This window comes from Carex rostrata, chromosome 16 (genome assembly GCF_964058835.1).
Source record: "Carex rostrata chromosome 16, lpCarRost1.2, whole genome shotgun sequence".
Classification (NCBI taxonomy): domain Eukaryota; kingdom Viridiplantae; phylum Streptophyta; class Magnoliopsida; order Poales; family Cyperaceae; genus Carex; species Carex rostrata.
In genome coordinates, this window is record NC_135933.1 from 4,001,625 (window position 1) to 4,145,803 (window position 144,179).

General features: G+C 33.9%; 11 protein-coding genes across 16 annotated transcripts; 7 read left to right on the forward strand and 4 right to left on the reverse strand.

The window, feature by feature from the left end:
* Positions 1-27,701: 27,701 nt before the first annotated feature.
* LOC144567548 (homer protein) lies at positions 27,702-29,577 on the forward strand. Its single transcript, XM_078317713.1, has 3 exons — positions 27,702-28,083; positions 28,576-28,921; positions 29,309-29,577. The coding sequence occupies exons 1-3, from the start codon at positions 27,739-27,741 to the stop codon at positions 29,485-29,487; spliced, it is 870 nt and encodes a 289-aa protein (XP_078173839.1). The 5' UTR covers positions 27,702-27,738; the 3' UTR covers positions 29,488-29,577.
* Positions 29,578-35,792: 6,215 nt separating this feature from the next.
* Positions 35,793-38,842, reverse strand: VPS22 (EAP30/Vps36 family protein). Its single transcript, XM_078317029.1, has 7 exons — positions 38,633-38,842; positions 38,424-38,534; positions 37,952-38,087; positions 37,696-37,850; positions 36,953-37,060; positions 36,772-36,861; positions 35,793-36,070 (listed from the first exon to the last, which is right to left on the reverse strand). Exons 1-7 carry the CDS (start codon positions 38,681-38,683, stop codon positions 35,966-35,968), a joined length of 756 nt encoding a protein of 251 aa, XP_078173155.1. The 5' UTR covers positions 38,684-38,842; the 3' UTR covers positions 35,793-35,965.
* Positions 38,843-40,427: 1,585 nt separating this feature from the next.
* On the reverse strand, positions 40,428-42,541 carry LOC144567251 (Rhodanese/Cell cycle control phosphatase superfamily protein). The gene is made up of 6 exons (XM_078317342.1): positions 42,177-42,541; positions 42,012-42,058; positions 41,748-41,840; positions 41,196-41,334; positions 41,003-41,105; positions 40,428-40,690 (listed from the first exon to the last, which is right to left on the reverse strand). Exons 1-6 carry the CDS (start codon positions 42,352-42,354, stop codon positions 40,570-40,572), a joined length of 681 nt encoding a protein of 226 aa, XP_078173468.1. The 5' UTR covers positions 42,355-42,541; the 3' UTR covers positions 40,428-40,569.
* Positions 42,542-44,861: 2,320 nt separating this feature from the next.
* On the forward strand, positions 44,862-47,124 carry LOC144567010 (uncharacterized). The gene is made up of 2 exons (XM_078317030.1): positions 44,862-45,641; positions 46,432-47,124. Exons 1-2 carry the CDS (start codon positions 44,973-44,975, stop codon positions 46,825-46,827), a joined length of 1,065 nt encoding a protein of 354 aa, XP_078173156.1. The 5' UTR covers positions 44,862-44,972; the 3' UTR covers positions 46,828-47,124.
* A 9,300-nt stretch (positions 47,125-56,424) lies between these two features.
* On the reverse strand, positions 56,425-60,724 carry LOC144567775 (RNA-binding protein 1-like). 6 transcript variants are annotated; one of them, XM_078317950.1, is made up of 8 exons: positions 60,419-60,724; positions 60,071-60,181; positions 59,701-59,825; positions 59,101-59,281; positions 58,784-58,845; positions 58,590-58,671; positions 57,540-57,665; positions 56,425-56,668 (listed from the first exon to the last, which is right to left on the reverse strand). In XM_078317950.1, exons 1-7 carry the CDS (start codon positions 60,552-60,554, stop codon positions 57,565-57,567), a joined length of 798 nt encoding a protein of 265 aa, XP_078174076.1. In that variant the 5' UTR covers positions 60,555-60,724; the 3' UTR covers positions 56,425-56,668; positions 57,540-57,564. The 6 variants fall into 6 exon arrangements, with proteins under 6 accessions (XP_078174076.1, XP_078174075.1, XP_078174074.1 ...); XM_078317949.1 differs by having other exon boundaries at positions 60,068-60,181; positions 60,419-60,689; XM_078317948.1 differs by having other exon boundaries at positions 59,701-59,837; positions 60,419-60,654.
* Positions 60,725-75,108: 14,384 nt separating this feature from the next.
* LOC144567777 (NC domain-containing protein-like protein) lies at positions 75,109-78,015 on the forward strand. The gene is made up of 3 exons (XM_078317955.1): positions 75,109-75,346; positions 76,993-77,270; positions 77,421-78,015. The coding sequence occupies exons 1-3, from the start codon at positions 75,253-75,255 to the stop codon at positions 77,871-77,873; spliced, it is 825 nt and encodes a 274-aa protein (XP_078174081.1). The 5' UTR covers positions 75,109-75,252; the 3' UTR covers positions 77,874-78,015.
* A 10,114-nt stretch (positions 78,016-88,129) lies between these two features.
* Positions 88,130-92,980, forward strand: LOC144567778 (uncharacterized). The gene is made up of 3 exons (XM_078317956.1): positions 88,130-88,719; positions 90,247-90,395; positions 92,600-92,980. The coding sequence occupies exons 1-3, from the start codon at positions 88,534-88,536 to the stop codon at positions 92,736-92,738; spliced, it is 474 nt and encodes a 157-aa protein (XP_078174082.1). The 5' UTR covers positions 88,130-88,533; the 3' UTR covers positions 92,739-92,980.
* A 901-nt stretch (positions 92,981-93,881) lies between these two features.
* LOC144567780 (bifunctional UDP-glucose 4-epimerase and UDP-xylose 4-epimerase 1-like) lies at positions 93,882-98,425 on the forward strand. Its single transcript, XM_078317958.1, has 9 exons — positions 93,882-94,251; positions 95,830-95,879; positions 95,976-96,111; positions 96,230-96,331; positions 96,641-96,868; positions 97,393-97,474; positions 97,683-97,765; positions 97,859-97,950; positions 98,166-98,425. The coding sequence occupies exons 1-9, from the start codon at positions 94,066-94,068 to the stop codon at positions 98,248-98,250; spliced, it is 1,044 nt and encodes a 347-aa protein (XP_078174084.1). The 5' UTR covers positions 93,882-94,065; the 3' UTR covers positions 98,251-98,425.
* A 547-nt stretch (positions 98,426-98,972) lies between these two features.
* Positions 98,973-102,216, reverse strand: CPFTSY (signal recognition particle receptor protein, chloroplast (FTSY)). Its single transcript, XM_078317957.1, has 11 exons — positions 101,861-102,216; positions 101,664-101,768; positions 101,482-101,555; positions 101,225-101,283; positions 100,683-100,720; positions 100,243-100,363; positions 100,102-100,170; positions 99,832-99,914; positions 99,665-99,733; positions 99,483-99,545; positions 98,973-99,393 (listed from the first exon to the last, which is right to left on the reverse strand). Exons 1-11 carry the CDS (start codon positions 102,149-102,151, stop codon positions 99,280-99,282), a joined length of 1,086 nt encoding a protein of 361 aa, XP_078174083.1. The 5' UTR covers positions 102,152-102,216; the 3' UTR covers positions 98,973-99,279.
* Positions 102,217-123,477: 21,261 nt separating this feature from the next.
* Positions 123,478-125,385, forward strand: LOC144567875 (heat stress transcription factor B-2b-like). Its single transcript, XM_078318080.1, has 2 exons — positions 123,478-124,033; positions 124,131-125,385. The coding sequence occupies exons 1-2, from the start codon at positions 123,743-123,745 to the stop codon at positions 124,908-124,910; spliced, it is 1,071 nt and encodes a 356-aa protein (XP_078174206.1). The 5' UTR covers positions 123,478-123,742; the 3' UTR covers positions 124,911-125,385.
* A 14,225-nt stretch (positions 125,386-139,610) lies between these two features.
* On the forward strand, positions 139,611-140,321 carry LOC144567781 (BON1-associated protein 2-like). Its single transcript, XM_078317959.1, has one exon. It carries the CDS (start codon positions 139,732-139,734, stop codon positions 140,257-140,259), a length of 528 nt encoding a protein of 175 aa, XP_078174085.1. The 5' UTR covers positions 139,611-139,731; the 3' UTR covers positions 140,260-140,321.
* The last annotated feature ends 3,858 nt before the right edge of the window (positions 140,322-144,179 follow it).

Here is a 144,179-nt window from a genome sequence, read left to right on the forward strand (position 1 = left end):
TGGAGTGTTTTATTAGGGTTGTAAATGCCCTATTATCTTGCAATCTAGAGACACTCTTAGAGTTCCCCAAACACCTTCAATTGGAATGTTGTATTAGGGTTATAAATGCCCTATTATCTTGCCATCTGGAGAAACTACTAGAGTGCTCCAAACACCTTCAATTGGAGTGTTGTATTAGGGCAGTAAATGCTCTATTACTTTGCCATACAGAGACACTATTACAGCTCTACAAACTCCATTAATTGGAGTGTTGTATTAGTGTTGTAAATGCCCTATTATCTTGCCAACTACATAAACTACTAGAGTGCTCCAATAACCTTTAATTGGAGTGTTTTATTAGGGTTGTAAATGCCCTATGATCTTGCAATCTAGGGACACTCTTAGAGTTCTCCAAACACTTTCAATTGGAGTGTTGTATTAGGGTTGTAAATTTCCTCTTATCTTGACATATGTAGCCACTACTAGAGTTCTCCAAACACTTTCAATTGGAGAGTTGTATTCGGGTAGTAAATGCTCTGTTATATTGCCATATAGCGGCAATATTAGAGTTCTCTAAACACCTTCAATTGAAGTGGTTTATTAGGGTTGTAAATGCCCTATTATCTTAACAGCTGGAGAAACTACTATAGTGCTCCAAACACTTTTAATTGGAGTGTTGTATTAGGGTAGTAAATGCTCTATTATGTAGCCATATAGAGGCAATATTAGAGTTCTCTAAACACCTTCAATTGAAGTGTTGTATTAGGGTTGTAAATGCTTTATTATCTTGCCACTAGGAGAAACTATTACAGTTCTACAAACATTTTCAATTGGAGCGTTGTATTAGGGTTGTAAATGCCCTATTACTTTGCCATATGGAGACACTATTACAGTTCTACAAACTCCATTAATTGGAGTGTTATATTAGGGTTGTAAATGCCATGTTATCTTGCCATCTAGATAAACTACTAGAGTGCTCCAAACACCTTCAATTGGAGTGTTGTTTATGGTTGTAAATGCCCATTATCTTGCAATCTTGAGACACCTCTTAGAGTTCTCCAAATACTTTCAATTGGCGTGTTGTATTAGGGTTGTAAATGTCCTATTATCTTGACATATGTAGACACTACTAGAGTTCTCTAAACATCTTCAATTGGAATGTTGTATTCGGGTAGTAAATGCTCTATTATGTTGCCATATAGAGGGAATCTTAGAGTTCTCTACACACCTTCAATTGAAGTGTTGTATTAGGGTTGTAAATGCTCTATTATCTTGCCACCTGGAGAAACTACTACAGTGCTCCAAACACCTTCAATTGGAGTGTTATATTAGGGTAGTAAATGCTCTATTACTTTGCCATATAGAGACACTATTACAGTTCTACAAACATTTTCAATTGGAGTGTTGTATTAGGGTTGTAAATGCCATATTATCTTGCCAACTAGATAAACTACTAGAGTGCTCGAAACACCATTAATTGGAGTGTTTTATTAGGGTTGTAAATGCCCTATTATCTTGCAATCTAGGGACACTCTTAGAGGTCCCCAAACACCTTCAATTGGAGTGTTGTATTCGGGTAGTAAATGCTCTATTATGTTGCCATATAGAGGCAATATTAGAGTTCTCTAAACACCTTCAATTGAAGTGGTTTATTAGGGTTGTAAATGCCCTATTATCTTATCATCTGGAGAAACTACTAGAGTGCTCCAAACACCTTTAATTGGAGTGTTGTATTAGGTTAGTAAATGCTCTATTATCTAGCCATATAGAGGCAATATTAGAGTTCTCTAAACACTTTCAATTGAAATGCACCTTCAATTGTAAATGCCCTATTATCTTGCCATCTGGAGAAACTACGAGTGTGCTCCAAACACCTTGAATTGGAGTGTTGTATTAGGGCAGTAAATGCTCTATTACTTTGCCATACAGAGACACTATTACAGTTCTACAAACACCTTCAATAGGAGTCTTGTATTAAGGTTGTAAATACCCTATTATCTTGTCATTTAGATAAACTACTAGAGTGCTCCAAACACCTTTAATTGGAGTGTTTTATTGGGGTTGTAAATGCCCCATTATCTTGCAATCTAGGGACACTCATAGAGTTCTCCAAACACGTTCAATTGGAGTGTTGTATTGGGGTTGTAAATGCCCAATAATCTTGACATATGTAGACACTACTAGCGTTCTTCAAACACTTTCAATTGGAGTGTTGTATTCGGGTAGTAAATGCTCTATTACTTTGCCATATAGAGACACTATTACAGTTCTACAAACACCTTCAATTGGAGTGTGGTATTAAGGTTGTAAATGCCCTATTATCTTGTCATCTAGATAAACTACTAGAGTGCTCCAACCACCTTCAATTGGAGTGTTGTATATGGTTGTAAATGCCCCATTATCTTGAAATCTAGGGACGTCTCTTAGAGTTCTACAAACACTTTCAATTGGCGTGTTGTATTAGGGTTGTAAATGCCCTATTATCTTGACATATGTAGACACTACTAGAGTTCTCCAAACATCTTCAATTGGAGTGTTGTATACGGGTAGTAAATGCTCTATTATGTTGCCATATAGAGGCAATATTAGAGTTCTCTAAACACCTTCAATTGAAGTGTTGTTTTAGGGTTGTAATAGGGTTGTAAATGCCCTATTATCTTGACATATGTAGACACTACTAGAGTTCTCCAACCTGCAATTGGAGTGTTGTATTAGGGTTGTAAATGCCCTGTTATCTTGCCAACTAGATAAACTACTCGAGTGCTCGAAACACCTTTAATTGGAGTGTTTTATTAGGGTTGTGAATGCCCCATTATCTTGCAATCTAGGGACACTCTTAGAGTTCTCCAAACACTTTCAATTGGAGTGTTGTATTAGTGTTGTAAATGCCCTCTTATCTTGACATAGGTAGACACTACTAGAGTTCTCCAAACACCTTCAATTGGTGTGTTGTATTAGGGTTTGTAAATGCCCTATTATCTTGCCAACTAGATAAACTACTAGAGTGCTCCAAACACCTTTAATTGGAGTGTTTTATTAGGGTTGTAAATGCCCCCATTATCTTGCAATCTAGGGACACCCTTAGAGTTCTCCAAACACCTTCAATTGGAGTGTTGTATTCGGGTAGTAAATGCTTTATTATGTTGCCATATAGAGCCAATATTAGTTATCTAAACACCTTCAATTGAAGTGGTTTATTAGGGTTGTAAATGCCCTATTATCTTGCAATCTAGAGAAACTACTAGAGTGGTCCAATCACCATTAATTGGAGTGTTGGATTAGGGTAGTAAATGCTCTTTTATATAGCCATATAGAGGCAATATTAGAGTTCTCTAAACACCTTCAATTGAAGTGTTGTATTAGGGTTGTAAATGCCCTATTATCTTGCCACCTGGAGAAACTACTAGAGTGCTCCAAACACCATCAATTAGAGTGTTATATCAGGGTAGTAAATGCTCTATTACTTTGCCATATAGAGACACTATTACAGTTCTACAAACACCTTCAATTTGAGTGTTGTATTAATGTTGTAAATGCCCTATTATCTTGCCATCTAGATAAACTACTAGAGTGCTCCAAACATATTTAATTGGAGTGTTGTATTACGGTGGTAAATGCCCCAGTATCTTGCAATCTATGGACACTCTTAGAGTTCTCCAAACACTTTCAATTGGAGTGTTGTATTAGGGTTGTAAATGCCCTATTATCTTGACATATGTAGACACTCCTAGAGTTCTCCAAACACGTTCAATTGGAGTGTTGTATTCGGGTAGTAATGCTCTATTATGTTGCCATATAGAGGCAATATTAGAGTGCACAAAACACCTTCAATTGGAGTGTTGTATTAGGGTTGTTAATGCCCCATTATCTTGCAATCTAAGGACACTCCTAGAGTTCCCCAAACACCTTCAATTGGAGTGTTGTATTAGGGTTGTAAATGCCCTATTATCTAGACATATGTAGTCACTACTAGAGCTCTCCAAACACCTTAAATTGGAGTGTTGTATTCGGGTAGTCAAAGCTCTATTATGTTGCCATATAGAGGCAATATTGGAGTTCTCTAAACACCTTCAATTGAAGTGTTGTATTAGGGTTGTAAATGCCCCATTATCATGCAATCTAGGGACACTTATAGAATTCGCCAAACACCTTCAATTGGAGTGTTGTATTAGGTTTGTAAATGCCCCTATTATCTTGCCATGTGGAGTAACTACTAGAGTGCTCCAAACACCTTTAATTGGAGTGTTCAATTAGGGTAGTAAATGCTCTATTATGTTGCCATATAGAGACACTATTAGAGTTCTCTGAACACCTTCAATGGAAGTGTTGTATTAGGGTTGTAAATGCCATATTATCTTGACATATGTAGACACTACTTGAGTTCTCCAAACATCTTCAATTGGAGTGTTGTATTCGGGTAGTAAATGCTCTATTATGTTGCCATATAGAGGCAATATTAGAGTTCTCTAAACACCTTCAATTGAAGTGTTGTTTTAGGGTTGTAATAGGGTTGTAAATGCCCTATTATCTTGACATATGTAGACACTACTAGAGTTCTCCAACCTTCAATTGGAGTGTTGTATTAGGGTTGTAAATGCCCTATTATCTTGCCAACTAGATAAACTACTCGAGTGCTCGAAACACCTTTAATTGGAGTGTTTTATTAGGGTTGTGAATGCCCCATTATCTTGCAATCTAGGGACACTCTTAGAGTTCTCCAAACACTTTCAATTGGAGTGTTGTATTAGTGTTGTAAATGCCCTCTTATCTTGACATAGGTAGACACTACTAGAGTTCTCCAAACACCTTCAATTGGTGTGTTGTATTAGGGTTTGTAAATGCCCTATTATCTTGCCAACTAGATAAACTACTAGAGTGCTCCAAACACCTTTAATTGGAGTGTTTTATTAGGGTTGTAAATGCCCCCATTATCTTGCAATCTAGGGACACCCTTAGAGTTCTCCAAACACCTTCAATTGGAGTGTTGTATTCGGGTAGTAAATGCTTTATTATGTTGCCATATAGAGCCAATATTAGTTATCTAAACACCTTCAATTGAAGTGGTTTATTAGGGTTGTAAATGCCCTATTATCTTGCAATCTAGAGAAACTACTAGAGTGGTCCAATCACCATTAATTGGAGTGTTGGATTAGGGTAGTAAATGCTCTTTTATATAGCCATATAGAGGCAATATTAGAGTTCTCTAAACACCTTCAATTGAAGTGTTGTATTAGGGTTGTAAATGCCCTATTATCTTGCCACCTGGAGAAACTACTAGAGTGCTCCAAACACCATCAATTAGAGTGTTATATCAGGGTAGTAAATGCTCTATTACTTTGCCATATAGAGACACTATTACAGTTCTACAAACACCTTCAATTTGAGTGTTGTATTAATGTTGTAAATGCCCTATTATCTTGCCATCTAGATAAACTACTAGAGTGCTCCAAACATATTTAATTGGAGTGTTGTATTACGGTGGTAAATGCCCCAGTATCTTGCAATCTATGGACACTCTTAGAGTTCTCCAAACACTTTCAATTGGAGTGTTGTATTAGGGTTGTAAATGCCCTATTATCTTGACATATGTAGACACTCCTAGAGTTCTCCAAACACGTTCAATTGGAGTGTTGTATTCGGGTAGTAATGCTCTATTATGTTGCCATATAGAGGCAATATTAGAGTGCACAAAACACCTTCAATTGGAGTGTTGTATTAGGGTTGTTAATGCCCCATTATCTTGCAATCTAAGGACACTCCTAGAGTTCCCCAAACACCTTCAATTGGAGTGTTGTATTAGGGTTGTAAATGCCCTATTATCTAGACATATGTAGTCACTACTAGAGCTCTCCAAACACCTTAAATTGGAGTGTTGTATTCGGGTAGTCAAAGCTCTATTATGTTGCCATATAGAGGCAATATTGGAGTTCTCTAAACACCTTCAATTGAAGTGTTGTATTAGGGTTGTAAATGCCCCATTATCATGCAATCTAGGGACACTTATAGAATTCGCCAAACACCTTCAATTGGAGTGTTGTATTAGGTTTGTAAATGCCCCTATTATCTTGCCATGTGGAGTAACTACTAGAGTGCTCCAAACACCTTTAATTGGAGTGTTCAATTAGGGTAGTAAATGCTCTATTATGTTGCCATATAGATGCAATATTAGAGTTCTCTAAACACCTTCAATTGAAGTGTTGTTTTAGGGTTGTAATAGGGTTGTAAATGCCCTATTATCTTGACATATGTAGACACTACTAGAGTTCTCCAACCTTCAATTGGAGTGTTGTATTAGGGTTGTAAATGCCCTATTATCTTGCCAACTAGATAAACTACTCGAGTGCTCGAAACACCTTTAATTGGAGTGTTTTATTAGGGTTGTGAATGCCCCATTATCTTGCAATCTAGGGACACTCTTAGAGTTCTCCAAACACTTTCAATTGGAGTGTTGTATTAGTGTTGTAAATGCCCTCTTATCTTGACATAGGTAGACACTACTAGAGTTCTCCAAACACCTTCAATTGGTGTGTTGTATTAGGGTTTGTAAATGCCCTATTATCTTGCCAACTAGATAAACTACTAGAGTGCTCCAAACACCTTTAATTGGAGTGTTTTATTAGGGTTGTAAATGCCCCCATTATCTTGCAATCTAGGGACACCCTTAGAGTTCTCCAAACACCTTCAATTGGAGTGTTGTATTCGGGTAGTAAATGCTTTATTATGTTGCCATATAGAGCCAATATTAGTTATCTAAACACCTTCAATTGAAGTGGTTTATTAGGGTTGTAAATGCCCTATTATCTTGCAATCTAGAGAAACTACTAGAGTGGTCCAATCACCATTAATTGGAGTGTTGGATTAGGGTAGTAAATGCTCTTTTATATAGCCATATAGAGGCAATATTAGAGTTCTCTAAACACCTTCAATTGAAGTGTTGTATTAGGGTTGTAAATGCCCTATTATCTTGCCACCTGGAGAAACTACTAGAGTGCTCCAAACACCATCAATTAGAGTGTTATATCAGGGTAGTAAATGCTCTATTACTTTGCCATATAGAGACACTATTACAGTTCTACAAACACCTTCAATTTGAGTGTTGTATTAATGTTGTAAATGCCCTATTATCTTGCCATCTAGATAAACTACTAGAGTGCTCCAAACATATTTAATTGGAGTGTTGTATTACGGTGGTAAATGCCCCAGTATCTTGCAATCTATGGACACTCTTAGAGTTCTCCAAACACTTTCAATTGGAGTGTTGTATTAGGGTTGTAAATGCCCTATTATCTTGACATATGTAGACACTCCTAGAGTTCTCCAAACACGTTCAATTGGAGTGTTGTATTCGGGTAGTAATGCTCTATTATGTTGCCATATAGAGGCAATATTAGAGTGCACAAAACACCTTCAATTGGAGTGTTGTATTAGGGTTGTTAATGCCCCATTATCTTGCAATCTAAGGACACTCCTAGAGTTCCCCAAACACCTTCAATTGGAGTGTTGTATTAGGGTTGTAAATGCCCTATTATCTAGACATATGTAGTCACTACTAGAGCTCTCCAAACACCTTAAATTGGAGTGTTGTATTCGGGTAGTCAAAGCTCTATTATGTTGCCATATAGAGGCAATATTGGAGTTCTCTAAACACCTTCAATTGAAGTGTTGTATTAGGGTTGTAAATGCCCCATTATCATGCAATCTAGGGACACTTATAGAATTCGCCAAACACCTTCAATTGGAGTGTTGTATTAGGTTTGTAAATGCCCCTATTATCTTGCCATGTGGAGTAACTACTAGAGTGCTCCAAACACCTTTAATTGGAGTGTTCAATTAGGGTAGTAAATGCTCTATTATGTTGCCATATAGAGACACTATTAGAGTTCTCTGAACACCTTCAATGGAAGTGTTGTATTAGGGTTGTAAATGCCATATTATCTTGACATATGTAGACACTACTTGAGTTCTCCAAACATCTTCAATTGGAGTGTTGTATTCGGGTAGTAAATGCTCTATTATGTTGCCATATAGAGGCAATATTAGAGTTCTCTAAACACCTTCAATTGAAGTGTTGTTTTAGGGTTGTAATAGGGTTGTAAATGCCCTATTATCTTGACATATGTAGACACTACTAGAGTTCTCCAACCTTCAATTGGAGTGTTGTATTAGGGTTGTAAATGCCCTATTATCTTGCCAACTAGATAAACTACTCGAGTGCTCGAAACACCTTTAATTGGAGTGTTTTATTAGGGTTGTGAATGCCCCATTATCTTGCAATCTAGGGACACTCTTAGAGTTCTCCAAACACTTTCAATTGGAGTGTTGTATTAGTGTTGTAAATGCCCTCTTATCTTGACATAGGTAGACACTACTAGAGTTCTCCAAACACCTTCAATTGGTGTGTTGTATTAGGGTTTGTAAATGCCCTATTATCTTGCCAACTAGATAAACTACTAGAGTGCTCCAAACACCTTTAATTGGAGTGTTTTATTAGGGTTGTAAATGCCCCCATTATCTTGCAATCTAGGGACACCCTTAGAGTTCTCCAAACACCTTCAATTGGAGTGTTGTATTCGGGTAGTAAATGCTTTATTATGTTGCCATATAGAGCCAATATTAGTTATCTAAACACCTTCAATTGAAGTGGTTTATTAGGGTTGTAAATGCCCTATTATCTTGCAATCTAGAGAAACTACTAGAGTGGTCCAATCACCATTAATTGGAGTGTTGGATTAGGGTAGTAAATGCTCTTTTATATAGCCATATAGAGGCAATATTAGAGTTCTCTAAACACCTTCAATTGAAGTGTTGTATTAGGGTTGTAAATGCCCTATTATCTTGCCACCTGGAGAAACTACTAGAGTGCTCCAAACACCATCAATTAGAGTGTTATATCAGGGTAGTAAATGCTCTATTACTTTGCCATATAGAGACACTATTACAGTTCTACAAACACCTTCAATTTGAGTGTTGTATTAATGTTGTAAATGCCCTATTATCTTGCCATCTAGATAAACTACTAGAGTGCTCCAAACATATTTAATTGGAGTGTTGTATTACGGTGGTAAATGCCCCAGTATCTTGCAATCTATGGACACTCTTAGAGTTCTCCAAACACTTTCAATTGGAGTGTTGTATTAGGGTTGTAAATGCCCTATTATCTTGACATATGTAGACACTCCTAGAGTTCTCCAAACACGTTCAATTGGAGTGTTGTATTCGGGTAGTAATGCTCTATTATGTTGCCATATAGAGGCAATATTAGAGTGCACAAAACACCTTCAATTGGAGTGTTGTATTAGGGTTGTTAATGCCCCATTATCTTGCAATCTAAGGACACTCCTAGAGTTCCCCAAACACCTTCAATTGGAGTGTTGTATTAGGGTTGTAAATGCCCTATTATCTAGACATATGTAGTCACTACTAGAGCTCTCCAAACACCTTAAATTGGAGTGTTGTATTCGGGTAGTCAAAGCTCTATTATGTTGCCATATAGAGGCAATATTGGAGTTCTCTAAACACCTTCAATTGAAGTGTTGTATTAGGGTTGTAAATGCCCCATTATCATGCAATCTAGGGACACTTATAGAATTCGCCAAACACCTTCAATTGGAGTGTTGTATTAGGTTTGTAAATGCCCCTATTATCTTGCCATGTGGAGTAACTACTAGAGTGCTCCAAACACCTTTAATTGGAGTGTTCAATTAGGGTAGTAAATGCTCTATTATGTTGCCATATAGATGCAATATTAGAGTTCTCTAAACACCTTCAATTGAAGTGTTGTTTTAGGGTTGTAATAGGGTTGTAAATGCCCTATTATCTTGACATATGTAGACACTACTAGAGTTCTCCAACCTTCAATTGGAGTGTTGTATTAGGGTTGTAAATGCCCTATTATCTTGCCAACTAGATAAACTACTCGAGTGCTCGAAACACCTTTAATTGGAGTGTTTTATTAGGGTTGTGAATGCCCCATTATCTTGCAATCTAGGGACACTCTTAGAGTTCTCCAAACACTTTCAATTGGAGTGTTGTATTAGTGTTGTAAATGCCCTCTTATCTTGACATAGGTAGACACTACTAGAGTTCTCCAAACACCTTCAATTGGTGTGTTGTATTAGGGTTTGTAAATGCCCTATTATCTTGCCAACTAGATAAACTACTAGAGTGCTCCAAACACCTTTAATTGGAGTGTTTTATTAGGGTTGTAAATGCCCCCATTATCTTGCAATCTAGGGACACCCTTAGAGTTCTCCAAACACCTTCAATTGGAGTGTTGTATTCGGGTAGTAAATGCTTTATTATGTTGCCATATAGAGCCAATATTAGTTATCTAAACACCTTCAATTGAAGTGGTTTATTAGGGTTGTAAATGCCCTATTATCTTGCAATCTAGAGAAACTACTAGAGTGGTCCAATCACCATTAATTGGAGTGTTGGATTAGGGTAGTAAATGCTCTTTTATATAGCCATATAGAGGCAATATTAGAGTTCTCTAAACACCTTCAATTGAAGTGTTGTATTAGGGTTGTAAATGCCCTATTATCTTGCCACCTGGAGAAACTACTAGAGTGCTCCAAACACCATCAATTAGAGTGTTATATCAGGGTAGTAAATGCTCTATTACTTTGCCATATAGAGACACTATTACAGTTCTACAAACACCTTCAATTTGAGTGTTGTATTAATGTTGTAAATGCCCTATTATCTTGCCATCTAGATAAACTACTAGAGTGCTCCAAACATATTTAATTGGAGTGTTGTATTACGGTGGTAAATGCCCCAGTATCTTGCAATCTATGGACACTCTTAGAGTTCTCCAAACACTTTCAATTGGAGTGTTGTATTAGGGTTGTAAATGCCCTATTATCTTGACATATGTAGACACTCCTAGAGTTCTCCAAACACGTTCAATTGGAGTGTTGTATTCGGGTAGTAATGCTCTATTATGTTGCCATATAGAGGCAATATTAGAGTGCACAAAACACCTTCAATTGGAGTGTTGTATTAGGGTTGTTAATGCCCCATTATCTTGCAATCTAAGGACACTCCTAGAGTTCCCCAAACACCTTCAATTGGAGTGTTGTATTAGGGTTGTAAATGCCCTATTATCTAGACATATGTAGTCACTACTAGAGCTCTCCAAACACCTTAAATTGGAGTGTTGTATTCGGGTAGTCAAAGCTCTATTATGTTGCCATATAGAGGCAATATTGGAGTTCTCTAAACACCTTCAATTGAAGTGTTGTATTAGGGTTGTAAATGCCCCATTATCATGCAATCTAGGGACACTTATAGAATTCGCCAAACACCTTCAATTGGAGTGTTGTATTAGGTTTGTAAATGCCCCTATTATCTTGCCATGTGGAGTAACTACTAGAGTGCTCCAAACACCTTTAATTGGAGTGTTCAATTAGGGTAGTAAATGCTCTATTATGTTGCCATATAGATGCAATATTAGAGTTCTCTAAACACCTTCAATTGAAGTGTTGTTTTAGGGTTGTAATAGGGTTGTAAATGCCCTATTATCTTGACATATGTAGACACTACTAGAGTTCTCCAACCTTCAATTGGAGTGTTGTATTAGGGTTGTAAATGCCCTATTATCTTGCCAACTAGATAAACTACTCGAGTGCTCGAAACACCTTTAATTGGAGTGTTTTATTAGGGTTGTGAATGCCCCATTATCTTGCAATCTAGGGACACTCTTAGAGTTCTCCAAACACTTTCAATTGGAGTGTTGTATTAGTGTTGTAAATGCCCTCTTATCTTGACATAGGTAGACACTACTAGAGTTCTCCAAACACCTTCAATTGGTGTGTTGTATTAGGGTTTGTAAATGCCCTATTATCTTGCCAACTAGATAAACTACTAGAGTGCTCCAAACACCTTTAATTGGAGTGTTTTATTAGGGTTGTAAATGCCCCCATTATCTTGCAATCTAGGGACACCCTTAGAGTTCTCCAAACACCTTCAATTGGAGTGTTGTATTCGGGTAGTAAATGCTTTATTATGTTGCCATATAGAGCCAATATTAGTTATCTAAACACCTTCAATTGAAGTGGTTTATTAGGGTTGTAAATGCCCTATTATCTTGCAATCTAGAGAAACTACTAGAGTGGTCCAATCACCATTAATTGGAGTGTTGGATTAGGGTAGTAAATGCTCTTTTATATAGCCATATAGAGGCAATATTAGAGTTCTCTAAACACCTTCAATTGAAGTGTTGTATTAGGGTTGTAAATGCCCTATTATCTTGCCACCTGGAGAAACTACTAGAGTGCTCCAAACACCATCAATTAGAGTGTTATATCAGGGTAGTAAATGCTCTATTACTTTGCCATATAGAGACACTATTACAGTTCTACAAACACCTTCAATTTGAGTGTTGTATTAATGTTGTAAATGCCCTATTATCTTGCCATCTAGATAAACTACTAGAGTGCTCCAAACATATTTAATTGGAGTGTTGTATTACGGTGGTAAATGCCCCAGTATCTTGCAATCTATGGACACTCTTAGAGTTCTCCAAACACTTTCAATTGGAGTGTTGTATTAGGGTTGTAAATGCCCTATTATCTTGACATATGTAGACACTCCTAGAGTTCTCCAAACACGTTCAATTGGAGTGTTGTATTCGGGTAGTAATGCTCTATTATGTTGCCATATAGAGGCAATATTAGAGTGCACAAAACACCTTCAATTGGAGTGTTGTATTAGGGTTGTTAATGCCCCATTATCTTGCAATCTAAGGACACTCCTAGAGTTCCCCAAACACCTTCAATTGGAGTGTTGTATTAGGGTTGTAAATGCCCTATTATCTAGACATATGTAGTCACTACTAGAGCTCTCCAAACACCTTAAATTGGAGTGTTGTATTCGGGTAGTCAAAGCTCTATTATGTTGCCATATAGAGGCAATATTGGAGTTCTCTAAACACCTTCAATTGAAGTGTTGTATTAGGGTTGTAAATGCCCCATTATCATGCAATCTAGGGACACTTATAGAATTCGCCAAACACCTTCAATTGGAGTGTTGTATTAGGTTTGTAAATGCCCCTATTATCTTGCCATGTGGAGTAACTACTAGAGTGCTCCAAACACCTTTAATTGGAGTGTTCAATTAGGGTAGTAAATGCTCTATTATGTTGCCATATAGAGACACTATTAGAGTTCTCTGAACACCTTCAATGGAAGTGTTGTATTAGGGTTGTAAATGCCATATTATCTTGACATATGTAGACACTACTTGAGTTCTCCAAACATCTTCAATTGGAGTGTTGTATTCGGGTAGTAAATGCTCTATTATGTTGCCATATAGAGGCAATATTAGAGTTCTCTAAACACCTTCAATTGAAGTGTTGTTTTAGGGTTGTAATAGGGTTGTAAATGCCCTATTATCTTGACATATGTAGACACTACTAGAGTTCTCCAACCTTCAATTGGAGTGTTGTATTAGGGTTGTAAATGCCCTATTATCTTGCCAACTAGATAAACTACTCGAGTGCTCGAAACACCTTTAATTGGAGTGTTTTATTAGGGTTGTGAATGCCCCATTATCTTGCAATCTAGGGACACTCTTAGAGTTCTCCAAACACTTTCAATTGGAGTGTTGTATTAGTGTTGTAAATGCCCTCTTATCTTGACATAGGTAGACACTACTAGAGTTCTCCAAACACCTTCAATTGGTGTGTTGTATTAGGGTTTGTAAATGCCCTATTATCTTGCCAACTAGATAAACTACTAGAGTGCTCCAAACACCTTTAATTGGAGTGTTTTATTAGGGTTGTAAATGCCCCCATTATCTTGCAATCTAGGGACACCCTTAGAGTTCTCCAAACACCTTCAATTGGAGTGTTGTATTCGGGTAGTAAATGCTTTATTATGTTGCCATATAGAGCCAATATTAGTTATCTAAACACCTTCAATTGAAGTGGTTTATTAGGGTTGTAAATGCCCTATTATCTTGCAATCTAGAGAAACTACTAGAGTGGTCCAATCACCATTAATTGGAGTGTTGGATTAGGGTAGTAAATGCTCTTTTATATAGCCATATAGAGGCAATATTAGAGTTCTCTAAACACCTTCAATTGAAGTGTTGTATTAGGGTTGTAAATGCCCTATTATCTTGCCACCTGGAGAAACTACTAGAGTGCTCCAAACACCATCAATTAGAGTGTTATATCAGGGTAGTAAATGCTCTATTACTTTGCCATATAGAGACACTATTACAGTTCTACAAACACCTTCAATTTGAGTGTTGTATTAATGTTGTAAATGCCCTATTATCTTGCCATCTAGATAAACTACTAGAGTGCTCCAAACATATTTAATTGGAGTGTTGTATTACGGTGGTAAATGCCCCAGTATCTTGCAATCTATGGACACTCTTAGAGTTCTCCAAACACTTTCAATTGGAGTGTTGTATTAGGGTTGTAAATGCCCTATTATCTTGACATATGTAGACACTCCTAGAGTTCTCCAAACACGTTCAATTGGAGTGTTGTATTCGGGTAGTAATGCTCTATTATGTTGCCATATAGAGGCAATATTAGAGTGCACAAAACACCTTCAATTGGAGTGTTGTATTAGGGTTGTTAATGCCCCATTATCTTGCAATCTAAGGACACTCCTAGAGTTCCCCAAACACCTTCAATTGGAGTGTTGTATTAGGGTTGTAAATGCCCTATTATCTAGACATATGTAGTCACTACTAGAGCTCTCCAAACACCTTAAATTGGAGTGTTGTATTCGGGTAGTCAAAGCTCTATTATGTTGCCATATAGAGGCAATATTGGAGTTCTCTAAACACCTTCAATTGAAGTGTTGTATTAGGGTTGTAAATGCCCCATTATCATGCAATCTAGGGACACTTATAGAATTCGCCAAACACCTTCAATTGGAGTGTTGTATTAGGTTTGTAAATGCCCCTATTATCTTGCCATGTGGAGTAACTACTAGAGTGCTCCAAACACCTTTAATTGGAGTGTTCAATTAGGGTAGTAAATGCTCTATTATGTTGCCATATAGAGACACTATTAGAGTTCTCTGAACACCTTCAATGGAAGTGTTGTATTAGGGTTGTAAATGCCATATTATCTTGACATATGTAGACACTACTTGAGTTCTCCAAACATCTTCAATTGGAGTGTTGTATTCGGGTAGTAAATGCTCTATTATGTTGCCATATAGAGGCAATATTAGAGTTCTCTAAACACCTTCAATTGAAGTGTTGTTTTAGGGTTGTAATAGGGTTGTAAATGCCCTATTATCTTGACATATGTAGACACTACTAGAGTTCTCCAACCTTCAATTGGAGTGTTGTATTAGGGTTGTAAATGCCCTATTATCTTGCCAACTAGATAAACTACTCGAGTGCTCGAAACACCTTTAATTGGAGTGTTTTATTAGGGTTGTGAATGCCCCATTATCTTGCAATCTAGGGACACTCTTAGAGTTCTCCAAACACTTTCAATTGGAGTGTTGTATTAGTGTTGTAAATGCCCTCTTATCTTGACATAGGTAGACACTACTAGAGTTCTCCAAACACCTTCAATTGGTGTGTTGTATTAGGGTTTGTAAATGCCCTATTATCTTGCCAACTAGATAAACTACTAGAGTGCTCCAAACACCTTTAATTGGAGTGTTTTATTAGGGTTGTAAATGCCCCCATTATCTTGCAATCTAGGGACACCCTTAGAGTTCTCCAAACACCTTCAATTGGAGTGTTGTATTCGGGTAGTAAATGCTTTATTATGTTGCCATATAGAGCCAATATTAGTTATCTAAACACCTTCAATTGAAGTGGTTTATTAGGGTTGTAAATGCCCTATTATCTTGCAATCTAGAGAAACTACTAGAGTGGTCCAATCACCATTAATTGGAGTGTTGGATTAGGGTAGTAAATGCTCTTTTATATAGCCATATAGAGGCAATATTAGAGTTCTCTAAACACCTTCAATTGAAGTGTTGTATTAGGGTTGTAAATGCCCTATTATCTTGCCACCTGGAGAAACTACTAGAGTGCTCCAAACACCATCAATTAGAGTGTTATATCAGGGTAGTAAATGCTCTATTACTTTGCCATATAGAGACACTATTACAGTTCTACAAACACCTTCAATTTGAGTGTTGTATTAATGTTGTAAATGCCCTATTATCTTGCCATCTAGATAAACTACTAGAGTGCTCCAAACATATTTAATTGGAGTGTTGTATTACGGTGGTAAATGCCCCAGTATCTTGCAATCTATGGACACTCTTAGAGTTCTCCAAACACTTTCAATTGGAGTGTTGTATTAGGGTTGTAAATGCCCTATTATCTTGACATATGTAGACACTCCTAGAGTTCTCCAAACACGTTCAATTGGAGTGTTGTATTCGGGTAGTAATGCTCTATTATGTTGCCATATAGAGGCAATATTAGAGTGCACAAAACACCTTCAATTGGAGTGTTGTATTAGGGTTGTTAATGCCCCATTATCTTGCAATCTAAGGACACTCCTAGAGTTCCCCAAACACCTTCAATTGGAGTGTTGTATTAGGGTTGTAAATGCCCTATTATCTAGACATATGTAGTCACTACTAGAGCTCTCCAAACACCTTAAATTGGAGTGTTGTATTCGGGTAGTCAAAGCTCTATTATGTTGCCATATAGAGGCAATATTGGAGTTCTCTAAACACCTTCAATTGAAGTGTTGTATTAGGGTTGTAAATGCCCCATTATCATGCAATCTAGGGACACTTATAGAATTCGCCAAACACCTTCAATTGGAGTGTTGTATTAGGTTTGTAAATGCCCCTATTATCTTGCCATGTGGAGTAACTACTAGAGTGCTCCAAACACCTTTAATTGGAGTGTTCAATTAGGGTAGTAAATGCTCTATTATGTTGCCATATAGATGCAATATTAGAGTTCTCTAAACACCTTCAATTGAAGTGTTGTTTTAGGGTTGTAATAGGGTTGTAAATGCCCTATTATCTTGACATATGTAGACACTACTAGAGTTCTCCAACCTTCAATTGGAGTGTTGTATTAGGGTTGTAAATGCCCTATTATCTTGCCAACTAGATAAACTACTCGAGTGCTCGAAACACCTTTAATTGGAGTGTTTTATTAGGGTTGTGAATGCCCCATTATCTTGCAATCTAGGGACACTCTTAGAGTTCTCCAAACACTTTCAATTGGAGTGTTGTATTAGTGTTGTAAATGCCCTCTTATCTTGACATAGGTAGACACTACTAGAGTTCTCCAAACACCTTCAATTGGTGTGTTGTATTAGGGTTTGTAAATGCCCTATTATCTTGCCAACTAGATAAACTACTAGAGTGCTCCAAACACCTTTAATTGGAGTGTTTTATTAGGGTTGTAAATGCCCCCATTATCTTGCAATCTAGGGACACCCTTAGAGTTCTCCAAACACCTTCAATTGGAGTGTTGTATTCGGGTAGTAAATGCTTTATTATGTTGCCATATAGAGCCAATATTAGTTATCTAAACACCTTCAATTGAAGTGGTTTATTAGGGTTGTAAATGCCCTATTATCTTGCAATCTAGAGAAACTACTAGAGTGGTCCAATCACCATTAATTGGAGTGTTGGATTAGGGTAGTAAATGCTCTTTTATATAGCCATATAGAGGCAATATTAGAGTTCTCTAAACACCTTCAATTGAAGTGTTGTATTAGGGTTGTAAATGCCCTATTATCTTGCCACCTGGAGAAACTACTAGAGTGCTCCAAACACCATCAATTAGAGTGTTATATCAGGGTAGTAAATGCTCTATTACTTTGCCATATAGAGACACTATTACAGTTCTACAAACACCTTCAATTTGAGTGTTGTATTAATGTTGTAAATGCCCTATTATCTTGCCATCTAGATAAACTACTAGAGTGCTCCAAACATATTTAATTGGAGTGTTGTATTACGGTGGTAAATGCCCCAGTATCTTGCAATCTATGGACACTCTTAGAGTTCTCCAAACACTTTCAATTGGAGTGTTGTATTAGGGTTGTAAATGCCCTATTATCTTGACATATGTAGACACTCCTAGAGTTCTCCAAACACGTTCAATTGGAGTGTTGTATTCGGGTAGTAATGCTCTATTATGTTGCCATATAGAGGCAATATTAGAGTGCACAAAACACCTTCAATTGGAGTGTTGTATTAGGGTTGTTAATGCCCCATTATCTTGCAATCTAAGGACACTCCTAGAGTTCCCCAAACACCTTCAATTGGAGTGTTGTATTAGGGTTGTAAATGCCCTATTATCTAGACATATGTAGTCACTACTAGAGCTCTCCAAACACCTTAAATTGGAGTGTTGTATTCGGGTAGTCAAAGCTCTATTATGTTGCCATATAGAGGCAATATTGGAGTTCTCTAAACACCTTCAATTGAAGTGTTGTATTAGGGTTGTAAATGCCCCATTATCATGCAATCTAGGGACACTTATAGAATTCGCCAAACACCTTCAATTGGAGTGTTGTATTAGGTTTGTAAATGCCCCTATTATCTTGCCATGTGGAGTAACTACTAGAGTGCTCCAAACACCTTTAATTGGAGTGTTCAATTAGGGTAGTAAATGCTCTATTATGTTGCCATATAGATGCAATATTAGAGTTCTCTAAACACCTTCAATTGAAGTGTTGTTTTAGGGTTGTAATAGGGTTGTAAATGCCCTATTATCTTGACATATGTAGACACTACTAGAGTTCTCCAACCTTCAATTGGAGTGTTGTATTAGGGTTGTAAATGCCCTATTATCTTGCCAACTAGATAAACTACTCGAGTGCTCGAAACACCTTTAATTGGAGTGTTTTATTAGGGTTGTGAATGCCCCATTATCTTGCAATCTAGGGACACTCTTAGAGTTCTCCAAACACTTTCAATTGGAGTGTTGTATTAGTGTTGTAAATGCCCTCTTATCTTGACATAGGTAGACACTACTAGAGTTCTCCAAACACCTTCAATTGGTGTGTTGTATTAGGGTTTGTAAATGCCCTATTATCTTGCCAACTAGATAAACTACTAGAGTGCTCCAAACACCTTTAATTGGAGTGTTTTATTAGGGTTGTAAATGCCCCCATTATCTTGCAATCTAGGGACACCCTTAGAGTTCTCCAAACACCTTCAATTGGAGTGTTGTATTCGGGTAGTAAATGCTTTATTATGTTGCCATATAGAGCCAATATTAGTTATCTAAACACCTTCAATTGAAGTGGTTTATTAGGGTTGTAAATGCCCTATTATCTTGCAATCTAGAGAAACTACTAGAGTGGTCCAATCACCATTAATTGGAGTGTTGGATTAGGGTAGTAAATGCTCTTTTATATAGCCATATAGAGGCAATATTAGAGTTCTCTAAACACCTTCAATTGAAGTGTTGTATTAGGGTTGTAAATGCCCTATTATCTTGCCACCTGGAGAAACTACTAGAGTGCTCCAAACACCATCAATTAGAGTGTTATATCAGGGTAGTAAATGCTCTATTACTTTGCCATATAGAGACACTATTACAGTTCTACAAACACCTTCAATTTGAGTGTTGTATTAATGTTGTAAATGCCCTATTATCTTGCCATCTAGATAAACTACTAGAGTGCTCCAAACATATTTAATTGGAGTGTTGTATTACGGTGGTAAATGCCCCAGTATCTTGCAATCTATGGACACTCTTAGAGTTCTCCAAACAATTTCAATTGGAGTGTTGTATTAGGGTTGTAAATGCCCTATTATCTTGACATATGTAGACACTCCTAGAGTTCTCCAAACACGTTCAATTGGAGTGTTGTATTCGGGTAGTAATGCTCTATTATGTTGCCATATAGAGGCAATATTAGAGTGCACAAAACACCTTCAATTGGAGTGTTGTATTAGGGTTGTTAATGCCCCATTATCTTGCAATCTAAGGACACTCCTAGAGTTCCCCAAACACCTTCAATTGGAGTGTTGTATTAGGGTTGTAAATGCCCTATTATCTAGACATATGTAGTCACTACTAGAGCTCTCCAAACACCTTAAATTGGAGTGTTGTATTCGGGTAGTCAAAGCTCTATTATGTTGCCATATAGAGGCAATATTGGAGTTCTCTAAACACCTTCAATTGAAGTGTTGTATTAGGGTTGTAAATGCCCCATTATCATGCAATCTAGGGACACTTATAGAATTCGCCAAACACCTTCAATTGGAGTGTTGTATTAGGTTTGTAAATGCCCCTATTATCTTGCCATGTGGAGTAACTACTAGAGTGCTCCAAACACCTTTAATTGGAGTGTTCAATTAGGGTAGTAAATGCTCTATTATGTTGCCATATAGAGACACTATTAGAGTTCTCTGAACACCTTCAATGGAAGTGTTGTATTAGGGTTGTAAATGCCATATTATCTTGACATATGTAGACACTACTTGAGTTCTCCAAACATCTTCAATTGGAGTGTTGTATTCGGGTAGTAAATGCTCTATTATGTTGCCATATAGAGGCAATATTAGAGTTCTCTAAACACCTCCAATTGAAGTGTTGTTTTAGGGTTGTAATAGGGTTGTAAATGCCCTATTATCTTGACATATGTAGACACTACTAGAGTTCTCCAAACATCTTCAATTGGAGTGTTGTATTCGGGTAGTAAATGCTCTATTATGTTGTCATATAGAGGAAATATTAGAGTTCTCTAAACACCTTCAATTGAAGTGGTGTTTTAGGGTTGTAATAGGGTTGTAAATGCCCTATTATCTTGACAATATGTAGACACTACTAGAGTTCTTCAACCTTCAATTGGAGTGTTGTATTAGAGTTGTAAATGCCATATTATCTTGCCAACTAGATAAACTACTAGAGTGCTCCAAACACCTTTAATTGGAGTGTTTTATTAGGGTTGTGAATGCCCCATTATCTTGCAATCTAGGGACACTCTTAGAGTTCTCCAAACACTTTCAATTAGAGTGTTGTATTAGGTTTGTAAATGCCCTCCTATCTTGACATATGTAGACACTACTAGAGTTCTCCAAACACCTTCAATTGGAGTGTTCTATTCGGGTAGTAAATGCTATATTATGTTGCCATATAGAGCCAATATTAGTTCTCTAAACACCTTCAATTGAAGTTGTTTATTAGGTTTGTAAATGCCCTATTATCTTGCAATCTAGAGAAACTACTAGAGTGGTCCAATCACCATTAATTGGAGTGTTGGATTAGGGTAGTAAATGCTCTATTACTTTGCCATATAGAGACAATATTATAGTTCTACAAACACCTTCAATTTGAGTGTTGTAATTGGAGTGTTGAATTTACTCTCCATTTTTATTTTATTCCAATTAATCAAATTCTGATCTATGCTGGATATTGCAGAGTTATCGTCAGTTGCTTCCATGGCGTGCCTAAGGATTGTTCAATTAGAGTAGTAAATGCTCTATGATGTTGCCATATAGAGACACTATTAGAGTTCTCTGAACACCTTCAATGGAAGTGTTGTATTAGGGTTGTAAATGCCTTATTATCTTGACATATGTAGACACTACTAGAGTTCTCCAAACACCTTCATTTGGAGTGTTATATTAGGGTAGTAAATGCTCTATTACTTTGCCATATAGAGACACTATTACAGTTCTATAAAGACCTTCAATTTGAGTGTTGTATTAAGGTTGTAAATGCCATATTATCTTGTCATCTAGATAAACTACTAGAGTGCTCCAAACACCTTCAATTGGTGTGTTGTATTAGGGTTGTAAATGCCCTATTATCTTGCCAACTAGATAAACTACTAGAGTGCTCCAAACACATTTAATTGGAGTGTTGTATTGGGGTTGTAAATGCCCCATTATCTTGCAATCTAGGGACACTCTTAGAGTTCTCCAAACACGTTCAATTGGAGTATTGTGTTAGAGTTGTAAATGCCATATCATCTTAACATGAAATCTTAAATTAATATGGATTTCAGAAATTTCTTATCCTTTAAAAGTTGCATCGGTAATAATTTGCCATAATTATTTATTACACCGATTTGTCTTCTTATTGACAATTTTATTTAAACTTAGTGGCTATAGTTTAATATTAGTGGCTCTAGTTTTCTCTGGTATAAATATAGTAGATAGTCGATTATTTAATAAAATCTGAGAAGTTCAGAAATATAAATTATGCAGATCTAATCGGAATTACTGAATTATTGTCAATATTATAAATCATACTACCAGAGATCATATGTGAAAGGGTGCAAATATATTATACTTATAACTTTGAAAATAAGATCCGGTATTAAATAAAAAAAAAAACTCAAATTTGATCTTATAATATTTGTTACTTTTATCATATATTTCTATTGAATGACCATTTATATACATCAAGTTTATTAAAAAGAAAATAACGTACATACCTGATTATTTAGGCTATGTGAATATGGTTGATAGAAATGTTTTTATTTTATTGGTTCTAGTATAATTTGGATCCCTGCTGTTAAATAAAACAAATTAGATCTCAACAATAATAATAAAGAAATATTGTTGAAATTTAGTAAGAAATATAATAATGAAATAAAGAAACTTACAGTAACAAAATTCTGAAGTCTGATTTTGTTATTCATAAATAAAGTAATTGGATTTAAAAATTATTTTCTGAAAAAAGAAGAATACAATTTCTGGTGAATATTTAACAGTTGATTTATTTGTAAAAAAAAATTAATTAAATTTACGACACGAAAAATTTCTAGGATTGTCGATGAAAAATTAAAATGTCATATAAAATAATAACAATGAATTAAAAAAAAACCATTAATTTTGACCCTCGTTACTCTTCTATTTATAACCGAAGAATATAATTAATTATTAGAACCATGAAAATTGAAAATTAAATGCTCTTATAATTACCTTAGTAATTATAAATCATTTATAACTATCTTGACTATTCTCTTAATTATTCCAATAAAAAATGAATAGATAAAAAGGAATTTAAACAAAGATAGAATTAAAAAGAAAAAAATTGACTTAATAGCCAAAGAAGAAATAAAACTAATTTACTACAACCGATACAATATCTTATCAAAATATAGAAGTGAATATTCTATTATTCATGCATGTGCATGATGATGATCTTTTACATAATAAATTACACGGTTCGGTAAAGTATATAAAGATAAATTAATTGAGCTAAGAAAATAAATATGGAATTGAGTCAAGTTCAAAACCGATTAAACTTCTACATTTCAGAGAGAGAAATGAAATGTAAATTAAATTAAAAAAAATCATGCAAATAATTAATGATCAGTTTTAATTCTTGAATTTCATTGTACTGAATTTATCAAGATAACTAATTTTAAGTTTAGTGTATTGAAAATGTGGGGATCAAAATATTTGTAAAAAATATTAAATAACATGACAATACATGACATAAATATAAATGAATATTAAATATATGTTCTCAATCTTATGAGACAATGATAAATTTGATAAAAGGAAAACGAAATATGAGAGTATGAAATAAAAAATAATCATTTAGTTGATCATGATGACTAAATATGTAATTTGGTTAGATATTATATTTTGAAAATTCAATAAGATTGTACTATAATTATCTCATATAGCAGTTGATATTGCATAATTGAGATTTAATCATTTTCTTGTATATATAACAGAAAATGTGTGGGGGTTTAAAAATTGAAATTTTAAACCGAATCTACATTTAATGTATATTATGATATTAAGCATGCATAATGATATTTGTGATTAAAACTTTGTTTCACCATGATGTGATTAATTATCTCATGTTATTATTGAAATAATTATGTGAAGTTTATTGCTAATTACAATTATTCGAAGGATATTGTTTTGCAAGTTTCTTTGACATGTAAAAGAAACTACTTACAAGCTCAAGCAATGAATGATGATTGATCGACATAAAAATTATATATATAATGGACTAAAATTAAAGTCCTAATAATTTCATCGAGGGGGATGGGTTTAGCCCTAATATGTCTTCTTGTGGTGGCAACTCAATCACTAATAGGCGATCCCTTGATAGAGATTCAATGGGTAATAACAAGCCGATAAGTTGACCAAAAGAGCGCACACTTTTAAGGAGCATTGACTCCAAACCCCATCCCTATGGTGAGTGTGCTCTATGTAGATGGTAGGTTGAGCAATTTAGCTCTTAATGAGGACCAAGGCAGTAATTTCCGTAGGATATTAATCTACACATCCTTGGTAGGTAACTCACCTACATGAGAGTGTCTGTAACGGTTGCGGTGCGAGGCATGGTTAAGCCTTTAAGACTCTCATGAAAATTCAAGACTTGCGTAAGGCCATTAATGCGTATACTGCGACGAGAAGCTCCATATTGTGTGTATGGTGGTTGAATTTTGGATAAAAGGAACGAGTTCAAGACATAGTTCACTATGTTTTCTCCAAATTAAAGTTATCGATACTAAATGAAGTTCAAAGTTTCTAAACTACTTCATCGATGCACAATATTAATATCCAGCAATTTGCTTCTATATAATCTTCGGTTTGATATTCTTAAATTTTGAGTTTTGTGGAGGATTGTTGGAACTTTATTTGAAAACTCATAATTTAATCATCATTTCTAAATATTTAAATACTTGAGTACTAAATCATAAATTTCATATCTCATTTAAATCAATAAAAACTGAAGAAACGTTTTCAGTTTTTCCTTATATTGTACATCCTTCTGATGTGTTTTTCAGTTCTCTTTTTTTTTCAATTATAATGAGACACCTTAATTTTTCATTACTTCTAATTAAATCTCTTAATTAGCGCACCCTAAACTCTCTCTGACCTTTTAATATATATATATGTGCGCAGCCTCGTCTCTTTTGGACTCAATGTTGGCAGGATTAGAAAAAAATAAAATAAAAAGAATATAAAACTTTTTTTTTATTTACTCCCACAGAAGTATTTTGAATTTACTCTCCATTTTTATTTTATTCCAATTAATCAAATTCTGATCTATGCTGGATATTGCAGAGTTATCGTCAGTTGCTTCCATGGCGTGCCTAAGGAGCAATAACCCCGGATTATCTTAGTTGCGATTCCATCTTATACGATGAGACGGAATACGCTTAAAGAAAGTGTTTTGTACACAATCTGAGTAACTCTATTTCAATTTAATTTATTTTAATTAATTTCTAACTATCTGAATATTTTAAAAATTTATACCAACACATGCTATATACATTACACGTATTTTCCTAAAGAATTAGCTCACCCTCATATGAGCAATTCATACATATACTACCAGCCATCTTAGCTGAAAATTAATCTTTAAAATTAATTTTCAGTTGGGCCTTTATATAAAAGCTTATGTAACATAGCGTGCGCTATAGCGCATAGCTTGTAGCGCAAATAGCGAACCGCTATTACCGCTATAGCTGTCGTAGCTGAAATAGGGCAATTTTATCTCATAGCTTAGCATTTAAGGTCCGAAAACCCTATAATGCTGCTATTGCATTACTATAGCGCGCTATTTAGAATACTGCATTTTATACATTTGAATCCCTAATTCTAAATTTTTATACATTATACATTTTATAAGATGACCATTCTATCCCGGCGAGAATAATAGTTTACATATAACGCTTCCAGAGCGAGAGGCACTAAATCCAATTCGAATCGTAGGTGACAGTAGAAGTTCTATATTGACAGTTTTTAGTCATTGCTATTCGAATTGGCAACCAAAAAGATTTGGTCAAACCTAATAGTTATGGCTTAATCTTCCATAATAAGAAAATAAACTTAGTAAAGACTGAATTATACTTGTTTCAAGGAATGTGTTAGTGAGGTGTTTATGGCTAAGGGTTATTTCTCAAAAAGAAAAAGAAAAAAAAGTGCCCCCATTAGTAACTAGTGTATATCCTCTAAGACAACTGAATTTTTCAATTTATCTCAAAACCGGTGTCAATTTTATTTTTTTATCAAACCATGAAATATCTCAAAATTTGAGTTGTTTTTTTTTACCGTTCAGATTATCAAAACATGAATTTCAAAATAACCCATTCTCTATTACACTGTCATGTGCATAATAGGCATCGTAAAAAAAATTGACACCGGTTTTGAGATAAAACTGAAAAGGTTCAGTTATATTAGAGGATATACACAAGTTCAGTTTTTTTTTTTTACTTGTTCTTCTATACTTGTATTGATAAAATTTAGTAGGCATAAGTCTAATATTATAAACAAATAATTATTTTTCAAGAATAATTTGTGTGTCATTTTGCAAACAATATGTCAAAATATCAATATTTTAAAAAGTTAACAGAAATTTGTAAAAAATCATATATAATTTGTTATAAATCGTACCTCTTTGGGTTTATTGACAATAAATTAAGGGTGAATTCAGAGTGTCACAGTTCTAAACTCGCAAATAATAAGAGCTAGTCTTAAAGAATCACGCATATTTTATTCAAATTTCAAACTTCAAAAAAAGTGGCATTTGTTTATTTATTCGATATTTGTTTAATTTCTTGAGACATTGTGTCAACTAGAGCACACCATAATCATTCTACTAAAATATCTACAAATTTTGAACTCAGCCGAAAATCTCCTTGGTGAGAGAGCCTGAGTCGAAGGGAAGCGGATCTCATTCTGGAGACCCTTTAACAAGGCGATCTCACGAAGACAGTGCTGAACGCCATGAGAAGGAAAGTGATAGCTACTGGAGATGGTTGGTTCACCGTCCAGCCAAGGTATCCTCGCCGCTTTCCAACCAGTAAGTCAGATCAGAGATAAGACCAGTGTAGTAATATTAGGTTTCTATGCGGTATGCGGAAGGACACCGCATACCGCATATACGGTATGCGGCCGCATATGCGGATTTCTATGCGGATTTATATGTGTGGATTTTAAAATAAGAATTCATATATATTTGAAAATTGAAATACATAGTAATACAAATTAGGAATAAGAATTTATGAGTACAAATAGAAATACATAGTAATGACAACATGCCAATATCATCAGTAATAGTAAATTAGTAATACAGAGTAATACAAATAGTAATATATTTCCTTGAGAATTACAGTAACCTGTTACTGTTATTCCTGTTACTGTTATTCTGATTCCAACATCAATGAAGTCCAATGGTTGGGATCTAAATAACAGGTTCAAGGAATAACAGCTGATTTATTATCAGTTTGGTCAGGTAAAAACCAACAAGTTCTGTAACAGTACAAATACATAATAATACATAGTAATACAAATACAAATACAAATAGTTAGAACAAATAACAGGTTCAAGGATTATATGCGGCCTGTTAAAACATATGCGGTCAAAAATATGCGGCCTAATATGTGGCCGCATATGCAGAACCGCATATTAAACCGCATATTGATTTTTTATGCGGTTCGGAACCGCATACGCATATGTGCCGCATATTACCTAATATTACTACACTGGATAAGACTGACTTTGACACGCAACAGGAATTAAAATGATTCGGACATTTAAACATTTTTCTTATAAACACATAAAAAGAAAAATTCTCCCGATCTAGATAAGAAGTTAGTATTCTCTATTTTTCAAAAAGAAAGTAAAAGTACTACTATTATAAATCAAATCGTAACATTAAAACAAACAAATTAAATTTATATAAAAAGAATTTTTAAATTCTAAATCATATTTGTCTAATTTATTTGTTTTAATTTTTTCTAGGCTGCCTGTGACCAATTATGAAGTGGGTAGTTTATCCGACCCGAAACAACAAAATATAGAATATAGAAGTTCACTGTTCACCCCTCCAAAGAAAATATCCATAGAAAAATGCATATTGCTCTCCTCCGTTCGCTTCCCTCGCTACCTCTCAAAACCCCAAAAGCTCTCCTTCGGGGCAAACGCCAGTTACTCTTTCAAGCGAAATGCTCGAGCTCAAATTCAGAGGAGTTGGATCCCGGGACACGTGGCATGGATGTGTTCGCTGGCCTAATGGGGGAGAGAGTAGAAGAGCTTCTCAGAAGGGAGGAGAATAGAAATATAGTACAAGGGTTGGATGAAGCTTCTAGAAGAGTTGAGAAGGCCAGAGAGGAATTGGAGAGTGTACGGAAGCAGAGAGAGGAAGCGGTGAAAGCCAGAGAGTATGTGCGCCAGCTCGAGAGCCAACAGGCTGAGGTAGTTTTACATTTTAGTACTTAGTTAATTACTAATTTACTATATAGGAGTATGTATCTATTTTACATATTATAAAGTTTCAATTGTCTATGTTGTTGGAATTATTTTCCATTGCTTAAAATGACAAACCTGATGTTAAAATCATCTGAGCAGACCTGACTAATGGGAATTTGCAACTGAATTTTGAAGATTGCCTTTATTTTCTTTATTATACTGAAAGTATATAATTATTTGGGTTAATCTGTGTACTTCAATTAGTCATTTGAAGGATTGCTGGTAAAATTTTAGTGACCGACCTTGTTAAAGTTGATTTCTTGTTCATAGTTATACGTCCATTTCTTTTACTAATCTTAATAGAGAAATGCAATTAAAAGCATGTGCCCACCATTCCATGCATACCATGAAAAATAACAGATGTAGAAAATTCTAAACTTGTCAAGCATACATTCCCAATTCAACAATAATAAATATCATGAGCATTGCATTTGCTAGATTGCAGAGGCCCAAAAGGAATTGTTAAAGGCTAATTCCATGATGGAAGAAGCCCAAAAATCACTATCATCCACTTTTTATGCTAAAACCTCAGGAGAGACGAGCAAGAACTTAGAGAGGTTAGAATCCATAAAAGCAGCTGTAATTTCATCAATGGTCGGCACCCTAGCCAGTTTGCCGATTTCTCTATCTCAAGCCACTAACTCGACAGAATTGATTCTTCACTCATCAGTAATTCTTATAAGTTGTGCTCTCTTTGGAGTTACCTTCCGATATGCTGTCAGAAGAGACATTGATAATATTCAGCTTAAAACTGGCACTGCTGGTGCCTTTGGGTTTGTCAAAGGTACTAATTAGTTCTTTTTTTTTATCGCTTTATTTGCTTCGCACATTATCTTAATTGATAATTACAATATATTAGTTCGTCAAATGGTTCTAGCCTGGATATTTGAAACGGAAAAGTGGGTTCTGGTTAAATTTGGATTCTTTTTGTTTAGCTTGACCTACTCCGTGCTTACAAGAGGGTATGGCAACTGAAAATTAAACACAGTTGAAAAGTTACTTTCGTATGCTGGTTACTCCACCTACATTTTTTTGTTACCATATTAAAATTGTACTGGTATAGTCATGACCTGTACTCATAAATCCAGTTACCAAACAGATAAAAGTAATATTACTTACTGGAAAACTACTTCCAAGTAATTCTAATTTATTGCCACTTCACAATATGTAGGTCTAGCTGGATTTGAGGCTGGTAATTATCTGGAATTAAGCACCAATGGTTTGATTTCTTCTTCCGTTGCAGGGGCAATTTCTGTTGCTGAGAACATTTTTATTTTTATTTTTGCTGCTGTTGCGCTAGATTTTTGCTTTAAGATGAGGCTTTTGAGTCCATTCCCTATGGAAGATTAAGTTCGTATCGAACCAGGATTTTACCTGTCATATATAAGAAATTATATCTGTAAATTTGGTATTGTATGTCAAAATATATTCTTTTGTTCCCATCTCTCTTTCCCTAGCAAATTTTAATTTTGAGATGTTTTGCGGGTAGGGGTGCAAACGGGTCGGATATTACCCGTCCGAATCCGATCCGTATCCGAATTTTTGCGGATTCGGATACGGATACGGGTTGAGTTTCGGAATTGGATACTGATACGGATACGGATAATTATCCAGATCCAGATATTTTAATTTTTCGGATATCCGGATATGTTAAGATTTGAGAGAATTTTTTTGTGTCTATTTATTTTTGGTATTATAATATCTTTAAAGAGTATCTTTTGTGTTGGTATTTTTAATTAAAGTTATAGTTATGTTGGTAAATTTTAGTTAATTAAATATATATTTTGTAATGGTGTAACAAGTTAATTAGATATATATTTTGAATTAGAAATCCGAATTATATCCATATCTGTATTCGTATCCGAAAATATCCGATCCGTATCTGTATTCGTTTAATATCCGATCCGTATCCGTATCCGATTACTATTCGATCCGTATCCGTATCTGAAAAAAAAAATACGAATACGGATACGGGTTGAGCACTATCCGATCTATATCCGATCCGTTTGCACCCCTATTTGCGGGTCAACTCACCAAATGACCTCATACACCAAAATGTGAGAATTTTGGACATTATACGTAAAAGTACTTATCTTTTACTATTATTTTTTCTTGTTACAAGTTTGTAAGATTGTGAATAGAATCATTAACTAGGGACACTTTAAGGTTTCACATGTTACGGCCAACAGTTAATACTTCGGCATTGAACTAACATGATGATATATTTTTTTAATTGGGTTTTAAAAGCTTGAAAATATATATAATATGGCGACCTGCAATTAATAATTGGCTTCCCATACAAATCGAAGGTTATTGTTTGGTTTTTCATACATGCATGGTTCCCAAATAATTTCTCTTTACAGAATGTCCGCTGGAAATATATCCCTCTTTCATAGCACGAGCAAAAATAAATTTACAAATTGAGTAGAGTCGCTTGATAAAAAATTATTTATCGATTTAGCAATTTCTTTGCTAGACAAAGTTATGCCAGCAAATGTGTAGATTGCTCAGATAATTTAAGAAAAAAAGGAATAGAAACTGATTCAGCTGGTAAAAACAGATATATTTGTACTCAACAGCCAGGGGCAGACCTAGTTTACTCTGGCGAGGGGCAACTGCCCCCCTAAATTTTGAAGTATTACACAAATTTATAGGTTCGGTTAGACTTTGTCTCCTTCTGAAATTTTATTTGTCCTCCTTTAGACTTTTGGTTTGTATCTAATGTTAAATTTATGGTTAAAATTATTATAAATTTGTTGAATTCTAATTGGTAATTAGAATTAGAAGTCAAGAGTATTGAAAAATAAAAGTCAGAGAATTGAAAATTAGAAACTAGAGCATTGTTTTTTTTATCTAATATCTGATTAGGTAATGTGTTTGAATCCGATTAAATATTTAAATTCAATTCATTATTTTTTTTCCTTTCCTGACAAAAATTCTGGATCTTCCCTGTAAACAGCTTCTCCTGTTTCACCGGAAAGATATGGAATTAGTCAAACGCACATGCGTGACATGCGGTTATACAGAAACCAGGTAGCAGCATGCGATGAAACATAACTTCTTTCAGTTTATACGTAGTGACTTGTGCCTCCTAATAACTTTAAACTACACGAATTGTGAAGAAAAGACATACGAGTCGCAAAAAGACTATAGGAAAATCCAGACATGCATTTCCTTGCTAGGAAGGATGTTAAAATTCTAAAATTGAAACTATGACATGCTTGGTAGTATCCATGTCACAAAAGAACTTGACTCTTGCAAGGTGGTTCGTGGCACACTCTCCGAATGGTTCCATCTTCCATGGAAAACTCGCACCAGATTATACTTGATCTCTTCTTTCTCAATTCAGGGTTTCTCGATTTACGGCATGCTAAAAGAAAGTAGATGCAATTTGCTCGTACTCCAAAGCTAGTGGGAGGTACTGATACCATGAAAAAAACGTTATTAAAGAAAAGAGCCCTTCCACCAAGGCTTGAGACTTCTGTCAAACCACTGGCACCAAAGTCCCAGCGATAAATACAGAAGTAATAGATGTTGGGAATCATAAAGGCTAAACAATTACGCCTTATCTAGAGATCAAACAATTACATCTCATCTAGGAGTCAAACACTTACACCTCGGGGAAGAAGAAACAATCCCCACCTTAACCTAAGACCGTCTTATGTCAAAGAGACCCAAAACATAATCTTTAGTGCGGAATACAATACCTGATTCCATGTCGTTTGCCATGGAATATCAAACCCTAGGTCGAAGAAGCAACCGTCTCCGTGAGCGCGAGACAAGACTCTAGCAAGCTATTACTTTCTCGCCCTTTTGGTTGAATCTTAGATTAGGTCTTCCAAAGCAAGATTGCCTCTTGAGAATTCCTCTCCAATATTCTAAATGAAATTCTCCTCTCTATTCTTTGATGGAAGAAGAATTGATAAAGGCACTCAATTCTATAGAAAATAACTTCTGAAAAGAGTTGGTTCATCTTGTGCCTTGGGGACCCATCTATATATATTATACACTTCTGGCGACATGAGTGCGTATGCACTCAGGTCCAGTGCGGGTGAGCCACCCGCACTGGGTCGAAAGGAGCGTCCTGATAACCGCCTTACTTAGCCTCGAAAATAGTCTGTATCCTGAGTGTGTCCACACTCTGGTTCAGTGCGGGTGAGTCATCCGCACTGGGCTTAAAACAAAACTTCTGAAATTGACTAAGTACCTAGTACGGGTGGTTCACTCGCACTGGAGTCCAGTGCGTCTGCATTAGGCTCGAACATTTTTCTGCATTGAACTTCCAGAAAATCGACTAAGTCCTCAGTGCGGGTGGTTCACCCGCACTACGCTCAGAATTTTTCCTGAAGTTCCAAAAAATTGGCTAAGTCCTAAGTGCGTCCGCACTCAGATCCAGTGCGGGTGATCCACCCGCACTGGGCTCCCAAAAGGCAGTTTTCTCAATTGCAAATTTCAGAATTAGTCCATCAATGATTTGATCTTTGCCCAAATTGTTCTACACACTTATGGACCACATCCTATTGAATACATAGATTGTCTAATATCTTAATTCCATATTATATCACTTTAATTGTGACAATCATATATGACAGTAAACAATTCATAATTATATTACATATATGCTCAACGTTGGTATGATCTAACAATCTCTCACTTGAGCAATATGTTATACTCTTTTAATTATGTATTGTCAACCTTATGTGCGCACATATTTTTTTGTCATCCTTATGTATTCCCAAACCAATTATGTTCATCAATTACATTAGCAAAGGACTAAAGCAGCTTTGGTCACATTTATTTTAGTTATGACTAAACCATCAATAATCACAGTACTAACATAACCAAATGACATGAATCATGATGTGGATGTTTATTGTTTTTTATTGTTTTAAAAAGTATCAATTTTCAATATTGTAAAATTGTCAACTTAAACTGTGAAAACAAAACGTAAAAACTATAAAATGTCAATAATGTAAAATAAGCAGATGAAAACAATAAAACAAAATGTAAAATACAAAATTTCAATACTATAAAACTATCAACTTAAACTACAAAAACAAAACGTACAACCTACAAAAAACCAATACTATAAAATTGTTATATCTAAACTATAAATCAATTGCATGTATTCAACATCCAGAACATTCAAAATAAAAAGACAAAAAAATAAAAACAACAATAGCTGAATACTGTAAAATGATGCATATATCATGTAAAACTGTGAACTATATCCGGTAAAATATTCTACATAACCTTTAAACCTAACTGACTATAGAAATTTAAAACCAATACTGTAAAATAATGTATAGAACTTATAAATTGATTACATGCATCTTGAAAATTTAAATCCGTAAATAACTCTCTTAATTTAAATTCGGCCACTGCTCTTCAATTCAAATCGTAAATGATGAAGATCAGAGATGATTCGTCATGTTCTTCTTTCGAAAGTGAAATCAAATATTGTAATACAAAATATCGAATCATGTAAGTTCTTAAATCAGAAAACTTAAATCGACAATATTACGAAAACGATCTATGTATTACAAAAATATCGAATTCAAATTATAAAATCAATTATTGAATTCAAAAATATCGAATTCAAATCAAACATTGAGATAATACGAGATCCGTTATTGAACAATAAATCAATTATAAAATCTCGACAAAAATCGGGCAGAATTTGATATAAACAAGATAGACCGGGTCTACAAACTAGAGGGTCAAAGGGAGAAATAGATGTGACCAATCTACACATATACAATTTCCCCGTCATTAAATTGCGAAGATTTGGCGAACTCGAATTTAATTGCACGAACTCAATGATATCTTTAGGCACGTTCTTATCACGGGAGGGGAAGAGATGAAAGATTCAGTCTCGATGCTCCGACAAAATTAATTTAGCGAATTCATCGTTCGTCAAACGAATTTTGCAATCAGCGGACATTTTTTTTTTAACGCGCGAACTCGATGATGCTCCAACGAATTTAATTTGGCGAATTCGTTCATATGTTCGTCGAACAAATTTTGCAATTAGCGGAGGTAGCGAGGGTTTAGATTTCAGATTGAGATGGAGACTAGATTTTGCGTAAGGAATTGTAGAAAAAGGATATAGAGACAGAGATAGTTAAAGATAATTGAATCGAGAGTGGATAACATTGTAGATAGAGTGTGGACAACAATCTTTTCTCACAGCGCAATATCAATATTTTGGTGAAAAACTGCCCTCTAATTTCAAATTAACTAATACGGGTACGGCTAGTGCAAGGGGCACAGGCATGATTGGATAGACTTGTAATTGGATGTAATTGGACCCTTTATGCTTTGAATATATCCCTGGCAGCCTCTGCCAGTTTAGTTTTAAAAAAAAAAAAAAAATTCACACCGTATTATTGGTGCGGTGGAGATTATTTCTCGAAAATTCATCTGAATGGTTATGATTCTAGTAAGATTCATTTTATTTTTTCAAATAAAAAAATAAATCCAGCCTGCAAGTACCTGTATGTCAAAAGTTTTCTTTCATTTAATAGAGGAGTAACATTATGGATGGTTTTCCATTCTTTTTATTTGTGACAACTTCCGAATGTTTAATTTTGACAATCACCTCTTTAACCAAATAATTCATGACAATGACCCATCCATAAGCTAATTTTACTGTTTTATGTTCAGTTTTAAATATGAAATGACCATATATAATGCTTTTGATAATTTTATCGATGTTTAAATATATTTATGAATCTTATTACTTTATAACTGTTAATATCAATTTTAAATTTAATATAATTTCTTACATTATAATGTTTGCTATTTTTCATGTATAAATATAATTTATCATTTTAAATCATTTAGTAAACTATTTCTTAATTACAAAACAAAAAAATATAATAGTAAACAATTCATGTATTATGAATATTCAAGTGCCTAAATTTTGTTAAAAAACAACTAATTTTCTTCAAATTTAATAGTCATAAATCATAAATGCTTTAAAGTATTACACTATCAAAACTGAGTATTCCGATCATTTTATACTTAAAATTAAGCATAAAATAATAAATTAACTGGTAATTAAAGAGTTCATTGTCACTGATTGTGATTGGTGCAGTCCTGGAAGATGATTGTCAAAATTAAAAATTCAAGAGCTTATTCTTAATAATTCAAAAAATTATAAAATTCAAAACTTAACTTGACTCTTCACCCGCATATCATTGAAAATTCGAAGTTCTAACCATTAATAATCAAATTAATTGAGCAAGAAAAAGCAAAGTAACTGTTGTGTTTTAGCTAGCATCCGATCAGTAGTAATTCATAATCTTTGGTGTCCCTTTGTAATTAAGACGTTGTCAAGCGTAAGGTCTTGGCACCACTAGAATGTATTGTAAAAAGCTGCCTGCTATCTTCTATCAAACGACAACTATAGAATTATGTTCTTCAAACAAATCATCATTCCAATCAGAACAATTCACAATCATTTTCTACCTGCGTCAGTCCAGGGAACACAATAGGAGCCACATTAGAGCAATGATGAAGCACCATTGGAGAAGAACCAGGAGACAAAGGTGAGTTGTAGAATAACCTAAACCCCGCAAGTGTTGCAGTGTTTTAGAATGCAGAATCCAGTGATGTAAATACAGCCCCATTTAATATGTCTACAAAACTAGAATAAAATCTTCACATGATTGTGCTGATGGAACGACATGCTCTTTTTTACACAGAGAGATGAGAAAAGGGCCAAGCTCCAAAAGTTTAAATAACTCAGAAAACAAAAAAGAAAAGAGACCAATTTTATAATCAATTTGCAAGTTCACAATAATTTTATTTCCTTTTTATTTACTCACACATCCTCCAGTCCAGAAGTTGTAGAAATTGAAGCAACACAAGGAAACCAATATCTGAGCCTACGGTCTCTATGGCCATCATCAATCATGGCAAGTCCTTCCTATTAAATAAGCAGCATGGGGATCAAATTCATATTTTTCTACAACCTAGCTTCTGACAACCAAACAAGGCATTCTAAAGGTATAAAATACTTTCAGATGCTAGAATTTGCAATTGGTGATGGCTATCCCCTGAAAGGGTGTCACCACTCAGCAGAAATTCCACCTAATTACACAGAATCTGAGACATAACCAACACCTATTAAAGCATCATTTGTTTACATGATTTCATTTATGGTTTGAATAAAATGGTTGCTGACTGCCAAGCATGACTTCAAAAATTTATGACAAGGGATTTAAGTTTTGAAGTTAAATGCCATACCAGAATCTTCTCAACTACTGATACAAACCCACTAATAATACTAAGAGATTTTCTGTTTTTTGTTTTCATTTTGTTTTTCCATTTTCTCTAATTTAGGTTTATATGACTGTTGCAGTAAAAATTTCCTCCACCAAAGGCTATCCTTAATGATAAAATCCGACAAGATATTTTGGCAAAACTTCATCATATAAACCTAAAATTGGCCGTTCCCACACAGTTCAAGTATACTTGTAAGGAAACCTGCCATGGCAATGATATACTGGTCTACAACCATATGATATATTATCTAACGAATTGCAATGTATCAGGAACTCTTAAATAGAAAATCAAGATGCCTAAAATAAATGGTTATACAGAACTACAAATATCATTCTAACTTACTTTTAGAAGGGCTTGAAGGGCATCAGTTGCACGGCCAGAAGTCCATGAAAGTGTCTGCTCAAGTTGATCCACTGTTACATAACCTTGTGCCTGCATAACATTATGAAATAAATTTAGAATTGATGTATTGAAATATCATTATTAATTTATTACAAGTTACTTCAATAGTGTAGAAGACAACCTGAGCTAATTCTAAAATCTCGTTGTGATCCCTGTTCAGCTCAGTTGGCACAGATCGAACAAGCTTTTTTCGTCCAATTGCAATAACTTCAAAACCACTACCTAGAACCTGAAAGTTTATATCAAACAAATTTAAAAATCAAGAATGGAACAAAAATTGAAACATTAATAGCTGACTTCTCCTCAGATCAAGCTGACGCAATTTATTTTAAGAAGTGCATCCTAAATGGGATTAAAAAAAAAAAAAAACCTTCTGAACTACAATTGTTCATCAACACTGTACTCAATTATGTTCTCTGGTAAATCTGCTTAGCTCAGGTTGACATAATTCATCTATAGAAAAAGTATCCCAACTGTTTGGGAAAAAGAAAACTTAAGCAATCTTATCCAGAATGCTTCACCGAACTGTATCCAGTGTGGCAGGGCTTCTGTATGGTAAATCTTCTTAGGTTAAGTTGACACAAATAATCCAAAGGAAAGTGATGAATCCTCATTGGTCGGGATAAAATAAATCTTAACCCATCTGTGCCAGAATAGTTTACCACTATTGTACCTGGTGCCTTTCTCTGGTAAATCCACTCAAGGAGTTTGACACTTGAAATAGTGAAACCAATCTTAAAACGGAAATAAGCATAGTCACCTCAATTACCCTAAGCCAGACACTAAGCCAAGCAACCATTGTAGCCTGATTACTTATATCAGTATTGACCATGACTGCCAAGGTACCAGAACCTGGTACTGTACCTTAAGCTTGCTAATTGCACGAAAACAATCATCTTCAGACAAAGATTCACGCAAACATCTGCGCCTTTTACATAGTCTAGTACAGAGCTCCTCCAAGTTAATTAAGCCGCCGTTCTCAGACCTTGTTGCAATGCATATTTCTACAATCTGAACTCCTGTAACACCAATGGGATACGGAAATCAAATAAAGCTCCTTCTAATGTAGCTTAGTTTTACATGAAAAATAACAAAAACAAAGACAAAAAAATGTTCTAACCAAGCTCATAGTAGAAGTCTCCAATCCCTAGGAGTTCAGCCCAAACACCCTTGTTAGAAGCCAAAGGATCAACACCGACTTTCGCACACATCTCATGAAATTGGGCTCTGAATATAGGGTTTTTCTTGATGTCGCTCTGCACTGGTGAGAGTTTGTGAAATCATTTGCTTTTACAATATTATTATCTTCCAAAATGTATTTATTCTACAATTAAGTAGTTTGAGAGCTAAAATTCCCCATTAGTCAATTCTGATAAATTATTTGAACTTAAATCTTCTGAACCTGCTTCAGTTTTGAAAAGAAAAAGGCAGATTATTCACTGGTCAATTTTGATACCATCATAGCTAGTACAGTAAATGAGCTACTAATAAACAATGGGCGCCGGAAAACTTGGTCAACAGAACTAATTATGACATAACTAATAACCCCAAAGGATGAGTATATTTAAAGGTACTTAACAAGAGATACCCACTTTATGTTTTCGAGCAAAATCCTCTAACTGGGATCGAAATGTGGCGAGCTGCTCCTTCATGAGATCAGTTCTGACCTTGGCGACATGTTCACCAACCAATCGATACTGATCCTGAAATCACGAACCAAATTGAAGTACAATCAATCGAGAGTGATCAGAAAAGGGACATCAAATTGGAAAGGGAAAGTCGCACCAAGAACTCCTCTTACCCGAGCAGCTGCTGCGCTTTGAAGACCAGCAATCCCTGGCCGCCGTCTCATGTTGATTAAATTGAGATATGAATCAGTTGTTTCAGATTTGCTGGAAGTCTGTTTGAAGTCTGAGAGTTATCTAAGATTAGCACTCGAAAATTCAATTGCAGTATGGCTCAGGCGACCAAAGAGGAAAGAGAACAATGGACGGAGAAAGAAACAGCCGTGCCTGGGTCTACCGTCTACAGGTAAGTACGGGTTCTCGTTTATGTTACTTTTCTTCCTTGCCTCGTCTGTATTCTTTTGTTTTCTGAGTATGAGACGCTATTTTGATCCCAATCCCAATCTATCAATGTATTTTTTTGTAAGCCTGCAAATCTACGACAAAAACAAGCCCAGTATTATGGCCCAATTTCCGTGATAGTAGATACCTCTTTGCAGTCACAGTGACAACTTAACAAGAATAATTTTATTATTGATATTATAAAATTTGTAAGACAAAAGAATTTGTAATATCAAATAATGCTTTAAGCTACTAAATTTTTAACAAATTAGAAATAATTTTAAACATCAATCAAATAGAAAAAATTTAGATCAGTTTAAGTTAAAATAATCAAGTTATATCTCATTAGGTTTAGTCTACAATCAAACACTACATAGAGAATAAATTTTCTTTTTCAGACAAAAGGGGTAATATACCCTTTAAAGAAAACATTGATCCAATAAAAATAACCTAATTATATTTTATTGTTAGAGAAAGATTGACCTAATAAAAGGAATGATTATAAAATTTTCTATTATATGGATCCCCTTAAAATAAAACCTGATTTATTACTCCTAGAAATAAAGTCAATAATGTAGTCAACCTCTCTACCTCTCTACAAGTAAAGTCGGTTAGCATATAATAATGTTATCTATTTTTTTAATATAGAGAGAAAAAAGTGAGACTATAGCACTATGTATAGTGCACATCAATCAATCAATCGGTACTATAAATCTATATTTCTATTTTTAAGATTTAAATAGTCAATTCAAACTATTCAATATGATTTTTATATGAAAGAAGTATTTTAAATGAGCTGGCTCGGGCCGAGCTGGGCCTTAGCTCAGCTCGTTTATTTTGGCCCGAGCCTGGACCGAGCGAGCTGGACTTAGGTCATCCAAGCCAAAAACCTCTAGCTCGCTCGTGACAAGCCAGTCAGAGCTAGCTCGCGAGCTGGCTGGCTAGGCTTTATTGGGCTACTATTATACAAATTCAAAAATATAAAAATAAGAAAGTTCATTTAAAAAATTTAAGAAATTGTTCAGCAAGCACATCTTCAAGCAACTGAAGTTCATATCATTTCTTCTCAGACCAAAAATACATCAATTTTGCATAATTGCGCCTTTGAAAATAGAACTGAACTTAAAATTATACGGGACTAAACCCTAAATCCACTGTAGCTTAACCCTACTTATATATCAAATTTTATATTTTTTTTAGAATTATTGTACTATGTTTTTAAAATAAGTCAAAAATCACGACTTCCAGTACCAATTGATTCGCTAACAGTTCAAATCCGAATTATTTGCGAATCTTGTTACTATGCTTTGTACAAGCGGATCAGACGGTGCTGGAGTCCATCAGACCTACTCGGTTATTGATGCCAATGGAAGATGAAGCTCATAACAAAATGTGAAATTATTAGATATGCAAGGGATATACTATCGCTGAGGAAAAACAAGTACCTTGATACTTTGCATAAACAAGGCACACTACAGTCAAGTTTCCGAATTGAACAACAACTGAAGTTGGATATCAGGGTACAAAACATAAATCAATAACTTAAATCCATTAAACCGAGATTATTTATCAGGTTCGCACTCGTACAAATTTTTACAACTCAAATGCCAGGAAAAAAATAATAAAATAAAATGCTTGTATCCTACAAGAAAATACAAACTACATTGGAAAATCAGTCTTCTTCTAGGCTAACAGCAGGTAGCCCTTCTTTAAACCATGTGTATAACCCTCCTTCCAAGTGGAATACATTCTTATATCCGTTGAGGACTAGCACATAAGCTGCAATGAGAGACCTGCCAATAAGCAAACATATCAACACAAGAATTAGACTATTTAACTTGGAACATAATAACACATTCAATTTACTAAATATGCACATCAATTGTTCTCTTGAACAGACATAATTAACCTTCAATCAATCAACTAAAAACAAAGCAGACAAAAGGAAGAGACTAAAAAAAAAGGCATTAAAAAAATAGAAAAGTTCATTTCGGGCATAGCCAACCAATTTGTATGGTTCTGCCAAGAAAGTGCTGGCTGTTGAGCGGAAGGTTATAAACCACCAAAAGAATTCGAATCCAAATAACATAAACATTCTCCAGTACCTTGACTGTATACCCTCCGGCAAATTCATGGAAGGCTTCATTGTCCCTCCGGTAGAGCATGCTACAATAATCTTCGCATCTTTACTAAGCTTTGATTCAACATCTATTTTGAAAATAGGCATTTATTAGTGTCTTATTAGAAATTAAGCGATTTATATAAGAAAGGCATAAAGAAATAGTTCTTGGAGCATACCTTGCATGAACTCAGGGTTCTCTTCAGTTCCAGAGAAAATTCCAAAGAAAGCAAAAGCTGCACGCCTCGCAATATCCCAAGCTGTCCATTCTTTGATAAGACGGTAAATTTGTACATTGATAGCACCTGGTGGATGCGCCTGTGAATTGGAAAAATTGAAAAGTTTTCTTTTGTTTGAAACATAATGATAGGCACTGCCACGAGCCCTCAAGAGATGCGGGTTCAATTCTCGAGAATAGCATCTCAAGTTGTTGGGGTGTATCAGGACTCTTTAATAAAAAAAAAAAATACATAATGATAGGCTTTCCAAGCCACATATTTGTTTTTTTTTTCTTTAAGTTCGTCCAAATTAATTGATATGCAAACAACTGCTAACCTTAATTTCAGAAGGTTAAGAGATGAGGCTTATTTCAATGATCACAACTTGAAATTCGATTATACTACACAAGTTACTAATCATTGCAGTTGCATTATAATGTATCTAAACTCAAAAGAAAATCTCCAAAAGAGGAATAAAATGAAGCTGGTGAAAAGATCAGGCGTACAGCATACCTCTTTGAACTCTGCTACAGGCCGAACATCTAGAATGACAAAGTTATTTTCGTTCTGAAGACGGAAAGCTTCCTTCACATCAACACTGCGCACCTGACCAAGTAAAGTAAAGGTAACTTGTTCTATTGATATTAATTTTTTGAAGGTCTCTATTGATATTATTTTGATTTAATTTACTATAGCAACATATAAATAGAAAAAATAACTTGGGAATTTTCAAAATTAGCAAAGCAACCAGACAAAAAAAATGGTAAGAGATATTACTCTCTTCTCAGACAAAAGTTGCCGCTTGATCTTCCATTCTTCTTCCGCTGGTACAAGACGAAAACCCATTCAGTACACAGAACAATTAAAATAACTAAGATTACTAATTCATGGCGGATAGATCACACATTAATATATATAATACAATTAATTCTGACCACACACCAGGACTCTTTGCTGGTTTGGTGGCAGCACTTCTTACTGTAAGCAAACGCTTACGCACGGCTGAACTACGAAATTTGGCCACTGACAAAGGCCTGAAAGAGACAGAAACGAAGTCTGAAGAACTAGCTCTTGATGAGCATGGAAGGTTTGGATTTACTATTGAAGAAGCAGCGAGCATTGTTAGCTGACAAAGGAGAAACGGAGAATGAAGAATTAAGCGAAGCGATGGGAAATTCTCACTTCAGTTGGTACCTTGGTGGGAACGGAAATGGATTACTGGAAGAATTGTTTTGGATCGGGAGATTTGTGAACTGGTGGTGGAGACTTAGAGTTGCCCCGCTTTCATTGGATTTCTTCTTCCAATATTGACCCCACCATTCTAACCCCCACTTAAATATCTCCTGCAGTCCTGCTCAATGAATTTCACTGTGAATTGCACACTTGCACTTCGAGACTTTTTGAGTAATGCCTACGCAACTTCATTCTCTGGGTGAATTCTGGGTAGCCCATGTTTTGTCTGTGTCAGCCCAAACAATGAGGGCCTTCTAACAAATTAATGCTCTATTAATTTCAATTAGGCTTTTGTTTATGTACGGGGTTGACGAAAACTCGCAAATTTCTTTTCTTTTTTTTCTTTTTTTTGAAAGCTACATGGTACGTTTGGATGACACATGAATAGCGCTAATTCAGAAATAGCTGCTATTCTTAATGAGCTATTCTCAACACAGCACGTTTGGATGAAAAAAAAAACGCTATTCTCAACAAAGAAATAGCTCGGATTCGCTGCTATTCCGCTATTCCTATAAAATGTTGGATTAGCAGCTATTCTGAATCCAAAAATAGTTGCTATTCTGAGCTATTCCTTGATTCATCCAAACACACCAGATGTTAGTTAAAGTAGTAGGTAATGAGTGTTCAACTTTATTTAGTTAGATATGTGGGCATAAGATTGTGCGCTTGAATGTAGTTGTCCCAAGTTATTTTTTTATTGCTTATAACTCAAACATAACCGTAGCAGAGGGGTTTTCATTTACAAACTTAAACATTATTTTAGTAGGCAATTGATAGGAATATATTTAGTGGAATGGAAACAATTAATTATGTGATATGGAGATGGGCTATTAAAGGTATTTTTTCTGTACATTTCTTTTATGAGTGGCTTGAGTATGGAGATATATCCAATAGTGAGTTTACCAACTTGTGGGAATCAAAATTATCTTTCAAAATTAAAAAAAAAATTCTATGGTTAGACAACATAATTTTGACTAAGGATAATCTAATTAAAAGAGGTTGGTAGGGAGAAAATACATGCAGTTTTTGTGACAATGATGAATCTGTGAATCATATATTTGTGACTTGTCTTTTTGTTTTACAGGATTGGAATTGCATTGCTCAATTTAATGGATTTTTTTATTGTGAAATTATAAATGATATATAGATGCTAGACGCATATATAATATACCTCTCAAAGATAGACCTTTAATAAAATTAATATTGAGGGGCTATATATATTGTGATTGATTTGGAATTAAAGAAATAGAGTATGTTTTAATAATGTACCATATAAACTGATAAGTATAGTATAGCCGCTAACATAATTGTATTAGCTTCGTTTTGATGTAAGAGTAGGGGGACAATTTATATTTTAAACTTGCTCTCATTCTTACGTGTGAAGGATCGATATAATTCTAGTGATAGGTACAATGGCTATCGCAAAGGATATGGACATAGCAGCGATGTGTGGAACCGACTTAGATGCGGACTTGTTGGATATGTAGAGAATGTGGAGCTTATTTTTTGCTTGGTATGTAGTTGGAGGAGATATCATGTTTTCTTTTGCTTTTAAGATCATGGTACGTTTTGCTTTGATTATGGGTAATGTTGAAAATGTAATAATGATGTTGGATATGTAGTTGTTTTGTTATTGATTAGGGTACGAATTGCAATATTTTGCTTTGATTAGAATCAGCCAATTATTTTAACATAATTGTAGAAGTTTGTTTGCGAATTTTTCTGATTAATCAGCCAATTATTCTCGATTATTTTGATTTAGTTCAATGAATATTTTTTTTTTCTATGACTGTGTGTGATAATAAGTTTTATAAAATCTTATATTGTAGCTTTATTTGTACTTGGATATACATCTATTATCTTTTTGTATATGTTTTTTTTTCTTACTTACATTGAAATCGATTAATTCTTCTATTATTGATATACCATATATTTTTCTTTCTTACTGATATAATTTATTCAATTAGTACAACATGTCCATCTATGAAATTAAATTATTATCATAAACTAAATTTAATAATTTTATGTTAAAATATTTTATTTTTTTTCAAATAATGTGTTATTAATATTTGAAAAGGCTTAAATTTCGAGATTATTTTTAATTAAATAAATATATTACTTACACATATAAAGTGGATATGTATTGTCAAGAAAAAATAAATGTAGTAGTATTATGTTAAAATAATAAAATTATATTTATTTAATAAGTTTGATGAATTAAATAATATATTTAATAAATTATAAATATATACTCATAATTTTAAAAAAAATAATTAGTTATCGGTATAATTTCAATTAATCACACATACTATGTGATTAACCGTCCGTTCGACGCGCGTACCCATTATTTACAAGTTACAACAGTAGTGTGTGAAACGAGTCAACGACTGAAAAGCCTCTCGCCGACGTTGCTTTCACGATCAAATAGATCATCAAATTTAATTTAGGTTCGCTTTCGCTCTCTACTCTCTACTCTCAGCCCCACCATATTCCCGATCGCCAGTCATGGCGGCCGCTTCTTCCGCCTCCCTCCGTACCACCACCCACCTCTCCCTTCTCTCCTCCTCCAGTTCCATCCCCAGGCCACAAAACCAACCTCCTCGCTCTTTTCTTCGCCTCAAATCTCAACCCTTCGAATCCCCGCTCCATCTCTCCTCCCAACCCCTCCATCCCCGCTCCAAACCCCAGCTCAAGGCCATCTCTTCAGATCTAGATATATCTCTCTTAAACCCGCATTGTCCCTCCCTCAAATCCCGTCTAGCCTCAGGTGAAACCCTCTATGGCATCTTCCTCCTCTCCTTCTCCCCCACACTAGCCGAGATTGCCGGCCTAGCCGGCTATGACTATGTTGTAGTAGACTTGGAGCACGGGCCAGGTGGCATCTCTGAAGCGTTGCAATGCCTCAGAGTACTTGCATCTACTCACACGCCTGTCATTCTTCGTGTGCCAGAGGTATCCGCAGCTTGGGCCAAGAAGGCATTGGATCTCGGGCCTCAGGGAATCATGTTTCCCTCAATTGAGAGCGTGAGTGCTGCCGAGATGGCAGTGTCATACTGTCGGTTCCCGCCACGTGGCGTGCGTGGGACTGCTCATACTATTGTAAGAGCATCTGCATACGGATTGGATGATGCCTATGTCTCTCGGTGCGAGGAGGAACTTCTTATCATGTGCCAGGTCTTTATGAAACTTCTTGGATTACTAATTTCTACATCAAAGAGTATTAAAAGTAAGAACAGTCTTGGTCAAGTGTCACAAAGGTGGCATGAACAAAATACCTATAACTTTGTACGGGTCAGAAGCTTTAAATACATGTGGTTATCAAATTGACCATCATACTGATTTTATGTGCCCTTTGTGTAGTTTTGTTGATTCCGATTGTATTCTTTTGAAAATAAATTTCAAATCGACATAAGCATGATTCTAAACCTTGTTGCTGAACAATTAGACCTACATGCTTGTGTTATGGCAGACTACTTATTCTGACATTGCTAAAGAAAATTGTTTTCTTTGGCTTTTTCTCTCAGAGATGCCAGAGAGGCTCTCTTTCAAAATCAGAAAATATTGTTAATAATGAGGCCTCGAGTCTATATGGGGTTTATATTGGGTCTGTTAAGTAGTTTACGGGATGATGATTGTAAGACTTTTTTTCTGAATTTATATGTAAACAGGGGCCTTTATTCTCCTTTTTTCAAAAATAATAAAATAGAATGAGAAGAAGAAAAAAAAAATAAGCTACTTGACAGCATATACCATGTTTACCAAAGTTTTGACTTTCATGTCAAGAATACATAGAACATTGCTAATCTTCTTCTGAATTGCTTCAATTGGCCTGTTGCCCTAATTACCACCCCTCCCCCCCTCCAAAAAGATAAAATAAATAATAATAATGTTTAAAATTGTTTCAGGAACTATATGTAATTGGTACCACAAACGAACTATGTTACTTAACTCAGTTTCATAACAGGTGGAAACAATTACGGGCATAAAGGAAATTGAGGCCATTGCATCTGTGGATGGAGTGGATGCAATTCAAACAGGACCACTAGACTTGAGTGCCAGCATGGGGTACTTGTGGGACCCCGGCCACAAGAAGGTTAAGGAAATGCTAAAAGAAGCTGAAAGGAGGATATTAGATGTAAAACCAGAAGGCCGATCGGTGTACTTGGGTGGATTTGCAATGCCAAAAGACCCTCCTGAGATGCTGAAGCAGAGGGGGTACCACATGGTGTCAGGGGCCGTAGATGTAGCAATGTTCATGAAGGCAGCAGTAGAGGATGTGAAGCGGTTTCGAAGCATAGGCATGGAAAATGCAGCAGAAGAAGGTGAGGGGAAAGAAGCTGATGGCTATTGGAGTGAGTGAGAATTTTTAGTTCAGAGTGTAGTCGTATGACATAAGAGTTTATGTCAGACAAGAAATTGCTTAGTTTGGATGGCTCAAAGATGTGGGAAAGAGTAGTTAACTTTGTTCCTCAGAGATGGAAATAATTACCCAGTGCGAAAGACTTTACTGAGGACCATGGAGAACTTATTTATGAAATGTTGCAATAATGATATGATGGATGTTCAAATTTATGTAATAAGGGATTAGGGAGAATTGGGGAAGAGCAAATCTGATTTTCACTCTCTATATAATCAACTAAAGAATATTTGATCACCATACTATAGAAACCCAGAAAATCCGTAAATAAACAAAAGGTCAACCACAAACACAAATCAGAAATTGTAGCTGCTTATATGCGTGCGCACAGTAAAGCAAATGAAAAGAAAATAAAGAAAGCAGATTAAAGAAAATTAATAAAAAAATAATTAAAAAAAACTAAAAATTTAAGTACGCACAGTAACTAAAATAAGCTAATTTATTCTTGCCGAGCTCCTGTTAATGAACTATATCTCTATTGTGCTTTTACTTGTTGGGCGAGTTCCAGTAAATTGCAATTTTCTTCTCTAAAAGTTATGCTGCAGCATTCCCTCCATATTACAAATTTTGTAATTAATAAGATGGATCTTTCTTTCTTGCTAAATTTTGATTCATTTAGGCTTACTATAGTGTTTTCATTCCCATATGATATTCCTCCTAGTATTTTAGCCTTCATCCTTGATTCTATTAGCATGTATAATAACTTTGTTGGCACACATTCACTGAATAAATGTGAAACCAATTCAGATTGTACCTTGCACATGATACATCTGTTAGTGAGACTCCATCCCCGTCTATTTAAATTATCGACCGTCAGTATTTTATTAAAAGACAGTAACCATGCAAAAACCTTGAACCTTGGAGGTGCCTTCAATTTTCATATTTTGTTGACTGTTTCCATTTTACTCGATCTATTCATTATCGCTTGATATGCTGATTTCACCGTAAAAATTTTGCTTCCGTCCATCTCCATTTAATTCCATCTTCTGTTTGGGATAATTGCACCACTGATGTAGTGATTTCATTCTCTAAGTTTATCATTTCACTTGTTGCTTCCTCTGAAAGGTTATGTATGCAGCAATTTTGAAAAGAACCCGAATTTAAAACTTCTTGCAGTTTTGCTTCATTATCCAACGCATATGTATATAGGTTTGGATAATCTTGGCATAATAATCCTAATCCCTAGTTCTCCATCCAAAAGCTTATGATATAACCATCTCGTGACACTCTTATCATTGATATGTTAAACTTGGAATATACAACCTTCAGAGTTTTATTGAAGAAGTATGAGTTAAGAAGATCGAGCACATTGTTAAGAAGCACCAATCTTCCGGCAATTGGCAACTGCTTTGCTGACCATCCCGCTAATCTTCTCTGAAGTATGTTTATTAGAGGAATAAATGCTTGTTTATTTAATGATTTGTAGGATAGAGGAAGACCTAGATATGTGAATGATAAGCTACCCAGTCAACATCCAATCGTTTGTGCCAAAACCTGTCCTTCTGTTTTTAAGTTTTGTGTGAGCAACAGTTCTGATTTCTGTAAGCTTACTTGAAGACACGAGATATTTTTGAAGGCCGCAAAAGCAATTGCAAGTATCTGCAGTTGTTGAATCTACGGTTTTACAAAGAACAATGCATCGTCAGCATACAATAGACACGACTTCATTCCATGATATGGCAGCCTTATCACCCCATTATTTACCAATTTTTTAAACCACCTCGAGATAAAATCCATGAAAATAATAAACAAAAATGGGACGACGGATCACCTTGTCTCATCTCTCTCTTGAGATTAATCTTCTTTCCTGATAAGTCATTAATAATTACTTGTGACGTGCCTTCACTACTAGAGAAAAACACTTTGCTATTGTTATACTAAGTGCACTTCTAATTGAACAAAAACTGAAATTAAATTGCAATTGAAAGTAAATAGATGAGTTTAGATAAATTTGACACGCGGGATGTTAACGGAGTTCGGCAAAACAAAGGCCTACGTTTCCGGGGCTTCGCAACCTTGAGTGGTGCGCCTTTCTATTACCCAATACGAAAGGATTACAACTTGTGAACCGTTGAGCCCTTACACACCAAACGGAAAGTCAAACGGCCAACTCAAAGAGATGAGAACAGGGTCTCTTAATTCAAACTACTCAAGAGAAACACTCAATAGATCACTCTAACCTAATCTAATTTGAGATTAGTGAAGTGTGTTTGAGGTTGTTTGAGGGATTTTGAAGTTTTAAGCTCTCACAACAATGGAGTAGGCTAAGCTCTCAGAAAATCATTTTTTAGAAAATTAGGGTCGGCTGAGATGATCTAGGAAGAAATCTCAATCACCTATTTATAGAGTTAGCTCAAAAATGAGCTAATTAAGCTAAAACGTTACAATGTTTTCCTTTTGCGATTTTTAGGTTTTCAAATTGACTGACAGCTCAGCTTAAATGCTCCAAAACGTTACAACGTTTATAAAACGTTACATAACGTTTTGCTCTGTAAAATCTTGATCAAAAACAGGATTTTTGAAGATCAAATTTAATTAAAACGTTACAACGTTTTGTGAAAATGTTATAACGTTTTAGGACTCTTGTACAACTGGATTTAATAGTCCCCTAACATCCTTAAAACGTTACAATGGTTTTGCAAAGCGTTATAATGTTTTAGAGGATTTGTACAACTGGATTTCGTAGTCCTTTAACATCCTTAAAACGTTATAACGTTTTGTTTTCTCTGAGTTTGATCAAGCTCTTACTTAATATTTTTGACAGGAGTAAAACGTTATAATGTTTTACAAACGTTACATAACGTTTGGCTCTGTAAAAACAGCCTCAAACATGCTTTACTAATTATTAAATATTACAATTTACATTCTTGACGAATATCTTCATGATTTCTTCAGTCCAACCATTCTACATTGCAATTCCAATTCTTCTTGAACAATTTACATTCTTGACGAATATCTTCATGATTTCTTCAGTCCAAGTATTCTACATTGCAATTCCAATTCTTCTTGAACCTACATAATCTCAAAGTAGAATAAATCGTAAAATTCAATAATTGTATGTTTTTGCAAATTAGTCAAATAGACGTAAAAGATTATTGTACGAACAACAGCTATCAGTTGAAATTGCTTTCTGCCATTGGGTTCTGAACCGTTGTATATCGCCCCGATAGGAAATGTGTACCCATACGCCATCGGTTTGAACGGATGGCGTTAAGCTCCAACACGATCGGTTGGAAATTAGGGACAGATAGGAATAATAGTTTTCGATCTTTAAATAAGTCGTTAATATAGAAACACCATCATCTCTAGGTGTTATCAGCCGTTAGCAAAAGTGTATTACACCATCTATTGTGTTTGAGTTGGCGTTTGCATGTCCTAGTTTGTCATCTGTTATTACTTTGGATCATTGGTGATTTGTTTATATATATTTAATTATATATGCCTGTATTTGGGGCTAGCCTCCATATATATATATATAGAGAGAGAGTGATTAATGTGCATTCAAATGTATATGGGTCGAAATATATACTGTCCAAATTCGACTTTTCAAAATTCAAACGGTCAATCCGAACCGTTCATCTTGTTCTCCATATTAATATGTGCTTGGAGACCAAATTTTACATTTTTTTTAGAATTTTTTTACTATTTATTAAGTATTTTACAAAATTATTGATCCAACGGTGGCTTAACAAAACAGTAAAATTAGCAGCCACCGTTGGATCAACAATTAATATGGAGAACAAGATGAATGGTTCGAATTGACCGTTTGAATTTTGAAAAGTCGAATTTGGACCGTATATATTTCGACCCATATACATTTGAATGCACATTAGTCTCTCTCTCTCTCTCTCTCTCTCTATATATATATATATATATAGGGATAAGCTACCATACATTGGGACACAATGCCAATTGTACTCTCTACTGCACTTAGGAATAAAAAGAGTCATTAGAAGTCAACTCATATATGTAATTCAATGGATATATATGAGAGAAACAACTGGTGCAACAAAGCATAAATGCTCGCATTGCAGTGAGCTTGGCCATTATAAAAAAAATGTCCCCAACTTTGCAAAACTAAAGGTAATGTATGTGTTTGCCATTATATTTGTCTCAAATATTAATTATTATTTTTCTAACAAATATATATAATATGCAGGTGCGACAACTTGAGATGTTGTTTATGATTGAAAATTGAAATATGTTTAACAATAACTTCATTCTAATGTGAGATTTCTTGGTCATTAAAAGTTTACTAATTACCACTTGATTTTTTTCTAATATGAAGCTCACTTTATTTTATAAGAAAAGGTTCTTGTCCATCAAGTTTTGTCCACCATTTGTCCACAGTCTTATCCGACTTCCGTTCAACTACCTTCAACTATCTTCGGTCCCCACCTTCAAATGGTCTCGTCTTCCTATTTAAACAGGTCAACCTTCACAGAACCTTCCTTTTTTAGAAATTCATTTCCCAAATTTTCAAATCCGATCAGATTTGCTCCGTATCATACTCGCTCTCCTTCCTTCTCCTATCTTTCGCTCTCCCATTACACCTCTTTTCTTTTCGTGTAATGATACATATGTGATATGTGGAAATCTCGTTTTTCGTTCCAAGTTCCAAACTAGGAAATCTCGCTTTTCGCGAAAGTTGATCGGATTTAGCTAGCTAGGGTTTAGAGCTCATTTGGTAAGTTGGCGTGAGTTCACCTCTTTTCTAAGTTTATAACACCTCTTTTGTTCCAGTACTTAACACCGACCTCTTTTCTTCCTCCAATCATAAAGGTTGCTTTGGATTCCGTCGCTACCAGGACGAGTAGTGCTTCGGCAGCGTCTTCGATTCTTTTCTAAGGGGAAGCTTTGATCATCAGTAGAAAGATGTATAAAAGTAAGGAGATTCTCTAGTCGAGAAGTAGTGATGTGAAATCAGTAGGTTATTTCTGATTCATTTTTCCTTTGCAATGTCGATTTTAATTGAGATTACTTACTCGATCTCATTTTTTATACATGATCGCAATGGAACCTTCAATCGTGGAGCGCGATCGAATAGAAGTTGTTTTTGTTGAAGAGCACGACAAAATTCAAATCTAGTAAGTTATTTCTATTGAATTTGTTGTTTTTGTTGTATGCAGTAAAAGATCTAGCATTTCAAATGAAATATGGAGGAAAGAGATGATAGAGAGGCGATATGGAGTATTGATCTATTAATTTTACAGTATTGCCCCGTTAATTTTACAATATTCATCTTGTCATTTTTACAGTTTTTCTGTTGAATTTTTTTTTATTGTATGCAGTAACGGATTTATCATTTTGACTGAATTTTTATCTGAATATTAGTCGTATGTTGTAATTTCGTATGATTTTGTATTCTCTGTTTTTTACAGTACATGTATATATGAATTAAAATATATATGTCTCATTTTACAGGATATCGAACTGTTATGAAAGTTTCTGGATGTTTGAAAATGTGAAGTACATTTTTTGTAGGATTTGTTATTTAAGTTACAGCATTGAATGATGAATTTTACAGTATTGGTGCATATTGAAATGTTTTCATATTACAGGCACTCCTATAATTTTCAGTCAGGTAAATAACTTGTAATATTATTTTGTAATTCTTATTTGTTATAAATCGAATTTGTTTCATTGTTTATTTTATTATTATGCAGGATAACGTCTCAAAAGAATGTGTTGTTCTTGTGATGAGGCTTCTTACTCATCCGAACAATGAACACAGGAGGTTTTTAATGTAAAATTTATTTGTCCATAGTTTTTTTGTTGCCATTATGCTATTCTGAATGTTGCGGTGAATATTTTTATCTTGTGTTGAACAAATGTTGTTTGTGGTGAACATATGTTGTTTTGTGGTGAACAGATTTTTTGTGTGATGATGGATGTATGTATAGATTTACCAATTTTAGAATATACATGGTATTATTTTATGGTTTATATTTTGAAATTTTACAGTATACATGATTCTTTGTAGGTTGTAGTTTAAACTGAAATGTAGCATTTGTTACATTTGATCTTACAATATAGATGCTATTATTTTATGGTTTAGTTTTAGAAATTTTACAGTATGCAAGAATCAATTGAAAATTTACAGTATTATTTGAAAATTTTACAGTATACAAGATTCAATTTTACAGTATTTTACAATATACAAGATTCAATTGAAAATTCTACTGTATATAAGATTCAATTGAAAATTCTACTGTATACAATATTCAATTTTACAGTTCCGCTGATTCAATTTTACAGTATACAAGATTCAATTGTAAATTTTACTGTGTAGAAGATTCAATTTTATAGTATACAAAATTCAATTGAAAATTTTACTGTATACAAGATTCAATTTTACAGTATACAAGATTCAACCCAGTGCGGAAGCTAATAATTAACTCTAACTGCCAATAATCGCTAATAACTGCTAATAACTAACTCTAACTGCCAATAACTATAATTTCCGAAAGTACAATTTGAAAGTACATTTATTTTGTCATGTTGCGCAAGTTGCAATCTTTTTCTAACTATCATGGGACCACTTCAAATAGTTGCTGGATGTTTTGTGATTAACTGATATATTTTATGTGATATATTGTATAATTATACAACATGTAAAAGTAATTTTACAGTATTCGCGCAAGTCAAAGTTGTTGACAAATGGTGGACAAAAGGCTGTGGGCAATTAGACGCTTCCTTATTTTATTACTTTATATATGCTCTTTTTTATTACAGGAATTTTGAAAGCTTGATGCGAAGATAGCGGGTTACAAAAGTAGTTTAAATTTATGATTTACAATTTATAGCGACATTTTATGTATTTGTACTCTTTTATTTTGTTGGTACCGTTTTTAGTAAATTTTTATTTATATATGTGAAAGATAGAGTTGAATGAACTATAAAAGTTAAGCATATTTTGTTAGCTTTTTTATGTTGTGTTAGTCTTTTGATGTTGTGTTACTAATATATTAATTAAATACTTGAAAAATATGTAGTAAAGAGACTATATTATTGACTGCAATCAATTAGATGTCATTTCATATGTTATTTATCATTGGTAAGGATCATGTATATTGTTTGTGATTTTTTTTCATGTATGTTTAAAATCCACTATGTAAAAATTATTCTATACTTTATAAACATAATATGCAAGAAAGAGTAATGAAATTTAACAAGGTTCATCTTTAATCAAATAACATGAAATTTATCAAATTTTTTTCCCCAAAAGAACATGAAATTTATATTTTTTTTTAACAAAATACAACGGTTCATATGTAATGGCATTTAATCGAATATCAAATAATATGAAGTTGCATGGAAAATTAATACACAACTAATTTAGATATAAAGAAAAAAAAAGCGTCTATAATTTATTCATATATATTTTTCAAAATGATAATGTAAGGAATATTTTATTCAATATTTATGCTCCATTTAGAAAATTATATATGGCAATATTAAACTGTATAGGTAAGGAATATTTATTTCTCAAAAACATCTGTTTGGAAATGAGATTTATGATATTGAATATATGATAGAGATGGTAATAAATATGCTTAGGAGTTGAATAAAAACTAGAGTAAATAGGAGAGAAGTAGAGGGAAGGGACATATGGGCCCACAATATTATTTTGTCAAACAATTTATAGATAATGTATTTTGTTTGAACTTTTTCAAAAGTAGATTAATATATCAATTCCCCCGATATTTTGCTTCATCTCTAAAAATAGAAACCTAAGCATTATTTGACTGTCATTGTTTATGTAAATAGGTCCCATAATATTTCAGAATTTTTAAGTCTTTTTGATGTACATGTATATTATTTTTTTCAACACTCCAAGACCACCTTAATCATGAAGTCACTTGGATTCACCCTCCTATCCTTCCATCCGAGCCGTTCAAAATCGATTGTACGGCTTCTATTACATCTAATTTGTTTTAATATATTATATTAACATAAAAAAAAAAAAGTAATTAAAGCCGTATAATCAATTTTAAACTGCTCGGATGGAGGAATAGAAGGATGCTTCTTTTCTTAAGAAAAAGAGTAGATTTGAATCTGAAGTCACCTGATATATAAAACCTAGAATCATGATGGAATACAACACTATTCGTCTTTTAATTTTAGAGTCGGCTATCAGCCTATCACCAAAAAAGGAGACTTGTGTTTCCAGTTGTATTTTTAAGCTTCGAATACTGTTTACATCTAGGAGAGATGTCTATCGTATGGCTTTATTTCAGGTGAATCTAATCTGTCATTTGCCTGTTAGGTTATAGTAACTGTTTTAATTTCATTTCAAAACGGGAGGGGGTGCTTGATGTGTTTGCTCCACCTTACCATCATTCCAGCTAGCTGAACAAAAAAATATTGTGCAATACTTAGTATTGTACTATGTAATCTTTATAGTAATTTTGTTACGTATGGAAAGTGGTGCACTACTTTTCCACAAAAAGCAAAAAACAAAAACGCCTGTTCAAATCTACAATATGAATGGCTTGCATGGATGTGCTTCTATTGCAACAAAAGGGCGTGAATTTACAAACAAATTCCATGCAAATTAAGGTAACAAGAAACTTAACGTAAAAGCATTCAATTAGCAACATACTTGCATATAGCATTGAATAGCATACAGTTAGTATAAAAAGTGTAAGTACAAAGTTTGTCGCTATCTGCAAGTTAAATATCATATAATTTTGCATTTTCCTAACTAAATATCATATAATCTTGCACTTTCCTAACACTGAATATCCTTACCTCATAAACCATCCTCTAAAAATAAACCATCAAATGTTAGAAACAAAATTTTGCAGATTAATAACAATCATTCGGCCTGCAACTATGAAAAGCAAACAATGTCATCTTGGACTTGATTAAACTAAAATGACATTATTCTTCAATTAGTACGTGAGCAGCTTTATCCTGTCTAACTCACCTTTTATTCAACAGACAGATACCAGCTAAAAGCTGAAACAGATTGTGATTACTTCAACACAAAGGAGGTGATTCCCATAATCAAATTGCAGCATTTACAGTATGTACTTGGGGATGGGTCTTAAAGATTCAAGTTCTACCGGAGGTTTGACATTGAAGAAATTGTAGTTCCTGAACCCATTATAGGATGGAAAGCTTTTTAAACTTTACATCCTTGATGAATTTTCAGTTCATTAGGATCACTTTTTCATATAAATATGAAGGAATTCAGGACAATCAACCAAAAGTATACAAACTGATGGGCTGCTTAGTTTGGTGAAGGTTTTATCCTCCCTTTACCTTTCCTTATCCACTTGTAGGTACTTTTCTTCTTTTCTAGTTGTTCATGATGAATTATCATCAACAATAGATTCTTTGATGAACGCTTCACATAATATTTGTAGCGACAATGTATCAGATAACAATATAGTTAAGGTCTTGTTGAAATTGCATTTTTATATATATGTCTATAATAGACTATGAAAGTGCATGTAGCAGCTACTGTTAAAACTACAAGACCATAAATAAGCATAAAGACAAACGGATTTATAACCATGAGGCTAAATCATCTCCCAGAACAGTCATTTGCAAACTTCTAATGTAAGAACATTTGAACAACTAGCTTACATATAATGACCCTAGATAATACAAACTATGCAATAAAATTACTTCATACGACCCAAGGTAGAAAATACACTGTTAAAAAACAGTTCGAACGATAGCTTAGACAGATCTACTAAATACCAAATACATATCGGTAGTACGAATTAAGACTTTTTGCAGGACATGCTTCATCTTCACCACCCTGTCGTCCCTACAAGAAAGTCGCGAGTAGAACGTTTTAGGTTATTAGAAAACGCATATCGGTATGTTTACGTTCAAGGATTGCCAAAACACAATAACAAGGAATGTCAATTCCGAACAGACCTGATTTGCCAAGTGTTGGTTCCAATCAGTTCTAGCAATGTCGAACCAATCTGACTTTTACCCAATCCCAACCAACCCGGGTATTACTTAATTTATCCAGCAATAATGTACTTGTGAATAAGCAGATAGAATAGTTGGGTTTAACTGCCTTCTCTCTTTACAAGTTTGAGAATTAAAAGCTTTAAATTCAACAAATTAAAACTACGGATGCTGTGTATGTCACTTCCTCTATGGGCAACATAGAAGATTGTGGGTACCAAGAGAAACCATCACATCAATGGAGATTCACAAACCTCTTGATGCCTATTAAAACATAGCCAAATATTACATGGGTCATATCTAATGGTTGTGTTATTTGAATTTTAGCTTTTTATTATCAGAATTGTAAAAGATTTAGGCATAACAAGAGGTGCAGAAATAAAGGCAGTTTACCACTCAGATAAGACCAAAACCGCTTGAAAATTCTGGATAAATAAAGTGATAAGACCGAAACAAAGCCGGTGAAATATAGTGCTCATACAATCAGGTCAGGTCAGACCCAATATTGCATCTCTGTCCATAGCAGGACAAAAAAGCACAAACGGTACGAGGGCTGAGGTAACCAACCTGCCCGGTTTACATTGAAGGGAGTCGACCTAAACCAGAGGAAGGCTTGAACCAGTGATAATACAAACATAGAACCTGGTATTTGGTCACAGTATAATAAAGTTTTGGCAATCCTTGGGACGTTTTATTCGTTGTTCAAGTTTCGCAATCACCTGATAGACGAGACTGCCGCATTAATTAGCGCCTACTGCGGGTCACACCAGACCTCAAACCAGGATTGCGGGCAAATTGGAGACGCAAAACAGACGAGTCACGGTCATGGTCATCAAGTCTATAACCTGCAAAAGTAATCGCAGTGACGATTTATGCACAAACTGGAAACGCATTGTGGACAAACGAACCACTTAAGCTATTTCATTGCATATGGACAGATAAAATATTCGCATGAAACTTGGCATGTATCAGATCGTACTTCTGCGTATTTAATTGGTTTTAGTACTGTGAATACACCTCTAAATCCATTATTATTACCAGTTAAAACATATTAAGATCTTAAAAAATTTAACACTGCAACATGACAATTAATAATAATCTTTTTTAATCATATCCGGAGGGTTCAGGGAAATGCAACGCTACACAGAAGTCGTGTCGAGTAAAGAGCCATCCATATCCATAAAAAATAACCAACTTTGAATCTTAAAATGGCAAGTTATATGGCAAAGAGATTAAGAGTAGAAACAAGAAATTAGCCCCTGCATGGCCAAAAAGTGCACACTGACTCGGCATCAGATTGTAATTGCTTTCAATGATAGAGTCTAGGAAGGTGTAATAGAGTCCAGGAGCACTTTGGATAGCTTTTACTACGGTATAAAGGAACAGCACGGCGTGGATTTTATCTCTTGCTACTGATATGTGTTAACTTTGGAAATTATAATGGTTCACGAAAGATTTGGGATCCATATGATCGAAGCTTCGATTTGTGATTTTAGCGAACTATTAGAATCTGAATTTGGTCAAGCTGCGTTTCAGCACAAACGTCTAATCCTCCCTCTCAAGTCATGAGATTCAAATATAGTTAATCTTTGATCTCCGAAGACAATGTGCATACTAAAATGGAACATATACTGAGCAGCATGCCATCTTTGGGCAAATGCGATAACGACACGAAATACTAAGGTATGTAGTCTAAGGGGAATTCAAAATTAATTATGCGCCTAACAAAGAAAAATCATGATCAAGTGCTTCCCAAAGTAAAAACTTACCTTGCAAAGCATCCAATGCAACAGCAGCATGTGCAGGACTAGCGAAATCAACAAAGCAGAGGATATGAGTCGAGCCTTCTTTCTGCATAGAGGAGAAGATAAGGAGATTGAAAATTCAGTAAAAAGTTTGTCAAGAATAATAGTGATTGTGAATAAAATATAAAGTTGCAAAACTTGCATGATATTCAACTTACGTGCTTTGGCTCCTTGTTGACAAGTCTCACCTCACGGTACCCCACAAAAGGGCGGAAAATATCTATACGAGGGAAAAAGTCAAGACCAAACAAATTTGAACAGAAGTTCAAAGCTAAGATTAGAAATTACTTGAGACCCTTCATATAAGTTTGGTAATTCCTGCTACTTTCTTATTCCCAGATGAAATAAGATAATAGTAAGTCGAACACAATCTCACAAACGCTCATCCCTCACAACACAACCAAAAATAGAAGAAAAGAACTGCATCAAAACACCCCCACAGGCACCAACAATTCAAAGAGGTTGAAAAGGATACGGGAAACTTCCCGGCGAGTACAGTTGGAAGGGAGGCCTTCCACATACAAGGTGCTAGATGCATCAGGAGGGAGAGAGAGAGGTGGAGCCTCCTGCCTTGCACTAATAGCACGCCGGTCATCCAGGGGGTAGCCACCAATTCCTCCAGCCCTAGCCGGTTCTGGAGCAGCCGTGCTGGATAGCTATTCATTAAGAATCATATCCAATTTTAGATCTTTATGTAAAAAATTACTCTCATTCATACAAAGTATTCGAGATTATAGGTGCTGTTTACTATAGATATTTCTAAATTTGAATTCACAGGCTTCTTTTGCAGGTAATATCCAGCTGTTAAGGAGAAATTGAGATGGAAATGGGCATACTGCCCTAGTGCTCATGATTAAACGTATTAATTATTGTTGTTGACTTGGTTCCACAAACTACGAGGTAAAGCCAAGACCACAATGTGTGTACTTCCACTAATAGGATCATCAAAAAGTAGATAAAATTTGTTATTTGGGGAATAAAAGGAAGTTTTGGGATGCCTTTCAAAAGAGGACGATCCAATCTCAAGGAGTCATCCTTTTGTAGAGAAGGAACTAACAATATTAGTAACTCATACCCCATTGCGCAAGTAACGGTCATAGGAAGCTCCAATTGGCTCCGTGTCTCTGACAATACGATACCCAGGCCTCTCTTCTTCACGGGAGGGGTAATATGGGGGCAAGTCTCGGCCACCTGGCACATCTGTAAATAAAACTACCCAAAATTATCACGAGGTACTACAAGTAAGATATTTAAAGAACAAATTTACTCAGTCAAATATTGAGTCCAAATATATGTAAAAGATAGAATAAATCTAGACAGAATTCAGCATGTTCCCTGATATTTTAACACAGACACAGACAGCACGGACTGGGAACTGGAGAGAAATAATTAGACAGAATTCAGTTTAGCAAACAAATAAACAAAACTTCTAAATAACAAACCACCATATTCAGCAGCACGTGATCGCTTGAGAGTATCAGAGGAAGGAGGAGGGATAGACGCTGCCCCTGGTGGTGCCCGATGGTCGCTGTACCTCCAGTCTGGCAATTTTTCTCCTATAGAAGACAGATTCATTAAATAGCATGTTAATTTTCTATCAGATCTAACAAAAAAGATGGGTGTCATTCACATGAAAGATTAAAAACTAGGCATTGTAACAGCATGTAAAATTTTATCCGAGAGAACCTAAATCTTCCCTTTCTTAAGACGAAACGTAGAAATTTCGTTGCAAGAGATCGATCCTAACGGATTAATAGTAGAATTAAGAAATTTGGTAAGAGAAACGGACGAACCAGCGTAATCGGGGCGGGGTCGCTTGAGAGGAGCGGAAGAAGACGACGGAGCGACGGCGGCGGCCGCGACCGACCCTGACACAGGCGGTGGCTGCGCCACACGAGGATCGCTGTACCTCCAGTATCCTTCGGCCATTTTTCTCCTTCTAGTGGGTGGGGGAACCGAGCTAGGGTTTTATTTTCACGCGACCAGAGAAAAGGAGAGGAGTCTTGCGTATGCGCCAAATATCCCTCTTTTCACAAGTGCAGAAACTAAATCGGAAATGGAGACTTGTCAAATTGTCAGGCGGCAGATTTGGCGAGTCATTGAACCAGTAGTCGGTTTTAGGACGCAGGAAATATTTTTAGGAGAAATTAATAAATACATTTATTGAAATCCGAAAAAACAATATGGTAATATGTTAAAATACATTTATTAAAAATAATTTATCAATGTTTTTAGGAGAAATTTATAAATACATTTATTAATTTTTTAGGACGCAGGAAATTATTTATCAAAAAAATTAGCTGTTTGCTTGTTGAAATTTATAATCTTTATAAATATTTTCAACTTTTATATAATAAATAAATAATACATATTAATATTAATAAAAATATATAAAAGAGTAAGGCAATGGTAATATGTATATTATAGATTGAGCTGTGTTGTGATTCCTCAGCTCTATTTTCATAGTTTACACAATCAATCCGATCAATTAAACGCGATCTTCGTATGAAAAATGTATTTTGTAGACCAAATTTTACATTCAAAGTTTCCTTTTATTATCTTTTTAGATATGTATAAATCTATAGATCTAAAAGTTATAGATCATATGGAAGTACTGATATTCTATCTATATTTAAGTATATAGTTAAAAAAAATTAAATTGTAAAATTTTATCTCTAAGTATATCTTTATATGAAGATTATATTTAAAGATTTGAATTGATTATTTAAATTTTAAAAATTAATATATATATTCACAAACGAGTCAAGTCATAATATGCATATTATTATAGCCTCGCTCAACAATAAAAATAAAAGTTTTATCTTTATCTTCAAAATACATCATCTCTCTCCCCTTTCCTTCTTTTTGCAAACCACGAACTACTTGTCTTTTTTTTTCCATGACGCGTCTTTGTTCTCTCAAAAAATGAATAATTAAAATTTCGCTCAAAAATCAAAATTAAAGCAGAAGAATAAATTAAGAGTAGAAACCATATGCTGCGAAAAGATTTCTTGCAATTTTCGGACAACGAGACAGCTCACTGTATTTAGAATTCGTATCACTCAAGGTAACACAATATTTTTGTTTGGATCCAGACTGTTCAAACAGAATCTCACAAATATTAAAGGAACCTGTGCGTTTTATTTCAGAATGAATTCGTTTTGATTCTGATCGTACGGTTTAAAAATAAAACAGAAATATTTTGTTATCTTAGAGGATATGGATTCTTGTATATCTCTTCCCGCACTGAGATGCCTGGTTTCCAAATTTGTATTAATAACATTAAAATAAATAAATTAAAAAATATAGCATTAGTTTCTGAAAAAATTCAAAATATGATATTTTCACTGAATAATTAAGAAAAATTGAATTGCCAATTCAGTTAAATTATCCAGCAAAATTATATGGACCAATTCCGCAGCAGAATTGTCCTTCCATTCAAATTCCGTTATTTATTCCTAGTTTAGATTCATAGTTTGAATTGATAAACAAAAGAAAAAGAAAAGCCAAACGTTAGTTTGAATATATAAAACATTTATAATATTTTAATATAATTTAAACATTATAATGTTTGTTTTTAATCTAGCGGAATTGATCCGAGTTTTTCCTGAATTATTCGTTTTGAAATTATTTAGAAACAAATGTCAATTTTTTTAATTTGATTTATTTATTATTATCAATAAAAATATTTGGTGCTTGATTTGTAAGCTTAACTTAAAATCTATTATATTGAAACCGATTTACTTCACAAATTATGTGTTTACGTATCAAATTTATAAATTTCGAATTAGTTTATATAGTATTAAGTCTAACAGTAAAAAAATATTGAAAAATTAACACATTAAAATTATCTTATAAACCTCCTTTTTCTTTTTTACTGCTTGACTTTGTATACTAAATTAAGTAGAAAAGTTAAAATTTAATATGTAAATGCACTACTCATAAAGTAAATCAATTTCAATGATTTGAATTTATTATTTGAAGTCATTTCGATAGATCACGAAGCTAAGTTTATGTAACACTGTGAACTTTTAAAATTCAGATTTAATTATAATAATAAGTGGTTGAATCGAATGATATATATATACGTATATACGAAATTAGTGACGTGGATGGTGAACAATAATAATACGATTAATTGTGTTAAGGAAGAGGAGCAATAGGTGTTATATAAATCATTTAATCAATATCGAACAAGTGGAGGGTTTATTTTGCAAAAAAGACCACTTACAAGTGGGGTCCCCTTGTCATACCTTCCTCTTTCCCCCTCCTTCCTTTCTTTCCCTGCACCCCATCTCTTTTCTCTTTTCTCCTTCCTTTCCGCCAAGAGAGAGACAACGAGAGAGTGAGAGAGAGAGACAACCCCGGTAACCGAATTGCCCGAAAACGGAGATTTAGGAAGAGGAGCTCAAATCTCGCACATCCATCCGTTCCATTGGTGATTCCCCTTTCTATTTCTCGCTCATTTCTTGATTCCTTGTTTTTAGGGTTTCGGTGAAAACCCGTAGAATTGTACCAAATTGATTATTTCGTGCCTTTGTTGTTTCTAAAGTATAAATTGATTGATTTCGTGTTCCAAAGTGCAACCAAATTTCTAATTTACGGATTTTCTCAAATTTCTCGATTCCGTATTTTTAGGGTTTCGGTGAAAACCCGTAGAATCGTACCAAACTGATTATTCCGTGCCTTTGTTGTTTCTATAGTGTGAATTGATTGATTCCGTGTTCCAAAGTGCAACCAAATTTCCAATTTACGGATTTTCCCAAGAATTGATTAGGGTTTAAATTGTAAAAGTGCCAGAATTTAATAAATTGACCTATGGATAGATCCTAACGAGCACGGCTAGCGGGATTGACGAGCTTACCGAGTCGCGAGATCGCGGACCCTCTACGTGCCCTACATAACCAGGTGCGGGGGTTCACGGGATCTGTTTTGGGGTTTATTCGTAGAACTAAATAACGGTGCATATTTTTATATTTATGTTGATTGCTTGATTTAGATAAACTGTGCATAGCATGTTGAATCTCTGATTGAAAGCATTTGTTGCCGCATTGCATTAATTGTGATATTAGTGTAATTGAATTGTATAACTGTTATGATCCTCATGTTGGTATGGTTTATCGATTGTTGATCTGTCGTTTTGAATAAGTGAGTGGAACCACAGTATGACTTGGATTGATTGTGTGAAGTGAACAGTGTATCATAGTGGAAAGTCTAGCTAGCTACTAGACTTTCATCCAGGACCCTTATGCGCATCTGGAGAATGGCCCTAGTGAACCCAGTACCGGTTGGGTAAGGGAAGTGCAGTGTAATTTTAGGTAGAACTGTGGTTCAGTGGTTCAGTGACTCAGTGAAAGTGTCAGTGATTTCTTTTTGAGAAAAGTGATATTCTGTTGCATATTCGCGGAATATGCCCGTGTATATTTTAAGTGATGAATTGATGAGATTGTATGACTTGAAACCAGAAAATAGAACTGTTAAGCCGGAGGTGACCGATAGTTGATATCTGTACCTCATAACCAGACTTATATATATTATATATGTGAAACCAAATCTTTCTGGAAATTCGTTGATTGATGTTGATTTTATGTGAATTGAAATCCGTTTGAATCTATTCCCGGTACATGTGCATTTATTATTATTGGTGAATAAATAAATAGATGCCCTATTGCTAGTGTATTTAGTTCTGGTGATGGATTTCTCACAAATCCAGTAGCCCTTTAAATTCCGCACTGAGAAAACGGATGACAGGTTTTCTCACCCCCTCCCCTCGGGGAATTTTTCCCTTGAAATTGATATGTGCAGGTAAACGCGAGTGAAGTGGGACTCGGGCTCGACGCGTGAGTTTAGGCCGAGCTAATAGGTTATGCCAAATCCTTTATGCCCATTTTGAATGTGTAGTTGAACCTGTAGTCGGTTATTTTGATGTATAGGTTATTATCGAACCGTATTATGTTATAAAACCCTAACGGTATGTTTTAAATTGTTGTTATGACTTAAATGTTGAAATTGCATATTAAATGTCATTAAAATTGCTAGTGAATGGGGAATAATTGTTTAATTATACGGGGATTTGATCGGGTTTGAAAACGGGGTGAAATTTCACGAAAATGGGCAAAGGAATGAAAAACAGTACCCTTATTGCGGGCCGCAATAACCCTATTGCGGGCCGCAATGAGAGTAGACAGAGGAAATTTCGCAGATTAAAACCCAAACAGGTCATTGCGGGCCGCAATGAATGGAGGCAGAGACAATTTGCAGAGGCTGGAAATTTTGGAACTTGTTGCGGGCCGCAACAGCCCTATTGCGGGCCGCAATGGGGATTCTGAAAAATGCTGTTTTGAGTATAACTTAGCCAAATTAAATCGGAATTGAACCAAACTTGTTTTAAATCAAATCATATGATAATTTGACTAATCAAGGCCGTCGGTTAAAGGATTTTTATGCAATTTGACTTCTTCGAAATAAAATTCTCCGGGCTCTATTGAGCGGTGCTTCGTAACCTCAGACAACGCTCGCAGGGGGCTGCCGCCCCCCTGCCACCCCCCGCATACTCCTAGAAGCGGGTCCACACACATAAACATAACAATTTATATATATATATATATAAATCTACATGAACAAAACCGCATTTTAAAACAAAACTGCGCGACCCCCTGTTCCGGAGTGTGACAGTTTATATGAAGAACACCCTAGTTTTACTCTATTTTCTCTTCTAAATTATGGATGTACCATTTCGTTTTCTTTTATTGCAATTAATTAGAGTTCTTAGAATGAGGTGCGAAACATTTCATGTTATGCAACACTAAAGGAGACCTGAGTGTTGGGCATGAAAACATGCATTTTTTCAATTCATGCTGTTGATTTTTACGGTGCAAAAAAACGTGCTGTCTCCTATTTATAGTCCGCATCTCCTAGATGTGGCCCCATAAAAGTGTGATGGCCGCATCTAGGGGATGCGACCCTCTATTTATGGTCCGCACCTCCAGAAAAGTGACCGCACCTAGAGGATGCAGCCGTGTCAGAATTCGAATTTTTCAGAAAACATGGTTATTTGATTTTTTTTTTTTTTTTGGGGGGGGGGGTATGGTATATTTAAAAATTTCGGAGCATATAAATCTGTATATGTAGCTTATACGGTATGCAATGACCTTCTGCATGCATGAACAAAACCGCATTTTAAAGCATTGTGTGATGATATCATAATATATATATTTTTTAAAATTTTACAGAGATTGCAATAATTTTTTTTTCTAACCAACTGTACTACCTTCTGCTTCCTCTTATCATGATATTCAAATTCATATTTTATTTAATTTAATATGTATACGGTGAATTGATTTATTATGAAATTGGTAATATGAAGTCTTTAATGCAATTTGTATTCTAAGTTTCTAATTGGATTAAATTTCTATTTACCTCTGACTTTTTTTTTCCAGTTTTCTATTTATCTTTGAAGTCTCTATTATATCTAATATTTTTTAATTTTGTTTATCTTTTTTTCCTACCTATAGAGTTAATCATCTATTATCAGAATTTTTTTTTCTCATTTTACTGTTGTTCTTTCTTAACTTTTGTTTAGATTGTACCCATCTCTTCTCTCCTACTCAAATGAAGGTTTGAAGGCCTAATTCGCAAGCTTATATGAATCAATGGAAAGTTTGGATTCAATTTATTTAGTTTTTTTTTTCTTTGTCAATGATATTTAGTATGTATTGACATTTAGTATGTTATATGAATACAGGGATACAATAATTTTTAAAAATTTAAAATACATTACGCCTATTATATATATACTAGTATTGTGCCCGTGCATTGCAACAGATACATTATAAGATTGAATAAAATATGAAGAGATTTTTTTATTGACATTTCACCCTTAATTAAGAAAAAATATATAAATAAAAATAAAAAACAAATGAAAATAAAACGAAGAGATAAATATTAAATAATAATAAAAGAAACAACAAATAAATGAAAAAATGGATCAAATATAACATGAAAAAAAAATTTGAAGTATCATTGCTAGTGTGATCCTCTTCGATGTAGTCCAACATTTCTGAAAATAAACAAAAAAATAATATGAAAATTAGATTATAATTGCTCCAATTGAAAAAATATAATAAAATTAGAAATGTTAAATTAATATGTTTCGTACCTTATTCTTTAATCAAGATCTCCCGCTACACTATATTTTTTGTATACACTCTGAGGGCATCAATTTCCTGTTTCCATTCCAGCATGATTTTTGTTGTACGTCATGACGTACTTCTTGACAATGCGACATATAATTGGCTGTGTGAAAAAACATGCTCAGGTAAATAGATCATTATATATTATTTTTCTTGGTGACCTTTCTAATTTTGTTTTCTTTTCATTCTTCCTATCCTGCTAATTTGTGCTTATAAGATTTTCAATTGATTCCATTGTGATCTGTATAGAATTGATAATATTTCTTGATTTCTCACGGAAATATCTATAAAAACATAGAAGAGAAATAAGGAATGAAATAAGCAATGAATGAAATAAGGAAACATAATTATATCGCTAAATTGAAAAGGGAGAAATAAGAAATGAATGAAATAAGGAAACATATTATATCGCTAAATTTCAAAGATTATTTAATTTTAATTATAATGCATCTTGTGGCGGTACGTGTGGCGAGTATATTTTTAGTTAAATTTAGATTTCTATACATTATTCAGATGAATTTAATCAAAAAAAGACATATTATGTAATTGAAAAGCTGAGATTAAATATGAAATTTTAACTTTCAATCGTAGCTGTTGGATATATATATATATATATATTTTAATCATTATCATAATTTAGACCAAACTTGTAAAAAAAATCTAAAGGCTTATTTTAAATATAAATTAAATATGATATTTACTAGTGTATGCATTTAATGATGTACAGTAATTAATATTTTTGACACTCAACTGAAGTGGCGATAGTTCCAATCACGTATGGAGCAAATATAATTCAATTATTATAGAAAGAATCTTGGGCCAAAAATAATTAAATATATTGGAGAAATTTCTTAGGCCGCCACCTAAATTAATTAAAGGAATCTCTCGAGCCCCTTAAATAACCAAATATGTGGAGAAAATAATAAAAGAGCTGTATCGGAGAAATTTGACGAAGAACACAAATTATATATATTCAATAAAATAACTTCAATGAGTACTAAATTATAAGGATATTTTTGCAATTTATCAGCACAAATAATAATGTTAATTGAATTTAAAAATAAAGACTGGTCATCAGAAATTAAAAGTTTGAGAGTTATTGCAGAATTAAATTTTGGGAGCACAAATTGTTACGATGATAGTGTGGATGAGTTTGGCGGTATTATCTCTTGAATATTTGCAAAATAAAAATTATTTTGAACTTTATTTTACCATCAGCAATTTGGTATCAAAGTATTTGGCATTGAATTCCTTCCCACACACACACATGCGATCTAGATATAACTAGATATCATTTTAGTTTATTATTAATTTCACCACTTATATTAGTGAAGCGAATCGAAAAAAAATTAAAAAATAAAAAAATAAATAGCGAACGTATATTGCTCTTACATGGCATACGAAGCAGGCCGGGGTGGATCCGATGTATACTATCTTTTTTTTTAATAAACTTGATAGGAGCTATCAAGCTATTACGTCTGGCAAATCAAACAAATCAAAATACAAAGAAACATTCATCTAACACTATACAATATGCTGCTTTTATGTCGCAGCTTACCAGTGCCGCTTAATCATGCAAATCCGAGAAAAATTATGCAGAAGCTTTACAAAATTATTATGAAGTTACGCCACTAGAAATGGATCCTTATGATCGAAGTTATATATACTCTATAACATAGGCCTTATACATACAAGCAATGGAGAGCATACAAAAGCTTTGGAATATTATTTTCAAGCACTAGCTAGAACGAAATCTTTTTTTACCGCAAGCTTTTAATAATATATATGGTTGTGATCTGTCATTACGTGCGACAATCTCTACTATAGAAAAAAAAAAAATCTCCACAGCCTTTTCTCTTGCACCATCCTTTCTGCCAATATGACAGCGTTCATATTCCCACCCTGAAAAATCATCACATTTCTCCTCTTCTACAAGGGTCAACTCGTGCACAAGAACAGTGAGCACCACCGTTTCCTTCGGCCACCAGTATGCAGACGCATCGATTTTTCCCATATTTTCTCTATTGAATTCATGGGAAGCATCAGTCTCATTCCAACTTTAATTGACACCGACGATCAGACTGATCGTGCACAAGGACAGAAAAATATGAGGTGTATTGCAGTTTCAAGGTCACAGTTTGTACACTAGGGGTGAAGAAACTGCTCATATTTCTCTCCGGCTTTGAAAAAGTAGTTTTGATTTAATAGATTCAAATTAATTTGTCCTTTTTAGAAATTAAATTTGCTCTTACAATCGCTTTTGTTGTTTTTAATATGTAAAATAATATTTTTTTATTATATAAAAGATTATTTTTTTAATTAAGTAAGAGATTATTTTTATTATTTTTTCTGGTACTTGATTAGTTAATGAATTTAAATCTGATTAATTAATGAGTTTGAAACCAATTCCTGTCCCATCTAACAAAAATCCCGAATCCATCAAACAGTGACGAAAATACCCTCATGAGCCAAATATTTTTCTGATTAAGTATCTTAATCACGTCAATCATAACAATCCATCTTTTTCTAAGGTTCAGTTAGAAGAAGAAGCAGAGTCAAAGGAAGAGACTAGTAACGGTTTATCTATCTTCCCATTTTTGCTCAAGATTTCAAGCTATTAGAATTTCTTATGATAATATTTGCTTGCACTAGTGTTGTTGAGAAGATCCACCTAAAACTGCAAGTGACGTGTCCATGTGCATCGCTGGGCATTGGCATTGTCATGCTGGCATGCTGCTTAACCAATAACAATTTAATATGCGTGTCACCAAATTAATGGGCATTTTATAACGGGTAAATTTCGTTAGATTTAGCCCTAATATTGAACATAATTTTTTTTAGAAGAGCTGTTCTTCGTTAGATTTAGCCCTAATATTGAACATAATTTTTTTTTATGTCTAAAATAATATAATTCTAAATATCACGTGGTTAATAGTCCAGTAAATTAGCGTCGCTTTCTTATTTTAACGGATCAGCTAAGAGAAGACCCGACGAACCCGGTTCCATTCAGTCTGTCGACTTCATCGCTACATGATTGTCACCAGAGTGAATGCCTCAGGAAAACCGAGTTGATTTTTTAGTTTTTTACCCAAATTGCATCGAGTGCGTACTCAGATATCTCAACTTTTGCGTGACCGACGTGTCTATTCGGGATAGCGCAGGAAACAGTATTAATCGTGCTTTGAGATTCATGCAGGATGTATTTAAACGGTTATGAATTTTCAGAAAAAAACACACGCAAAAGTTGAGGTGTCTCAGAGGTAGGGCTAGGCAAAAAAGCTCGAACTCGTAACTCGCTCATTTACAGCTCGTTTAACTCGGTTCATTTACAGCTCAGCTCATTTACAACTCGAGTTGGCCAACTCGTTTAATAAATGAGCCGAGTTCGAGTTGGCCCCAACTCGCTCATTTATAACTCGAGTTGCAAATTATTGGTCACAATAAATTCCAAAATAATCAAACCCGAATCTCTATACTGTTATTTGTGCTTTGAGATCGTGCAAAATATGTTTGAACTTGTGTTGTAATACTATCACTGGTTAAACGAGTTGTGAGCCAACTCGAGTTGATAACGAGCTGAGTTTAAACTTGTGTTGTAATACTATCACTGGTTAAACGAGTTATAAACGAGTTGTGAGCCAACTCGACTTGATAACGAGCCTAGTTCGAGTTGGCTCTACATCTCGTTATTACCATCTCAACTCGAGTTGGCTCGCTCGTTTATTAAACGAGCCGAGTTCAAGTTGGGGGTAACTCGTTCAAACTCGGCTCATTTACAGCCCTACTCAGAGGATGCGAATTCAATTGCATCGTTCACCGGTAATCTCTAACTAGTAGCGTGTATGTGCGTTACAACGGAAATATTATAAGATTGAATAGAATATGAAGAGACTTTTTTATTGACATTTTACCCATAATTAAGTAAAAAGTATAAATGAAAATAAAAAACACAAATGAAAAAAAAGATGGAGAGATAAATAAATTATACATAATAACAGTAAAAGAAACAACAATAAATGAAAAAAAGAGGATCAAATATAACATGAAAAAAAAATTGTAGTATCATTGCTAGTATGATCATTTTCGATGTAGTCTAACATTTCAGAAAATGAACAAAATAATATGAAAAGTAGATTATAATTGCTCCACTTGAAAAAATATAATAAAATTAGAAATGTTACATTAATATGGTTCGTACCTTATTCCTCGCTCAAGACCTCCCGGTAAACTATATTTTTTGTATACACTTTGGGGGCATCAATTTCCTCCTTCCATTTCAGCATGATTTTTGTTGTACGTCATGACGTACCTATTGACAATGCGACATATAACAAGCCATGTGAAAAAATATGCTCGGGTAAATAGATGTCGACGGAATTGTTTGTCTTTGTGCTTTATTGATTGTTTCTTCTCCGATAGACAGGATAAGAGTCTTTGCCTGATATCATTGGGGAAAAATAAATAATGTGAAAAACATGTAAGCATATGCATTTTCAAATTGAAATTGTTGTTTAAAATGAAAATTTGTGTTATAACATGTCCTATTCACCTGTAAAATTTAACGTTTATGTTCAAAGTGTTGCTGTCACGCCCCGGCGGCCGGGCTGGCCACGCGACGCGACAGAACGACATCCTCGCATCCATCCGCCGTCCTGTCAACCTACGTTGCAACATAAATAAAAAGAAACAATATGGAGTCAGCTACAAAGCTGAGTAACTAGTTATTTAACGACGCAGCTTCTCTATAATTGGCTTAATAACAGTAATCAACCATTTCAATAGGATTGGATTAATCCACACAATTAAATATCAAATTACGCATGCATATTTAACTGATAATATCAGTTGGGTCTAGTTTCCAATAAAATCAGTTCCATTTCAGTTGGAATCCCTGAAACAGGCGATTCCCAGTATTTCCAGTTCATTAAAAACAATTTCAGTATCTAGACCCCATATTCCAATTAAATATGCTATCATAATCCGATTACCCAATTCATTAGCAAATAAACCATACAAATCGAAACCACATATTATAGAGAAGTCTGGTTACCTGATAGCGATCAATTCAGAAATCCAATTCGAGTTGCAATAACTATTCAGAATCAATGCGACGTAGTCAGAATTCCAATCGGATATGAAATCAAATATTAGAAAATTTATCAAAATATTTCTTTTCAATTTCTCTGATTCTCTCTTTTTTTCCTCTTTTCTTTTCCATTGTCGGTTTCATTTGATTTTCTCTCATGAATACAAAATGAGAGAGAACAACCCTTTTAGGGTCTACGGGATCAAAGGGGAGGAGTTATGGGGTTATGCCGCGTGGCAAGCAAGGATGCCACCTCATTCTTTGGATTTTTTTTTTATATTTACATTTGAACCTTTACATTTTTCAATATTGCAAATAAATCCAAAATCATTAAAAATGTATACCGGGGTGTTACAGTTGCTGTGCTTAAGAGTCAATACCAGAGGTATTATTTGAAAAATAGCATCAATCTTCTGTTAACAACTCCATTTTTTTTATTTGATGGAGTTTGGGCAATTGCTAAAATAGTTAGAAAATCTTACAAATGGAAATTTTTCAGTGGTGCACTCATGACGATGTCTAGTAACTGCTGTACAAAAAACAAGAAAGTCTTTATGAAATCTATCAACGACTTAACTATTTGCAAAATGACCCTTGTTAGTTTTATATGTGTATTTTACAAGAAGGGTCTTATTTCTATTTTATTTGTGCTATTACTTATAAAAGATGATAGTCACAACATTAGCTTGTGCCGTTTCAAAATAAGGTTATATGAAAAATTAATTGTTTCCACTTCTCATTTTCAACCTATTTTTAACTTTTTAGGATCCACCACACTTGAACAAAATATGAGGAAACATGAGGTAATTTGCAGGGGCGGACCCAGGATTTTCATCGGGGGGGGGGGGGGGGGGGCAAAAAAAATATCGAATTGGGTTTAAATAGCTTATCGGATTTGAACCCATTAACTAATTGGGTACTCGATAAAAAAAATAATGTTTTGACTTATATTTTTGAATGCCCTGATTTAATTTCTGATCCTATAACTTATAATTAATATTACCAATCATAATTCAAGAAATTTATTTTGATTTTAACACTAAATTTAACCTGAATTACAAATCAAACATCCAGAGGGAGGCAAAAAAATTTTCAGGAAAGGACAAAGTCGATCGATACCAATAGATCACCACTAAAACTCGAAATTCAGGAGGGATGGCTGCCCCCCTGTGCTACAGTAGATCCGCCCCTGATAATTTGAACATAATTCAGAGAAAATCCATTCAAAGATTGAAAGTGCTATAGTGCTAAAAATCACTAACAGATAAGTATAAAAATATGCAACCTTAGTGAAAGAGTAACACAAATAAGCATAAAATTACAAGGTAGTAAAAATTAACTAACCTGGGACCATGCAACCTACATTAATTTTGTTGGTTTATGGTATTAAAAATAAATTTTCCAGTTAAATAATGTTTTGACTTAATAACCTGCTTGTTATCACCATGCCTTCTTATTTTACGAATTAGAGGCTACCTGCCACATATTTGATTTTACTGATACAAAACTATCTCTATAAAGTATAAGGATCATGATAACAATCCCCGCATTTATCTCCGCAGATACTGTCAAAAAAAACATGGGGGGATCGCTCAATCATTAATGAGTGTTTAAAAAATTGCGAGTATTTAACTTGAAGAATCAAAGTATTTACCTTTAATTTGTCAGGTATTAAACCCTCTGCAATGATCTTTATTTATGAAAGAATAAATCAATCCATTAATTGTCCCCGCACAAAATTTTCTTTTTTTTTGAATCGTCCCCGCACAACTGGGGACCATTAAACATGGGGGGACCGCTTAATCATTAATGAGCATTTAAAAAACTGTTAGTATTTAACTTCAAGCATCAAAATATTTAACTTGAATTTGTCAGGTATTAAACCCTATGCAATGATCTCTATTTATAAAAGAATAAATCAATCATTTAATTGTTCCCGCACAAAATTTCTTTTTTTTTTGAATCGTCCCCGCACAACTGGAGACCATTAAATAAACAATCCCCTCACCCGATGATAAATACTCTGAGACATAATGATAAATACTTTATGTTACATGGGTAAATACTTTACATTATATGGATAAATACTTTATGTTACATGGATAAATACTTCTCATGCATACTTGCAACTTTCAGTAAAACATCAATGATAAATACTCTCATGCATAATGATAAATACTTTATGTTATATGGATAAATATTTTGTATTACATAGATAAATACTTCTCAGACATAATTGCAACTTACAGTAAAACATCAATGATAAATACTCTCAGACATAATGATAAATACTCTATGTTACATGAATAAATACTCTATGTTACAAGGGTAAATACTTCTCAGAAATAATGATAAATATTTTTTTGAACATCAATTAACAGATAAGCATTTATTAACGGGTATTGTTATTAGATAACAGTATAATTAATGCAGAGATTGTTTTTAAAGGAATAATTAATGCGGGAATTGTTATTAGAGGAAGGTATAATTAATGCGGGGATTGGTATTAAATGACAGTCTAATTTAATGCGGGGATAAAATGAAACTTTTAGTGAAATTAGTGGGGGGATATATGGCAGTTAAGGAAGAGAGAGAGTGCGGGAAAAATGGGGGGATGAGAGTGGGGGGTTCCTTATAATTATTCAAAGTATAAACTTCACATATTTACATAAAATTTGTTGGTGACATTTTGGCCGGTTATTTAAGGGGTTTCAATCATTTGCAAGTTTAAATATAGATCTATATAGAAATAAAATTGATAATATTTCTAGATTTCTCATGTCAATAGCTATAGAAACATAGAAGAGAAATAAGGAAGGAAAGAAATAAGGAAACATAATTATATAGCTAAATTGGAGAGTTTATTTAATTTTAATTGTAATGTATCGTGTGGTGGTATGTGTGGCGCGCATGTTTTTAGTTAAATTTTGACTTCTACACATTATTCAGATGCATTTAATTAAAAGAAAACAAATATGTAATTGAAGGACAGATATTAAATCTGAAATTTAATCGGACACCTAATGTGTTTAATTATGGAATGAATATTAATAATGGAAGGGAGATTTCACGGAGCTTGAGATCTCAATCAAGAGATTCCGGGTTGTTGTCGATTCACCTTCTTAAAGACCCCCGAGAAATCATTACTGTAGGTCCCACAATTCAGCGATTTCAAATGCTCTCTGAATCGACGATCCGGGAGCAGGTATCGATTTCTTCCTCTTGAGAGCGACATTCCTACCTTCTCCCAACAGTCTCTAGCGCAGCAAAAGAAAGTATACTTTATAAACTCCAAGGGGAGAAAGGAAGACTCAAACTTGACCTCAATAGAAGAGATTGTGTGAGAGAGATGGGAATTCTCTCAAACCGGGTGGAGAGGTCGGAGATTAAAGCGGGAGATCATCTCTATACTTGGAGAGCTGTCTATACTTATTCCCACCACGGTGAATTATCTATTCCCTTTTTCTTGATTGTACTATCTATATAGTTATCCACTTATTTCGGAGTTGTTGTTTTAGAGTTATTAGGAGAATTTCAGACGGTCAGTGTTCAACGTCATTGAGCTTTGCAGTTATGTTTTGTTTCGGATTTTCCATGCTTAGCTTAATTGAACTGTTCTTAATTACTGAATTGATAGACAACGCCTGATAACGATTGATTTAGTTTCCGATGCTTTTGTGATTGCATTAGCAGTTATTTGTCTATTTCTATCATACGATTGAGCAATTAAACTGCATTGGATCTGGAGCGGGAGTATGCCTTTATTTTCTCTACCCCATTTGACTTATTAGAGTCTTTATTCCTCACCGGTGTCAGAATTTGCCCGATTTTTCATACAAGGGGCTATTAAATTTCGCTAATTCCAAGAAATTCCTTTTCATGAATATAAAAGTTTGCTTTTTCTATGTTTTGCGAAGTTTACTGATTCCGCTTGGTGCCTTGGTTTAATGTTTCTTTATAACTACAATTATATGTGAGACACAGAGAGAAATCCAGTGTTGAAAGCAATTGTTGGGTTGCTTGGTTGATATATCTTAATCAAACCAAAACTTATGACCCAAGTCATGAGTTCACTCACCTAAAATAATTGCTTCAAAGTTTGACTCTCTGCACAGTCATCATCTGTTCCTATTTTCTTATATTTTCCTTATTTTTTTCGTAAGTCATATCAAATAGTAACTGGACTTCTATCATATCCCTTCTCATTTTTCATTTAAAAAATATGAACTCTTTGGCCTTTTTGTCATAATATTTCCTATCAAATAATGCTCATTCACATTTTGTTATACTCCTTTACAGCTCAGTCAATCTTAGTAAAAGATTACCAAATAAGAGTTCTATTGAGCTATAAAATCACATTTCGGCCTCATTTTGAATGGTGAAACTAAAAAGGTTCATTATGCACATGCTACTACACAGCTGGCCCAAATTGTAGTACCTGACTTTTCAAAATGTATCTACATATACTTTAATTGAGAAGTTCTAGCTTTTGCTTTGATTACTTGCTGGTAATTTCCTATGAAGTTACTTTCAAGGTCTCCATTCTAAAATTGTAAAGGAGGGGACCCTCACTGTAATAATTCACCCTTCATGACAGAATAAAGTTAGTGAAGATCACCTTTTACTTTGTTAGGAACCATTTGCTAGCTCAATATGGTCCTTTTCTCTATTCATGTGGGTTTGTTCTTGTGTAACTTTTTCACAATCATGATGCCTTCAAGGAAAGCTGTCATGCTAACCAGTAAATTCTTCAATTCAGATCATTTACATTTTTTGCTTGACACAATGCAGTACAGATTTGTGGCATTACGGTTTAGACACAGGATCTAAATCATGAGAAAATCTCTACTTGGAGTACTTGTACCATAATGGTGCCAGTATTGGATTCAGAGAGATGATCAGTAACATTATTAACTTATCATATATACATGCACCACTTATGCAATACAAGGGTTAGTTCAGAAATTGTAAAAAAGAAAAGAAAAAAAAAGGATAATTTATTCTTCTAAATTTGATATCTGTTTATGGCTCACTGAGAATTTCTCCTCCGAAATGAGGATATATATAATATCTTAAGTTTCATATACAGGAATCTACGTAGGAGGAAGCAAAGTCGTTCATTTCACCCGCAAGAAAGATTCTGACCCATCCAATCCAGACCCGGATCCGCTTCCTTCGAGCTGCCTGACCTTCCCTGACTGTGGGTTCCAGCGTCCAGATAGTGGGGTCATTCTCACCTGTCTTGACTGCTTCCTCAAAAATGGCTCTCTGTACCAGTTTGAGTATGGGGCCCACCCGTCAGTCTTTCTGGCGAAGCTCCGCGGTGGCACGTGCACAACTGCTCAGGCTGATCCTCCTGAAACAGTGGTACTGAAATATAGAATTGGATATACAATAATTCTAATGAATAGGAATGTAATCCATAATAGGAGCCTTGTTGGATTTGAGCTTAGGAAATTCAGTTTTTTGCACCTGAAAAGATGCAGATTTCATTTACTATATCTTATTTCTTAACAGGTGCACCGCGCAATGTACCTCCTCCAAAACGGGTTTGGGAACTATGACATATTTGAAAACAACTGTGAGGATTTTGCAATTTACTGCAAGACAGGTCTTTTACCGATGGATGATCCAGGTATTGGGCGGAGTGGTCAGGCTTCGGCTGTGGTGGGGATGCCCTTAGCAGCACTTTTGTCAACTCCGTTTAAACTCTTGGTTGGTGGGCCCGTCGGCATGGCAACAGTGACTGCTGGGATGTATTGTGCAGGAAGATATATTACAGACATAGGAGTGAGGAAGGATGTGGTAAAGGTGGAGGTGGAGGGTCTTGCTTCACACCTTGGTTGGAGGGAATCAGGCGGCGAAAGGGATTTAATTGATTTGTCAGAACAGGAAGTGGTGGTGCTGGAAGAAGAGGAACAGTTGGATGGGGAAGAAGAGAGTAGAAGAAAGAGGAGAAGAATGATTTAGAAGTATTGGGTAATAGGAAACAATAAATAACTATAATTATTAATTGATTTAGTGTTGATAATTTGGGTTGAAATGTATGCGGTTAAAATATATTCTACGGTGCATTAGTACGTTCGGTCTAGTGCAGAGCTTAATTAGAAAATTTGTGGACTTTTTGGTTAACTGGTATGGTCACCGCTGCACCGCACCGTCAATCTGTTTACGTATGTGCTTTTGTGGAATTGTGCTTGATGTCATAAACCCCTATTCTAAGTTGGAACTACCAAGTTTTGGAAAAATCATCAATTCTTGTCATGGGATAGAGGCAGCAGATCTCTTGGAAACAACATTCACATAGCTTCCTCACTGCATTAAGTTGAGAAATGAGAGTGCACCAACTAATTATTTTGTATTGGTTTATAGACTTGGCATAGCAACTTAAATTCTGTAGTTACCCATGATATGTCTTACTCGTATGCAGGGATGTAAAAAATCACGTTGCCGTGATGGGATACATCACAGTATGGCACAACACGTGTATTAGTTACATGTCATGATCATTTGCGTGACAAGACTATTTTAAAAAAAATTAGCATGACATATTACTTAAAAGATTTGATCATAGAACGACACATAGTCACAGATAATTAGGACCGTTAGATCTTGATTAAATGATGAATTTTAAATAAAACTAAAAATTTGAAGAAAAAAATAGTTAAATGTGATCAAATTGTGTATAACTAACGTGTTGTGACTATCATTCTGAATTTGATCATGGTACAAGATCACATGTAAAAATTTGACTTTGTCAAGACACGATATATAATCCTAGTTACGACATAACTAGTCACGGCACGTTATATATTTTTATGTAATGCATAAGACATTGCAAATGCAATGATGCATGATTGGTTGTACTGGTAACAAGGTTGAAACACATTTCTGTCAAAAGTGCCTAGAGAGAACCCAGTGGCTACCTCAGCTTTTTTTTGTAACTAAATTCCATGATCGTTTCAATGTGGGTAAAATTTATCATGCCTCTGCTACTCATCATTTACCTCGAAGGAACTATGTTCCAAACAAAAGCCTGGGTAGGGCCTAGGTGGATGAAAAGATGAAGAAAACACATATAGACTGATTTATTTATGCATCAAAGTACTGGGATGCATTGGATCCTGCTTCCTCTTGTCGGTTGGTTTTTCTGAGTTTGCTGTTTTCAGATTTACCTTCACATGGCAAAGAAGATTCCACCAAATTAATGATGCTTCTATTCACTGAAAGTTACAAAAGAGATTTGGACGGACTTAGTTACTTTCACTAGCTGTCATGTATCCAATATTTAATGAGAAACTTTTACGGAGGTCCCTCAACTTATCATATACCCATCCTATATGTATGATTCAACATGAATCCAATTTTAATTCTCAATTATATATATTTTTTTTCTCTAAATTGAATTAATCAGTTTATATGATTTCAAAATACGAATAAACTATAAACTATTACCTCGGATTATTTATTCATCTATAATATATCACACCTATGGGATGTGATAATGTAAAGTCACTCGCTGTTAATGAAATATGTTTACCCATTTATTTTAATTTTATTGTATCAGATAAAGCAGGTGTGGGTATACTTTTTTTTTTTTTTTCATTTTCTTACCGGATAAGAATATATAACTAATTTATTTGCCTATTATAATGGTATGGGGAGGAAATATTTCATATACGGTAATTTTATTTTATACATTTAACTATAAATTATTTATTATCATGACAAAAAATAATTTATACAATATTTATAGAATTTTTTACTTTTTTTAAATTAGTAACTTATGACAAGGTTTATACAATATTTCAGACAATTTTACTTAATACTTTTTTTTAAAATACGGGATCAATTATATTTTGAGTTGGACTACGGTGAGTTGCGAAGTCATCCAAAAACAATTGAGTTTCTCTATCTACAAAAATAGTAAAGAAGTTTTAAAAAAATGTAAAATTTTGTATACATAGAATTTTTTTTTTATGAAGATCATGTTGAGCGGTTTCAATTGATTGTGTGGACTATGAAAACAAAGATATGACATGAAGTAAAACAAGTCTTTTACTTCGCAACTCACCATAATTCATCTTATTATATATTTTTTTATCATTTATGTTATCATGCTCGTGATTTGTTTAGATATTAAAGGAATATATTTATTAGTTTTTTTGTTTTGTTAGGTTAGTAAATTTTATTTAATTCCATAATAATTTGTTGCTCGCCTGTTACTCGTTAATATCAAAGAGTAACGATATGGTACATATAATGTTAGTGTTTAATATGTAAAGCTAGGATGTAAATAAGACTACTACTTAACGATAAGAGCAAGTTATGTGTAAAATTAATTTTAGATCGGTATATTATATATATATGCATGAAAACACTTCCACACGACTGGTACAGTATTCATTGACACATTTCCTCTTGCTTCTCTTGTCTCTTGAATGTATTTAGAAAACAATTGATTAAATAAAAATGGACCTCTAGTATTAAAAATCTTGTAAAAAGGGATCGACTTATTTTGATGATTAAGTGACGAAAATGTGGATAATTCTGGGCTCCAGAAAAGCGAATTTGACATATTTAACAAATTTTGATATATATAGTCTGGACTATATGCTGCTTGAGATTTTGTAGCATCAACCACTTTAAGTAATATTTGTTCTAATTTCTAAAAATTGAGAAATTGTAGTTTGCAAGTACAATTTTGTCGCATTATAATGTTAAAAGTCTAAGCCTTAAAAAATGTAAAAGGTATAAAATTGATATTGTATATTTGTATTATATTATTGAGTGATGCTTCTATGGACATAAGGACCTATTTGTAAAATGAACATATTTTTATTTTCAAAGTTCAAACAGTCGATCCGAACCATTCATCTTGTTCTCCATATTAATATGTGCTTGGAGACCAAATTCTACATTTTTCTAAATTTTTTTACTATTTATTAAGATGGGTACAGAAAATATCAAATTCAGACCATTGAATTTTGTACCCATCTTAATAAATAGTAAAAAAAATTCAGAAAAATATAAAATTTGGTCTCCAAGCACATATTAATATGGAGAACAAGATGAACGGTTCAGATCGACTGTTTGAACTTTTAAAATAAAAATATGTTCATTTTACAAATAGGTCCTTATGTCCATAGAAGCCTTTGCCTATATTATTAGGTGTAAAGATGTAGTATTTTGTCAAACAATAGCTGATATTGTATTATGTTATTTAGTGTAAAGATGTAGTCTTTAATTTGGCAAAACATTAACCCTTTCAACCAAAAATTTCTCTCAAACGCTAATATTTATCTATTTTTCCTCCACAGTATTCCTGTCTAATCTCTATCTTGTGCCCTAAAAAAGCCTATGTATACCTTTGATTTATCCAGTTGTCCGGTCGGAGCTATTTGATACGCATCTAGATTAGTACGGACATCTTTAAGATTCAGATCAAGCACACAGAATCTTGATGTAGATCAAACAGCTTCGACCGGATATCAGACCGTGTGAATAAGTGCACATAAATCTTGATGTTGATCGAATAGCTCTGACTGAACATCATATCAAATTTGTTTCAATGTCCATCAGGCCACCTCCCCACTTTGTTATTGAAACCTCATCAGGATTTCAACGTAGTTCAATTGAGTTGATTTGAAATGAAGTTTTTTTTTTTTATCAAAACTAGCAAGATTTGATAAAGATAATCGTTAACAAGTTTCTAAAAAAATCCAAATTTTCACTCTGTTTAGTGCTCGTGTCATTCATCTAGGTGTCCCATTTGCTATACAGTCAATAATTAGACGGAAGAAACTAGAACATGAACCAAGAAAAGGAGAAGAAAGATATCTGAATTTGTTATGGAAAAAACAATAATTTTTGGTCACCTACTAATCAGAGAAGAAGATCTGAATTTGTTAGCGAAGAAACTACAATTTTGGGTCACCTACTGACCCGATAATGGTCTGAAGACAAGCACGAAAGGAGGAGAAGAATCAAGGGCTGTTCCATTTGTCTCTGTTCTTCTTTCGGGAAAGGTTTATGATCAGGGTTAATTTTGTTACAAACCTTATTATATATTTGTTTTGAAAGCTTAGTGGTAACAAATCTTATTATATCGAATACATAATTTGACAAAAAGTATTGGCTAAATTCCCACAACTTAATAAAAAGGACGAAATGGTATATTATTTTACTTCACAAATGAAAATAAAGGATGCTCTAGCTGCCAATATTTTTATTAATATCCAACTTTAATTAGAAATTATCAAATCTAATCAGGTTTTCTGGTTTTTATTAAAAATACTCAAACCAAAAATTTCAAACTGTGAACCTAGTGGCTAGTTTGAGACTTTTTTTTTAATATTTAGACGTTATAAATACTCCTTTTCTCTCTCCTCCCTCTCAAACCCACAAGAATTGAAAGAGAAAAAGAGAGGAAGAGAAAGAAAGAAATAGAAGGTGATTTCTGAGGCGATATTCGAGTAATTTCTTTTTCTTATGCAACTTATCAATTGAAATCAGTAAATTGACAAATGGTTACCATTTACCAATGTAATTTATTGATCATGTCTATTCTCATTTCATTACATGTTGGAGGAAAGTTTTTGACTGACCAATATGGGATTCATTACTCCAAAGAACCATTAAATTCATATTTTGTTGATGAAATATATCAATTGAGGCATTGAAATCAACTATTTACGAAGCGAATGGTTATGTCCCAAATTCATGGGACTTAGAATTGGCAACCTGAATAATCCATAATGACGAGTATATCAGACTCATGATGGCAAGTGATGGTGCATTGAGAGGCATGATCGCGCGGGTTGTGAAGTCTAGTGATAATGCTTTGGAAATTTTTACCAAGAGAATTTGTAGAGAGTTAGAGGTTGGAAGCTTAGACCAAAATTCAGTTGCGCCAAATTATCAACCACACACTTCTTTATTCGTACTCGAAACCGAATCAGAACCAGAAACATACAGTAATTCACCCCAACCATAATCTCTACCTTTTATCCCACCTATACCCGTGCATGTGGCTCCTTCATCCTTATCTCAACCTGAACCGATTGGTCACCCCAGACCAGCACCAGTAGATTGTGATCCAACTGAGTCAAAATTTGAATTTATCAATGAAATTATGGAGGAAACTCTGCAAACTGGGGATGAATGAGAGGAAGGAAGCTGGGACCCTGCTGATAAAGATAGGTTTGATAAAGAAGATGGTTCACAACCCAGTTGCATAAAGGATATGAATATGCTGCTTAGTGGCCATTCTGAGTTTCACTCATTCTCAGACTTCAATGACTTAATTGATTTTCGAGAAGCATATGTTGATTACTATAGTCATCGGATTGAATACAAAAGTGAGCTGGCTCCCGACCAATATTTCGAAAACAAAGAGTTACTGCTGAAGAAGATTAGAGAGCACTATATTGAAAATAATCATGAGATAAAAATGAATAGAAATGATACTACTCAGATGGTCGTGGTTTGCAAGACTCCGGGTTGTGATCACGAACTTTGGGCAAAAGCAACGGGTATAGAGATGCATGAGTTATAACATAGCAAGACAAGCCTCACAGATGTAGGTATGAGTACACAAAGACTGACCATTCATGTCTCACATTATCAATCATTGCAGATGTCATTGAGACTAACATTAAGATCGACCCTGTATGAGCATCTAGGGTATGGCAAATTGTGTAAGGACTAAGTTGTACAAATTACTGTGGGCCAAGGTTGTACGAATGACTATGGTCGCGTATACGCACAGTGAAGGTCAGTACCAAGTTACATCCCCAGATAAGTATGTTCCAGTAGTCAAAGCCTTCGATGGAACTATGGACATTATTCATATGACTTTTTAGTACACACGCAGGCCCAACAACACAATGGAATGTACATGCAGAGGTATCAAATTAACAAGAATTCTGTGCACTAATGTGTTAGCGGTTTGTTGTAAAAATAACTGGCACGAGAACCAATTTGTTACCAACTGGTATAAGGTGGACTACCTTTTAAGTACTTGACATGCCGTGTTTGTTCCTTATGGCAACATGGGACCAATAATCCTAGAATTCTTTGTGCCAGAGTTTGGGTTAGGTTTGGGAAAAGAAAATACATCCGTCATGTAATGACCATGGACGAACAACAAGGTAGGCGAATGAGGCACCGTCCTCGTCGTTCCATTTTTGACAGGAACATAAGAGGTTTGTAACATTCATCAAAAATTATATTTCATTCCAATTCTGACTAGCTTAGTAAGTAACAAATACACTTCAGAGGCTCATAGGGCAGCAAATGCAGTAGAAAATGAGCGAGTTATGGCAGAGGCAAGTGGGTCGCGAGGGTCATGGCGAAGCACAGCTACAAGCCGTGAAAATACAACTCTAATGTTTACAGAGGCAATGTGAGATCTATCTGACATAGGAGGAGAGGCGGTTGGGATGCTAGCAGAGCCATCTAGTACCTAGCCAAGGAGGTCAACTAGAGGCTGTGGAGGGAGGAGAGGCAATACGGTACCCAGCCAGACACAAGCAGAGCCATCAGGTACAACTAGTAGACCATCTTTTGAAAATGGTCGGTTCTTCAGAATTCATTTTAGGCATAGAAATTAAGTTGTATGCTCCTTGTAAACTTATTTAATTAGATGCAGGTTTGAGAACTATCTTTATTTGAAGTTTGTATGAACTTTTATTTGTATGTGTTGAGAATTATTTTTATTAGATGCATGTTTGAGAATTTTTATTTGATAACTTATGTGTTGAAAACTATTTTTATTAGATGCATGTTTGTGAACTTAGTAATTTCATCGAAACCGTCTCCTTTAAGTTTGAAAAACTGGAGAAAACAAACTTCTATTGCTCTCTTTCTCTTCTAACAAATATTTACAAAACAACAACATTTTGAAATCTTAGAGCTGTTGGGGTTCACGCGGTGCTAACCGGAAACCGTTTAGGCTTAAGGTGCGGAATGACCGCAGAACAAAAATTTCTACGGCCAACTTAAGCTCAGGATTAAACGGGGTATGTCAGGAAACTTTCCAAGGCGGTCCACCTTCAGTATTCCTTTGGCATCAAAACCCAATTTAATCCTTTTACAGATCTACTCCATGATTGATTTCTAAAACTTTAATCTACTTACAAATTAAATAGATTAATATAACATATTTATACCTTGTTTCCAAATCACAGTTTGAATGCAGACCGAGCGAGTAGAGCCTCACCAGGGAAGGAATCGACTCGGAACGGAGCATCAGACGTCTGATGCCTCTATCGGTTATCCACCAGGACTAACCGGAGAGCGGTTTATTTCTTCTGCCAGAAATACCGTAAACCGCGGAATTCTGCAAAAACACTATTCACGGGGAAAAGACGAAAACCCGTAAACACGAATTTTCGGTTGCTCAGTTTCATCAATATGCAAAACTGACATACCGCTAAATTCGGTAAAACACTATTCATCGATCCCGTAAATATACTCCACAACAACCCGCAAGATTATACGTCAACTACGTATAACTTTCTTTTCTCAACCGAAACACCATTTGGGAGAGAAACCGAGAAAGAGAGAAAATACCGATTCGATTCTGCACGAAACGATACAAGTGAATTAGTGATTTTTCTCTCTACATGCACCCCTCTATTTATAGGCTTTTGAGGAGGTTCGCAAAAGACCGAAATACCCCTCAACTTATGCCTATTTACAAGATATGCCATTGAATGGATAAGGATGACATGTCATGTGGATAAGATCGATGACGTGTCATCTGGATAGGATCGATGACATGTCATGCGGATAAGCACGAATCTGAAAAGACCCGAATGCCCTCGGCCCGAACACAAATAATGTTTGTATAATTATTCTGAACAATTATATATATTTTTCTGCGGTTGTTTGTTTCGGTATCGATGACGTGTCATCTGGATAGGATCGATGACATGTCATGCGGATAAGACGAATCTGAAAAGACTCGAATGCCCTCGGCCCGAACACAAATAATATTCGTATAATTATTCTGAATAATTATATATATTTTTCTTGCGGTTATTTGTTGTTTCGATAATTTATACAATGTGTCCTGCACATTTATAAATTAACCGGTTAACTTTTATACAACGTGTCATACACGTTTATAAATTAACCAATGTTTTTGCTTGTTATTTTTACATAACATTTATAATTTAATTATAACACGTATAATTAATTATAACCATCTTAATATTAATTATAATCAATTTATAATTAATCAGTAAGATTCTCCGAGTAGCTCCTATATGGTGTGACCCAATAGGATCTGTGTTATGTTGGTAAACAGAGTTAAAACTGTTTTAACTTCTGTTAGTCATGGGTGGCATCTGGCAACACATCATGACCATCCAATTACACAGATGATGCTGTACTGTACAATATCACGATCCAGTAAACAATTTACTTGTGTCTGTTCTTCTGTCTCATAGCTATCAGATTAGTTTCAAGGTAGATGTGTGTCATCCTTGCTAACTTAATCTTTTCTTGATCTTGAGCAGATTATCAAATATAATTACTCTTGTAATTATACCGCTAGCAGATAATCTTACTCTATCAAGGGGCCCAGTGATGCTATAGCTCGTATAGAGATACGAGGGACAAATAGTATTCTTGGTAAACTATCACTTCCTCAGCTAAGCTATACATATGGAAAAGCTACCGTTATGACTGCTTTTTACGGACAGCGGTGGATAACAATCACACATACATATTTCTCAGTGGGAACGATAAATACCTCATACTGTAGAACGTGACACTGAATGAAAACATAAATGACACGAACACAATTCTATTTAATGTTTCATTCGGGGTCTGTCAAATACCATGTTTCTAAAACATGTATCTATGTGATTAAAATGACATCTCGTGTCAGGTGGTTTGTAAAACTTAACCATCTTTTAATCCACATACTAACCTTATCGCGGTAATTAGTGTTCCTGCTAATTACCTTGGTCAGTGACCTTTTAAGAGTATATATCATCTATATTATGGAGTTTCACAATTTCAGTCATGAACTCGAAATGATCCATAAATTCAATAATACTCAAGGCAACAAAATGCTATATAAATAAACATTCAATTCATGAACAAAGCTTTATGATAAATTATCGTATTATTGACTTCTAGATTATTACAAACTAACAAGAGCATCTACATCCCTGAAACTCTTGGAGTTTCTAATATGATGTGGCAATTTCTAAACCAGTTTCAGGGATGTAGATGGGTTTCTTATTTAGCAACTTTGCTCCAAAGTTTATTAATAAGAAATCGTTTATAAACTCTGACGTGGCCAAATAATTCACTGAAATTCTTTTCTTCTGTAATTTATTTGCTGATGTGGCAATTAAAAAATTCTAATTTTAGTTTCAGGGATGTGGGGGTTTAGAAACTTTTAGAGATAAAATTTTTAAAAATTAATTAACAGTTATTTAGAAACTCCAAGAGTTTCAGGGATGTAGATGCTCTTAGATTTTAGAATCTTATTGTAAACATTTTTGTTGATATTTTCAATGAATTATTGTTACATTTATGATTCAAAAATCATCGAAAGCATACTTTATGATTCAAAAATTTAAAAATCTCCCAAACCACAGGATTTCAAAATCTTGTTCTTAAAATAAAAAAATAAAAAAACAGCCATTAGGTTCACGGTATGAAAAAAAAAAAAATTCAAACCGTAAATCTAGTGGCATATTTTTAATAAAGATCAGAAAACCTAATCAAATTTGACAATTTCTAGTTAAAGTTGGATATTAATAAAAATGTCAGCTCTAGCTGTCTAATTTATAAACACGGTATATTTTACTCTTTTCAAAATATATGCAAAAGGCAGCATATTATGAATTTGAGCCCTTCTTTATGGGCTAAAAAAAGCTTAACTTGTCATTTGTGAAGGCCGAGAAAAGAGGTCCTATGATAAATTTTTTGGATCTGATTCAATATTCCTACAAGAATCAATTGGGCCAACTCTAATTGTACTTTTACAAACTAAATTAAGCCGTCCTAATTTGACCGAAGAACAAAGACAGAGACTATAGACTAGACTGAACTCGCAGAAAAAAAAAATCAACGAGATCAAGCTTCCGGTCAACCAGGGGGATAGAGCTCATCGTAACCGTTAGATGTTAATCAGACGGTCTAACCATCACATACTCCTCCATTACTAATCGATCGATCTTAACTGGAGAGTAACAAAGCCGAAAAATATTTCCGCCCGTCTCCTTTTACCCCGATCGCAACCGCTCCGACACGGCCGATCCTGTATAAATTTCTACTGGTTCCTCTCGGTGTAAGCTAACTTCTTACACCGCACACACATCCTTCGCTTAAATTCATTTAACACTTTCGGTTCACAAGTGATATGCTCCTGGTTCATTATGGATGTTTTTCTCTGCGCCGCGCCCTCCAAAGGAGTACTAAATACCTTGACCGAATTCATTAAATGATAGCAGCATAAACGGACCCTTAACCCGGCCCCATTCTCTCCTCTCTCTCTCTTTGTTTCTTTAAATTCCAATTGTACCTTCTTCGTCCCTCTGGAGCGAAGCATCCCTCTGTATTTTTCTAAATCGAAAACTAGATTGGAAATTACAAAAGGAGCATAATGGGGAAATTGTACGTGGAGGCGAAGCCGCCGGTGGATCTGAACAAGAATACGGAGTGGTTCATGTACCCCGGTGTATGGACCACCTACATCGCCATCCTCTTCTTCTCCTGGCTCCTCGTGCTCTCGGTCTTTGGATGCACACCAGGTGCCGCGTGGACCGTCGTCAACCTCTTCCATTTTGCGGTGTGTGCCACATTCCTGATTCGTATATTTCATATATTTTTCTGGGTTTTGGTCAATTTGAGGGTTGAGATGAATGGGATTCCAGATTTGTTAATTGTTATGTTTTTAGTGATAGGATTTTTCGACCTAATTGTTGAGGAAATCACTTAAACAGTGGTAGAATAATATATAGTTTGCTACAATTGTTGATTTAGCCATTGTTCACCTGTAAACCCCATTGTATATTCTTTCCTACTATTAAGCATTGATGTTTGTTGTTATTTGTGGAATGAACTGGTAGATGAGCGGTAATTTAGAGGCTTTAACCAAGGTAGGTTAGACCTGATCTCAAACTGGGATATATTAAAGAATTAGAGATGAAGTAAAACAGACTCAAATCTCAGCTCACCGGGCTCCTTTTATGCCTTTTCTTAGAGCAATATTTGATTTCTTTGCTATACAATGATGTTACCAGTTCTTTTATTGAGGGAATCGAAGACTCTATTTAAACTCTTTTAACTTCAGGAGGTTTCCCAATTATTTCCTACCTTTCCTGTGTCTCAGCATGCTCACTTTAAAATTTGGTATTAACAATTCAGTTTCCAAATTCCAAATGATATATTCAAAGGGTTGATCTTGTTCTATGCCACACTAATACATTAATGTTAGAGTTTGATCATTACAAGATCAAGAGATCGAAAAAACTATTACAAGCTTTAAACTTTCAGCATTGTTGTATAATTTATGATGTAACACAACATCAATCGTCATGATTTGTCACTTGAAAATTGGATATTACAATATTAAAGCTAAAGTTAAAATAGGAATGATAGGGAAAATACAAATTGGGTGCAGTACCGGTCTTTAATTTTAGTGACTTGATAAGATAGATCCTTTTCTGGGCCTCATTCCAATTGATTATTTGTCCTGGTACTTGGTGGCGACCTCATAACCATAGTTGAGGCAATTTACTCAAGTCCTCAGATTTCTTGGATAGAAGTCTTAGTTGAGATGCAGTCAGTAGATTTTACTTGTGAGATAGAGCAGTGGTGCTACAATCGTTACAACTATGAGTTAGTAATTAAATCCTGGTGTATATGTGGTTGAAGAAATAAGTCGAAAGAACTAGATAAGAATTCTATAACCTGACAAGCATTGTTGAAGCCCTGCGAATTGCATATTTAATGGTGATAAAGAAACCGAAGAATGGACTAATTTAACTTTTTTTTTTTTAATTACAAGATAGCGGATGCAATATTATATAACCAAAACATAATCATAGTTTTTCATTTGACAAGTAATTAAGCGTCAATTAAGTTAGTTTATTCTTATTAAGATAGTTAACATTCTCTGATTCTGGGAAGATTGTATTACTTTTTTCTGAAGTAGGGGAAGGCTGTATTATTAGAGAGGCAGAGATCAATTTGCCCTTTGCATTCTAGAAAAATGATACTTTGACTGAGTTATTTGTTGCATTACATGCACAGTTTTATTCTTATCTGATATTTTGTTGCTTTTGACCACTGTTTTTCTGTAATATTCATTTAGGTGACATATCACTTCTTTCACTGGAAGAAGGGTACTCCATTTGCGGAGGACCAAGGAATCTACAACGCCCTGACTTGGTGGGAGCAGATGGATAACGGAAAACAACTTACCCGCAATAGGAAGTTCCTGACTCTTGTACCTGTTGTCCTGTAAGTATTACCAACTAATGTGTGACATCCAAATTATTATTACTTGTTCTTATTTTCATTTTTCGTACTTACATGCATTATGAGAAAATTGAGTGTTGCTTAATTGGGGTTTAGTCCTCAATTACCCTAATAAAAGTATGATTCTGTTGGAACATGGGAATGATGGTTAGCGATTAGATCATGCACGGGTATGTACTTTGGCAATACTATACACTGTTAACATATAACATGTGTGTTTAGCTTTGATTCTTTCTTCATTATGTTTTTTTTTTAAAAGTTGTCCTGTATAAGTTCACGTTTACTCTCTTGGTAATGTGGCTGTGGTAACTCTTGATCAAGTTAGACATGGCATTATAGTTGTTGAGATAAACCCTTACTCTTGTTAGCTAAAGCAATGTCCGATCAAGTTATAGCTTAATTGTATACAAATTCATGTGCAAAATTTATGAAAACTAGTGTCACTGGCTGTGCAGTATAGGAGTCATTTGTTTGGATGAAGAAACTTGTAAATTATTTCAATTCAAGTGCAATAGGCACAAATTAGTAATCATGTGATGAGAGCTTTGCCAAAGATAAACAAAATTAGTAATCATGTCATTTGTTTGGATGAAGAAACTTGTAAATTATTTCAATTCAAGTGCAATAGGCACAAATTAGTAATCATGTGATGAGAGCTTTGCCAAAGATAAACAAAATTCTGCTATTAGGAGAGTCCAATTTTTCTTTTTTTAGTAGCTTTGCAATTTTTGTTGGTTAAATTTGATAAAGGTACCTACTACTGCATTATTTAGTAGCTGCTGCTATTTACTCTATAACACTGTCCATTTTATGTTTAAACAAAAATAATTAGGAAACAATCTGAAAATTATTTAACACTGAGGTTTTATTTAAATATACATTGATGCAAAAGATTAAAAAGATAATTTCTTTGAGTGATGGATGGTTATTCATTAATCATAATTAGCTTCTATCATTTAATTGTTATTATCCTTGTCAGTTGTGGACAAACTGGTCAAGGAGTTATTAACAATACAATTGTTGGAAGTGCCATCCTTTTTTAGTTCTCAAATAATGCAAGGGCCTTTTGCCAATATAAGAAAGGCAAGATATTGTGCTTTCTTGTGGATATAATTAGGGGCCATTTGCAACTTTTCTCTTGATAACTGATACTACAAAAGCCATTTTCTATAAATCTGTACCATTTTAGGTTAAGATTGGTAGCATAGAACCCTATCTCTTAGAGCTTGTAAAAATCAGGAACATCAAATCTGAAGTAGCAAACAAGAGAGTCGGATATGATTTTATCCCAGGTCAAACCTGTTTTTGTCATGTTGAGGTTGCTGTCGATTCTTTTGTTCCTCGATTTTGAAATTAAGTCTGAATTATCTCAATTTGGATTCAGTATGTTGTCCAACATGCTTTGCAAAGCACCAATGTGCTGGTGTGTTGCATTCAAATCTCAATTTTTAAGGTTGAATGACCAATCTGAGCCACTCAATATGATCTACATATCAAAGTTTTGCAGGACATCAAATTTATATTTTTTTAAGGACTTCTGTACTATTTTTTAGGATAAGGACAAAACTTGTTGGTTTCAAGAATTCTGAACTGTCCATTCGCTATTCTTTTTCTGTCCAAAAAAGTAACAAAATTCCAAACTTATCTTGATATAGATTCGATAAGTGTGCTATGGTGCTTAGCAAAGCACACCAATGTGCTGTTGCATTGCTTTTAAATCTTGATTTTTAAGTTTAAATGACCAATCTCAGCCCCCCAATGTGATATACATATCGAAATTTTGTAGGATATCAATTTTGTATTATTTTAGGACTTCTGTACTATAATCTCAGATAAGGAGAAATTCATTAGACAGCTCGCATCAGCACTCAAATTTTGAAAGCCAAATTTTAACTGCAAGGGATCTGTGCATTGATGCTTTGCAACACACCATAGCACAACTAGATTCAATGATCTATGGATAGAGGCAATAAGTTAGAATTTAAATAACTGAAAAAATAACAATCTGAAAGTCTGCATAACTGGTATACCAGTAGAGGTACTAAAATACCTAGCCTGAACATACTGGTACCAGAATCCATCAGGTTTAACCAAAATCCAGCATTTTAAACGTGCATCAGATGTGATCATGCTCGCTTCTATGTCTGACTGTTTTTTCTTCCTCCTTATTTCTTGTGATCATGCAGGTACCTGATTGCATCCCATACAACAGATTACCAACAACCAATGCTCATCTTGAACACACTCGCTGTTTTTGTATTGGTAGTAGCCAAGTTTCCAAACATGCACAGAGTTCGTATCTTCGGTATCAATGCTGGCAACTGACCGGGCAACAACAAGTATCACACGTGAATAATCATCATATATCTCATCTCTTTAGCTTTAAGGATAGTAGATTTGGATTGTAATTTATGTGGGTTGTGGAGGCTTATGTGATCCATATATTTTATTCTTACCATCACTATGTTTTATGGGAATAAACAAAAGCATGAGCCTATTGTTTACCATCCTTCTCGAGTTTTACATTGTTGCATTTTAACTTGGAGCTAAGAATACTTGTCACAAAATTCCATTTGTGTGTTTTCGTATGGCATCACTCTCCAAACAAGGTACTGTAAAGGTAAGACTTATCGAAGTGCTGCTTTGTAGGAGTCTAAATTTGCACTGTTTTACTGTTTCTCATTATTTGAAAAAGGTACTAAAGTGCGGTTGTTTATCAGATACCAAATCCAATAGCACCTGGATCATAGGCTCATGTAAGCTGGGACATACCAACCTATTATAATTTTTCTTTTTCTTTAATATGAAACTTTGTGATGGGCTGATGGCAGCAGCATGGAGCTGAGTGAATGAAAATCAATGGAGTGATCATACAACTTCAACCAACTTACCAACTTCTTTACACTTTCTTTCGGCCTAAAAAGAAAACACCTTAAATATTTTTTTTTTATGGTAAAATGTTCTCCCATAAATGCATTAGTAGAACGTTACTATCTTTTTGAAGCGAGTTAACTAATAGAAATTGGTTAAATTGATCAGAATAATATCTGAAAATGAGGCCGGGTCAATCTAGTTCCTCATCTGGTTATTCTAGTCTTGTTGATGAGTTTTCTTTCTCGATGCATAAAAGTAAAACCACAAGCAAACTCATTATGCCAAAGGGCACAGAAAATCAGGAAAACAGGTACCAGAAATCGGGTCCCGCAATGATTTTTCGCAACAAACACAACACAATACAATCCACAAACATTATCTATGGTGTGACCATCAAGCCATCCCTACTTCTTTATCGCACCGTGTGGCGACTTGCGAGACGCTCATATATGAGAGGGAAAACTTGCGAGACGCTCATATATGAGAGGGAAAAATTGAGATTTTAGTGGGGCCTGTGTGGCAGCCACTCCCGACACGGTTGGGCTCTGTGGGAGAGATGGAAGTTTTGAATCAGGTCACAATTCCAAAAAACAGAACTTATCCCGCAATAATCCGAATTCCAAAAATAAGAACAAACCAAAATAGCGTTGCCTTTGTTTTAACTTTCTCGATCCGCTCAACTCACCGATTCCCAAACCTCTATATAAAGCATAAACCCTCGATATATCCTTATTCTCATTCCAGGTCCATCTATTCCGATTCTTTTCTCAGGTGAGAGATGGCCAAGAGCGTACTAGTAACGGGTGGGGCTGGGTTTATCGGGACTCACACGGTTCTTCAGTTGCTCAAGGGGGGCTTCCACGTGTCCATCATCGACAACCTTGATAACTCTGTGCCTGAGGCCGTTGATCGTGTCCGCCACCTTGCCGGACCGGAGCTCTCAAGTCATCTCCAGTTCTTCCTTGTATGTACTTTCTCCGACTCTCTTCTCTGTTCTCTCCGTTGTATGGAAATTCTATTTGGTACATAAGGCAGTGCAATGTTTAACAATTAGGGGGTGTAATGATACCATTTTAACTGTTTACCGACCCGTACCATATTCGATTCAATGAGGGGGCATGGATAATGTTTTTATCCGTTAGCTTATTAGACGGGCGGATTTAGTTGGATTAAATGGAGATTAATTGATCCCATTGATTTTCAAAATTTTATGTTTATATGTGATTTCTTATATATTTTAAAGTATGCTATGACTATTATAAAATTGACCTTATTTGCAACTTAAAATTTTTATAATTGATCCCATTTATATTTGATTTTCATAGTTTGAAAATTCGGTTCCGCCTCTATTATTAGGTATGGATAAGAATTTTTTTTCATTAGTTTATTGATTAAGGATATGGATAAGAGCTATTTCGATTTCATACATGTTATCTCCATAAATAAATAATATAAAATTATATATAAATATTTTTTTTATCCAATAACTATATAATTTTATTATTATAATTGAATTGATTTATATTACATTTTATATAATTTTTTATTTAATAATTTATCATAGAATTAACTTATCCTTATCCAACATTTTATATAGTTTTCTGATTAATAATTTATGACATATTGAATTTTACAATACTTTATCATTTCATTTAATTGATAGTTTAGATCTTTTAAATAATGGGATCACAAATATAATTTTTTTTTATATTTTGTGATATTAGGTACATGATGTATTTAATATATATATTTGTTATATTTTTTATTAAATTGTATATGCTATGAATTTATTCACTAACTATCATTATTTGTTTCATTATCCGTTATCTTAAAAGGTAAGGATAAGGTATGAGTAAGCTAATATTTAATGAGTAAATGTAGAGTACGTAAGACTAATTTTAAATTAGTATGGTATGAAAATTTCTCCATCCTATCCGTACTATACTCATTGACACCCCAAATAAAAATAAGCAAATTAGGTTAGGGAGTGTTTAACAAAAAACGGGACAAACAAGGATTAAGGAATACAGATTTCAGGTAAAACTGATTTGTCGTTTTTCTGTTTTATTTGGAAATGGGAACTTAGAAGAACAATGTGGATTTACTTTAAATAGGAAACACGGCTTGCTTGGTTCCTGGTGTTAAAATTAGTCCTGTTCTTTACTTTAGAAAAAAAAAACAGAAATTAGTCCCTGAACTAACTAAATTGGAAGATTGAACAATTTATTTTTAGTAATAAGTGAATATATATCAGAAACCTATCATGCAAAATTTAAGCCCATCAACTTCTGAAATTCATTGTAGTACTTATTCACTTCATAGTTGAGGTATTAAACCATTTGCATTTTGAAGATTAATTTTGGAAACACGACTTTATGAAACAGAACCAAACAGTTTAAACTTTAAAGCAATCTACCATATCTTGTTTCAAAAACTATTTTCCTAGCAAAGCTTTCACCATCTTACTGAAGCATAGAATTTTGTGAGCTTATGCTCTGTATTCTCTCACATATTGCACAATGAAATATTTTCTGTTTTGAAGGGTGACCTCAGGAATAAAGAAGACCTGGAAAAGGTGTTTTCAGTTCAAAGGTAAAATGCACATCCTCAGTAGGAGATATTATTATTTTCACTGATATGTTTCCCATGATCATAATTATGTTTCAACTGTAATTTTGGAAACTGTAGCTATGACGCTGTAGTACATTTTGCTGGATTAAAGGCTGTAGGAGAAAGTGTTCTGAATCCATTGCTCTACTACAACAACAATTTAATCGGTACCATAAACTTGTACGAGGCAATGGCAAAACATGGTTGTAAGAAGGTTCGTTGAACATTTTGTTCTTATGCTATAGCCAGCACGGCAGCACTAATGTATGTTTATACCAATCTCCTGGATTAATATTGATACAATGTTCGTTCTCTTGTGCTACTTTGTACAGATGGTATTTTCTTCTTCTGCCACTGTGTATGGTCAACCCGAGAAAATCCCATGCGTTGAAGACTTTGAGCTTAAAGCCATGAATCCATATGGAAGAACGAAGGTATTATTTTTACGGATGCCTTTTAAAAAATATTTTGAATAGAAACAATTATGAAAAGCAGACAAAGAATGTAGTTTTGTCAAAAAATAAAAAAAATGCCTACAGATGCAATTTTGGTAAATTCAGCACTTTACTCTTAAGATTGCTTAGAATTTTATGATATCAAGAGCGTTGAAGAACTTTATTACCTTCCATATATATCCTTATTCCATCCGGCATAAAAGGAAAACATTCGTTTTTGTATGTGGAGTTTTATTTTAAAATTATTAATTAGTTTTACTTAAAATCAACCATTTTTTTTTATAACAGCTTTACCTTGAGGAGATAGCTCGTGATATACAAAAAGCAGATCCCCAGTGGAGCATCATATTACTAAGATACTTCAACCCTGTTGGAGCACATGAGAGTGGCAAAATTGGAGAGGATCCAAAGGGAATTCCCAATAATCTCATGCCTTATATACAGCAAGTGTCGGTTGGTAGATTGCCTCACTTGAATGTGTATGGCCATGATTACCCAACCAGGGATGGAAGTGCGGTAAGTAAACATTATTTTGGTCATGTTCCTATGTAACCAGTTCCAATTAAGTAACATATAGATAGATATTCATGTTATTACAGATTGCTCTACTTGGTGCTGGTAAATAATCAATAAAGACCAATCGCTAACATACCACAACCCCACCATGGCACCTTCGAACCCATCAAAATTTAATTTTCATCTTCAGAATAGCAGAGCACGCATAATATTTATGTCATTCTCATATTGAACAGACTAATTTAGGGAAATACTCATAAAAAGAAGGAAATTGTGAGAAAGGTATAACAAACTGGCTACTTGGAAACATAACCCTAAAATCCTTCACACATACACCCCCAAAAAAGGAAAAAAATAAAATAATTTTGTATATAAATTGTCGAGTTTTCATTGTGTGCTTCTGTAAACCTTGATTGTAATACAGCTCCACTAAACATTTGTAATTCACTAATATTCTTCTTCACAAAAAAAAAAAAAACACACTTGTAAATCACACAGTAATATGTTTTCTTTACCATGAGCAGATTCGAGATTACATTCATGTCATGGATTTGGCAGATGGACACCTTGCAGCTCTAAGAAAACTTTTTGATTCAGAAGATAGTGGTCTCTCTCTCTCTCTCTTTTTAAAGGAAGGCAGTGGCTGCCTATATTTTTATTAAAATAAGTTGTAAGATGTCAATGAGGACTTAGCATCAGAAAAAAAGAGAGGACAAATTCCCTTTTTACTCGCCCAATTCCACTGATCCCGTCTCCCCTAATATATAGTATAATATCACATTCTAAGACTATTATGCTCTTGTGATAATTCTAGGCTGTGTTGCATACAACTTGGGGACAGGACATGGTACATCAGTGCTTGAAATGGTTTCGGCATTTGAAAAGGCATCTGGCAAGGTGGCCTTTTTTTTTTTTCCAGAACGAAAAAAACACAGTTGATATTTTTATGCTTTTCCATTAATTGATTTTCCATCTTGTTCAAATGACCAGAAAATTCCTATCAAACTGTGCCCTAGGAGATCTGGTGATGCTACCGAAGTTTATTCATCAATTGAGAAGGCCCGAAAAGAGTTAGGTTGGAGGTAAATTATTTTACCCCATTATATTTGATGCATTTACTGTGAGGGCTTCCCAACCATTACCAGTCTATCCATTATTGTTTTTTCCTTGTAAACTATGTGCGAAGTGGGTCTTAAATTAGTTGTCTCGGATTGGCTGGTATAAATATGAGCAAGCTGGTAGGTAGTCCTGATACAATTACAGTTGATCGGGCTTTACAATGGAAAATTGATTGCAGTGCAAGCTATGGCATAGAGGAAATGTGTCGGGATCAGTGGAATTGGGCGAGTAAAAATCCCTACGGTTACTGCCCCCAGCCATGAAAGGAATTGTGATCAGTGTCCATTAGACAGAATGACTGGAGAGGTGGTCAGAGCTTTCTATTATATCAATTACACATGATGATCAAATGGGGCCTTCTAGAGAAAAGATTATAATCTAAAGAGCTTAAATTGTGTAACCTTCAAGTGTGCAATAGAAAAAAAAAATAAGTGTTTACCTTTTAACTGTGTTTATAAAACAATTCTTAATATTTATGCTACTATTGGAAAAAATTGCTTTTCTAGAATATAAACCAACCCACTTCATTCTGTCTTTTGCCACTTGAAATTTCTCTCCTGTAATTAGTTGACACTTGACAGTATTTCTCGAATGAAAATATAGTTGCTGTATTCAGCCTAGAACATCTGGAAGAATATCGGGTTGTATCAGGCAATATACAAGATATTTGTTAAAAGATTCGGTGTTGATGCTTCTGACCTATTATTGGTCTTAACTAGTTAAATATACAAATTTTGCATTTTTTTTTTGTAGCAACTTGTATGCTTTCTTCACGTTTTGACCCTAAGAGGTCGACTTAGACAAGAATTGGCCAAAGTCACCATGAGATGGATTTGGATTACAAACTATTTGCTAAAACAAAGCATTACCCTGAATGTCTTAAGAAAAAAAAAAAGAAAGGAATTTGAGGACTTATAATTGCTCAAAAGAGTTTTGCAGATTTGTAGATTAAAAGGCTCAGTTGAACACAAGCTGTTAGAGATGCTTTCTAGCAGTTTTGATATCAAATTGTGCTTTTCAATAACGGGAAACCAATTGTTGTTCCCACAATTACAGAAACCCAACAGTAGAACTATAATGAACCTTGTTGGCTGTTGCCTTGTCAAAGCAGTACACCAAAGAGAGAACGTTTGGGGGAATTTGTTTTCAATGTTGGGTTAATTCAAGGTACTATCCACAAAAAAGTGTCTGCCATCTAAGGTAAAAACTTGGGACCGGAACTCATCTAAAAGGAAAAGAAATTTACAAAACACAAATTCTAGGGAAAGTGAAAATTCAGATACTACAAAATCTCAAGGGAATATAGCATCAACAAAGGCCTCGGCATCAAATGGCTGAAGGTCATCTAAGCCTTCACCAACTCCTACAAACTTTACAGGTATACCAAGCTCATCTACCACACTTACCTGAAAATGAAATCAACTCTTCAATCACCAGCTCATCTAAAGGTTAATAAAGACTGTAATAGGACAGCCAATGGTTTAGGAGAGCTTACAACACATCCGCCACGGGCAGTGCCATCAAGCTTTGTTAGGATAAATCCTGTCACTCCAACTACCTGTAGTGAAATATAATCCATATATTCAAAAATATTTGAATCAGTTTACTGCAAGAAATCTACTACGAGCAAAGATTATTACTGAAGAAAGAATGGATACTTGGCAATGATGCAAATACCTCATTGAACTCTCTTGCCTGCTGGAGCATATTTAGACCAGTTGTCCCATCCAATACCATTAAAGTCTCCTGTGTAGACAATTAGGTTAATATTAAAATTAAGTAATGCAAACTTCTTAACAAACCACACACCAGGAATGACTTCAACAATAAATTAAAATTCATACATTGGGTGCGCCGGGAATGACTCTAGCAACAGCTTTTTTGCATGCAATTAACTCTTCCATTAGCTTATAATTTGTATGAAGCCCTTAACAAAATCACAAAAAACAAACACATTAGAAAAGGGAAAGAAACTTATTCCAACTTTTTTCCAAGTTCCACATTAAACTTTTCTGTGGGATGGATAAAACAATACAAAATTGATCTTCATAAAAAAAACCCAAAAGAATTTAAATAAAGCAGTGGTAAATAAAAACATAAATGTAACAACATACGTCCAGATGTGTCACACAATACAACATCATATTTCTCATCCTTCCCTCTTTTCACAGCCTGCGAAAGAACTAAGCAGAGATAGGAATTAGATTTAAAGCTAAACATAGCACAATTGTTAATACAGCTTTCAGTGAGTGTACCTGATTTTGCGCTTGCATTTTCGCCCTCGGCCATAACAATCTCAGAACCAGTTCTCTCGGCCCATACCTCTAGTTGGTCGCTGGCTGCTGCTCTGAATGTGTCTCCAGCCGCCATTAATACCTACACAATTATTACATATAATCAGTAATAAAAAATATAAGATGCCCAAATAACCCTCAAACAGTGCCATAACACCTAAGAAAACGACTCAAAGCAACAAAACTAAAACATGTCAACATTAATCTCTGATCCACTACAGGTGGATGGGTTTAATAGACCTGGTACATTGGACCTCAGCCTGAGTTGCCCATCCACTACACGAGACTCTTGCCATCACTTTACCATAAAATTTTGTCAGATGAAAATAATATAAAGGTGCATTTGTTTGTTCTCTGGTACCAAAATAATTATGAAGAGATTGGTAAGGAAGAGACCCCACCTTAACACCTTCATTCTTTAACCTGTGAGCTAGCTTCCCTACAAAATTTGAATGTCAGAGATAAAAGTAACAACTCTCGGGTTTACTCTAAGCATAAACTGTGTCTATCTCTCACTAACAATACACTCATAACCGGTTTTATTACAGAAGTATGAAAATAAGCACATTGCAAAAGCTTGGCCTTCGTATGAAGCAATTTAAAGAGCATCTTGGATATTGCCAGCACTTGATCTAATAACTTTTACAACATAATAAGCTTTTATTATAGAAAGAACTGATATGGATTTCGAGGCAAAAAAATGTTAAAAGATCCAATGTGCAAGATGAATCTGTATCACCCCAGGTACTAGAGGTGCAAGTGATAAATCCAGACCATTCTTTTAAATTGGCACGAATCTCAAAGCAGAACCCCTATAGTTTCAATAGGCACCGGATTGAGTTTAGCCCAGCTGGAATTAATCTAGGCCATCCATGTTTTTAAATTGCACCTCAGGTACCTAGGGGGACATGGACTCTGTGTAAGACTCGATAAGAGTAATTACCAAGAGAAGTAGTTTTTCCACCACCATTCACACCAACAACCATGATTACTGCTGGTTTCCTGGGATTGCACCAGATAATTTACAAATTAAAGAAGGGAATATAAATAATCCTGATTGTGAGATCCGCTGAAATAATTTGAAAGGTCATATAAGGCTCAACAAGTGATTTGTTCAAGTCAATAAATACAGCCATTATGATGTTGTGTAAATTCAGTACATCTAACAATTGACGCACCAAAAGAGCTAGGAGGCAAAACCTGGATCCAAGCTGAAGCTCTGTGTTGCCTCCTTTGCTCGTCAATAACTGAAGAACACTCCTCTTTAGTGCTTCCTACAAAATTAATCACAATATCCCTACTTCAGAAATATTAATTCAAAAAATTTAAATGCCAAACATTCACAAGCATACAATTGTATCCACAAATGAGTTTAGCTTTACCTTGATCTCAGCTCCAGACTTGAGCTTCCCTGCTTTTATATCATCTCTAAGTATATCCACGATTTTAAAAGAAATCTTCGGCCCAAAATCAGAAACCAATAATGCCTGCGAATTACCAAGTTATCTCTCACTTTAATTCTTTAATCCATTTCAATTTAGAATGCACCACACTGAACCGTGAAGATTATGAAAATAACCTCTTCAAGTTCATCTAAAACGCGATCGGTTTCTTCGAGGTTCCAGTAGAGAAGAAGCTCATCAACAACCGCTAGATTCTCTCTCGTCTTAGAAAAGCCAGAGAATATTTTCTCCACATCGCTTTTCGCCTTCTCCTTTATCAACCGGCCGAGTCGGCTGAAGAATCCGGTCTGTCCGGTAGCGGCGCAACTGAACCGGCCGGCTGGACAACCGGTCCGGAGGAGAAAAGGTGTGGCGGGGGGTTTGGAGGGGGAGAGGAAGGGAATGAGCCGCGAGGTAGCAGCGGCCATGGCGCGCAGCGAGTGTAATGGATTAGGGACTGGAGAGTAGTTGGGTTACTCTGGTTAGTATGGATTTCACTGAGAATAAATCTGATTTCGGATTGAATTCATTTATCGGATCGGGTAATCAGTAGGCAGTCCTGTCCAGGATAGCAGGATGTAAATTTTTTTTTTTTTTTTTTTTTGAAAACCTTCACAGAAATTGCGAAGTTGTGAGAGGAAATCAAACTCTCGATCTTTAGATACAACAACTCTATGACTTTTTTTTAGTCAATTATGCTACCTCCCCTTTCCAGGATGTAAATTTCTCTGGAGTGAATCTATGGTACTATGCATATTACGATTTGGCACTGTGCTACGGCTCTATATTCGAGTTTTTAAATCCTAACGGTCGATCCGAACAGTTCATCTTGTTCTCCATATTAATATGTGTTTGGAGACCAAATTTTACATTTTTTAAAATTTTTTTACTATTTTTTTAGATATTTAGAAAATCACTTGATCTGAAAATTCTGGACCATCCAAAAACAGTGATTTTCAATAAATTTAAAAAATTAGTAAAAAAAAATTTCAAAAAATGTAAAATTTGGTCTCCAAACACATATTAATATGGGGGACAAGATGAACGGTTCGGATCGACCATTAGGATTTGAAAACTCGAATATAGAGCCGTAACACGGTGCCAAATCGTAATATGCATAGTACCATAGACTCACTCATTTATCTATGTTGAACTTATAAATAGTAATTTTTTTGGAGAAACATGTAAAATAAAATTATAAATGTATACCTATCTAGCAAAGTAGCAAAGTAGTAATGTACAACGCGATGCGACGGACAATTTATGTAGACAAAAAAAAATTAATAGCATAAGAAATATATAATTTAAATTAAAAGTTACAATCAACAATCATCACTTTGTCAAATAAAGCACGATCGAGATGCATTTGGAAATAACAGAAATGGTTCACCATAATATTCCTTTTAACTGGATCAACATAAAGAATAAATCAAAAGGGGAAAAAGGTCAATTGATAAAAATTGATACAAACAAAAAAATCTCTAAGAACAAAAGGAAAGAGACAGATAATGGTATGAAATTTGTAAAACAACAAGCCAGATCGGGAAATAACTGTTAGCAGCATGTTCGACATCAAATCTCCAAAAATCAAAATTCATAAATTACCCATCCCTCTATTAAAATTCATTTACCAGCAAAAGTTATGCTGCCAAGTATTGAATCTCCTATCTAAACACTCTTTAGGTTAGGACCAGAATTCGTTTTCATCACTTGATCAGTCTTGGATTTTGTTTGGGTTTGTTGGTTTAACAGATCAAACGCTTCCTTCTTGAAAATCTGACATAAAGATTCAACGGGAAAAGTCAGAATATTTGTTGTAGACCGTCAAATGCAGGAACGGAATTAAAAAATTTAGATACAAGTGTAAAATACATAATGTATTGTTAATTTAATTGTTATTGAAATTTGAATTCAAACCTTTACAAATACTGAATAAAATTCTAACTATTAGCAATATATAAGGAATACTAAATATATAAAAATTTCTACAAAAAATAAAAAATTAAATTAAATTTCAATATGTACGATTAAATTTTTTTAAATGATAAGAGTAGCTAAGGACTCTTGGGGTATACCTAGATCTGCTCGAGGTCAAATGGATATTGACTTAAACTTTTGCTTCAAATGGATTAAATTATAAATTTTTTAAAATGATAAGAGTAGCTAAGTACTCTTGGGGTATACCCACATCTGCTCGAGGTCAAATGGATATTGATTTAAACTTTTGCTTCAAATGGATTAAATTATAAATTTTTTAAAATGATAAGAGTAGCTAAGTACTCTTGGAATATACCTAGATCTAGTGTACTGACAACACCCCAGTGGGGCAGCCCATGCCCGGTCTGCCCGTGCCCGCTGCCTTGGGGTACCCGTGCCCGAGCCAAGGGTATATGCAGGTACATGGGTACACGAGTACGGGTATAGGACGGACCGGATCCAGCATTTAGGGAAAATACCTGACTATACCCTGACCGCCTTACCCGTTTACACGTGCCCGTGAACCCGTATATCCGTACCCGTGCTCGTATACCCGTGTACCCTTACCCGTATACCCTTGTACCCTTACCCATTTACCCGTTAAAATTTGAATTTCAAATTTTTTCAAACAAACTTCCCCCCTCCGATTCAAATCAAACCGGGTCCGGTCCGGTCAAATCAAACCCGGCCAGACCCACCCGTCAAAACAGAAAACAGAAAAAAAACAAAAAACAAAAAACAAAAAACAAAAAACAAAAAACAAAAAACAGAAAAAAAAAATAAAATAAACTGGACCGGACCGCCCTGCCCCTCAAGGGTACAACGGGCACGGGTATAAGACAGGCAGGGCACGGTTTTTGAAAAAAATACTCGGGATACCCGGCCCGAGATACCCGTCTACCTGTGATATCCGTGCCCGCCCTGCCTCTACCGAGATCAATACACTAGATCTGCTCGAGGTCAAATGGATACTGACTTAAACTTTTGCTTCAAATGGATTAAATTATTAAAAAAATGAGACTGGTGTTCGTGCTGGTATGTGACATGATAGGTACAGTGTTGATAGCAAGATGGCAAAAACTAGAGTTTTTTTTTTTTTTTTTGAAAAACCTGGTAAGAGCTATCAAGCGGCAGTATCTAGAGTTGATGTATCGTGAGATGTGCTTTTCTTTTTTGGTTTCATGCATGATGAATCTGGACAGACTACTGTTAGATATGTGTTCTAAAAGTTATCTTATGTTGATCACTTTTACATGTTATGTTTATGAATTGGATGCTACATGCATTTTGTTCCATGAAATTTATGTTTATCTATAGAAGTGTTCAAGAAGATGCTCTTGGTCTTGAACCATAGAACTCTATATGATAACAAATATAAATCTCTAAAATGTTCACAAACTTGGTTATTAGCATGAAACACTAATATACCATGATAAGTTTGTCATGTTGATTAAAGTACATTGTAATTCTATAAATGTTGATAAAGGCTTATCGTTTAATAACATGAGTATATGAAATGTTTCATATATTGAACAGACCTAACGAATGAAAATATTATATGAGTTATGTTAGTGTCATTAATATTTTCATTGTGTCTTGAAATTCTAAGATATGAGATGTATTTATTTTTCACATGAGAAGTATATAATGTAATTAGTATTAAAAACTGCTTATCATAAGTGGTGATAAAAATATTAGTTCCTTGTATATAACTCGTGCGGGAGAAAGTTATATGTCAATAGTATCATTGCCCCTCATTTATAATGAGTGATGATATTTTATGGGCCCCTTGGTAAAGTAGAATTATAATGCATGCAATATAACTGAAGTGCAGTTATATATTTATAATTTACTTAAGAGACCAAGAAACGAATATAATACAAAGATGACACAGTCCGACTTTGTATATTATTCACAATATCATGTGGCAAGGAATGGACACAAGTAATGTTATTTGTAACGTTACTTTAAAGGATCATGTATTGTAAAAAAGATACTTTACATCTATGTTATTTGGGTAACTATAATGTATAGCTAGAATACCGTTTATAGTTTATGGTAATAAAATATTTTATGCCATTGCCAACATAACACAGATCCTCCATATAGGTCACACCAACTGAACGAGAAACAAGAAGGATATTTTATTTATATGATGTATATTGTTTCATATGACATGAAATAATATATATGTGATAAATAAATATCATGACTGCTTAGAACGAAGATAAATTTATGAGAAGTGTACATGTATATTATTTGGTATAATATGGTACATATTATATAGTATAATATACATGACACATAATTAATAATGTGCAAAACATTATTATAACATAAGTTTATTAAAACCCAAAATGAATATGAGTTGAGGCTGGTACTGTAGCGTGCACTGTAGCAGCGGTTAGGGTTGTCTCTTTTAATAAAGAGAATTATACTATGAAGGTTACACAATGGAAACCCTAGTATATTTGTATATAAGGAGAGGTAGAGAAGGTATTCAATAAGTAATGTGCAAGAAATTTTCTGAAATTTTTTCCTTCTCTTCCTCTCCCTCCTAGCCGCCATCCCTCTTCCTCTCATATTATTGGTTTCTCTAGTGAGAAATTATTAGAAGAACAAGAAGGGTTATTAACTAGGTTCTAAGCTTAGATTAGATTAAGATCTCTAGCAAGGTCTTTCTAATCCTTGTTTAGTTCAAGGTGAACACTAGGAGGCTGTTTCAACAAACGAAGGTATCCAAGAGATCTAGAAGAGAATTCGACTTCTCTCTATTTACCAAATTGACATTTGGTAGAGGTATATCCAAATCACCTTTATTAAATAGATTTGTGATGAATGAATGAGTAGATATCCATTTGCATACATTTGAATTGCTTTAATAGAATTAGCATAATAAAGTAGATCCGTAGATGCTTGTAAGAGGGTCAAAAATTTTGAATTTATCGCCTTGCCGCATTATGAAATCCTTCAACTACAACATTTGATCTGAAGTCCAGCATTCGACCAAGATTGAGGAGGTTCACCAGAAGCCGGTTCATGCAGAGGATGTCCAGGCGGAGGACTCAAATGATTCTCCCAATGGTACGCCACTTGCATTGCGGATTCATGGTCTGAGGGTCAAGAAAGTGAAAAAGGCGTTCAGTCCTTCTAACTATTAGGCTATAGTATTCGTACTTTTGTAGATGTTTCTGCTAGATACTGTAATTTATTTTATCAGGGTACTTATTTTGTCAGATATTGTTTATTTATCAGACTGTTTAGTTTTTTTATCAGGGTACTTATTTTGTCAGATATTATTTTTTTATCGTCACAGCGGTATTTCTTCGTACATATACATTCCTCAAACGAACGATATTTCCAATATAATATTTTTTTCTGACAAACCTAAAATATTTTCAAAATAAATGACATTAAAAAAACAAAACAATTACAACTATTTTCATAACCAAAAACACCAAACAAATAAACAAAATACATTCTCTGAAATAATTAAAAAAAGGGGGGGCTACATCGCCTAGATGAGGTCCCCTCCTAAGGTCTATGATGGGTCAAAATCAAAGCTAATAATATTTATAACCCTAATTGTATACTTTGTGATTGATTTACAAGTGCATAAGTTTACTGTATAGTATAGATCAGGGTGTCGGTCCACATGGATGGTGTATTAAAAGATCTAATTGCTATGCTAAGTCTAGGTTATCAGTTCTTTTAGGTTTTGGATTGGTTATTTGTTTGATTGATTGAGTTGTGTTGTGTTGTAAGATTCAGTTACAACAGATTGGAGGTTGATTGATTAGTGGATTCGAGATGAGGCTTATAGGGATCAGACATTCTATCATTCAAATGAGTTTAATCTAATTTTGGTTAAGTGTACAATCGCATGCAGTTCTGTCATCATCCGCATGCTACTGCGTAAACCTGCAAGAATAAAGTTAGTTGGCCGCATGCGGTTCTGTCACAATCTGTATGCTACCAGGCAAACTGTACAGTTCTGGTTATCACTTCCAGTCGGAGTCGCACACGGTTTGGCCAGAACCGTACACGCCCAATACTGGTATCAAATGCAATCTGAGGGTTGCTAATTATGTCCTAGTGTTAATCACTGGTTCGATATAACACCCTAACTGAGTAGGACTGGTAAGGGGATGGTAGCCTAGCCTCACCCTAAACAATCACATAAACAATCTATGATAAATCTCAATTATTAAGACTATAAGGTTTTAAGTTCACAATTACGTCCTTTCTATATTCCTTCCGTAGTTGTAACAATCAAGATTACCCCATTACTGGTTTATCGAACGCGACATTCATCTGCAGATCAATAATCCCAATAGGTCTCTACTTGAAGTTCGGACCGCAAGAGATCAACTGTTACATTTATTTCTCTTATTGGATCTATGATAATTATACCATATTCCTACTGGTCAACCCTATACGCCTATCATGGAGTGTACATCTCCATGCTGTCGAGGTTACACGCACCAAAATAGGTAGTGATATAAAGAATAAAACTCAAGTAAAATTCAGATCATGCGCAAATAATAAATATAAATAAAACTATTAGATTAACTCATAAGAATTCAAGATTACATGCTTTCACCCTAGAAAATGGTTGCTTAGCCTCTCATGGCGGGTTCAACAATAAAAGAGACAAAAAAACATGAAGAAAGAGAACAAAGAACAAAGATGGAAAGTCGATACCTATGTTATCTTCTTCATGCATGCCGTCTTCAGTAGTTGTAGCCTTCCTTTAGAGAAATCCTAAATCTAATCTATTCTAATATTCATGAAAAATGAAGTTCTCTAATCTGAAATGATGGGTTGTGCTTCCAGATACCGAATGGTATTCGATTGGGTGCTTATATAGGCCTTAAACCCTGACCTAGAGTCATAATCGATGTTCTGTCAGTTATTCTATGCGGATGCTTGAATTGCATGCGGTTCACTGCTTGGTCACACTGCATGGCACAAATCGTATGCGGGCACTCTCTGGGTCGCATGCGGATGAGGGCATCCGCACGCCCTGGGCTGGTCTTTGACTTTGTGTCTGATTTGACGTGTTTTCTTCTCTTTTTAGCCCAAATAATACTAATATCCTGCAATTCTCTAAAATCAAATGAAATAGCAAAAGGAATATGATTCTTAATAAAATTGATAAAAAGAAATTCGATAAATGGTCATTTTTTAGGTTAAGTGATAGGGTAAATAATGACTTATTTTACCCCTATCAGTCCGCATCTAGCGGATGCGGCTCCGAGAAAGGGGGTCCGCATCTAGGGGATCCGACCGTGTCAATTTTCGAATTTCCCAGAAATGGTGTTTTTTGGTTTTTTTTTTGTATTATGATATTTTTATAAATTTTGGGGATCAATAATAAGGTGGGGTTTCAGTTAGGGGTGTCAATGACACCCGTTTATCCTACCCGTATCGTATTCGATAAGCGGGTATGGATAAGATTTTTTTTCGTTAACTTATTGAGTATGGGTATGGGTAAAGATTTTTTTTCGTTAGATAAACAAATATGGATATGGGTAAAGGTTATTTCGTACCTATTGGGTAATGAGTAATTATATAAAATAAATTATATCATAAGAAGAATATTATGCTAAACATTTTACTTTTTTATTTGAATGTTTTATTATTTAGTTAAGGAATTGAATTTGTTAGAAGAGATATTTGTAATTTTGATTTTTTTTTGTTTAATAAAAAAATTATTACTTAGAACTAATTGCATATTTATATTTAATTTTATGAGTAAAACTAGGGTGTTCTTAAGTTCACCAAGGTGTTTGGTGAGCTTAACTCAAAAATATATTATATCGGTTTCAAACGACAAATCTAAGCTGTTGAAATCCATCTATTTCACAAGTGATAAATTTACATGTAAAGATTTTAAGTTTATGAATTATTTTAGTATAAAGCCAAGCGGTCAAAATTAGAAGGTTTATAAATTAATTTCAGTGCATTTATTTTTTGAATATTTTTTTAACAATTGACTTTATACAAAGTTAATTAATTTTTTAAAAAACTTTACTATAAATTCATTACTCGTGAAGTAAATCGGTTTCAACGGTTTAGATTTATTATTTGAAACCAATCTAATAGATTTTGGAATTAAGCTCACCAAACACTTTGGTGAGCTTAAGAACACCCTAGTTCTACTCTAATTTTATATTAGTAATTGTGATTGCATATGTATGACATGATAAGTTTTAATGGTTTATATGTAAAAATAATAAAACTATTATATTTGTATTATTCGTTATTCGTCCACTACCGTTTCGTTACCCGCTAATCTTAACGGGTATGAGTAGAGTAGAGTAAAGCAAATTCTTAACGGATATGGGTATGATATGAGTAAGATCAATTCTTAGTATATATGAGTATGAACATGGTTGGACTCTACCCATATCATACCCCTAGTTTTAGTGGTTGTGATAAAATAATTCACCAGAAATTGATTGCTTGTCCGTTATCTCTACTAGTATGGCAATTCATTTATTTTTTGGTTAAAAAGGCCGAGGCCCAGTTTTATTAATCAAAACTGGCGATTCATTTATTAAAATAAAAGAAAGCCGTAGAAATGCAGAGAAAGTATTGCGGCCATTTTTATTAATACTCAAAACATAAAACTTAATTTTAAAAATAACCATCAGTTTTTTTTTTTTCAAAATAACTCAACCGCCAGGCCCACGGGCGACCCAGAATATTAGCAAACCGCCAGAACTACGGGCGGTCTCCCTGGGGACCAAACCGCCCCCCCTACGGGCGGTCTGGTCTTTTTTTTTTTTTTAGAGATCTGAGTATTTTGATTTAAATAATTTTGTGAAGAAAAAGTTTTCTTGTTTAGAGTGTATGCCAAAAAAATAAGACATTTGATAAATTTATGAAGTGATGTCGTTATCACAAGTCTAAATATAACACTAATGAAGGACTTGGCCTTTATTCAAAAATTTCCAAGCTCTGACAGCTTGTTCATCTTTTTCTATTTTTCCGATTTTTATATACACATATACACATATACATATACATATACATATACACATATACATATATACATATACACATATATACATATATAGATATACATATAGACATATACATATACACATATACACATATACAAATTTTTTTTTATAAACTCATTTTTTTTATAATATATGTATATATGTATATATAAATATATACATATACATATATTATATAGAGATAGGCTAATGTGCTTTCGGTAGCATATGAGCCGAAATACACATGGTCCAAATTTGAAATTTCAAAATTCAAAAAGTCGATCTGAACCGTTCATCTTGTTCTCCATATTAATAAAAATGGCCGCTACTATCTATGTAACGACGAATAGGTGGCCAAAAATCAAGTTGCTTTCTTCTCGACCATTTTTATTAATATGAAGAACAAGATGAACGGTTCAGATCGACTTTTTGAATTTTGAAATTTCAAATTTGGACCGTGTGTATTTCGGTCCATATGCTACCGATAGCACATTAGTCTATCTCTATATAATATATGTATATGTATATATTTGTATATACATATATACATATATTATAAAAAAAATTGTATATATGTATATGTATATGTGTATATGTGTATATGTATATGTGTATGTGTGTATGTGTGTATGTGTGTATGTGTATATGTATATATTATACATATATTATAAAAACCAGAAAAATAGAAAAAGATGAACAAGCTGTCAGAGCTTGAAAATTTTTGAATAAAGGCCAAGTCTTTCATTAGTGTTATATTTAGACTTGTGATATCTTACTGACAAATAAAATCAAAATTATAAAGAGTTACGATATCACTTCATAAATTTATCAAATGTCTTATTTTTTTGGCATACACTCTAAATAAGAAAAAAATTTCTTCACAAAATTATTTAAATCAAAATACTCAAATCTCTATAAAAAAAAAAAAACAGACCGCCCGTGGGGGAGGGGGGGGGGGGGTTTGGTCCCCAGGGAGACCGTCCGTAGTTCTGGCGGTTTGCTAATATTCTGGGCCTGACGGTTGAGTTATTTTTGAAAAAAAAAAACAGAACTGATGATTATTTTTAAAATTAAGTTTTATTTTTTGGATATTAATAAAAATGGCCGAAAGTATTGTCTTTGTCATTTCTATTGTTGAATTGCTATTGTGTGTGCTATTGCCTATATAAGATGGATAATGTCTGCTGCTCCAGATATCTATCAATTTGACCAAATATAAATAGTAACAAGTGTGAGGTTAGGGTAATATGTATAGTACGGATCAACTATTCTATAGATTCATATATCTATTTTAAAATTTAAATAGTTCATTTAAACTGTTAAATATAATCTTCATATGGAAATGTACTTGCAAATTAAATTTTATATTTTTTTTAACTATTTTTTAAATAGAAACTCACTGTTTTTTTGTGGTCCACACTTTCAAATCAAGTGGGTTTCTATCTAAAGCAGTGTTGTAAATAACAATATGCGATCGTTGGACGGACGGGGTACCGCCAAGTAATTAATCGGTATGCGACCGATTAATTGGAATTATGTGGACAATTTAACGTTTTTATTAAATTTATGTATATATATCATAATTTATTTAACTCATTAAACTTATCAAGTAAACTTACTTTAACTTAATTTCATTATTATAACATGACAGTACACTTATTCTTTTTAACACATAAGCACTTTACATGTGTCAGTAACACATTTATTTAATAAAAAAAAATTGAAGAGTTAAACTTTTTTCAAATACTAATAACATATTATGTGAAAGAAATGAAATATTCCAACATAAAATCACTAAATTTAGTTTATAATAACAACTTAGTTTCAAAAATTAATATGTTGTACTAATTGAAAAAAATACATCAGTAATTAGTAAGAAATATATGATAAATAAATAGAAGAAGAATTAATCAATTTTAAAGTAAGAAGAAAAAACATATATAAAAAATATTGAATGAATGTTCAAGTACAAACAAAACTACAATACATGATTTATAAAACTTATTTCATACACTATCACATAAAAAAAAAAAAGTCAATGTGAAAAAAAAATTCTGAAATAAATTGGAATAAACAGGAATAAACGGGAACAAACGGCCGATTAAACGGTAAAATGGCCGATTAATCAGAAAAATCCGCCAAAAGTCCTCCATTAAGTGTATTCGTAACGGTTTGACCCCCGTTTCCGATTAAACGACCGATTAATCAGCCGTTTAGGCCGTTTTTACAACACTGATCTAAAGAAAGTAAAATAAATTTTAAAAAATATAAAATTTACTTTGTAAGTATGTTTTCTATAAAAATCATGTTTAATGATTCAGATCAACTATTTAAAATATAAAAATACATATATGACCCCGTAGCATGAACCGTTGTATAATATGCATATTACCATAATCTCACTCCAGTAATTACAAATTTACAATTCAAAGAATTACACGTCACAGTAATTTAATGATTGGAGCTTATAGCTCCTAGGTATTTTTTTTTTGTTTTCAAGAATTATCTTCTGATTTGTTCTAAAGGATCAATATTTTCTATTTGCGGTCTGATGAGGAATCGTAGTCAATATAGTTACTTGATATATACCGTGAGGAACGAAGTTAGACTTTCAGACTATAGTTGTCACACCCCGGAACTAGGGGTCGTGCAGTTACGCCGTGAATATATAGATGACTATACATTCACAAGGCAATTACGGTGTAAACCTAACATAATATCGGTTTACAACATCACCACTTATCATTTAATCCGATTTAAAATCATGTTTATACAAATACATTTATAGATTATCAAACTATACTCAATAGTATATGTATAAATTCGTGCAATAACTATATAATCGAAAGATTAAACAATCCCAAATCAATTCCCATTTTATACCATTTCTCTTCCCCGATTTCAACTCGATCGATCCCCATATTTCCAAATCAATATAAACCATTCCCATTAACATTTTATACCCAGTTTAAAACATAAAAGAAAATTCATATTAAATCACAGTAAACGTTTAATATACAATTAGGTTTACAAGACCACTCGACACGGTCCGATAACAAGGTTATACACAAATACCATACCAAAACCCTATCGACATCAAAATGGACTCAATGTGAGGCATACCCTATCGCTATGCGGCTTAAACCTCACTGGTCGAGCACTCGAATCCCTTCTATTCGCGTTTACCTGCAAACACATACGAAAGAATAAAGTTCCCCGAGGGGATAGGGGGTGAGAAAACTTGTCAACCGTTTTCTCAGTGCGGAATTTAGTCAGGGCTACTGGATTTGTAAGAAATCCATTACCGGAACTAAATAAACCTGCAACGAGTTTCAATTCAACAATTCGATAAAAGAAATGCATATGCAACATATATAGAAGCAATTGAAATCTAACTCATATCACAATCAAATGAAATCGAAGAATTCATAGAATGGTTTGGTATAACATATACAATTGCTAAGTCCGGTTACAATTGATAGATATCGACTATCCATCTCATTTGGCTTAACATTTCTCTGGTCTGGTTTATAGTCAAACATCCATATCAATTCGTCAATTTCCAATTTAAGATTGCATATCTCCCGATCATGCAACGGGTTGTCACTCTTCCAAAGAGAGACCAATAACATTCAATTATCCACAGTTTCAATCCTCCTGCTATACTCTACCTTTTTGGTATCAGTTAACCTAGCTCTGCCTTTCTCCTTGGTTACCGATACCCTCCACAATTAGGGTTATTCACCGTATGCGCATATGGGCCCTGAGACAAAGTCTAGTAGCTAGCTAGACATTGTCCCTACAATTCACTCATTTCATTCACAATTAACTTATCCTCTGCCCTCTTCACATTTCAGTACTGTGGTTCCATTCAATTATCAAAACGATAGAACAATCAATCGAATAACAATACCAACATGCTAGATCAACAATATCATATCAATTCAATTATATCACTACTTATTTTCATGCAATGCTGCAAATAATGCTAACAATAGAGATCCAACATGAGGTCATGCACAATAAGTCAATTAACAATTCAATCGGTATATATATATAAGCACATATATATATATATATATATACATGTACCGTTATTTAATTCTAAGTAATAGAATCCAAAACAGATCCCGTGAACCCCCGCACCTGATCAAGTAGGGCACTTGGGTAGGATCCGGTATCGCTAAACTCGACGACCTCGTCTAATCCGCTAATCCTCGGTCAATCGGGTCTAGGCCTAAATTACATGGCATAGCAAGTCAATTTCAATATAATTCATAATTCCTATACCCAATCGCATTCTAATACTCGTAAACGGTCAATTCAACAAATTCGGACGTTTTACCATCTTACCCTTGCAATTCACCCTTTTTTTAGGGTTTAAGTCACATTTCTTCTCAATTGGGGTTTATATCGAATATATAGCAATACGGAAGTCTCAATTCACTCAAAACTCGTAATCACGGTCATTTACAATTCAATTCGTTCGAAAGTTGGTTCAAAACCCTAATCAATTTGGGATAATCTCACCATTCGGGTTTTAGTTGGAATTGAGACATGAAATCAATCAAATAACGCTCAAGAAGCAACAAAGACATTGATTCTCGAGTTTGGTTCAATTTGGTCGGGTTTCACCGAAACCCTAGAAATCAAGAGACGAGAAAATAGAGCAAACGAGAAGAGGGATTACCAAACCAAGTGGAGGAAGGGGCGAGATTTGAGCTCCTCTACGATTTTCTCAAGTTTCGGTCAATTCCGCGGGAAATCAGACTCTCTCTCTCACTCTCTATCTCTCTCTCGTGTCTCTCTGTTGGGGCGGCCAAAGAGAAAAAGGGGAAAGGAGGAAGAGAAAGAAGGAGAGAGAACAGGAATTTTTGCTAAATAAACCCTCACTTTATCGGATAAAACGTTATGACGTTTTGTTAAATCGTTATAACGATTCAGCTAGTGAAAAACGCAGGAAATAGTGTATAAAACGCATAATTTGGTGTATAAAACGTTATAACGTTTTCTGAAAACGTTATGACGTTTTAATTGAATCCAGCCTTCATAAAATCGTCGTTTTTCATCAAGTTTTACAGCGAAAAACGTTACATAACGTTTTAAAACGTTATAACGTTTTAGGAATTTTTTTTTTTTTTTTTTTTTTTTTTTTTTTTTTTTTTTTTTTCAAAAGTGGTCAAATAAATATGAGAATCAATCATATAAAAATTTTCTATAGAAAATGGAGCTTAATTTTACAATATAATGACATCTTAATCTAAATTTTATATAAAATCATATAAAAATATAAAAAATAATTAAAATTGGGGGTCAATTGACCCCCATTGTTACAATATACACCCACCTCTGTATACCGCGTAGTAATAAAGTCTATAATTGAAGAATCAGCTTTTGATCTAGAATAAAAACAATACTCCCTGCGTGAAAGGTCACAGACTCACATGTTTGAAATCTGGAAAAAAAAATTCTTATGAATATTAGAAAAATTGAGTGCCTTGACCTCTAACTTTTACTATATATAAAAAAAAGGTGTACATTAATATCTTGATTATATTTTAATTTTTCCAGCATTTATTCAAACAAATAAGTGAATTAATTAGATGTTTGCGAATTACTTGTCTGGTTACTACAATATATATTATAAGTGAATTTTACGGATTTGACAACTAAAGATTGAAACAGTACTATTTGCGAAGTTATGATTTTTTTTATAAACAAATATTAAATTTAAGTATATTATTTACATGAAAATGAATCATTTTCGAATTATGCCCAACTATTCACGACGTTGAAATATCACTATTTTTTATTAAATTTTGATTTTTTTTTTGGAAATCATGGTTAAATTTTAAATTTCTTGCTATATTCCCTACTCAGGACAACTTGATATCCAGAAGACAATATGCTGACATCAACTTTTATAACTGAACCGAATCGATCGTGATAAATCATTCACATAAAATTAAATCTTTAAATCAATAAACCGGATCACAATGGTATGAAAATAAACCATACAAACAGATATTGTTGTATTTGGTCAGAACCTGTTGAAAGTCTGTTCGCTATAATATTTCAGATTTTTAATTGTTTTTGCTATTAATTTTCTGATTCTACTATTGGCTGTGATCATTTTGTAACAATGAGCACAGAGAAAAATATTTTACATGTTTACCAGATTTGTCTTTTTTAAAGCAATTTTTATTTTTCCATCTTAAAACAAGCAATGACCTAAAGAAAAGTATTTTATGCATTGAAAGAAAATGGCTAACAATGTATATTTATGAAAATCACTAACAGGGAATGTAATTTTTGATGACTTTTCATCCTGATTTGTTAAGTTAATTTATCTTATTTTTAGTACTTTAATGAGTTAATCAATATTCTTTCAGCTATGTAATTGAAGTTAATTAAATTTTCATTTTTTTTTATTATTCGGTAGTAGTTGACTCTGTTGTGATTATTAATAATTAAATAATCTTAGATTATAAATTCAGTAGTAGTTGACTCTGTTGTGATTATTAAAAATTCAATAATCTTGTATTATAAATTCAGTAGTAGTTGACTTTCTCTGCTTTACTTTACTCTTTTGCAAAAATTAGAACATGACTATATATGCTATAATAAGTGTATACAGTATCTGTAAAGACAGAATTATATTGCAAGCTAGAGCTATTATATTGTAGATAGCAGTGATTTTACTCAACTCTAATCTTTTCTTTATTGGTTACATTCTTATGCGTGGATTCAAAGATTTAAATTCACTAATAATTGATTATATAAAAGTAATTCGTCAATACTTTATTGACGTCAAATATCTAATTCAAACTATACCATATTTAGTTTTCATCATGTCACATAGATGTTTTCAAATTATCTCATTTAAGGTTTTAAATAGCAATTATCGTGTCATAACATAACAGCTAAAAAAAGAGCTATTGTGAATAACGTAACTATATCGAAAGCTATTCTACATAGCGTTTTCTTTTAAAAAAATTATATTTTATATTTCTACTAATTGTCAACGTTATCTAAAATCTCGTAGAGTAATAAGTAATACAAAATTTACTAAGAAATTAGAATATTCATGTTGAACCAATATAAAGTCCAAATTACTATTCAAAATATCACTATAATATCATAAACTATCTTTTTTTTTCGTTCAAATAACCTAAGAATCATGGCATAAACTATATATTTTTATCTATTAAAAAAGCATAGGCATCATAGAATAAACTATTTATTTTTTTTCTATTTAAAAACAAAATCAATCTGGATCTTGAAAAAAATTGGTCTTTAAAATAAATTTTCAATTTGAGCCTTTATATAAAACCCTATATAGCATAGTGTGTAGCGCAGATAGCGGACCGCTATTACTATTATAGCGGTTGTAGTTGAAATAGTGCACTTTTATCCCATAGCGTAGCATTTAAGGTCCGAAAACGCTATAGCACTGCTATTGCGTCGCTATAGCGCGTTATTTAGAACACTTAATTCTCATTGCAATATTTCTTTAAACATTTTTTGTTAAACGTACATTAATGATGTCAAGATAATAAAGATAAGAGTCAATCGATTGAAAAATAAATTAGATACTGAGAGAACATTTTCTTAGCTCTCAAAAATACAATTGTTGCTTTCAATATAGCACCACCTTTTTATAAATTAAAATACAATGTCAAACTAAATTGTAATATTACTAAACTGAATAATAGAAACCATAATAATGATTATGATAATTAAAGAATCAATAACATAACTTCGCTGTAGAAAAATGATGATTATAAACCCGTTCAGAACATTCTACAGATTCCCGTCTTCTGCCCTAAGACAATTTTTTTTTAAAAAAGCATCATCAAATTGGAACCAACACGATTATAATTTTTTATACAAAAATTATCTCCACCGAGAATAATACTCGGTATAAAAATTTGAAAATCGGATACCATACTCGATATCTAATTTGAACTCATTTGAAGCTATTTCTGTCTTGTTATGCCATAGAAAATTCAAAACATAAAAACTGGAAACCATTCTTGAGGGAATTAGAAACCGACTACCATATTCGATTTGATATTAAATAAAAAAACAAAAAATTACCAGCCATTCTCATTTGACAAAATTGAAAAAAGAAAAGAAATGAGTAAAACTGACCATCAGATTCGGTTAGAAAATAAATAAAAATAAAAAACCGGCAATTATATCTGGTTTGCAAAATAGCAAAAAATAAAATAAAATAGAAACAAAATATAGTGTTCGGTATAACAAAATATGAAATCGGCCCCATCTTCAGTATATGCTTTTAAATTAAAATATGTTGTGTTAAGTGTAATATTATGTAGCATACAATACAGAATATGGTATCCGATTTTTAAATTTTTATACTGAATATGATATAATATAATTTTTGTAAAAGAAGCTATAATCACGTTGATTTAAAAAAAAAGGTCTCATAAGACGAATTTGTATCTTCTGCATTAACGCACGATGCGTTAATAAATTTGGACCATCATTTCCTACAAAACAATATCGTTTCCTACAAGAATTCTTAACTTGCCGAAAGAAGCCTCCATATTTCAATCTTATCCTGTAATTAGACAGAACTCGTCTAATATAGAAAACATATTGTTAAAACCCAAGTCTCCACAAAATTGAATTATGAATAATGGTATTTTGCTTCATGTTAAGAAATTCAACACATGCTATTTCATGCAAATTATAGTGTTCTGACTGGTACAACAAAAGGGACATAGTCTATAGGGGCAAACCAGTAATTATTTTCAATTAAAGTTTCAACATTCAAATGAAATTCATTAATCATGTCAATATCATTAATCTCAAGTTATTCCAACTAATCCTTATCCAATTTTTCATCAAACTGGATAGCTATGCACATTCAAGCAAATTAGATTTTATGTATTATAAAGGAAATGCAACTAGGTGACAATGTACAACAAAATGAACTATATAAAAGAAAAAAAAATGCAAAGCAACATGGTCAAATAGTTCAATTAATAGAGCAACCTTGTCATTTTGATGGAAAATACCAGAGTGTACTTAAACCTGGTACTGGTACTGGTACAGTACCAAAAAAGCTTGATTTTAAGTAGTCATATTCTAATTCTTAGTTTATAACATGATGTCATCTTAATTTGTTCATTTTACAAACTTATTATTGTAATTGTTACTGAAATTCTGGAAGAGAAGAAAATAAGTCGAAAGTATCGCAAAAAAAATTAAGACGACCGACGAGCTTACTCGATTGTGGGTGATTCTACTCCAAGCTCCCATCTAGGTCTCGAGTGTTCTTCCTCCTCCGGTTCAAGCTCCCATCTAAGTATCAAGGGCTCTTCTTCTTCGGATGCCATCTCCAACAAGGTGATTGGAACGTGTGTGGGAGAGATCAAGAGCTTTTGGCTTTGGAAAAGAACAGTTTTTGGCTCTAGAGAAGATGTGCTGGAAAAGAAGAAACCTTTTGACGTAGAGAAGTGGAAGGGAAGGGTTAGGGTACCCTTTTGGCGCTAAAATAAGGCGGGAGAAAAACACTGAAGAAGAAAAAGAAGAAGGGATGTCTTGATTAATTATAATTTATAGGATATTAATCATAATCAATCGTAGTTTATTGTTAATTGGATAAATATGTGAGTTATTCAAGTTTAGAAGGATAAATACGTTATTTTAGAATTTGGAGGGAGAAATACGTAATTTTGCAGTTTTTGAAGGGTATACGTGAAATTCCCCATCTCTCTTCTCCCTCTACAAAAACGAAATTTCATGTATCTCCCGTTCCGATCTCTCTGCTCCCTCCGCTTTGCTCTCTCCCTTCTCTTCTCCTCCTCCCAACTCCGGTTTCATCACCTGCGTCCAAAACAAGTTGTCTTCAATGGCTTCGACCTCGCCTGGGTTCGCTTCGCCCCTCCCGATCAACACCACCGCTTGTCAGACCTCCGCTTGAGGCGTTTCTTCGAGAAGGCAGGATTGATTATAGAAGAGATGGCCTCCATTCGTTGCCTCTTGACTAGCTGCAAGAGGCAAATAAAGAGGAGAAATCGCAACACAAGACAGAGGCCATCAGATCCATGCATGATCGTATTAAATGACACCAATCAGGTTGTTAATTGAATCTTTTTACTTATTTACATTCACCAGGGTGTTTGACGAATTTTCCCTGAAATGTACTTGTTTGTCTAAGAAATGATCAGAAGCTTAGCGTTCTTTTAGAGGAATCTATCACTATTGATCAAAAGCTTGACCAGATTCAGTAAGTTTATGATCAATAATTTTCGTAAATGTGTTAATTTACGTAGATTATTAGTTTACTGATTATGGGAAAACTAGTAATCTTATATTAGATTGATCTACAAATGTGATGGAACTTCTACCTGATTTTACGAAAGAATGAATATAAACATTTTTTTTATTTGTACCAGCAACTAATGGGCCGGAGTCGGCTGTCGTTAGGTACTTTGATTTTGAAGATAGAATTAGAATCTGCTTCTTAGTTAATGAATAATACCAGTATCTAAAAATATAAAGGAAACTATAGCAAGGATAGTACAAGGAATTATTGTTTACTTAAGAGTTGAATTACAACTTAATTTGTGATTATTTTTTTAATGCAGAATAACATTCACGCCTACAGTGAAGATAATTTGAAAGCTTTCTAGAATTTATCGTTTTTGAAGGTATATTTTTTTTCTGAGATTTGTCACTGGTTTTTATGGTTCTGTTGGATTTTTTTCGGAAATTCACGTGGTATGTAGTGTAAAATCATAAAATAATTTGAAGGATTAGTCCTTATTTGCATGACTCACCTGCTCTCATTTGCATATTTAACAATGTTTGTCAACTTTTGTGGCATTGGGTTTGAGTCTTAGCAAATTTGTTCACCACATAGTGTAGATCAAGATTTAGTTAAGCTTAGTTAATGATTTTAGTGCAATTATAAGCACAATATACAGCGGCACCAAAATCTGTGCCACTAGATCTGGACAAGTGCTGGATCCGACCCCCTTCTGGAACCGAATCGTCTGCCCCCTGGGGGCAGGAAATTTCTGCCCTCAGAGTCACTGCAGAGTGGGTTCCCATATAACCCTAAATCCAAAATCACTTTAACCCTAACCCTTTAACAGTAATCGGGCCCATCCCGCAGTGACTCTGGGGGACAGGAATTTCCTGCACCCCAGGGAACAGGAGATCTGGTTCCCCCCCTTCTGTGGAGACTTGTGTTTCCCTTGATGCAATCTCAAAGGTAAAGTCAACTTGGCTCAATCCCTTAAAAATCAAGATCACGGTATGATGGCGTACCCTTTATGTTTCTGCTTGGCATCATGGTTGATGCCAAGACAAGTGCCAATGATTTCATCAATCGGTTCAAGAAGCAACTCTAGCAACTCAAGAATCAGAGGTTAAATTCAATTTTGAATTACAAGAAGATGCTTAATCATGGTTGATACCAGAACCGATGTATAGGTTGAGTGAATGATTTATAGTTTGTATACATTACATGCTTGTACTTGAATTCATGTATTAGATTTACAGTGTTTAAATAAACAGTTTACAGTGTTATGTAATAAAGTGTAAATAATTCAAAATAATTGGAAGCAACATCTAGATGTAAAATAAAAAAAATTGTAAAAAAAAAAAATTTGAATTTTTTTTTTACCTGTTTACAGTATTCAATGAAACCGTCTACAGAGTCATGTGATAAGGTTTATAAAATTCAAAAAAAATATAATTGAATTTTTTTTACTAGTTTGTAGTATTCAACGAAAATGTCTACATAATTATGTGATAAGGTTTATAGAATTCAAAACAATTGAAAGTACTATCTAGATGCAAATTTTAAAAAAAATGTTTGAAAAAAATAAAAATTGATTTTTTTTAACCAACTTATAGTATTCAACGAAATTGTTTACAGAGTTATGTGAACAGATTTACAGAATTCAAAACAATTGAAAGTAGCATCTAGATGCAAATTTTAAAAAAATAAAATTTTGAAAAAAATTAAAATTAGAATTTTTTTTATCAGTTTACAGGATTCCACGAAACTATCTACATAATTATGTGATAAGATTTACATAATTTAAAATAATTGAAAGTATAATCTAAAAGGATATTTGAAAAAAATATTGAAAAATAATTTGGAAAAAAACTGAAAAAAATATTGAAAAAAAATTCTGGAATTTTTTTTTTTTAAATTTGAAAAAAAATTAATTTTTTTTATATATATCTATTTATGGATTTTTAAAGTTGTCATGGTTATTAGTTTTGAAAAAAAGATCTTCTAGATATGGTTCTGGTCAAAGATCTAAAAGTGGTCTCAGTCAAAGCAAATAAAGTTGTTAAAGTGGAGGTTGAAGTGAAAGTTAAAGTGGTTAAAGTGGAGGTTGAAGTGGAAGTTAAAGTGGTTATTGGGGATCACACATAAATGAGAATTTTTTATGTTGATAGGATTTGTTAAATTAGTTTACAGAATTTAGTATTGAAGTATACCAAATTCGCTCTATTAGTTTACAGAATTTTTAAAAAATCCGGGAGATTTTTGACGGACTGAAGTTGGGAGACTATTAGCTGCTTCCATATAAAAAAAACAATCCGAAGGTTCTCGCACTTTCTCCTTCCCCGCACACAGTCTCTGCATAAACCCAGTTCTACACTCCTTTCCTCCATCTTCGATCGAAACCATTCAATACGAGATCTCACGGTGCAGATCTCATTCGCAGCATATTTTTATGCAGACATCGCAGAGAGCTTCATTCGTTGTCTTTTCGCAAACAGATGTTGGATTGCATTTGGCTTCCCTTTTCTTCCATAAACTCCCCAATTTTCCACCGATAGCTCCTTTCTCTCTTCCCTTTTTCTCTCCTAAAATAAAATCAGATGACACCATCTCTTTCTTTTTCTTCCATCATTTTACATTGCCATCCTCTCAAGCTAAAGCTTCCAGAACCTTTTTGAAATATCTCTTTGACCCCCCATCCAGTATCCATTCCCTCTGAAACACTTTGGTCGAACTCCTAATCAAACACGATGGGGGAACAGAACGGAGACAACTCCGCCGCCGCTGGAACCTCTTCCCCGGCTGTGGCGGTGGTGGCAACGCCTGCAACGTCCGAGGCAGCTCAGCGATCTTTACCAACTCCTTTTCTGACAAAGACTTATCAGCTTGTAGACGATCCAGCTGTAGATGATGTAATCGCCTGGAATGAAGATGGATCGACTTTTATTGTGTGGCGCCCGGCTGAATTAGCACGAGACCTCTTACCAAAGTACTTCAAGCATAACAACTTCTCCAGTTTTGTTCGGCAGCTCAACACTTATGTAATATCATCATCAATCTCTCTATCTCTTTTTTCTACTCTTATCTTTTATATGTAATTCAACATTAGTTCCGATGCAGTGTCCTTATTTTGCATAGGGATTTAGGAAAATCGTCCCTGATAGGTGGGAATTTGCAAACGACTGCTTCAAGAAAGGTGAGAAGCGGCTTCTCTGTGACATCCACCGGAGAAAGGTAACAACGACACAACCTCAGGCACAGGCTACAATACCAGTGACTGTCACAGCGGCTGCCATACCAGTGACAGTCGTGATTAACGGGTCAGGATCTCCTGCCAATTCTGCCGAGGAACAGATACTCTCCTCTAATTCCTCCCCAGGCTTGCATATGGCGCCATCCACCTCAGGAACTGGAGGTGCAATGGATTTAACTGGAGAAAATGACCGGCTGAGAAAGGAGAATTCAAAGTTGTCGTGTGAACTCGGACAGATGAAGAAGATGTGTAACAATATTATGGTGCTCATGTCTAAGTTCTCTGCCGATGGTGATGTGGTAGGTGACATGGTTGAAGCACCAGTTTCGGATATGATGCCAACGGGTCCGGGTATGGTGGTTAACGAAAAGGATGAACCCGTTCAGATAGAAGAGGTCAATAGCCCAAAAATATTTGGGTTCTCTCTTGGGTTGAAAAGGTGTCGGGAAGATGAATCCAATGGTCCGGAGCTCTCTACTGGAGTTGATGTTAAAAAGGAGCTGTTGGATCAGCAGGATTCGATGAATCGGACGGATGATGACCACAGGTTGTGGCCAGTCTACCGGCCCCGACCGGTTTACCAGGGTTTCAAGGCCTGTAATGGGTTGGGCTCCGGATCATCGGATCAGATAAGATCGGACGTCGATGGTTCTGGGTTGAGCTGACGAATCCGTAACAGGAGGTTTAGATATTTTGCTTCCTTTAAATAATTAATGGCAATTCTCGAAGGCTAATGAATTATGTTTTTAGGCGAGATACTTTGATAACTTTCCTTGTTTGGTCCCATATTGTGAAATGATATTGGAGCTGACAAATTTTCAGGGTCTAATTAATATGTAAATCAGACAAAAGGGGTCTAAATATTGATTGTTGCGGATATGTATAATATCGTATAGTGAAAGATTCCTCGACGTTGTGTCGCCCATCTGGAGGGTTGGACGTCTGGACGGTGCTTTTTATTTTCAAAATTGTTTTGTGAATTGAAATCTTCAAAAGAGATTGGCACTTATTAGACGTGCGATATATCATATATCGATCCAATATAAACAGATGAGCTTTTTTGTAAACTTTTTTAACATCCCTTGTGTGTAATTTTTATTTTTCTAAAGCAAATGAATAGAATTTTTGGTCATCTGCTGATTGGAGCATTCTGGTCGTTGAGATATTGTTTCAAAAGTAGGAAAGTCAAAGTTGTTGCCAGGAAAAATACCACTAAGCGTGGATGACTAATTTCATGCGTAAAGAATATGTATGTCATTCAAACGTGGCTTTCTTAATTTATTATCAAAATCTAACGGTTAAGATCGGTTTCAAGTTTGTTTAAAGAAAATTACAGTGTGGTCTTCGAGTATTTGATGTTCATCTGATGGCAACTCTGAAACTGCTCCCTCCCTACCAAATATTCTGGCAGTAGATTGTGGAAATATCCCAGCGTACGTAATACGTGTACCGTATATATTTGGGAACACTATCATCTGTGGAGCTGTGCGGAGTTTTTAATCTAGTCCGTTTGTTTTGATCAGACATATCAGACCAGATCTCAAAATTTGGGCATCTTCTGATCTAATCTATCTGATCAAAACGAACGAACCAGATTAAAAGCTCCGCAGAGAATACTCCGCAGAGGATACTCTCCCATACATTTGATCGATTGCATATGATATTTGTATGAAATACATTTGTAGAGACGCCGAAACTGAAATATATCGTATCAATAAATTTGGATTCAAATTTCAAACTTCGCGTGTTTATCACCATGGTCTATGAGCAGAGTCAAGATCGACATTTTTGTGCAAAATTAACAGAATATCAAACTCATCCCTGCAGCCAACATTTGACATGCATCATCTGATCTTAATTTGACAGAATCTACTTTTTTATTTGGGAAATATAATTGACGGCATCTCCCTGGTTTTTCTGGCACAAACAAAAATGGATTTTATATTTACGGAACCAGGAGCTGGTGTTATTCTCACCGTCCCTCAAGCTTTCTAAAGTTCTAGCTTTAATTACTTTGTACTACGAATGTTCGCCTAATTTTAATGCCAAAATTCTCCCTCACTAGCTAGATGTGATTTGATTATTTGCATAATGCTTTATCCTATTAAGTATTATACTTTAGGGCAGCAGATGCAGTTTTCTCCTATATGAAACGAAATTCAAAAGTAAGAATAAATTGGGTAGATGAGTGTTAGTTACCAAATAGAAATAGGCAGGGAGAGTAATGTAGACTTCTGAAATGACATTTGGGTAGATCATTGCACTTTATCTACTAGCTATCCTCAATTGTATGCGTTTGCTATCAACAAAAAATATCTGTGCAGGAAGATTTAAATTCGCATGGGGATCGATGTTTTAACTTTTAGAAGGTCTTCAAGGGGGATTTTGGCCAAAGAATGGGCTGAAATACCAAGTATCATTAGTAATACAACATTCACTCATGCGCAGGATATCATTGCTTGGAGATGGAGTTCTTCTCAATCTTTTACTGTCTCTTCTTTATATATATATATTTTTTTTCTTTTGGAGGGGTTAAAAAAATAGACATGAACAGTGGTGGAAATTACATATTCCTTCAAAAATTAGGGCTTTTATGTGGTTGGTAGCTCACAAAAAGAATTCTGACTAGAACTTCTTTAGTTAAAAAAGGGTGGATTGATTCTAGTTCTTGTCATTTTTGTGAGATGGATGAAGATGTAATCATCTATTTGTTACTTGTAGGTTTCCAAAATTAATATGGTTTTGAATGTGACAATTTCAAAATATATCGCATGTACGTTTGGATTGTGCTAGAATTAGTGCAAGAATAGCGATTTTTGAGTTAGTGATTGAGAATAGTGCTAACCCGAGTGGTTTGAGAATATCACTAACTTTGAACTATTCAGATTAGTAAAAATATCGTTTAAATTGTATGTTTGGAATAGCAATGGAGGGAATGAATAAAATAGTGATTAAACTAATATTATATTACATTTAATATTTAGACTAATATTATATTACAATTAATATTTAAACTAATATTGGCTAATACTAATGTAATATTTTATTTAATACTAATCTAATTTAATCTGACATTCTATTTATTTAATGCAAATTTAGTATTTTATTTAATACTAATTTAATATTTAAAATAATATTATATTACATTTAACATTTAAACTAATATTATATTATATTTAATCTAATATTTATTTAATACTAATCTAATATTTAAAATAATATTGTATTACATTTAGAATTTAAATTAATATTATATTATATTTAATATTTAAACTAATATTATTTTATATTTAATTTAATGAAGTAATATTATATTATATTTAATATAATACTGTATTTAGTAATGATTAATCTAATCATATATTATATTTATTTAATATTTATTTAATATTTAAACCAATATTATATTACATTCAACACTTAACATTTACACTAGTATTATATTATATTAAATATTTAAATTATTATTATATTATATTTAATCTAACATTTCATCTAATATTGATCTAATTTGATATTATAGTTATTTAATCCTAATTTAATATTATATTACATTTAATATTAAACTAATATTATATTTAATTTAATATTTTTAATACTAATCTAAGATGATATTATATTTATTTATTTAATACTTATCTAATATTTAAACTAATATTATATTATATTTAATATTTAAATAACTATAATGTGATATTTAATTTAACATTTTATTTAGTATTAATCTATTTTGATATTATATTTATTTAATACTAATCTATATTTTAAATTAATATTATATTACATTTACTATTTAAACTAATATTTTATTTAATACTAATCTAATCTAATATTATATTATATTTAATACTAATTAAATATTTTATTTAATATTAATTTAAAAGTTAAACTAACTATGAAGAATCAAATATTTTATTAATATCACTAACCCCGCTATTTCTATTTTTTCTAATCCACCATTTCTATGGGTTAGTAGAATAGAGCTATTCTTGAGCTAATCCAATTTGATAATTTATGTTTGGATCACCAAGATTTGAGAATAGTGGAGCTAACCCAAAAATAACTCTATTCTTCAGTGATCGAAATTTTATTCAAACCTTACTAGCTAATAAGAAAATTGCTGCAACTATTATATTAAGTGCTATTTGTTGGTCGATTTGGAAACATAGAAACGATGTTTGCTTTACAGGGATGGAAATTAAGTCAAATAGGGCCAGGATTTTTCATATAATCGCTCTCATTTACTATTGGACAGGTAATACCAAGGAAGAAATAGCTCAGGAGCTTACGAGATGGATACCGGCTGATGTCAATGAAATACCACTTCGTGAATGGGGCGGCCGGCGGCAACACCCACCTCATTGAGACAGAAGATGACTCAACCACAGGATGAGGGAGTATGGTAAATGAAAATTAGACAGGGATTGTCTAACTTGGGGTTTTTTTTCTTGTGTTTGGAAGTACCAGCCTATGTTATAATAAGTCTTACAGACACTAGAGATCTCTCCAAAACTTTGATGGCTGTTGATGGATGTAAGGATTCCATGAGTTGATAACTGTTTGGATGTGATGTAATTAAAAGACATGTTGCTAATTCACATTATGCCTTTTTTTCAAAAAAAAAAAAAAATGCATAATGCTTGACTATCATTACAAACTACAATCATGCATGGTGTATATTATTACTATATATTATACTCTTCAATCTCGACAAAATACTCGTTAATTTTGAAAGACAAGCTATAAATTTATGAAATTAACCCTTAAAAATGATCAAGTCTACTAACCTTTCTTAGTTGATTTTACAAGTTCAGCGACTTATTGATATTTTTATTTGTACTTTAGATTTATAATCATATTTACGGTCTTATAATATTTTGGAGGGTTTTTTTTTTTTTTTTTTTAATCTTTTTGTTTGTAGTTCTTATTTACTAGTAACAAGAAATCTCCTTTCCGAGCCTAACTAATGCTACTGTCTATCTGTTATCATTGGTCACATCTGATTCTTCCTTTTTAGTTATTCCGATCGTTGGATAATGGGCTCTCTCCTTCTTTAAAATAATTTTTTTATTGCCTAAAAATTTAAAGCCTCTTAAAACAATATAATTTTTTTACGCTCCACTATAGAGAATTTGGTGTGATTGACAATATTGTTTCCGCTTTACGGTTTTTAGTTTCTGCAAGTAATATTTATTCAAAATTTGTTCAATGCTAGATTTTATTTTTGTCAATTTTTAAAAATAGGTTTTCTTTGTGGATATTTCTGTTTTCAAGCTGAAACCCATATATTCTGGTTCAATTAGCGAGAATAGCGAGAACAGTGCTATTCCGATCCATCAAAGTATAGTAATAAATTCAGCGATATCAAAAGTTTGTAATTTGAACAACGAATTACCTAGAAAAGCGTCTAGCAACGCAATATAAAATTATTATATTACTATACTTTAGATAGTATGTGGAAAACTTGAAATACGGTCCCCGTTACAACACACTATAAAATTATTACTATATTTTTTTGTATGAATATTAAAAAATATTAGGTAACTTGATCTTCAATATTACTAAAAAAACAATGAATTACCTGGAAGTGAGACTTGGAAAAAAAAAAAAAACTCCGCATGAGGTAATGTTTATTTTTTGAATGAAAGACATGCATCGAATGAATTTGGAATGGATCACAAATTGAGGAGAGTCGTTCATTTCGCATGTTAATTAGTTCTAATGGGACACATGTTAATTTTCTTTACAAAATTAAGAATAAATATGGCAATTTTACACAACTACAAATTATTCATAAATTCGAAATTGTATATAATTTGTATGGATGAACACATTGTAAGCAATATTCTACAGGTCAAATGATCTGAGCCAAATTAATAGATTAAGATATTGGGTTGTATATATTATCGGCTTGATGATCTAAAATCTGTCTCTGAAGGAGTCTCTTAGAATTGGTGCGATTGAAATAGTGTATCTGAACTGGTGCATATGTTTTATAAATATGCAGTAATTTGTTCATTTTCGTAGCCCATTTTGCTTACACTATTTTATAGAAAACAAAAGAGAGAAATAGAGAAATGAAAGAGGGAATTGTTTGTTGGTATTAGCATACTGATTTACAATAGTTTGTCAACATGTTTGTGTGAATACTAATAGAGACACAATTATTGTCGCTGGTGCATATATTTTACACGGAGAAGGAAGAGAAGAGGCTCATGACTAATCCTACAGCTAGATGAAAATATCTGTTGTGCGTATAGTGGTAAATTAACTCTATTTATGTTGGAATTAATTTATACATGATTTTCGAGTAGAGAACAAATCATTAACTAGATTGAATTGTTGTACATATAACCTACCCGAATTACGTATACATATCATGTGCTTGCATTGGTGGACAAGTATAAGGAATAATTAATTGCACTTAATTAAAAAAGTATATTAATTGGTAAAAAAAAAGGGATTTCAAAGTCTCTTATAGTTAGGCTACATAAAAAGTTCGTAGTTCATGATTCGATTTGAGTTCAATTTGAAAAAAATTCACAATTAATTTAATTGGAAATTAGTTCGTTCTAAAACAAATCAAACCAGATTAGTTTGAATCTTATTCAAAATCAAACTCAAACTAGGCATAATTCATTTGAAATTGATTCGCAAACTATTTAGATTCGAATCTCAAATAATGGAACTAATGGATTCAACCATCAATTTTTAATAATGCAGGAACCGAACTTACATCAGAGCTTAGAATTGTTAATGTAATGGTAACTTATAATAGAAAAATGTTTTAGCAGCGTAACAAATTAACAATGGAATAAATTCCATTTGACTAGGTTCATGCCGTGATTTTAATCAATCTAGTAGCGTAAAAGGTAAGAAAATCTTGAACTGACCCATAATCCATCAGTTTGAATTTGTGAAAGGAAAAGAAAACTGTGTGAATTTTGTTCTGCAAAGAGAACTAATGCATAAACTACCGGTATAACTAGGACTGCCAAAAAAAATTATAGTTTGCAATTCGATTGACTTCGATTCGAAAAATTTGTAGTTCGCAATTAATTCAATTCGAAATTAGTTCATTCCGAAACAAATCAAACCAATTCAGTTCGAATCTTATTCAAACTCAAACTGGGGTAAGTTCTATTCGATTCGATTCGATTTGTTTGTAGCCCTACTTACAACATTTCGAACTCATATGAAAAAAAAATATTAACACATAGGATATATATAACTTTGAGTTGGATTAAAATGTATTATTGATTTTGTAATCCAATCTTATTTCACATTATTATCTTCATTTTCAAAGTTTGAACGGTTGGTCCAAACTGTTTAATATGATTTTCACTTATAATGATTACCCTAGGGGACTATTTATGGTTACCTACAAACAACGTGACCTTGGATCAAGTTAACTTTTTAGAAGCACCTTTTAGTTTGGAAGAGATTAGAAACGTCCTTTTATCTTGTAATCCATCTAAGGCCCCTGGGCCAGATGGAATGACATTTCAATTTTATCAGTTTTTTTGGAAAATAATCAAATATGATATGTTAAAAATATTCTCTTCTTTTTATTCTCACACCTTGGATATTTCCAAGTTCAATATAGCTTCTATTTGTTTAATTCCCAAGAAGGCAGATGCTTTAACTATCAAGAATTTCAAACCTATTAGTCTAATTAATTATAGTTATAAACTCATTACTAAGTTGTTAGCTGATAGGTTGGCTACTATTACGGATTCTTTGATTGACTCCACTTAGACAACATATATTAAAGATAGGCTTATCTTAGACAATGTTGTATGTGCACATGAAACCTTACATCAAATCAAAGTCAAAAAGTAGAAGGGACGCTTTAAGCTTGACTTTGAAAAAGATTTTGATCATATAAATTAGGACTTCTTATTAGAAGTTTTATAGGCTAGAGGGTTTGGATCTAAATTTCAAACTTGGATTAGACAAACCCTTGAAGGTAGCCACACTTGTGTAAATCTTAATGGTACCATTGGTTCTTACTTTTCTTGTAAAAGAGGGCTGAGGCAAGGAGATCCTATGTCACCTTTGCAATGGTGCATCAACTACTTTTTGGTTGGACATGTGGCTTTATGAATATCCCTTGCAACACAAATTTTCAAATTTGTTTTCCATTACTCAAAATAGATATGTCTCTGTAGCTGATGTCTTTTCCCATTCTCATATGCATCTATTGTTTAACATACAACTCACTGATATTTATTTTACTGAATGGCAACTCATGCAACAACTTTTCCAACATTTCACTCTAAATAATAATTTAGAGGATAGGTTAATATAGAGATGGACTAATAACAGTCTCTTTTTTGTAAGTTCTTTCTATAAATGACTTCAATATGGAGGTATTCCCAACAAAAAAAACATCTTAATATTTGGAAATCTAAATGACCACTCAAGATTAAAATATTTCTTTGACTGGTAAGAAGAAACAAAATCCTTACAAAGGATAACATTGCCACCAAAGGGTGGCAGGGGGGTCCCAAGTGTGTATTTTGTTCTCATACAGAGAGTGTAGATCATTTATTTACTTCATGCCTTTACATTAGCATGATATGACAATAGATAGCTGACTTTAATGGTTTTCATTTTTCTTTTACCACTTGATTTTTGGATGCGTTATTTTATTAAATGATAGTCTCTTTTTGGAATTAATTAGAGGAACTATCCTTTGGGTAGTATGGTTAGAAAGATTTAATGATACCAGATCCATTTCAGCTAAGGCTTTGGTAACAAAAATTCTTTCATTAACATATTTTTGGTGTCAATCAAGTAGTGATAAATCTTTCTTAAAATTATCACTTATTCTTTCCTCTGATGTCAAGGGTCTACCAGATCAGATCTTGGTAGAGAAAGAGGAAGCTGTGTCACTCCTCATGCCCTTGGTAGCCACGGAGGAAGAGGGTTCGAATGTTGTTGTTGCCACACAGGAGCTTGCTGAGGGGGATGGCAATACAGGTCCAATATCTGGAAGCAATCCGAGCAGTGAAGAAGATGTGAATTGGAGTGATTTAGAAAACTAGTTTTATGAGTGTTTTCAGTTATGCTGTTGTTTTGCTATTATGCCATGTAACTGTTGTTTTTGTTATCTTTGACTTTTGTGTAGTTGGATTTTATAGTTTCAACTTTTGTAAGTAAAGAACATATGTAAGAACATGTGTGCTTGTTTTTAGGTATCCTCTTTGGGTACCTTGGTAGGTGCTTTCATGGTTTCAGTAAATGAAATCGGTGAAAATCTCCACTTTTATTCAAAAATATATATTAAAATGTACTTGGAGATCAAATTTTTACATTTTTGAAATTTCTTTACTACTTTTTTTAGGTAAGTATAAAAATCACTATTTTGGATGGTTTGAAATCTCCTAAAAATAGTAATTTTGTACATATTTAGTAAAATAATTTAAAAAAATATAAATGTGGTTTCCAAACACATTAATACAAAGATCATGTTAAGAGGTTAAGATCAATTGTTTATTCTTATAAAAAAAATCAATTGTTTATACTTAAAAAATAAAGATAAGAATTTGAAGCATGAACTCAAGTCACCAAGTCTCTTGGTGAACTCAAGTCTAAAACCTGTTAAATCGGCTTTAAATGACAAATCCGAACAATTGAAACCCATCTACCTTACGAGTGATGCGTCTACATATGAAAATTTTAAATATTCGAATTAATTTAGTATAAAGTCGAGTGGTCAAAAAATGTTCAAAAAATGAATGCATTAAAATTAATTTATTAACATTCTAATTTTGACCGATTGACTTTATACTAAATTAATTCGAATGTTTAAAGTTTTCACATGTAGACACATCACTTGTAAGGTAGACAGATTTCAACAGTTCATATTCGTCATTTAAAGCCAATTTGACGGATTTTAGACTTGAATTCACCAAGAAGCTTGATGAAGTTAAGAACACCCTAGTTCTACTCTTAGAACACTAAACCAATTGTACATTTGAACTCTACTCTATAACTTTTTTAACGTGCACGCAAAAAATTATAATATCTCAGGCTCGATTATAATGTGCATCAAGCAGTTCGCAAGGATCCATAAGAACGACGCATCCCCTAATTAATAAGAATATACTAGATGCATAGAAAGAAAATACATAGAAAGATAAATATATAGAAAGTTAGAACAATCATACAGAGATGTAACAAAAATTATATAACAAAAAGTATTAGATTGTTATGCTACCTGAGATAAATTAACATCAATTTATCAGCTAGGGCTGCTAATGATTAAGATTCGACTCAAACTCGGCTCCGGCTGAATGAGAGAAGCAAAATGATTCGACTCTAACTCGGCTCACTTTTAAAAGAAAAAATCTCAGCTCGGCTCGGATCATGTAAGCACTTGGCTCGACTCAGCTCGTGAGCTCGCGAACCGGCTCATATTACATGTTGAAAAAATATTCATTTAACTATTTTAAAGAAATGATCGAAATGGAATAGAGATATTCTTGTGACTTTAAATTACATGTTGAAAAACTTTGATTATTTTTCAAAGAAATGATCTCAAGAAAATTTGAAAAAACGATAATTTCTTTAAAATAATTTCAAAATGCGGGCTCATATTACATGTTGAAAAACATTGAAATCTGAAAAAAATTTGAAATCTGAAAAATTTGAAATCTGAAAAATTTTGAAATCTGAAAAAATTTAAAATTTCAAAAAAGTTGAAATTTGAAAAAAAAGTTCAAATTTTAATTTTTTTTAAATTTCAAAATTTTCAGATTTCAAATTTTTTCAGATTAATTTTTTTTTCATATTTCAAATTTTAAATTTTTTTCAGATTTCAAAATTTTTCAGATTTCAAAATTTTTTCAGATTTCAAATTTTTCAGATTTCAAATTTTTTTAGATTTCAAATTTGTTCAGTTTTCCTTTTTCAAATTTTAAAGTTTTCAATATATAATATGAGTCGGCATTTTGAAATTATTTAAAAAAATGGATATTTTTTTCAAATTTCTTTAGATCATTTATTTAAAAAATAATCAAAGTTTTTCAACATGTAATTTAAAGTCACAAGAATATCTCTATCCCACTTCAATCATTTCGTTAAAATAATTAAATGATCATTTTTTAAACATGTAATATGAGCCAGCTCACGAGCCGACTCGCGAGTCGAGCCAAGTGTTTACATGAGTCGAACCGAGCTGAGCTTTTTTCTTTTAAAAGTGAGCCGAGTCGAGTTAGGACATTTTTTAGTTTCGAGTTCGATTTGTTATGAAATATTGAGCAGCTCAACTCATTGATTCGCGAGCCGGCTCGACTCATTAGCAGCCCTATTATCAGCTGTGTTTGGAATTGGAAGATGGTAAGTGCTATACTATGTGATAGCATGTTAACTCTTTATTACTATACCGCCAAACACTATCTTTTTGTACAGTGTTGTATCAAAATGATTTTAAGTGTTTTGAACACAATAATATTTACAATTAACAAATATGTGAAATTGTCTGTACAATGATATAATATTCGATCTTTCTTCTCTTGCTTTGCTTCTTTCACTATTGTAAAATAGAGAAAATGTATTAGTTTGTTTTGTTGAGTGCAGAGTAGTGTTGAACAGGATATTTTGATTTTAGCATGCTTTCAGTATTGTATAAAATATGTTAGTTTCCTTTCTCCGCCTTGGGCACAAAAGTACAGTAAATGATGAATAAGTGTGTATGAATATAGTGAACTATCATATCATTATGCTAATGGTGTTGCTATTGCTTTGGCAAAAGCAAAATGCAAAGAAAAAATGGTATCCGTCTAATATCCGATCCGTATCCGTATTCGGAAAATAAAAACGGATACGGATATGGTTTTATCACTATCCGATCCGTTTGCACCTTAGTTGTATCTGTTGACTTTGTTTCTTTTGGTTCTGGACTTCTGGTAATATGTACCTGTTCAATTCTCCAGTTGTTTAGATATTGCAACAGTATAACATTTCTGATTTCTTAATGAAATCGGTGAGTTTGATCCCACTTTTTCAAAAAGAAAGAAAAAATGTATATGGGCCGAGGCTAAGAAGAGATTGGGCCTGTTGCTGCCCAGTAGTAATTTTTGACATGAATCTATAGCAGATTTCTATGTACTTTGTATTTTAGAGAATAATTTTCATAAATAAAACTATCAAATATAGGGGACAAGATCCTGCTGCGGTGAGATGTTAAGTACACAAATTAGAATTGTAATACCATGATAAGGAGTTATCAATTTCATCTCTTTACAATTAATTTTTCTCTCAGCTGTCAAGGCTTAATTATCCAAAAATACAAATACAAATATACAAAAATTCAAAAATCAAAGAAAAGGAGAAGTTCCTCTCAGTTGAGGACATCACATCCGTTTCCTTTTCTTTCTTTTTTCGCATATATGTCTTCCTTATTATATGCTCTCTTAGTTTGTTTAACAATGCCATGTGCAGTAAGATATGCAAAATTTATAAAATAAACTGGCTCGAGGGCTCAAAATTTAAAAATTTATTCTTCTTTATCACAAAAACTATGAAAACAGCAAATGTCATATAACTTGTATACTCATCTTGTTTGTGTGTCTTTGATTTTTTATAATTTCGTCTACCACTGCTATGAGCAGTGTTTTAAAAATCGGTCTATTATGTCGAATATTCGTATTCGGTTGGAATCCGAATAGAAAATGAGTATTCGGTCCAATATTCGATTTCGAATATTTGACTGCATATTCGGCCGCATATATTTTTTTGCATATTATATATTCGGTCGAATTTTTTTAAATAGAGAATAAGAATCCGAATAAGAAACCAAATAAGTTATAATTTAAATTATTTTCTCCTCTCCTGTGCGGCTAAACGCCTAAACCTAACTCCTTTTTCTTGAAAATCAATCGGCTATCTAACCCCTTTCTCCTCTCCTGTGTGGCTGTGCAATCAGTCACCAACTCACCATCGTCTCAGTCATCGGATCTCCTTTGCCGGCCTCCTCTCCACTCTCAGTCACCAACTCACCATCACCTCAGTCACGGATCGCCGATCGCCTCTCCTCCGTCAGGCCCAGCCCCTCTTTTCTCGGTTATCTGACTTCTCTCAAATTCAAAAGGCTTTCAAATAATTATCTTTTCTATTTTTCTTTTTTCAAGTATTACCTTCATTTGTTGATTATTTAAGGGGTTAGATGTGATTTTTGGTGTTACTGAAATTATCTGATATGCATCGACAACCTTGTATACAAGTTAAAATTGTATATCCAAGTCATTTGATTTGTAATTTAGCAAATTTGTACCTAAATAAAATGTATCAAAGAGTTATATATTGGAATTTTTTTTTCTCTTGATTAAATGATGTACTGGTCTACTGTCAAACACCTTGGTTTAAATACTTTTTTTGGATACAATTTGAGTTTTCATTTGAAAATCCAAATAAAATCCGTATATCCAGCCGCATACCGTATATAAGGTATGCAGTGGCTTTCCGAATACCGCATAAGAACCGATTTTTAAATCACTGGCTATGAGAGAGAGAGAGAGAGAGAGTTCGCATTCTCTGAGATATCTCATATTTTATGTGACTTCTTGAAAAATCTCAATTGTTCAAATACATTATGCGCGAATCTCAAAGCTCAAATAATACTGTCCCTGCACCATCTCTAAATAGGCACCAGACACATCGGTCACACAAAACATATAAGATAAGTGGATACATCCTTGAGATAGAGAGGGATGATATAATTGAAAAACTCTTTCTTTTTCTTTTTTTATTATTTTACCCTAGCAGCTGCTGTCAGGTTTTGAAGAAAAGAAAAAAACCTTCTTTTTTTTTAATTGTAATCTTGGCAGCATTTAAACAAGTTTTCAGAAAAAAAAAAGCTCTTTTTTATAGGCAAATTTAATTATTATTATTACGGAAGCAAAATATGCAGTTTTATAATTAGCAGATAAAACTACTAAATGAAAGTGCTTCACGTAATCACGTTTTAGAAAAATAAATATGATTCCTTTAAATTTTGGAAGAAAAGTGTATGATTTTGATGTTTAGAACGGTAACATATATGAATTTTTTTTTATATGATAACTATAATATTTGCAATTTTAGAAAGAAAAAAATATAAAATTTTAAAATTTGATAATAGTTTATCTATAAATTCTTAAAAATATAGATAAACTATTATAAGAAAAAATGAACTTGAGTCTTTTCTTATTTTAAATTTGCATCAATTACATAAAACCAAAAAAACCAAAGTGGCACACCATGGCTCATCCAAAAAAAAAAAAAAACTATTTTAGAAAAAAAATATAATTTTAAAATTTGATAAAAATAGTCATTTCTTTGGTTGGGATGGATGGGCCATGGCGTCCCATGAATATATATTTTTTTTCATTTTTTTCCCGGTTTGGATGGGCCATGACGTCTGCAGGACACCATGAATCGTAGCTGCTTTCTTATTTTTGAATTTTCCATACGTCATTTCCCATTTTTAAATTTATTTTTTTCCTGCCTTTCCATTTTTGAAATTTCCATACAACATTTCCTATTTTTTCATTTTCCTATGAATAAATTTTTTGGCAAGTACTACATTAATTTAATTGAATAATAAAGAGATTGACTAATATGCTCCGAAGTGCTACCGATCCAAATTTCAAAAAATTGAATTCGAAACTTCGAAATAAGTAGCTCAATAAATTGATTATATATTGAACTTGTAGAATACCAATTTTTACTATTTTTGGAATTTTTTTACTAATTTTTATGATTTATGAAAATTGCTAATATTTTTTGCCATATTTCATAAATCATAGTAAAAAAAATTCAAAAAATAGTACAAGTTGGTATTCTACAAGTTCAATATATAACCAATTTACTGAGCTAATTAGTTCAAAATTTTCAATTCGATTTTTTAAAATTGGAATTGGTAACACTTCAACCGAAGTGCTACCAAAAAAGCATATTATTCAATCCCAATAATAAATTATATTTTAGAAACCCCAATATAAGTGAAAGACTACAAGGGCCGTAATATAAGAAAAGACTCAGGTTCATTACTGGAGATTTTCTGGGTATTTTGTGGGCCTTCAAATCGATTCCACTAATGGAGCGAGCATAAAAAATTAACAAGTCGCCGTCTTTTTTTTTTTTTTATTTTATGAAAAAAAACTTTGACCGTAAACTACGCCTAATTGTGGGCCTTCAGGTATTGACGTTGCCTTTTCTTTTCAGTGCGCGCTGAGGCTGCTGGCGCGTTTTTGCTCTTTCCAAGAAGAACCTTATCAATTCATCACTCATCCAATGGTGGTTGCTTCCTCGGTTCTTCGCTATTTCTCCTACGCGCATTTCTTTAAATAGCACGCACTGATCGGAATCCCCCTACTATATATTACCTATGGTTGATTCAGCCATAACCAGTTATCAGAAAAAAGAAAACACAGGAGATCAACAAAACCTTCAAAATCATCCCAGCCAACGCCAACGTCCATTATTCTCCCAAACCAAATGGCTACATGCACTGCAACGGCATGGACCACCAGTTCTTCCACCCTGGAAATAACCGTCATATCGGCTGAGGACCTGCGCCAAGGTCGCCACCACCTTGGCCGAGGCACATTCGTCACCGTTCGATCGGGGCCCTCTGTGGTCTCCACCACCGCCAGCATAGAAGACAGCCACAACTATCCATTGTGGAACGAGCGTCTCCACATCAGGGAACCTTCGCATGGAGGGTGGATACAGGTCGATGTCACCAAGAGAAAGCATGGTGATGCATCTAATGCGGTGCATGTTGCTGGTGTCAAAGTTCCTTTGTCAGATTTCTCATACGGGCCAGCCGGGTACAAGCATTTCTTGAGTTATAGATTAAGAGATCAGGAGGGGAGGGGTAATGGAATAGTGAATCTTTGTGTGAGGAGATTGGGAGGAAATGGAGAGGGGCAGTTCAATGGAGGGACTCATGCAATGGGTTATCCTGTGGCTCCTGTTGGTGTCGGCTATAATTATGGGCACAGTACTTATGGGAAGTACTAGGGATTTTAAAATAGCTTTTTTTATTTATTTTAGTGTGTTTTAGTTTTTCAAGCTGCAATTTTTCTTTTTTTTTTTTAGAGAAAAATGAAGGTCACACCTTCAAGTTCCATTAAACTGACATCATCGGAGATGTCGTGTTTTTACAAAAGCTTGCCTAGAGGCAATATTACAAATAAAAATTGGAAAAGAAATGATAAGTGAAAAATTAAAATTTAGAAGGAAATAAAGGCAAATGTGTAAATTTGCTAAGCAGCCCAAAGTGTCAGTATGCCTATTTTTGAAGAATCTCTATCCATATTCCTTCTTCCAGCGCCCCCTTCTCAATTGTTTGAAAATCAACTGATGTATTCATTCATGATTTCTTTAGCCAACATTTTCTCAGTGGTGTTCTCTTCTCTAAATATTCGTTTGCACTTTTCTCTCCACACTACAAAGCAAATCACCACCTGCAGTCTTCGGGTTTGAGTGCATTTGTTGTTGATTATGTTGTTGAAATAATTTTCTTGTAACCTGTGGGCCAATATTGCAGATGGTAGCTGCAGGAGCCGCTGACTTCTTATGATTAGGTGCTGAATTACTGTATCCGTATACTGGCTTTTCAAGCTGCAATTAATCTGTAAATACTAATGGTCGTATACTGGCTTTTCGAGCTGCAATTAATCTGTAAATACTAATGGTGTGTTGAAACTTAGAATTTTCTTTTATATGGGTATCTACAATTTCATCTAATCCTGCCCAATTCAGAATTAGTCTTTCCGTTTGGTTATTGGTTGGGTCAGTAAATATCAGCAACTGGTAAAGCACCAATAATATTATAGCAATTAGCAAGTGTGATCTCAGAAATTACATCATCCAGCAGCACACAGTTGCAGTAATGACCAGTGTTAAATGGAATCTGTATTTTCAAATCAAATCAATTTGAATAGCTAGGATTTGATGGGAGAGCAAAGAATTTCATTTGGTATATATCACAGCAAGGATTCGTTCCTGACAGGGGGCAGCCGCCCTCCCCTGAATTTCGAGTTTTAGTGGTGATCTATTAGTACCGATCGACTTTGTCCCTCTCTGGAAATTTTTTTGTCCCCCTTCTAGATGTTTGATTTGTAATTCGGATTAAATTTAGTGTTAAAATCAAAATAAATTTCTTGAATTATAATTTGTAATATTAATTATAAGTTATAGGATCATAAATGATATGTCAGTGTATTGGAATATATAAGTCAAAATATTGTTTTTTTATTGAGTATCCAATTAATTAATGTGTTTAAATCTGATAAGTTATTTAAACCCAATTCGATATTTTTTTGCCTCCTGATGAAAAACCTGGGTCCGCCCCTGGTTCCTGATTTGATGGCAGCAAACGACGGTGTAGGGCAAACGACCGAGAGACGCTGATAGATACATAAGGTCCAACAGGATTGGTGAGAGGGAGTGATGAAGTGATGAGACTGTTCGAGGTAATCCTTTTGCTAGAGATAATATTGGTAGCAAATGAGATTATTCAATCCATGATGATAATTTCAAAGAAGATGAAGGAAAGATTTGTTGTGAATCCAAAGGCGACGATAAGGAAGTTGGGTTTTAATGCGACGGTCAAGGAGAATCAACTTGTGCATGTTAACGAGAAGTTGATATTGATTCTCAAGGAGGGAGATAAAATACATTACCACCAATTGCTTCGCACTGTTATCATCAATGTCCGTGTCTTTGATTCAATTAATCATAGACAACTATTGTTGTGAGAACTGAGAAGCATCCCGTTTATATCGTGAACTTGTCTCAAGTTACTCGTTCTAGCATTGAAAAAAAGAGTATGGCTAATCAATGGCAAGATGTGACAATCAAAATAAAGCAGAAGAATGATAACAATGCTTATGGGATAGAGATAGCTAATGATATGAGCATATCCAAAACATTCTATGCGCCGGGTATGTATTCATTCTATACGGATGATGAGCCGTTTTATCCGTCGGGATGTCAAAAAGAAGAAGGAATTAAGCAAGTCAAAGAAGTCTAGGAAATAAATTTTGCATTTTAAAAAAACTTTCTTTTTTGGCCGAAATTTATTTTTTTGGACCGAAAATATTATTTCGACAAAACATTAATCATTTAGTAATATATATATGTCTTTCTGCTGAACTTTCTGTTCTGGCTGAAAATTATTTTTTTTCGACCAAGACAGTTGAAGAGTGTGAATTTCTGACTTTATCTATATAGACCAGTTATTTGTATTTTCAGTTATTCTGAACCAAGCTATTCCTATAAAAAGTACTTGGATTTGTCTTTTCAAATTATGGAAGAATAAAAAAACTTATTATTTCTCTCTTTTGAGTGTGATTGCAAAAACGATTATTCTCGCTACTATCTGCGTCAAAATAATATTACCAGATCCACGGTAAAAAATTGTGAAAACATTTTTTTTCACATATTTGTCTTCCTTATTGGATCCTTTCTAATAAATTTCAGTCGAGTTTTATATCCTCAGACGGGCTGGATAGCGGATAGTGCTGCACGCTGATGCTTTCTAAGTTCATATTCTTTTCCTTCTCATTTGGATTTTCTTTGCTGAATTAATAGTTTTCATTTTCTTTCTAAATCCTTTGATTGATCTTTTCTGATTTTCCCTCTCTAGTTCTAGTATATATAAATCTGGTATACCCTTTTTCCTTTTTTCTTCTTTGTTGATTTTGAGATTTTGTGTTGAGCCATTGTTGGCTGATAGAGACTTGATGTTGCTGATAGAATCTGATGCAGAAGATAAGATCAGGCTCAAGAAGTACATCCTTTCATGGGCACGGAAATAATTTTTAGAAGATTATTTGCAATCAAGAAAGTACTTAAACAACCCAGATTGACTAATTTTTATTCCCAATTTTCCTGCAAATTATGATAAACAAGTATGTACTATAGATTATGTGTAGTGTTTTCTCAAGGGATATGTTGTGCCGAAATTTTTAAAAATACCATTTTTTTAAAATTATTAAACCAAAACACCAATTTCGGCTGGAAATTATATTTTTCGCATGGTCGCTTCCCGGGGAAGCGAGCACTTGGAAGCGGGCACTTATTTGGGCCGCTTTGGGGGACAGCGGCCACATTGATTTTGCTTTTTGTTTTTGTTTTTGTATTAAAATATTAGAAATGTTGAATATATTTCTTTGAAAATAGATAAAATACAATATAATTTGATTTATTAGAAAGACTGCAACAAATAACCCGGATCAATATTTTTCAGGCCGAATTTTTCGCGGCTGTAAGAAAAATTAATATATTTCTTTATGTGTTATTGGAAAATAATAAAAATACTTAGATTCTGAGTTATTGATCCCGGTTCAAAAGTCACTTCTAGGTAATTCAGAAAATATTGTGATCCTTCTAGTACATTTAATTTATAAAAAGTTGTATCTATTTTTGAAAAAAATCAAAATCTTTAATTTATTTAATTATTGTTTTTTAAAAGAATTATCAAAATAGATACAACTTTTTATAAATTAAATGTACTAGAAAGGTCACAATATTTTCTGGATTACCTAGAAGTGACTTTTGAACCGGGATCAATAACTCAGAATCTAATTATTTTTATTTTTTTCCAATAACACATAAAGAAATATATTAATTTTTCTTACAGCCGCGAAAAATCCGATCTGAAAAATATTGATCCGGGTTATTTGTTGCAGTCTTTCTAATAAATCAAATTATATTGTATTTCATCTATTTTCAAAGAAATATATTCAACATTTCTAATATTTTAATACAAAAAAAATTTCTGTTTTCCAAAAAAGAAAAAAAAAGAAGGCAAAATCAATGTGGCCGCTAGCCCCCAAAGCGGCCCTGCCCGCTGGGCCCAGAAGCGGCCCAAATAAGTGCCCGCTTTCCCTCGCAGCGGCCCGGTTCTAGCTGGCCGCTTCCCCTCGCAGCGG

Coding starts and splice junctions, on each gene's coding strand:
- LOC144567548 (XM_078317713.1), top strand. CDS start 27,739: ATGCATATTGCTCTCCTCCGTTCGCTTCCCTCGCTACCTCTCAAAACC. Junction 28,084..28,575: donor TCGAGAGCCAACAGGCTGAG/GTAGTTTTACAT, acceptor TGCATTTGCTAG/ATTGCAGAGGCCCAAAAGGA. Junction 28,922..29,308: donor TGCCTTTGGGTTTGTCAAAG/GTACTAATTAGT, acceptor CACAATATGTAG/GTCTAGCTGGATTTGAGGCT.
- VPS22 (XM_078317029.1), bottom strand. CDS start 38,683: ATGAGACGGCGGCCAGGGATTGCTGGTCTTCAAAGCGCAGCAGCTGCT. Junction 38,535..38,632: donor AAAGCGCAGCAGCTGCTCGG/GTAAGAGGAGTT, acceptor TCGTGATTTCAG/GATCAGTATCGATTGGTTGG. Junction 36,862..36,952: donor AGATTTTAGAATTAGCTCAG/GTTGTCTTCTAC, acceptor AATGTTATGCAG/GCACAAGGTTATGTAACAGT.
- LOC144567251 (XM_078317342.1), bottom strand. CDS start 42,354: ATGCTCGCTGCTTCTTCAATAGTAAATCCAAACCTTCCATGCTCATCA. Junction 41,335..41,747: donor CTGTAGCAGAGTTCAAAGAG/GTATGCTGTACG, acceptor TCCAATTCACAG/GCGCATCCACCAGGTGCTAT. Junction 41,106..41,195: donor GAACCCTGAGTTCATGCAAG/GTATGCTCCAAG, acceptor TTTTCAAAATAG/ATGTTGAATCAAAGCTTAGT.
- LOC144567010 (XM_078317030.1), top strand. CDS start 44,973: ATGGCGGCCGCTTCTTCCGCCTCCCTCCGTACCACCACCCACCTCTCC. Junction 45,642..46,431: donor AACTTCTTATCATGTGCCAG/GTCTTTATGAAA, acceptor GTTTCATAACAG/GTGGAAACAATTACGGGCAT.
- LOC144567775 (XM_078317948.1), bottom strand. CDS start 60,554: ATGGCCGAAGGATACTGGAGGTACAGCGATCCTCGTGTGGCGCAGCCA. Junction 59,838..60,070: donor ATCACGTGCTGCTGAATATG/GTGGTTTGTTAT, acceptor AATTTTGGGTAG/TTTTATTTACAGATGTGCCA. Junction 58,672..58,783: donor TCAACAAGGAGCCAAAGCAC/GTAAGTTGAATA, acceptor TCCTCTATGCAG/AAAGAAGGCTCGACTCATAT.
- LOC144567777 (XM_078317955.1), top strand. CDS start 75,253: ATGGGAATTCTCTCAAACCGGGTGGAGAGGTCGGAGATTAAAGCGGGA. Junction 75,347..76,992: donor CTATACTTATTCCCACCACG/GTGAATTATCTA, acceptor TTTCATATACAG/GAATCTACGTAGGAGGAAGC. Junction 77,271..77,420: donor CTGATCCTCCTGAAACAGTG/GTACTGAAATAT, acceptor ATTTCTTAACAG/GTGCACCGCGCAATGTACCT.
- LOC144567778 (XM_078317956.1), top strand. CDS start 88,534: ATGGGGAAATTGTACGTGGAGGCGAAGCCGCCGGTGGATCTGAACAAG. Junction 88,720..90,246: donor TCAACCTCTTCCATTTTGCG/GTGTGTGCCACA, acceptor ATATTCATTTAG/GTGACATATCACTTCTTTCA. Junction 90,396..92,599: donor ACTCTTGTACCTGTTGTCCT/GTAAGTATTACC, acceptor GTGATCATGCAG/GTACCTGATTGCATCCCATA.
- LOC144567780 (XM_078317958.1), top strand. CDS start 94,066: ATGGCCAAGAGCGTACTAGTAACGGGTGGGGCTGGGTTTATCGGGACT. Junction 96,112..96,229: donor CAAAACATGGTTGTAAGAAG/GTTCGTTGAACA, acceptor TACTTTGTACAG/ATGGTATTTTCTTCTTCTGC. Junction 96,332..96,640: donor ATCCATATGGAAGAACGAAG/GTATTATTTTTA, acceptor TTTTTATAACAG/CTTTACCTTGAGGAGATAGC.
- CPFTSY (XM_078317957.1), bottom strand. CDS start 102,151: ATGGCCGCTGCTACCTCGCGGCTCATTCCCTTCCTCTCCCCCTCCAAA. Junction 100,171..100,242: donor AAATGCAAGCGCAAAATCAG/GTACACTCACTG, acceptor ATCTCTGCTTAG/TTCTTTCGCAGGCTGTGAAA. Junction 99,546..99,664: donor AGGCAAGAGAGTTCAATGAG/GTATTTGCATCA, acceptor ATTTCACTACAG/GTAGTTGGAGTGACAGGATT.
- LOC144567875 (XM_078318080.1), top strand. CDS start 123,743: ATGGGGGAACAGAACGGAGACAACTCCGCCGCCGCTGGAACCTCTTCC. Junction 124,034..124,130: donor TTCGGCAGCTCAACACTTAT/GTAATATCATCA, acceptor TATTTTGCATAG/GGATTTAGGAAAATCGTCCC.
- LOC144567781 (XM_078317959.1), top strand. CDS start 139,732: ATGGCTACATGCACTGCAACGGCATGGACCACCAGTTCTTCCACCCTG.